The following is a 125,622-nucleotide window of genomic DNA, read 5'->3' as shown; positions in this document are numbered from 1 at the left end:
TGAAAAGGTACAAAATCTGTCGTTCTGCCCCTGAACAGGCAGTTAACCCACTGTTCCTAGGCCGTCATTGAAAATAAGAATTTGTTCTTAACTGACTTGCCTAGTAAAATAAAGGTTAAATAAAAAAAATAAAATAGTGGTGGCAGCATCATGCTGTGATGATATTTTTCAGCAGCAGGGACTGGGAGACTAGTCAGGATGGAGGCAAAGATTAACGGAGCAAATTACAGCGAGATCCTTGATGAAATCCTACTCCAGAGCACTCAGGACCTCAGACTCTAAGCACACAGCCAAGACAACGCAGGGGTGGCTTCGGGACAAGTCTCTGAATGTCCTTGAGTGGCCCAGCCAGAGCCCGGACAACCTGACAGAGCTTGAGGATATGCAGAGAAGAATGGGAGAAACTCCCCAAATACAGGTGTGCCATGCTTGTAGCATCATACCCAAGAAGACTTGAGGCTGTAATCGCTGCCAAAGGGGCTTCAACAAAGTACTGAGTAAACGATCTGAATGCTTGTGTAAATGCAATATATATATATTTTTTCTTCCAGCAAAAATGTATAAAAACTATTTTTGCTTTGTCACTATGTGGTATTGTGTGTAGATTGATGAGCAAAAATAACAATTTCATCAATTTTAGAACGAAGCTGTAACCTAACAGCATTTTGAAGAAGCCAAGGGGCACGGTAAACACAAAGCCCACAGACCGCAATACCCTGCTACATGCGGATAGTATGCATCCCCTTCCCCCCCAGAATGGTCTACCATATAGCCAGTTATGCAGAGTTAAACCAATCTGTGGCCACCAGTCCGATTTTGACAGCAAATTTAAGAATATTACAGATAAATCCAAATGAGAGGCTATAAAGACAAAACTCGTGATGCTGCAATAATGAAAATATCTGAAAAACCAAGAGAGGCATCGCAAAAAACTGAACCAAAGAAGAGTCTTTTGCACTAAGTACACCAAGGGTGTGGAGAAAATGAAAGCAATCCTGAAAATGCACTGGCATATTCTGTAATCAGACCAAAACCACTGGTGGGCTAAGCGTGGTCGCAATATTAGAGATAGCTTGGTGAGATCGGACCTGCCCCCTGAGCCCACTCAGACATTCTTGACACCCATTCCAAATGAGAACCACAAATGTGGCTCATGCGCACAGTGCAATAGCACAACAAAAACATCATTTTTCAGACACCCATATACAGGTCGAAGGGGCATACACCTGTTAGGGGCATCATCTCATGCAAGACCAAGTGAGTAATCTATCTCATCAGCTGTTAATGTGTGAAAACGTACGTAGGGTAAAAAAAAGACAAAACAAAGCATAGCTTTGAGCTGAACAACGCAGCTCAATCAGGTGCAAGAACACTGACTATCCAGTAGGAGCTCACTTTATTGAACCTAACCATCCTATCTCCTCAAATACACAGGCATTGAGCATGTTGCTCTACCAAGGAGAAGAGGTAACATGTAGATCCTACTACTACAGAGGGAGGCCTACTGGATATCCTATCTAAAAACATTGACCCCCTAGTGATCTGAATATTGATTCTGATCTCAGTCCGTTCTTCTGAACAATTCTTCTCTTCTTTTTTCTCTCTTCTTCTCTCTTCTTTATGAAGTCTTATAAATGACTATATTCTATCTCCAGCTTATCAGCGTACACCCAATATGATCCCCCCGTTGATGATGCTTATTATGCTTGAACAAAAAGATTACATGTAACAATGGTATAGAATCAGCTTGATCCCCTCTGTCGAAGACGCTTGGACCTTCTTTTTTTATATCTTCAGTGGTCTTGTTAACAAACACGCCACAATAAAGAAAATGAGAATTAAAAACAGGTTCAACCCCTGGTTCGACCGTGGTCTTGCAAAGTTACTCCACCTCAAGAACTGCATTTGGCGAAAGGCTCGGCACACCTATACTCAGGCTGACTGGCTATCATTCAGTCAAATTAGAAATAAGTGCACTCAGGCTACCAGAAGGCCAAAGTTAGTTACTTTAAGGAGCAGTTCTCTCTCTGTGGGAGCAGTTCTCTCTCTCTAACCCCAAGAAGTTCTGGAAAATGGTTAAATACCTGGAGAAACCCTCCTCCTCACAGCTGCCCATGTCCCTTAATGCTGATGATGTGGTTGTTACTGACAAGAAGCACATGGCTAAGCTCTTTAATCACCACTTTATTAAATCAGGATTCCTATATGACTCAGCCATGCCTCCTTGCCCGTCCAACATTTTCTCATCCTCCACCCTCAACCTCCACCCATCCTTCTCCCTCTTTTTTCCCTGCACCGAAACAAATTTTATCCCTGCAGGCAGTCACTGAGTCGAAGGAGCTAAAGGAGCTCCTTAAACTTGACCCCAAAAAAACATCTTGGGTCAGATGGTTTAGACCCTTTCTTCTTTAAGGTTGCTGCCCCTACCATCGCCAAGCCTATCTCAAACCTTTTAACCTGTCTTTCCTTTGTAGGTTCCTTGCTTGGAACGCAGCTACGGTTCATTCTTTATTTAAAGGGGGAGATCATGCTGATCCTAACTGTTATAGGCCTATTTCTATTTTGCCCTGTTTATCAAACATTTTGGAAAAACTCAATTGACTGGTTTTCTTGATGTCTATACAGTGCCTTGCGAAAGTATTCGGTCCCCTTGAACTTTGCGACCTTTTGCCACATTTCAGGCTTCAAACATAAAGATATAATACTGTATTTTTTTGTGAAGTATCAACAACAAGTGGGACACAATCATGAAGTGGAACGACATTTATTGGATATTTCAAACATTTTTAACAAATCACAAACTGAAAAATTGGGCGTGCAAAATTATTCAGCCCCTTTACTTTCAGTGCAGCAAACTCTCTCCAGAAGTTCAGTGAGGATCTCTGAATGATCCAATGTTGACCTAAATGACTAATGATGATAAATACAATCCACCTGTGTGTAATCAAGTCTCGGTATAAATGCACCTGCACTGTGATAGTCTCAGAGGTCCGTTAAAAGCGCAGAGAGCATCATGAAGAACAAGGAACACACCAGGCAGGTCCGAGATACTTTTGTGAAGAAGTTTAAAGCCGGATTTGGATACAAAAAGATTTCCCAAGCTTTAAACATCCCAAGGAGCACTGTGCAAGCGATAATATTGAAATGGAAGGAGTATCAGACCACTGCAAATCTACCAAGACCTGGCCGTCCCTCTAAACTTTCAGCTCATACAAGGAGAAGACTGATCAGAGATGCAGCCAAGAGGCCCATGATCACTCTGGATGAACTGCAGATATCTACAGCTGAGGTGGGAGACTCTGTCCATAGGACAACAATCAGTCGTATATTGCACAAATCTGGCCTTTATGGAAGTGGCAAGAAGAAAGCCATTTCTTAAAGATATCCATAAAAAGTGTTGTTTAAAGTTTGCCACAAGCAACCTGGGAGACACACCAAACATGTGGAAGAAGGTGCTCTGGCCAGATGAAACCAAAATTGAACTTTTTGGCAACAATGCAAAACGTTATGTTTGGCGTAAAAGCAACACAGCTCATCACAATGAACACACCATCCCCACTGTCAAACATGGTGGTGGCAGCATCATGGTTTGGGCCTGCTTTTCTTCAGCAGAGACAGGGAAGATGGTTAAAATTGATGGGAAGTTGGATGGAGCCAAATACAGGACCATTCTGGAAGAAAACCTGATGGAGTCTGCAAAAGACCTGAGACTGGGACGGAGATTTGTCTTCCAACAAGACAATGATCACAATGGGGCGTCAGGGTAGCCTAGTGGTTAGAGCGTTGGACTAGTAACCGGAAGGTTGTGAGTTCAAACCCCCGAGCTGACAAGGTACAAATCTGTCGTTCTGCCCCTGAACAGGCAGTTAACCCACTGTTCCCAGGCCGTCATTGAAAATAAGAATATGTTCTTAACTGACTTGCCTGGTTAAATAAAGGTAAAAAAATAAATAAAAAAAAGATCCAAAACATAAAGCAAAATCTACAATGGAATGGTTCAAAAATAAACATATCCAGGTGTTAGAATGGCCAAGTCAAAGTCCAGACCTGAATCCAATCGAGAATCTGTGGAAAGAACTGAAAACTGCTGTTCACAAATGCTCTCCATCCAACCTCACTGAGCTCGAGCTGTTTTGCAAGGAGGAATGGGAAAAAATTTCAGTCTCTCAATGTGCAAAACTGATAGACATACCCCAAGCGACTTACAGCTGTAATCGCAGCAAAAGGTGGCGCTACAAAGTATTAACTTAAGGGGGCTGAATAATTTTGCACGCCCAATTTTTCAGTTTTTGATTTGTTAAAAAAGTTTGAAATATCCAATAAATGTCGTTCCACTTCATGATTGTGTCCCACTTGTTGTTGATTCTTCACAAAAAAATACAGTTTTATATATTTATGTTTGAAGCCTGAAATGTGGCAAAAGGTCGCAAAGTTCAAGAGGGCCGAATACTTTCGCAAGGCACTGTAGTATTCTCTCAGGTATGCAATCTGGTTTCCGCTCAGGTTATGGATGTGTCACTGCAACCGTAAAGGTCCTGAGTGATGTCACCATTGCCCTTGATTCTAAGCAATATTGAGCTGTTATTTTTATTGACTTGGCCAAAGCTTTTGATACAGTAGACCATTCCATTCTTGTGGGCCGGCTAAGGAGTATTGGTGTCTCTCAGGGGTCTTTGGGCTGCTTTGCTAACTACCTCTCAAAGAGTGCAGTGTATAAAGTCAGAAAATCTGCTGTCTCAGCCACTGCCTGTCACCAAGGGAGTACCCCAAGGCTCGATCCTAGGCCCCACACTCTTCTCAATTTACATCAACAACATAGCTCAGGCAGTAGGAAGCTCTCTCATCTATTTATATGCAAATGACACAGTCTTACACTCAGCTGGCCCCTCCCCGGAGTTGATGCTAATATTATGTACAATATATAATTATGTGTCCATATGATAACAATAGCCTAATATATTCCATATGCTGTAAACTATTGTCTTTTAACAGTTTCACTCAATTCATTCTAATCAACCTTATAATTATGACACACCCCTCACTACTGTCATTGTTTGCACTAATTGCACTGTTTGTCTAAAAAACCTGGTTCAAGCATTCATGGCATTAGTGTTTCACCGAATAGATTACTGGGACTGTATTAGTATGGACTGTGCAACTGTTTGGTTTTATAGCTTACAGTTCATTCGCTGTTGGTCAGCACCTCTACACCAAATAATTGTCTTTGTGTGTACGCCAGCTAATGCTTTTCATTAGTCATGACAATGCAACAGAGATACAGATAAATCATTTAATTGTAATAATTTAATCAAAGAGGAAAGTCATTCCATAAACCCTGGTAGAAGGATGTGATTCAAAAACATCAGGCTACGCTTCCTAATTCATTTTTAAAGACCTTACAGTATCTTCATTATTTAAAAGTACAGTTGATTCCTGATAAGTGCACATTGTATGCAAAGTGCAAAAAACCTCATTAGTGCATTGTAGCTCAATCGTCCCATTTCAAATACAGCCTGGATAGATACAGGTTATGTGCATGTTCCAGTTAGCTCTCACATATGACTGTCCAAAGACATTGGATTTATCAGGAGTTCACTGTACTTCACATTACTCCATCTTTTGTACATGTTTCTCATTCCTCCCCTTTAGCACCCATCTATACATGTACTATTCTCAAACAGGAAGTAGAGGACTGAAAGAACAAGCAGAAAACAGTACAGCAAGGGGCTGACATCACTGCCTCCTTGTGGACTATATGGAGCAGTACAGGCAAGGTGAGGGGCAGCTTTATGCTTCAGTAGGCTACATACTGGTTATATCTGGTAACATGGAGCAGTGCAGGCAGGGTGAGGGGCAGCTTTATGCTTCAGTAGGCTACATACTGGTTATATCTGGTAACATGGAGCAGTGCAGGCAGGGTGAGGGGCAGCTTTATGCTTCAGTAGGCTACATACTGGTTATATCTGGTAACATGGAGCAGTGCAGGCAGGGTGAGGGGCAGCTTTATGCTTCAGTAGGCTACATACTGGTTATATCTGGTAACATGGAGCAGTGCAGGCAGGGTGAGGGGCAGCTTTATGCTTCAGTAGGCAACATACTGGTTATATCTGGTAACATGGAGCCGTGCAGGCAGGGCGAGGGGCAGCCTCCTTTTTCAAGTATTAATGCCTTTATTGCTAGCCTCAAACCTAACAATGCAGTAATCAATATGTATCACTAAAAAACGGTTCATGCTTCTGTTGGCTACATACGGGTTGGTCAAACTTCTAACACATGGAAATGTCAGTGGTTAACACAGGGTTGACTGAAAATCAGCTGTATTCTCTACTTACAAAACTAATTCTGAACTTTACTAAAGGCTTCTAATAAACCCTGATGCACCCTCAGAGAGCCTCCCATGCTGTTTACAACCCCACCATGTGCAGGTATGTTTCCTTCATTCAACCATGTTTTCTGGTGATGACCTCAGCCATCATTGGGCTTTGAGTTTCCTGTGGTTGTGGTGGCATGATCCATACTCACGACATCTGGTCTTGTTTGTAGAGTAAAGCCTACAGGGGGTGGGGGGCAGATAGAAAAGTAAATGAATGAGATCACATGTTTTGTTAACTGTCAGAAACCAAACCCTTGCTCATCCAGGTCAATAGATAACACAAGGGCTCAGAATGATGAAAAGTTAAATAATCTAATAACGAGTGACTATAGGGCTATATCCCAAATGGTGCCCTAATTCTCTAAAGTGCACTACTTTGGACCAGAGCCATATGGGAATAGGGTGCCATTTGGGACGTAGTCTAGAGTATTTCAGGGTCACTGACGATAGCTGAACTGTGTCCCACCCACCTCCTCTGGTAAAGGTAGAGGAGAAACAGAATCTCATCCCTGAAGCAGCCCAGCTGGTGGGATGGGTGTGTGCTGAAGACACAGGCAAAGGCATCGTTGACGAATGTATTGACTGCCTAAAGAGAAGGCACAAGAGTGCTTAATTCTCACTCTGAATGCACCCCCAATGAAACCCTATACCCTACATAGTGCACTACTTTTGACCAGGGCCCATATGATGCACTATGGAATAGAGGGCCATTTGGGATGCATACACAGTGTCAATGTGAAGAAGAAAAGACAACTTGATGACACTTTAGATGGACTTTAGGTAAGCAGCTGCTTATCGCTCCAACAACAACAATGAATTATACTATGAAACAGTTACTACTCACTTTATACATCAATACGTTCCATTGCAAATGGCCCACGGACTTCAACTGAAGAAGAACAAGAAAAGAAAGTGAAGTGAAGATTTGTGTCAAAATAGAACATTTTACTCAGGGCTCATTATGCTCATAATTAGGACAAAGTAAGACTAACCTTGAAGTTAATGAACAGCTGAGGAGCCATAGAGAGGAATCCAAAAGCATAAATCCCTGCAGGGGGAAGCCCAGTTTCAGTTGGAATTATTGATATTACCCACTAATACAAGATGTAGGATCTTAATTTGACCTTTATTGTCAAAGCAAAATAATGCTGCAGCAACATGATTTGAATGTTTAGTCCATGTTGCTTGATTGGTGGTGAAGCTATTAGCTGGCCAAAAGTAGGCTATATGTAATGTGCAATAACATTGCACATATCACCGTGTGTTAGTGTGGGTATTCAGCGAATTTATGTAAATGTGAACCTTGTGAACCAGCCTGATCTCTCGGTAGGTCACATTCTGTTTCACTTCACAGTACAACAAATAGTGAGTGCATCGTTCAGTCTGCTTGACCAGGACAGTGTTAAAGATCTATATAAAATATTGTATTTGTGTGATCAATTGATATTAAATTCAAAATATAACCTCCAAGGAGGGTTGATAGAGTATGTGGAAACTTACCACTGACAAGACTGTTGATTAACCATGAATAGTAGCTGTCAAAATAAAATGTGAATATTAGATACGTTGATGATCAATGTCCTCATCAAACCTATTTAGTTATATTTTAAATGCAATTAAACTCCAGACTTGTCTTACTTTTTATACCTCAGGTATACCAGAGAGAAGATGGCTCCACTAATAGACAGAGGGTACACTAAATAAGACAGGCATTTCATTGCCTAGAAAATGGAGAACTGCATTAGAAAATACTTGTCTGCTTGATTTATGGTATTAGTGTTAAGAGGAACCAAACACACCACTAATTCAGCACTTACCTGTGTGTCATGTTGTATAGTCTTTCTCTCTGACTCATCAAATTTACCAACCTGAAGAAAACCAGTTTCAAGGAATAATCCTGAATTTATACTACTGTTTGTTTGTAAACACTAAAAGATACATTTATTTCAATCCGTTTTTTCAATAACAGATTCTTAATTAAATCAACATATGCTCATTGGCCCTCCATGCACACAACGTGAATAAACTATTTATATATTTGTTTGTAATACTTACATGAACTATAGACCTAGAGGTTCTCCACTGTAGCTGTATTTTGGAAACCTTTTTGACCTTCCATACCTACAGGTAGAGGGAGAAGAAGGAATTCATGAGACCTGGTATGGTAACACGGAACCTTCTGCCATCCCCAGCTATGGTTGGCAAAAAGCATTGATTATTTGTATTGATGTTCTAAATCCTTTCCAAACTGCTGATTCATGGAAGATACCTCAATTGTGGTTCCTATTCCAACAGGAATGAGACCTAGCAAGCTGCTTCGTTCCTCCAGCATTTTCAGGAGAATCACTATGGTGCTAAAGCATCTCCACAACACTGGAACAGAACAGCATAGAGAAACCGATAGAGCTGGGTTAGTTCTGAGGTAGATGGGAGTAGATCGGTAGATTAGTGTGCTGCTGGAGGTAGTGTTGGTGGGCGGATGGTGGGTTTATCCAGAGGCCTGCCTTGGATAACTATCTGTAGTACTGATACCCAAATCTACACAAACACCATATATTTGTCCCAAATGGTACCCTATTCCCTATGTAGTGCACTACCATGGTCAAAAGTAGTGTACTATAGAGGGAATAGAGTGCAATTTGGAACGTATTTCAAGCCTGACACCTCATCTTCCCTAACTCAGTTAGGAAATTGGCTTGAAAAGTTGGATGCAGAAATAAGAACATGAAATGCATTATAATAAAGAGATATTTTACTCCTCCCTCACTCTCACCTGTTGTGTGAGACATGCCCACCATGTTTTTCTTCTTCCTCCAAAAGCTTATGTCATTTTTAAAGGCCAGGAATTCAAATATGAACTGAAAATTAGACAAAGAAAACTGTAGATGGCTGACATGATTTGAAATGATCTTTGTGATAGAATTCATGAACTCTCATAGAAAAATCACTTACATGGAATGCGGTCACCAAGGTAGTCAATGCTAACAGGTACAAGTTGTTGTCCACAAGAACACCTTTGATTTCATCTATATTCACCTCAGTGAACCCTGTAATAAATGAAGCAAAAAAAGTCATTTTACAAGAAGTTGACAAATGTATGTTGTTATCTCAGTAGTTTAAAAGGAGGACTAAAGTAATAAACTAACCAAAACGTTTCAGTGAAAACATTACATCCTGCATGTGGATCCAGAGACGGAATTGCCTCAGCGATAGGCCTTCGTAGGATATTGTAAGAGGTAGTTTGGTTGTGGAGCCGTTAATCTCCTACAAACACATGTTGTAAAAACAAGTATCCTCCAAGCCCTCTTTGTGAGGCATGTTTTAATGTTCTTGAAATGAGTATTTATAACTGTAATATAATTTACAAGAAGAGTAACATCTCACCATCATGTCCTTTACTCTGACGCTGAGTTCATCAATATGTAAAAGTGGGAGATATACCATCCTGTTCTCATCCTGAAATCTAAAACACGAGACAAAATATCGGAAATACAAAACATCAATATTTCTCACCATCTCTGTAGCTTGCTCTGCATAATGTGAGTGATGCTGTGCTATATAAGTGTACTGTAGGCCTTCTAGTGCACACCCACTCCCCAAATAAACACACTCACACAATACAAACATTTTATATGAGACTTACACTCTCATGTAGCGCCGGACATCACTTGGCAAGGTCCCTCTGTTGAAGGTGAAGTCCTCTGACATCATGTTTAGGGTTAGACGGGACCTCCAGTGAGAGATGGGTCTGTCTACTACTCGAGGAGCAGTGGCAGCATGTTTCTGAGAAAATGCAAGACCAGGAGAAGCCATGAAGGAGATGACCAAATGGGTCAACCAAACAGAGCAGTTACAGCTGATCTTTTGCCAGTCAGACTGAAACATAGAGGAATTGTTTTGTTGTCTTACTTTGAGGACCTGTTTAGCAGAGCTGAGATTTTTCGGGACATCATGTAGGTGCTGAGCTGGGCAACATGATGGACCTGCCGGTTATCCTGCAAGGGAGACACTCCAAACTTGTGTACATAAACCAATGTGTGCAGAGTCCCGTTGTTACGTGTTGCCAACGGCAGGGATACATTCACCACCCTTTCAATCAAGAAAAGCAATGGAGACAGGTGAGAGATATAGGCTTCTGTTCCAAATGCCACCATAGTGTCTATATAGTGCACTACTTTAGACCAGGGACCATAGGGAATACAGTGCCATTAGGGATGCAGCCCATAACCTTATCTTTATACTCGACTAAAAGTGACATGCTAGTTTTACGCCACATGACTGCAGATTTAAATGGGACTTCGGCCTACCTTTCAAATTTAGAATGTATGTCAAAGTCATCTATCTTGATGATGAGGTTGAGTTCACTGTGGTCAGGCCTCAAACTGGAGAAAATGCTGAGCTGTTAAAATAAATGAGACTTCGCATTGATACAATTCAATTGATCTTTATGGGCTCTGAAAGACACTTCTTGTGCACCATGGTCACTAATTAAATTGTGATGCATGAATTCTCTGACCAAATACAATAGCTAAAAATGATTAATTGCACTAAAAACCTACCCTAAATCTAGGGTTTCACTGCAGTATGTGTAAGATCAAGGCCACTATTTACCTGGAGACGGGGTCTTTCTGCAAGATAGGAAGAAATGCAGTCTCCTTTACCTCTCTCACAAGGCTTGGTGTATACAAAGCCATAAATCACCCAGCAGGTGTGTGACATATACACTACGAACACTCCGAGTAATATCTTTGTCAGATAAGTCCTTTTGAATAGGTCCTTTGAACTCGTCGGCTTTGAATAGCACGAAGGGAACATACTGGTATGAAATGTAAAAATAAAAAACGACCAGAACGAATGGTGGACATTGACAGCTAAAGCTAGGAGTATAGGACCACAAAAGTGGGTCAATGATATCAGAAAATATACAATTTGTCAAATCAGGCGCATCATGCCGCTCGGCATCTTCTAACCCAGAACTGTATCCAGGCAGCACGCGGAGACGCCTATTCGGTGGTGGTGACGCTGCGCTTCCTCGGTCTATGTCACGTCAAATACTGGGTGACGAATGGGTGCCCACAGTGGTACCCACAATGTGAAAACACAGCCCTCAATGTGATGTATATTTTCAGCATAGGGAAATTACATTTCGTGGATAAATTAGAAAATGTGTAGGGTATTTTGTTTCTTCCCAAACATTTACGGAAATCTCAAGTAAGGTTTTCTTTCGTTGAACAACTTCATTGGTTGAAATGGATTCATCCTCTCGAGTTGAGGGTCATGCACGAGCACGTGTTACTGTAACACCAAAACACCCTGATGCCTGCTGGTTGTAGTTGCTCAGAGCCAGCTGTCCCTGTATTTAGGAGGAATAACGTATCTTGGATTTAGCAATACCAGCTGCAAGCCTATTGTTATTTGTTATTTTACTCGCATATGGCACTTTTCTTTGAGACTGTGATTGGTTGAGAAGTTCGTTCGGGAAGCACGAGCTAGTCTCCTGCTAGCAGCATAGAAGTTTGTTCGCTAACGTTAGCAGTAGCTAACGTTAGCAGTAGCTAACTTACTAGCTAGCGCCTTGTTTGCGTGCTAACTAGCTAAATAAATGGGATACCTAGTTAGTTTTACAACTGCATGCATTCAACTGAAATGTGTCTTCTGAATTTAACCCAACCCCTCTGAATCAAAGAGGTGTGGAGGGCTGCCTTAATCGACATCTACGTCTTCGGCGCCCGGGAAACAGTGGGTTAACTGCCTTGCTCAGGGGCAGAACGACAGCTTTTTACCTTGTCAGCTCGGGGATTTGATCCAGCATTTTACCCGACTTTGGACTGAAACGATTGTATGATTTTGCAGAACAAACCACTGTCTTTGTCCAGTGCTACGTAGCCAGCTGATAAGTTTAATAGCTACCTAGCCTACGTTAGTGATTCTGCTCCGGATGCAAGTGGAATAACCAGTAATGCAACTGATCAGCTGGCTCGACCAACAAAGTAGCTAAATAACTAAGGACACTTTGCTAAAATGCAGTGGTGGTGAACAAAGCAATGGAAGCTTGTTTCAAGTCGTTCACCATGGGTGGTCTTCGGAGATCTCTGGACATTAAATTCAGGGTCCTCGCCGGCTGTTTGACCTGCAGAACAGTGAGTTGTTCCAAATCACCTATAAAATGCCAACTCTCCAAGCATCAGCCGGTGACGAGGGGGAAAGCAACACTGTTGGGATCATGTCCGTCTGGTAAGCAATGTAACATTTTCACTGTTATGGCTAGACCTAGCTGCACAAGGCTACTCCAGCCTCCAGTAGTTTATTTAGAGGTGTTGGGAGACTACATACATGTATTTGTTTAAGAGACATCTGGATACTGTGTATCAGGATTGTGTGGCCATTTACACAGGTGGTTCAAAAGATCCAAGGACAGGATGTACTGGGTCAGCATTTGTAGTGCAGGGATGTGGGGTGGAAGTCAGGAAACGTATTACAGATCATCTGGCTATGGAGCTGATGGCCATACTGTTGGCCTTCCAGTGGCTGGAGGAAGTCAGGCCAGACAGAGTAGTTCTTTGCTCTGATTCATGTGCAGTGTTAATGAGTCTCCAGTCCTTTAGCTCATGTTGCAGACAATACCTGCTTTACAAAGTGCTACAAACCCATGGCAGGTTAGTATACAGATAAGATTGACTTGGGTCCCAGCCCATGTAGGGGTGGAGGGGAATGAGGCAGTTGATGTACTGGTGAAACCAGCACTTCATAGTGTTGATGTTGTCGTTTCAATGAGCCATGCAGTGGCAAAAAGCCTGATGTGGACAGTGAAGGTGCAGAGATGGCAGGAGCAGTGGAATAGAGATACTATGAGCCGGAATTTATTTCAAGTACAGAGGAAAGTTGGGGAGGGCGCCAGGAAAGAACAGAAGAGAGGAGGCTATTTTTACAAGATTAAGGGTGGGACACAATCAGTTGAATATGTCCTTAAATGTAACAGGAAAGCATCCAACAGGAAAGTGTGGTTATTGCCAGGAAACAGAGACTGTGGAGCATGTATTGGTACACTGTGGGCAGTATCAGAGGGAAAGAGAGAGGCTGAGATCTAATATGAAGGAGAAACAGGAAGTTAGTTTAGAGTATATTGAGTAGAACGTCATTAGATATAGTCTCAAATATTTAATCTTTTTAAGAGCAACAGGGCTGGCAGGTAGGATTTAGTTTCTCCCTGTCTCTGGCCCACACTCCAGTACAGTAGGTCATGCACCATAACATTGGATGCCAACTGCTGATATACCCCACTGAAAAAGAAGACCTGGCTGCAACACAAATGTTGTTGGCTAATGGATTATTAATGTTGTTTAATTGGCAGCATATTTCATTCGCCATAGAGGAACTGAGGCATCCCTCTCCAGTGTGGCTCCTGCTTTTGTTGTGGTAAGTGGCAAGTTTTAGTTGTGTCAATCATATCCAATTTGAAATTGTTATTCTAGTCTCTCCTAAATGTTATGTCTGTCAGCAGTATATCGGACATGATCAAATGTTTATCAACATTGACAATGCCAACATTCTATAAAAAGGTTGCTCTGCAAAATGCAAGAAGAGAGAACCAATGTGTCAGTTCATTGTGACTACCTATATTGATCACCTGAGGGAGTGTGTGGAATGCATCTAGAAGTTCTACAGAAATATACTGGCAGTTGCTACAACTGTGCTCTTCTATCATAGATGAAATTTGACAAAGATGGAAATGTAACCTCATTTGGTAAGTATTGGAACATCTATTGTCCTCATTAGCTTGCCCATTATTAGCTTTTCTTTAGTTTTCTGTTCTCACAAGGACTACATCGAAATGCGATTGTTTATTGTACTTTGTTACTGACAGGGTATTTGCCCTTCCTATAAATGTTGAGTGTGACTTCTGACCCCTGGTCTGATTCCTATCTCAGAGAAGAAGAAGATGGAGCTGTATCATGAGCTGAGTCTGCAGGCCAGAGACCTCAGGTTCCAACACCTCACCAGCATCACCGCTAGGAACAACAACATCATCATTCGCATGGAGGTAGCTACATATTGTTTTGTTTCATGTTACAGAGTTATGCTGAAGGTACTGTTAGCTAAACTGCTGCATTTGTCACCTGTCGTGACAGCGAGCCTCAAATTATCCTCTAACTTTTAGAGAATCCCATGATTTAAAAAAAAAGTAGAAAATCGCGCACTAGAAATGACAGGTGACTGAACTTGACTCGTTTTTGCACCTGAACCGAGTGTGTTGTTGTGTCTTCAGGCCTTGAAGGCAGTAGTGACCCCCAATAGCTTGTTGGTGTTGGATTTCCGAGGTCTGGGATTGGAGAGATGGCTGGTCCTGGAGTTGGCTCCACAGTTGAATGGGGATCATGGAGCTCTGGCCACTCTTTCACTGCCATTTGAGTTCAGAGCCCTTGAAGCTATTCTGCAGCACAGGGTAAGACACACGCTACGCAATCACTCATTTACTATTCATTTAACACAACAATTGTTCACACTTTATTTGGATAGTCCCATATTGATGATCTACTCATGGTCATACTATCTGTTGATAAGCAACTGTTTGCTAGGGTAAGGGTTGAGTTCAGGGTTCGGATCAATCAATTACATTTATTCACAAAGCTCTTTTTACATTAGCAGATGTCACAAAGTGCTATACAGAAACCCAGCCTAAAACCACAAACAGCAAGCAATGCAGACGTAGAAGCACTGTGGCTAGGAACAACTCCCTAGAAAGGCAGGAACCTAGGAAGAAACCTAGAGGAACCAGCCTCTGAGGGGTGGCCAGTCCTCTTCTCTTTAAGGCCAGATTGTTCTTCAAGATGTTCAAGTGTTCATAGATGACCAGCAGGGTCAAATAATGATCAGTAGTTGAAGAAGGTGCAACAGGTCAGTACCTCAGGATAAGGGTTAGTGGATAGTTAGTTGATATGTTGTTGACAGTTATGGAACATCTACAAACCATCTACTTGGGACTATCCAAATAAAGTGTCACCTGGTATTTGTTTACGCATGTATGTGTCTGTTTGTTTTGTGTATAGGTAAACACCCTTCAGGCTCGACTGAATGAGGTTCACCCTGTCATCCTGGACATTCTAGAGTCTCTTGTGGATCCTAAACTACTCTCTGCAGATCGCAGCAAACTGCATATACTTCTTCAGAACAGCAAGAAGTGAGTGGAAAAGCAATGCCAGTCACATCATGATAAGGAGCGTTGCTGCTTTTGCATGAAACGTTTGGTTCATCTTATCAAGGCAGATCCTCTATTATGGGCATTGGGCCAGTAACTGAAAGGTTTCTGGTTCGAATCCGAGCCGACTGTGAAATATCTGTCAATGTGCCCATGAGCGAGGCACTTAACCCTAATTGCTCCTGTAAGTCACTCTGGATATAAGCATCAGCTAAATGAATTAAATGTATTGTAGGTGTAGAACAGATTAACACCTATGGTTATAGTTGGGCCAGGGCTATTGTATGGATCTAGAAATCCTGTACTAGACGGCGTGGCTGGTTTAGCTCTGTGTAGTCAATCTCATTCCCTTTCTCCATCCTGATTCGGGAGACTTCCAACCGGGATTTTGGGGAAAGTTACCAGAATTTTTCAATCCTAACTGTTTTCTGCCCAGCCTGTCAGAGCTGGAGACAGACATCAAGGTCTTCAAGGACAGTCTGCTGAAGATCCTAGACGAAGAGGAGATGATCGAGGAGCTTTGTGTCACCAAGTGGACGGATCCACGTGTGTTGTAAGTGAAATTTCAATATGCAGATTTTGTAGGCACATGGTACTTCATGAGATTATTTGTGTTCATTGTACACGTTTTTCATTATGGTGGGAGTGAGCGGACAACGGGAGGGTTGCTGGTGTCAATACGTCAGGGGTCACCCTTAAACCTCCTGAACTGCTCATTGGGCACGGCACTGTGGCTGCTCTGTGGTCCAGCCTTTTAAACCTAGTCTGTGAGTGTGTCTGAGGGGTTGGTACAGCAGAAGACATATTTCTCTCATATGGATGAATGTCTTTTTTTTTCCTAAGAGTTGTTGGATGAAGGCTTTATTGGTCTCTCCTGTTGTTGTGTGTGTCTCTGGAGGCAGTGAGGAGAGCAGTCTGGGCATTGATCATGCTGAGGAGATGGAGCTTCTCCTGGAGAACTACTTCATGCAGGCTGAGGAGCTGGGCAACACGACCAGGGAGCTCAAGGGCCTGATAGACGACTCCGAGAGTGTTATCTTCATCAACCTGGACAGGTACTGACGACGAAACCCTGTCTGCGTCCTTGTTTCCTAATATAGTGCAGTATGTTTGACCAGGGCCCATAGCCCTCAAAAGTAGTCCACTATGTAGGGAATAGGGCAGGGGTTCTCCAACCTTTTGGGCCCGGGGACCCCTTTTGTGATAGAAAATTCATCAGGGACCCCCTCATCAGAACACAACACGAGTGAGATAAAAACAAATAGCATACCAAAGGTTTTTCTATGACTTCGGCAGTGCAGGGCCGGATGAACCAAGTCTGGGGCTCTGGGAAGGAACATTTTAAAGGCCGTCTCTTGACATCAGAGAGAACATTTTGAGGTTTCAAGCTAATATCCTGTAATTCTGCACATTTTGTCATGTGGCAGAGATTATTTTGTTGTTGCAGCTTTAAGAGACAAAACGTTGTAGTTTTAAAGCTTCAATGAGTTCCAAGTGTATAGTTGGTAGAGTACTGTGTATATCAATATCCCTGTGAGCCTCCCAGGCCCATGTTGCCCAGGGTTAAAAACATACATTGTAGATGAATAATATTATATTTGATTGTATTACACACTAAACTTATTTCACAGATCCCTTGGCCAAAATGTGTTTAACCTGTTGTTAGTAATATTTAAGGGGGGCCGCCTGTTATGCATCTCTGGTATAGTGTAATAGTCATGCTGCGTCCATACAAAATATGCTGGCAGAATTATCTAGCTAGACAAAAATAAATCAGTTTAAGTGTATTGCTGATTTAACTGGTTTTGGTAGACTTCATTTGTCCTGATGTTGTTTTCTGTTCTAAGCTGCATTTAATGCTATCAGGGGAACTAGCCTGTTTTTCCAAATGCTGAACATGGCATTTTCCTTTTCTCCTGTTGTTAATTGGCTTAACCAGCTCTCTGTTAGTCAGGCCTAGTTTGTCACCATCCCATTTCCGTCTGTCCCCATGGGCCATGGCCCACCCAGTCACCGGAACGTGATGATGCGTCTGAACCTGCAGCTCACCATGGGGACCTTCTCACTCTCCCTATTTGGCCTGATGGGCGTCGCCTTCGGGATGAACTTGGAATCCACGTTTGAGGAGGTTAATGATATGTGTTGATGATAAAGCTTTAATCTTATAAATGACACGTGAGACACTTTAACAATGAGTTTGTTAACCTGGCAACACATGCTCATTGTAAACTAGCCAGCTGCAGCAATGTAATTTTGCTAAATGGCAGATGAACCTGAGGTGAAGGATGACTGGCTCAGTGTGTGGTCCATAGAGATATAACGCTAGATGGAACAGAGTTTTATCTATGGTGTCGTGTTTGTTCCCCCAGGACCCCAAGGTGTTCTGGCTGGTGACAGGCTTCATGTTCCTGGGTAGTGGACTAATCTGGAGGAGACTGCTCTCGTTCCTGGGTCGACACCTTGAGCCTACCGTCCCCCCACAGGTAATTTAATAGTTCATTATTATTTATTTGGATATAAAAGTGTATCATCTAATATGTAACGTGTATAACTCACTAATGGTCAATACCAGCCCCTGTCTGACATCTTGACCATGCTTAAGCTCAGTGTTTCGTCTTGAGATCATTTCCATGACTTGTGTTGTTATAAAAAGCCTCTTTGTCCTCCCTAGATCCCAACAGTTTGGAAGAGAAACCAAATCAACTCAAAAGGAGGAGAGGTGAAGAGTGGACTAAGATGATAGTTCCTTGTTGCACCACCTCTCTGCTGAGGAATCTGGACTGTTTTCATACTACAGTGAGATTTTCCACTCGTTTATTGCAGAGGAATGTTTTTTTTCTCTTCATAATCTCAATATCAGTTTTTTTGCAATTGGTTTAAGACTGTTGTAAGCAGTGTTTATGTATTTATTAACATCCTGGATATATTGTTATAATGAAGAACACTGTATACCTCCATCTGTATTCAAGGATACTGCACCAATTCTTACTGTCCAAACACATGGTCCCACTGTTCACCAAAACCACTGTTCAAATAGTTTTGACTGACTATACAGCTAATAAATAAAGACATTGAGTAGTGAGCAGTCTCACACTTTGAAAGAACTAAAAACCCAAGGACCTTTCCTGTTTCCGCATGACAATGCAGCTATTCACAAAGCGAGGTCCATATAGAAATGGTTTGTCGAGAACGATGTGGAAGAACTTGACTGGCCTGCACAGAGCCCTGACCTCAACTCCCATCGAACATCTTTGGAATGAATTGGAACTCCGACTGCAAGCCAGGACTAATTGCCCAACATCAGTGCCCGGCCTCACTAATGGAAGCACGTTCCCGCAGCAATGTTCTAACATCTAAACTCAGCAGAAAATGACACGTCCTCTCACTGTCAACTGAGTTTCTTTTCAGCAAACTTAACGTGTAAATATTTGTATGAACATGAAATTCCACAACTGAGACATAAAATTAACAAGTTCCACAGACATGTGACTAACAGAAATGGAATGTGTCCCTGAATAAAGTGGGGGGTCAAAATCAAAAGTAAGTCAATATCTGGTGTGGCCACCAGCTGCATTAAGTACTGCAGGGCATCCCCTCGTGGACTGCACCAGATTTGCTGTGAGATGTTACCCCGCTCTTCCACCAAGGCACCTGCAATTCCTGGACATTTCTGGGGGGAATGGCCCTGGCCCTCACCCTCCGATCCAACAGGTCCCAGACGTGCTCAATGGGATTGAGATCCGGGCTCTTCGCTGGCCAAGGCAGAACACTGACAGTCCTGTCTTGCAGGAAATCACGCACAGAATGAGCAGTATGGTTGGTGGCATTGTTATGCTGGAGGGTCATGTCAGGATGAGCCTGCAGGAAGGGTACCACATGAGGGAAGAGGATGTCTTCCCTGTAACTCACAGTGTTGAGATTGCCTGCAATGACAACAAGCTCAGTTCGATGATGCTGTGACACACCGCCCCAGACCAAGACGGGCCCTCCACCTCCAAATCGATCCAGCTCCAGAGTACAGGCCTCTGTGTAACGCTCATTCCTTTGATGATAAATGCAAATCCGACCATCATCCCTGGTGAGACAAAACAGCGACTCGTCAGTGAAGAGCACTTTTTCACAGTCTTGTCTGGTCCAGCGACGGTGGGTTTGTGCCCATAGGTGACGTTGCCGGTAATGTCTGGTGAGGACCTCCCTTACAACAGGCCTACAAGCCATCAGTTCAGCCTATTGTGGACAGTCTGAGCACTGATGGAGGAATTTTGCGTTCCTGGTGTAATTCGGACAGTTGTTGTTGCCATCCTGTACCTGCCCCGCAGGTGTGATGTTCGGATGTACCGATAATGTACAGGTGTTGTTACACGTGGTCTGCCACTGCAAGGACGATCAGCTGTCCTTCCTGTCTCCCTGTAGCTCTGTCTTAGGCGTCTCAGTACAGACATGGCAATTTATTGCCCTGGCCACATCTGCAGTCCTCATGCCTCCTTGCAGCATGAGCAGGGACCCTGGGCATCTTTCTTTTGGTGTTTTTCAGAGTCAGTAGAAAGGCTTCTTTAGTGTCCTAAATTTTCTTAACTGTGACCTTAATTGCATAACGTCTGTAAACTGTTAGTGTCTTAACAACCATTTCACAGGTGCATGTTCCTTAATTGTTCATTGAACAAGCATGGGAAGCAGTGTTTTATACCCTTTACAATAAAGATCTGTGAAGTTATTTGGATTTTACGAATTATCTTTGAAAGATGGGGTCCTGACAAAGGGATGTTTTCTTTCTCAGTTTAGTAGAAAGCTGTCTCAGAAGAGTGGAAGTTGTTATAGAAGCAAAGGAGGGACCAACTCCATATTAATGTTCATAATTTTGGAATGAGATGTTTGAAGAGCTTTACTTTTGGTCATGTAGTGTAACTCAAGTTTCCATCCTCAGGTCCAACATAACTATTGTGCCATTCACATACAGTAATGTAGTATGTATTCATTAGTTGTATCATTCACAAAATGGTCACTGCCATGCTGTTTGTCATTACAAATTAAATAAAAATATAGGACAAAACAATTCACTACAAGAGAGACCTAAGACGACAACGTAGCATTGCAGCAACACATATAAATAAGGAACATCTCTCTGTGATATCATAACCCTTCATCATTAACAGTCGAATGGAGGGTAAAATAGCCAATATGTCCATATGTGAAATATTTAATAATTCATAAAATAAAGTATTACATGTGGGGTATTGGTAGGCCTTTTGTGTCTACACTAGTGGTGCGCGGGTCAGCTGTTTGTTCACCCGCAAGCAATTGCAAATAACCCATCTGCAACCGCCGGATTATATGTTATAAAGTGAGAATCTGGGGTCCACACCCAACTCGCATATATAGAGAATGCGCTAGGCTGCATAGCAATATTTTGACAGGGGGTGAAGGATTTGTTTTTGCCTGATTTCGGTATTTATGCTTATAATTTCCGACATTTTGGTTGGCTTCTGTCATTATATGTTACTTTAGAAGACTAAATAAACCCTTGCTCAACGGAATGTAATAGATCGATAGAATGAATGCTTCAATCTAGTTGACATCGGTAAAGTTCTCACATCTTTCACGGAGCAAAGAAGTTTAGGGACTGGGGAGAAAATACAATAAAGCAACAAAAAAAAAACGGGAAAGTTTTTCTGTGCAAAATGTCCAAAAGATATTAGTTTGACCGGTTGTAAGCCAAAGGTAAACTGTGAAAACGACCCAACATGTTTCTGATAAGATTTGAGTTCGGCTTCGAAGCATATTTTATGTGTTTTAAATTGAAATACTATCAGTTTTTATTATGAAGACAGCACCCAGATGTTATCTACAGTAACTGAGCATGGCATTCTCTCAAAATGCAGAACGAAATAAATATTTCTCCACTCCTGTACCCAAATCCACATTTGACCTACATTTGGTATATCATTTTACAGCAAGAAATGCTTACTTCTGCATGAGTTAGGCTATTATTAAGGATATAGCCGTATTCGCACGGGACTAGTATTACTAGAGAATGTTGGTTAAGAATTTATTATCCCAGAATGTCCGTTATTCCACAAGACAATTAGGACAGGATAGTTTTTTTTTCAAACTGCCCCCTGTAATTCTCTATTTTTATCTATAAAATGACAGTTATGACGGAATCGTGGAAGTTTTTTTCTAGGCGTGAAGAAATAAAATAAAAAATACCAGAACCTCAATGTAGCCTATAAAAATGTCACAATAGTTAAACATTTCTGGATTTTTTTTAAATGTATTGTTTCTCTTTATTTAATCCGCCCGCCACCCACGTGCCCTTCAGCCACACGATATGTAATGACCCTAAACCCGTCCGCCCCGCAGATATAACCGCGGGACTGCCGGTTATGAGTCAACCCGCTGGTGGTTTTATGAATGTTGATAATGTGTTATGTAGATGTGTATAAATCGTGAAATGTTTGTCTTATCATAACGCGGCATACTTATCAACTACAGCACTTAACATGTCCACATAATTGACATGAACCGGTGGGGATGACTACTTTGACTCAACATCAGCCCTCAGAAGAATCAAGAAAATATCTCCTGTCAGATTACCTACTGAGTGTATTAGCTTGGCTGTATCTTAAATTGTCATTATGCAATTCCACACATCCTCTCTCCTAGCCTCGCTTCCTTCTCAACCATATTGAAGGAGAATGTCCAAGTTCCCCCTCATAGACCTTCTCCTTCAACCATATTGAAAGATAATGTCCAAGTTCCCCCTCATAGACCTTCTCCTTCAACCATATTGAAAGATAATGTCCAAGTTCCCCCTCCCAGACCTTCTCCTTCAAATATATTGAAAGATAATGTCCAAGATCCCCCCCAGACCCTCTCCAATGCATTTTGAGATTAATCCAGAAAGAGCCCTAATCATGCAGATTCCTTCATTCTATGATTTACTACTCATCAGTATAGCTTTGCATACATTATACAATTTACCTTCCATAGTACACAATTGGACCTTCATTTGCCAGTCTAAACCAGGGTTTTGCCCTAGTACTACACAGCTGATTCAAATAACCAACTCATCATCCAGCTGTGATGATTTGAATCAGCTATGTAGTGCTAGGGCAAAAACAAAATGTGTACCCAAATGGGGACCCCAGGACCCAGTTTGGGAAACCTTGGTCTAAACAGATAATGTTAGGACAGCAGTCATGTTATTCTGTGTCTTCAAACAACATGAATCTTTTTGATGCATGATAAAACGTGCCTTTGAGCTGTTTTGTATTATTTAATAAAATCTCAATTGTATGGACTTTGATAATAACATTGTCATTCAGGCACAAACTTGAGTGTATGTACGAATCAACTTTCCCCAACAGGGGGAAGCAAAACTGAACTAATCAGACTAAATATTACATCAAATTTGCCACACTGTGAGCAAGGTATAATCAAAGTATTATTTACATGATAAGCTTTATTTTGTTCTATGATCCAGTCACATTATTACATTTGTATTCATATATTGATGTTTTATTTAAGTAAAGTCAATATCCAAGTCTATAGACAACGCACATCTAAACCACTTGTCTAACTCATTCCATGGAGGGCCAAGTAACTGCGGGTTTTCGCTCCTCCAATGTACTTGATTGATGAATTAATTCATGAATTATTTTACCAACCAGCTCGTTATTAGAATCAGTTGAGCTAGATTAGGGTTGGAGCGAAAACCTACAGGACGATAGCTCTCCAGGAACAGTATTGGAGAGTCCTGGTTGAGACCTTTCAATGTATTGTGAGGTGTTATGCTACCCCGGATTCGTGCCTTGGTGTCAGAAGTGAGATGGGGCTATCATATCCGGATGGTTCATAACCTGTGTCGGCATACTCTACTAGCCTATCATAACTCATTCACTTGTGGCTGTCAAATTGTCAATTTAAATTATCACTGCACACTCAAGTGAATGACGCTTCTTTATGTTCCAAGTATCTATCAACCAATTATAGAAGACTCTTTCCCAACTACCTTGTTTCCGCAATGAATCTTGCGTTCCAAGCTGGCGCATTAGTACATGTAATAGCGCGTGCTTCCGCTTTTCCCTTTCAGTAGAAAAGTACTAGGAAAACGGGAAATAAACTATTTTATTCGAAGAGAAACATCGAGTGGGGAGGATCTACTTGTGCTCGTTTTGGAATAATTCGATTGGGAGAGTATAATCTGGGAGAGAGAGTGTCTACAACTGTGAAGATAATTACATATGTTTTGTATGAGCGCTAGCCAATATCTATTTTTCGCCACGGTTTGTTCTTTCCAAAGGAATAATGACGAACACTTGGATACTATTGACTCTCGCGGTGGCGACCTGTTTTATGAGTGAAACGGTGAGTAAAGTTGTCAGGACAAAGAAAGTCATAAAATGTGTTTTGTTATACCTCGCGCGCTAAGGAGCGGCTGAAATGTTTTTTTTTAACGGGCTTTGGTTTCGATGTACGCTATTTTGCATGCTTGTCTCACTCGAGGTCTTCATAACATCAGCGAGTAATTTATCTGGCTACTTTTACAAGTAAAGAAGTCAATAACTATTCCCCTATTTATGTCCTTCCCATATGACTGAAGTCTTATCACACTGTGGGCCAAATTTATCAAGATACCTTTTTACAGTTGCCAGAAAGGCACGTGTCTGATTTAATATTTGTGTAAAACCAAATAGTTTATTTACCGTTTGATTCCACTGGTCAAATATGATTTTCAAGAGGCGGTGTGGAACTATAGTCGTCTCTGTTCCTTGGTCAAAACAGATTGAAATGGTTCCATTCAACCAGGCTGAGAACACAGGGGATCGCAGTGTTGCCTTTTAACACGTGTCCAATAACCTCCTATTGAAAGACACGTTAAACAACTACTGAATTGTCCATCAGTGGAGTTAATGACACATTTTATAGGTTTGTATACTTTTCCTCTCCGTCTGCCACTACAGTAGACATGGCTCTATCATTGGTACGGTGATGCCGTTCCCTAACTAACATGGCCATTGCTATGAAACAGCAGGTTTGCAATTGGCTGTAAAGAGCATATGTGTTAATTGGCCCCAGCCTTCCAACCTGGATTATTTTAGAAACAAAACATAAAGGCAAGGGCCCTCATCTCTGATATAAAGTGAATGGGGGTGCAGGGTTCTATAGTTGTGATGGTATCAACCTATGGGCATTCTACTAAAGTGAAGGTGGGTGAATGAAATGAAGTTATTTTAGGCTGATGTGTGTTTAACTGCGGTGAAGGCTGCATGCCTCACGCTCCCCTCTAACATTCAGTCAGATTCCTCATTTGGAGCATTTGACTGTATTTGGTCCATTCAGCATTTCAGACACCACCATTGCCCATCCCCTTCCATTTTTCAGCAGACAACATAAACACCAGCTCTGAGAGGCAGCCCTTTTCTCTAATTCATCACATCTTGGACAGGACTCTTCCCTCCATCACTATCCATCTTTTTGTTAATGCGGAAACGGAGAAACTATTGCTCTAGTTTTATCTCGATATTAAACAGATGTAACACGTCATCACTGATTTGTCACTGAAAGTACTTCATGTACTATACCACTGAAACATGACATCTGACTTGATTGGTATTATAGTCAACAGTGAAGAAACATCTGTTTAGATGGAACTGAAATGACTTGTCATATCATCACCAACATGGTGTAATTGAAAGTGCTTCATACAGATGTCCCACATCAAATACTAAGGCAAGGTTGGGAATAACTTCAACAGTATAGAAACATCTAGAGTTGGATGTACTACTTAAGTCTGAGATCAAGGCTCTAGAAATATGCATGGAAATCCTGAATGAGAAAAGTAATGAAATACTAGCCTGACAAATAGGATTTCTTGAGAGGATGGAAAATGGTCACATACCGCAGCTTCAGTACTGACTGCTACTCTCATTCCTCCCCTGCCTCAATTAGCTTAGCAAATGTAAAGTTCTCAGTGAAAACCTGGGGGTGGCTAGGCAGCAAGGCACTAGACGGCTGGGTTGTGAGATGGGAAAACCTTGTGATGTACACACCGTCTGCTCTGTATCTATGAAGCCCTGAAGTTGTCAACTGGATAATGAAACTGTGTAGGTTGTTTGGCTCAGATCTGAAGGTCAATAATGAGATGTTCATTTTGAACTTTTTTGACAAATGTTGCTTATGTCTGAAGATTTAGTAAATGTTTGGACTTCTCTTTGTTTGTGTGGATTTGATTGTACATGGAATTGTGATCATTGCTACTCTGATCATACATCCTAGAGTGAAAGTTAACCTTGATGTAACGTTTTTCTAGAATGGCGTGGACCGTGGTCAAATGCAAGATGTTCCATGATGGTGTATGCTGACAGCTTGCTGTGGTGTTATGCCAGCCAACGTTGTTTACCCAGTTGAAAAGCATCCTGAGAGAATACCCCTGTCTGCTCTTTGCTAATAGATGTGACTGGTACTAAATGTTCTTTGCCTTGCGTTACTTCCATATATGGCCATACCGGTTTCCTGAAAACAAACACCCACTCCAGATGTTTTTGTACTGTATCTAACTGGCAGACGTGCACTCAATAAACATTAGTGTTCTTTTTAGAGACCACTGAAGCTGTATGTGAGTCAGAGGTGACTGTCTGGATGTGAAAGACGGTGTGACCTGGACTCTGAATCCACATGTACTATGTCCTCCTGACCCTCTTGGGTTAATTGATGCACAGAAGGACAGACTGACAACCTGTGATAACGATATCAATGCAAAACGGGAACTAATCCATTTTATTTCCCTTGGAACTACAATCTCGCACAAGATCCTAAGTGGTGGTATTTTCTGCCTGACCTTAATTTGAGAGTATTTTAAATACTTATTTTAAAATGTTTCCTGTCATCAGGAGTGAGGCCCTCCCCAGTGTTAGTCATGCATGCAGTACACAGGGTAGAGTATGTACTGTCGACCCTATCAGCGCTGACTGGATAGGGCTGGTCTGGGAGTCATGCAGCTTCACATGTAAGCTCCATTGGTATTTCTACTCATTTTCCCCAGCTCCCTTTCTGCCTCCTCTCTCAACAGCTCTGTAAGAGGCTTGCCTTTTATCTGTCCACCAAAGCTTGTCTGGAATTTTAAACATTTTCTGGGTTGAGCTTGTTGCTGGGTCAAATACACAAGCATTTCAGTACACCTGCGATACACATTTTTAGCAGATGTTATTTATGTGATAAATCAGAACTGATTTGAATACTTGTGGGGTTGAGCTTGTTGCTGGGTCAAACTAGTAGGGTTGTGGTTTGACAGCTTTGTTGTCTTATTTGAAAGGTCTGAGATTCTCCACTTAAGTCACTACCTCCCATCTGAAGAATCTGAGTTCCGTCACTTGGATTAAATCAATTATTTATATTTAGCGATGATTTAAGGGAGGGAAGTTTCTCACAGAGCCTGTGTTGCTCTTTCAACACTGGGGATTTTCTTTCTCTGCTGAGGATTTTCTGTGTTTTTGTAGAACACTGCTAAGCATGTCACAGACTTTCTTTCAAAGAATTTCAACAGTACATTTGGGATCCTTTTCTAGATCCAGAGGGAGCCTGACTTGGCCCACAGCTTTCAAAACTGAATAGAAAACACAATTCGAGATTGATATTTTAGTCATTTAGCAGACGCTTTTATCCAGAGTGACTTACAGGAACAATTGGAGTTAAGGGCCTTGCTCAAGGGCACACCAACACATTTTCACTTAGTCTGCTCAGGGATTTAAACCAACAACCTTTCGGTTAATGGCCCAATGCTCTTAAACGCTAGGCTAGCTGTCGTCCTGAACCGCTGAGTGTATGGACCATTCTTGATACACACGGGAAACTGTTCAGAGTGGAAAAACCCAGCAGTGTTGCAGTTCTTGACATGATCAAACCAGTACGCCTGGCAACTACTACCATACCCCGTTCAAAGGCACTTCAATATTTTGTCTAGCCCATTCAACCTCTGAATGGCACACATACACAAACCATTTCTCAAGGCTTAAAAATATATTTTTTTACCTGTATCCTCCCCTTCATCTACACTGATTGAAGTGGATTTAACATGCAGAATCAATAAGGGATCATAGATTTCACCTGGTCAGTCTGTCATTGAAAGTGCAGGTGTTCTTACTGTTTTGTCCACTCAGTGTGTCTGCTGTTTTATAGTAATCTGTGATGTCTGCTCTCATTTGGTACTGTTGCCAGTTGTTCATGATCTAGTTGATGATTGTTCTGACCCAGGTGTGGCGTATGGGCCAGCGGTCCGTCTCATGCTTCAGGACTAATTCTTCTGGCTCTGGAGTGACTGTAGTTGTATGTCATCTTGGCATCATCAAGGCCTGAATAACCTTTGCATAAAGAAGCATGTCATTAGTGTTGAACAGGATCATGAAGGCTATCAGATGTGTACTGTAACAACTGTAATTTATACTTGGGACATAGGCCCCATCCACCTACTGGGATGCCAGAGCACTTTTATGTGAGGCATGTCATTACTTCTATTCACATTGGTATAATTCTCACATGGTAATATTACAAGTCATATAGATTTACAGAATTTGACCTGGATAAGGTCGCATCATGTTGCCCTTCAGCGGGAATATGGGCTCAGTGTTTGGGTCATCGGCAAGGACTCTGGCCTTGGTGTCGGCAACTGGCCTGCATCTCCCTCCCAACCAAATGTGCCCACATCGACCATGGTGAAGTGGTACTTTGCATTGCGGCCTGTCATCCGGACTATTGTGAAACATCCCTTGTAGTTGTAGTACTCATTACCAGACTTTGCTGGAGCTCGGATCTGAATATGTTTCCCGTCGACTGCTCCTACACAACTGATAATTCCAACGATCCCAAAACTCTCAGGCGATCTCGGCTCATTTTGCTACTGAGGGATAAGCAACTAAATCTGCCTTCGAGACATGCCAGGTAGCCTGCCAAGCTTCGCTGGCGATGGGGAAAAACGGTTGTTTCCTAGCTTATAACTAGCATCAATGCTTTTGCTGTGTGCCTGTAATTGCCAAAAACATCCAAAAGTACTGAACATGCCTTCCCTTGTCAATGCTTTGCATAGGTCAGACGAGAGACATATTCTCAATTGTCCCCTCTTGTAGGGATCAGTGGACCAACATGCCATTTTCTCCCTCGTCAGAAATAAACTAAGGACTAGTAAGAGCAGTTCAATCTCTTGTAATTTTGAGGCAGACATGTTTGCTTTTGTAGCTAGTTAAATCCTGAAAGTAAATGTGTATCTGGAGTGTTAAGATATATATTTTAAACAAATTATATTTTTAATCCTTAAAGTAGTTACAAGCATAACACCAGACATGCAGCAAGCTAGTATTTGTAAACGGGCAAATACATGGGATCAAGACATTTTTAAATGTCGTCGCTAGAGTGAGTGTCTGGGCCCCTCATGACTCCAACTATGAACATGCACGTGATATTCGCACGTAAACAGTGTAGAGGTCTTAAAGCTGTGTGTGTGGTGGCATCAAGTCAACGAATACCACAAACTGAGACAGAGCCATAGCTTCTGTCTGACCAAGCCTGGGGTATAGTTTAAGAACATGTGAAAAGCTATAATTATAATTGAGCCTGAATGTAGACACTAATTGCTTAGTAATCCTCTCTTTTGAAGTGATTTCATGTGCAGACTCATTTGCTGTCAGCTGTTTTACTCTGGCAATAACACAAAGATATTGAGATTCATTGCATATCTGCTTTACATTAGCTATATTTTGCACAACTGAACTTTGCTTTTCCTTGGCTACTCCTGAAACTCCCACTCATGTCCCCTGTTCATGTCTTGGCTCTGGTAATCCCTGGCATATGACAGTCTCAAACCGTGATTACCTGGATGGAAAACGGAGCTAGAAAATAATGGATTTTGTTATAAATGATTGTTAGATTTTCTGTTCCCAACTCTTTCATGAACTCTTACCTCCGAAAGCTTCCTAGAATTATAAGATATATTTTTAATATGAGCAGGTCATTCCAGAGAGCTGCTGCTGAAATTCTGCAATGCAGCTTTGATTGAATGTAGTCCTTAACATTAAGGTAAGAGTTGGAGTGTGGATTAGCCAGCCCTCACACAGGGTCCCACATCACACTAAACTACTTCATACTCACACTACTGTAGTGTTCAGTTATGTCCAAGGACCAAAGTTAATGTTTTTATTTAATCTTAATTTATATAGGTAAGTATAACTTAACACATTTCCTGTTTACAATGATGACCTGTCCCAAGGCATAGACAGCAGTGAGAGAGGATTGGAGTATAAGAAGCTCTGACAAGTAGTGGTAACGTCTCTCTCTTTGAAAGACCATGCTTGACAAAATCATATTTTGTGCACTCTGAAACTAGCACATGTAATCTCACCGTTGTCACTCTCTGATATAATTTCACAACATACACAACATCTAGTTCTGCCATTCAGATATAGTCAATGAAACAAATATCCCCAGAATGTCTGACTCAGTATTCTGCTCTCCGCCCCCCTCCAAGAAGACGTAGAATATCCCAGCCTCATAGCCCCAGTACAACACCTGTGTTTATTGAATCATATGAAGAACACCAGACATGCCTCTGGTCTGAATGGGCTGTATTCATCCTGCTAGTCTCTGCAGCAGTTCTGGTGGAGCGCTGGCACCGTCTAGTAGTTGGTTAATGCTCTTCCTGTGTACTCCTGAGGGGCTGGTTGGACACCTACTACATCGGCAAGGTCTCTATCCCAAATGGCACCCTGTTCCCTATTTCGTGCACTACTTTTGACTAGGGCCCATCATAAGTAGTGCAAATGGGGAATAGAGCCATTTGGGACGTAGCCTAGAGCTGCTGAGCCCTGTATGAAGCTGAGCCCTCGGCAGATGTGGGTTAATATTGTAACCCACACCTGTAACATCTGTGCTGCTTCCCAGCACTGTGGAAGGAAGCTGGTTACTAGAGAGCTCATGTGCTGTTGGTCCACATGCTGGTTAATGTCTTGGTAGACCTGTTTGGTTGCATTCATGGTGTTGCTGTCATTGGGTGATGCTGACGGACGGTATATATATTTATGGGCAGTGTTGCCGGTAGCGTTGGATGTTATTTAATGTGTGAAGGTAAGCAGCTCAGAACGTCCTGTTTTCCTCTGGCTGTCCGACAGGGGTATGCTGAGAAACAACACAGCCAGGCCTTCAGGGCATGGAGGAGAACTTTCAAAGGAAATCCAATGTTTTTCATGTTGAGATTACATTCATATCAGGTAGTCATCCTAGATCTGCCTGGAATGCGTTTAAAAAGCCCCATAAGTCCAGTGTTGGCCATATCTTGGCAGGTTCTCTCTTACCCTCCTCCTCCACGGGTATAGTTGTCAGCTGTAATGATGGGGACATGATTAGCTGACATGTCCCCAGCATTTGTTGCTGTGCTAGCCGCTAACAACAATACCTTAATGATTCAACCATTTAGTAGGGTCTGGCTGACTGGGCTGTTTGGAAGGAGCTAGCTAGTGAGCAGAGGGAGAGAAGAGGGAGTATTTCCTTTTCAGTTGTAGACTTGGCACAGCCTGAAAGCCCAGTCCTGAGCTCTTCAGCTCCCTGCACAATACCTCACTTGTGCTGCTACTTTGGCCCAGGAATGTGAGGCTCACCTTCATATGTCTGACAGCAGTTTGTTTTGGAATGAGAGATATTATTCACCACCACATCGTACTGCTGCAAACATGGTTCTCTCATCGCCTCTTCGCTCTACCTCTCTCTGAAGAGTTGAGGCAGCCCCATATGATGCTGTTGAAACCCCCATAAACCACTGCTTTAGTCTGTTCTATTCATAAGATGTGAACGTAATTGATCCTCACATCTTGAACAGTGTATTTTGTCAAGGCATGTATGCTACATGTGGGCTAGGTGCAAAAATGTTGTTCAGAGTCTCATCATATAGCATACTTTTGTGTGTCAGGCTCTGTTTTCCCAGAGGCTGATGTGAACACAATCTTAGGTTCGGATTTATCTAACAGGCTAACACTACTATCTAATAAGAAAATGGAATGCCGGGAGCATGAAAATAGGGCCTTTCAGTAGCCAGTTGTCCTCTACCGGGGCCTGATCTGAGGCTTTGACTAATCCTGATCAACAAAGGACATTGGAGGAAATGATTAGGGCTGTTTAACGTCAGTCTGTATTGATGTTGTACTTCATGATTCAGTGGCTGGGCATTCACACTGACGAGACTACTACTGTATGGTCACCGGCTGTCCCTGAGAGTCTCCATCGTTCTCACAATGTTATCTCGATTGGATGTTTGGGGTCAACTTGACATTTGTCATAACACTTGACTGCTTCAGAGGCTAAATCGGCTGAGTAGACCTGGGTCAAATACTTTTAAATACTGGGAAGTGTTTTCAGGGCTGGCAAACGGAAGTAGTGTACAGTAGGTTTCAGTCATTCATGACTCCAGTCCTACTCTTCATAGTGTACATGTGGTCTTCTAGGCTAAGATTGTGTCAGGCTCTGTTTTCCAGAGGCCGACGTGAACACACAAAAGTATGCTATATGATTAGACTCTGAACAACATTTTTGCACCTAGCTCAAACGTAGTATACATGCCTTGAGCGTTGACACATCACAATAGAACATAGTGTCAGAGGGGGCCGTTTGCTATCTTTTCTCAAATACTATTGGTCCATTACCATGTCAATCAACGCTTGAATAGAAACGTAGCTTACACTCTGGATTTTGATGCCAATGCAGTCGCTACAGTCCCATTCGTTTTCATTGCAGCCTCGTTTGAATACCACGGTTATGTATGTATAATGTGTACTAACACCGTTAAGTAGCACTGTGGTCTTCTAGCATTAGTTGACATGGGAGCACTTTTATACATTGCTTTCCTGGATTACTTTGCTCATCACTTACTCTTTCATGTTCTGCCTGCTGCGTTCTCTATAGTATGTTGCATAGCAAACAAAAGACGATTCACTGTGTGTGACAGTTTGAAAGACAACTGGAGCACAACCCAATGGCATACCAAAGATGTGTTTTTGTACAGATTACAATTATTTCAAAAAGAAAATGTCACCCCAGAGGCCAAAAGGGAAGGTCTTTATCTAGCTGGGTATTCCCTCTTTTCAGCCAGAGCCATTGTTGTGCTCTTTGAAGCATCTCTCCTTCAGTGAGTCTGAAATGACTTGTCCTCTTATTGTGTACTAGGCTTTGCTTCCTTTGAAGCAAGAGTCCTTCCTTTTTCTTACATCATCCTTGTATGTCACTTTTTCCCCCTCTCCTTCATGAACAAAGACCTGAACATTGAACCAGGCTCCTTAGTGTCAACATTCATCAGAGGAGCAAAAAGGCAGACCTCGACGTGTGTGTGTGTGTGTGTGTGTGTGCTCGCGCACACACAGAGGGTGCATCCTTAGTACCTTTGTCAGACGTATTGCTTTTGTGGGGATTTTGGGAAGCACAATTGTGTGGAAACATCACACGTCTTGGTGAGCATCAGTGGCTGTGAATGGTGATTTCCATGAGCCCTGACAGGCTAGTTGAAGAGGTGGCCACCAGACTACTGTGGTGGGCCAGAGATCTAAAGGAATGCAGGGGGTTGGGAGGGATGACCTAGAAGGGTTCAGAGAGTCAGACTACATGGTTCCATCTGCTCTGAGAGCAGCCTCCTGCGCTAAAAAGTGTCTGTTTATTCATTCTTCTGTTCACAATAACACTTTGCCTTGGGATTGGATGAGCCAGTCAGACAATGACACCTTCCTGTTTTAATCTGCTCTCCACATGCAGAGGAATTACAGGAAGACTGATACATTGTCTTTGGTTTCTGCTTCAGAAAATGGGAAGATTTGATCCAGGCATTCATAGCTTCTAAGTGGTATTTCAGGTAATGGGGAGGCTCATGAGACTTCTGCTTCTGTTCATTTGATTGTTTCCCAGGGAACTGAGATTTAAAAAATACATTTAAAATTCTCCCAAAATATTTGTCTTGATTTTCTTAGCATGGTTCTTTCAAATTTGTTTTGCTCTTGTGCTTCTAATGCCTGTATAAAATAAACAGCATAGATATCCTCCACAGTGAAGTGTTTGTATAATCTTAAGGGCATGAAATCTACACTGGTAGTAGTTTGTCATGTGATCAGTTATTGAGTATTATTATGGGTCCTGGATGCTGATCAAGGGAAGGGGGATACCTAGTCAGATGTACAACTGAAATGTGTCTTCTGCAATTAACCCAACCCCTCTGAATCAGCGGTAAGCTGTGGTATTTCAGACAATATACCATGGATATGATGCAAATGCTCTTGTTCTATTTATGTGGAAGTATTTTATAATGGCAATAAGGCATCTTGGGTTTGGTATATGGCCAACATGCTAAGGGCTGTATCCAGGCTGTACTCTGCATTGCAGCGTTCATAGACGTGGTATGTTGGACATATACCACACCCCTCAGGCCTGATTGCCTAAATAGCATGTAGGTACCTGTCGAATTCAATTTATAGGGTGGAGACACTTTTTCGTTCATCTCTTGTTCTCCATTCACAGATATTGATCTCGGCCCAGTCGGATTACCTGTACCTGGATGACCAATCAGGAGACTCCGTAGACGACGACGGTTACAACTCTGGCTCCGGGTCCGGTGATATGAGTAAGCAATGGTTGCTTCCTTCTAAAATATTTCACCCTTGTATCCTAATGTCATTTACACAGCAACCCGAATGCCATGTTAAGAGTTATAGCTGTATGTAAATCTATAATTGTACTGGCTCTACGAAGGTCCTAGACGGTGCACGGAAACCTTTTGACTTTGGTTAACCTGCTAGGGCACACTGGTACTGCAGGATCACAATGGACCTACGGAGGCGGTGAATGATGTTTCACATGCAGTCAATCAAGACTATGTTAATTACCCAGCATATGTCATGTAGAGAGACGTTCAATAAGGAATGAGTCATTATTTCATATACCCTAACCTGAAGTAATACTGAACCATAGACTGTATAATGTACTGTACAAGAACACCCAAACAGATCTGGCTTGCAGTCTATTTCTGTTTCAGTATGGCAGGGGTTGTGTGACGTTATTGGTCGACTCATTATGAAAAGGGCCTCCGTCATTAGTAGTGAATCCATTAGCATTGTTGTGATTTGTTGTTTATCATGTTAGCCCTGCCTGCAAACCACATTTCTCTTTGGGGTCAATACATTTGAGATGATTTTTCTCCTCAGTTATCGGTGAGGTCACTGAGCCAGTCAAAGTGAAAAGGGTGTTCGCCGCTCCTGAAGCAGAGCCAACCCAGGACTCTCTACCAGACCTTTCAACCACAATGGAGATGTTGACATTCACTGACCTGGGCACAGAAATGGCTGAGACAGAAACAGAGGTATGCCTCTCCTTTTAACTGACTTTAGTGTGGGCTTTTGAGCCAGTAGTGTGGTTTCATTTCGCCTTGCACTGCTGGCATGGCAAGGACTTAATAGTATCCCTGTGGTTTTATAGTTGCTGTGAAAATCTAAATGTATCTTTCTCCCTCTGTCTGTGTGTGTCAGACCCAGGTCCCTGAGCAGTCTCTGGACGTGACAGAGGAGACTGTTATCAGTAGTGAAGCTCCTCCCAGCACCACTGGGGCTTCCGGGTTGCTGTACGAGGCAGACGTACCCTACGATGTACACTCCGAAAACCTATTCCAGAGAACGGAGGTGCTAGCAGGTATGTTCTGGTTTTTGTTTATTTATTCAGGAGATGGTATTGCCATTAACGTCTCTCTTTTTCCAATGAGACCTGAACATAATGAAAGCAATAAAATATCATGAGACAACATATGTTAAACATCACACAAAAAAGCGATACACAATACGATACTGATTCATCAAAACAGTCATCTGAAATCTATCAGTTCCAATTGAAGAGATCATTTTTCAAAACAGCCCACTATCAGAGATTGGATCTGAAACTTGGCCTCTTTTAAATTGGGTAACTCTAGACTTTGCTTTCAGAATCAATAAAAACAGACTTTGTTTTGTCGTTTGATAGCAGAGGGAAGGAGACTGAGTCAAGCAACTAACACTTCGGGATCGTTTTACAATGAAAGCATGTTATGAATGAAGAGTATAATTGTGACTCCTCCTGAGTCGGCTCCGTCTCATATTTGATTAGTCCATTGATCTTAACTTTGATGCACTGGACTGCAGCTATCAGGGTGCTTTTCCACATTCATTTCTCAGTGTGAGTTGTTGCCAATCATAGTTCCCTCTTAATTGTTCATCCACGTTAAGAGAAGGTAATGGGGTTACATTTACTTTGCATTTTAGTCATTTAGCAGATGGTCTTTATCCAGCGACTTACAATTAGTGCATTCATCTTTAATATAGCTAGGTGAGACAACACATGGTATAATTAATCGGGTTGGGGTAATCACCTTGCCCCACACAGTCTGGTAGAGGGCTGTCATATCTGATTGGACTATTATTAACACTTTATCTTCTAGCAAGGTTCCACTGTTGTGTTGTCAACACCAATCACTTGTATTGAATTATTGATCAATAATCATCTTCTGACGTTGTTGTCCCCCCCCCTAGCGGTGATAGCTGGCGGGGTTATAGGTTTGCTGTTCGCCATCTTCCTCATCCTCCTCCTGGTCTACAGGATGAGGAAGAAGGACGAGGGGAGCTACGTCCTCGGAGAACGCAAGGCCCCTAGCTCAGCCTATCAGAAAGCCCCCACCAAGGAGTTCTATGCCTGAAACACAACCACCGTCACTATGAGGAGAAACCTCTGGAGCAACATAAAGACGAAGTCTGTGTCCCAAATGGCACCCTATGCCCTCTATAGTGTACTTACTACTTTTAACCAGTATCTCTGCACCATATAGGGTGTCATTTGGGATGCATACAAAACATCTCATACAGCAGGGTCCTCCTCGCATGCTGTTGGTTGAAATGGTATTGAATGAGGAAGTGTTTCAAGGAGCTTTTTCATATAGCAAATATATACTTTTCCTTAATGAGGCCAAACAGGGCTATTGTAAATGTTTCATATTTTGGATCATTAGAACGGTTGGAGAATTTCCTTGTCATGTGAGGACGTGAAACATATTCATAGATGGTCATGGACCACTTTCTAACTGTAGAGGTACATATTTGTAAGGAAGGAAAAGCAACTTTTTAAAGGTCACTGAAATAAAAATGACAGAATATAATTGTCCTTATAGCTATTCTATTTTTGATTTTTTTCATAGCATGTCCAAAGTTGTTTTTTTTCATTAACTTATGTTTTTCATGTTGAGGTGATGTAATGTTTCTAGTCTCAAAGCAATCTGGTCTCCAATTTAACTTGGATTAAACATTTTTTTTTGCTTTGTTATTATGGTATTTTTCTTGTCATTGTGTGAAATGAATTACAGGATTCCATAACTACCCAGTTTCATCTCACCAAAGCAAAGGACATTCCCTTCTAGTAAAACATTACTGATATAAAGCAGTGTTTACCAACTCCAGTCCCCAACAGAACACATTTGTTGTAGTCCCTGACAAACTTGCCTGATTCAATTTGAATTAAATCAGGTGAGTTTGTCTGGGGCTACAACAACGTGTACTGTCGGAGGTACTCGAGGCCTGGAGTTAAACACTGATTTAAATGGTACTTTTAATGGCAGGGGTGTAAAACTCATTCCATGGCAGGCCTAGTGTCTGGGTTTTTGTTTTTTCTTCTCAAGACCTAGACAACCTGGTGAGGTGTTTACTAATTAGGGACCTTAATCAATCAAGTACAAGGGATGAGTGAACCTGCAGACACTCAGCCCTCCGTGGAATGAGTTTGACACGTGCATTATATCACAAGAGGTTGGTGGCACCTTTAATTAAGGAGACCGGCTCATGGTAATGTATCAAAAACATGATTTCCAGGTGTTTGATGCCATTCCATTTACTCCGTTCTGGCCATTCTTATGAGCCGTTCTCCCTCAGCAGCCTCCGCTGCTATATGTACTCGGTGTACCAGTTTCTGTTACCCAAAATATAGTGAAACCTTTTCAGTAGGTTTCACTATTAGGTCCATGAATTTTCTCCTCTGATCACAATGGTATTTTAAGACTTGGGTGTTTTTATAAACAAACCTGCAAAACTTTTCTCACCAATTTATGATATAAAAGCTGATTTTTTTTCATTTATCTGCAGCTTTTAAATGATGACTTGCTAGATATGGGGAACTAATGCTAATGAACAGTCCTATGCGCTCAACTCTTTTCAGTTGACTTTGTCATTTCTTTAGTACAGTGATTTACTCTAGCCACAGATGGGACACCGGATGTCTCTGTAATATCTGTTTCAACTTTGACTGAAAATCTGTCATTCGAAAGTCCAGGGCGCTTTCCCAAATGGCACCCTAGAGCCATATGAACACTGGTCAAAAGCAGTGCACTAAATAGGGACTAGGGTGCTATTTGTGATGTAGTCCCAGTGAACAGGACATGGTGTACCTTATTACTTATCTGTTCCCCCTCTAGCATCTGTAAAGAATTATGAATGTCTACTATAGAACAGACGGTTCCTCTTCCCTAAAATAAATAACTTCTATGATCACTGGGCTGATGTGTTTCTCATGGTACGTAATTATTGAATAAAGGTACTTCACAGTAAGACTTTCCTTGGACTTGGAACAGTGTTTTTGCCATTTATCACATGCAACACAATGTCCCCAGTTATTTAGTGACCTTCAGTCCTGACTATTCTAAAGGTAGACTCAGCGAAATGATGTCGATGCATAAAGTAAAACTGCATAGTGGGTCAATTTCCACAACTAAGAGCGCGAGGCTAAACTTCTCCGCTGTTTTGGTCCAGTGGCTGCCATATTGTAAGAGCGGGCTGTGACGGGAACCCGTGTGCAAATGCTGTATGTGTGACAGAGTGAAATCTTGCTCATTGAAATCTTGGCAGTGCTGCTTATGCAACACAATTTCGCTAACTACCTTTAGGTCAGTGGTGCATCTGTATAATGTCTGTACTATAATTTATATATTAATTTATATTACATATTTGAAATATGTTCAAGTATATTCACAAATGTTTTAAGCCTTTGAAGTGCCTACCATTCTGAAAGTTTTTTTTTTTTTTTTTTTTTTTACTGTTTGGGACAAAAGATATCTTCTCAGTGGCATGAAGTAGTAGTCACGAATATAAGCACAGGATACTGATGGCAACTTAGTGTTACAAAAGCAGTGTTGTATGTTATGATGGGAGACACTACTGAATAAACAATGTGGCTTAATATTAAATCATCAAATGTGGTTTCTTCTCTCTTGAGTTGGTTCTATTTCTGATAAGACTCCAACATATGTCTGTGTTCTTTGGAATTTTGACACTGTTACAAAGCAAATGTAAGAATATAACTTGCAGCACAAATACCATATGTGGTATCTCAGATTTCATGTGCAAGCTGAAATAAAATGTAAAAAATATAAATAGCTTTTATAAGTTTGCGATCTCTGATCAAAACACTAAACATGCAGGCTGCTGTGAGCTAAATGTTTGCTCATACCAAGTCATGCAGAAAGAAAAGCAAAATGTCCGTAGTAAACATCAAGGGTAGTAATTAGAGCAGACTTTTTTTTATTACAATTTGGTAAAGAAACAAAAACAAAACTAAATGAAATTTTCAACGAACGTGAAAACGCATGGCTGTCCCTACTGATTTGCCGTAGTCATTCATATCACGGAAGTTATTTTGAAATTGATAAGAAATAGCTAGTTGGCTCGAAAGAATAACATTTATTGTGAATTATTCCACCTGTCAAGACGGTAAGCAATTTACCAACTAACTGTAGAAGAAGGTTTGTTCTTTTTTTATTGTGTCCTAATTTAAAAGTCCTTTCATGTTTCGCTAGTTAGGAATCACAACGACTGACAACGTCAGCTATACGGATCCTTGTGGCTTGCTTCCTTGTTTTGCTATGCATTTCACTGCGTCAAATAGCCGACTAAACTCTATGACTGGTCTGGACCGACGTCACATTTGTTTAAAAAAAAAAAGTGATTTGAGCACCCAAAGAATAGCCTGCAATTACACGGAACAATGTCTCTGAAATCTGTAGTTATTAAAAAATGAGTTACGTCGGAGCTCCAGTCCGCCCATACTAGTTGCCGCTGTACCTCAATACGTTTCTGTTCCCAGTAATGAAGTAAACACTGGCACGTGTAGCGTGCTGTCATATTTTAAGCAAATTAGGGAAATGTAGTGTGGTCGGTGCATTAGCGTAAATAGACTGTTGTCACGAGGAAAGTATTTGTAAATAACCTTCATATGTTCTTGTCTGCCTCCAGATGCAGGGCCGGCAGATAAAACAATGTGGCCTTTCCTCACTGACTCTTTTGGCCACATTTCTCCATTGTAACTGTTTGCCACACAGTACTGGTGGAAAGCCATTTCCAGAGACCGCTAAAGAAATTGCCAGCTATGCAAAAGTAGCCAAGAGCATCATAGACTTGGCTGTGTATGGCAAAGCCCAGAACCGCTCCTATGAGAGACTGGCAGACTTCACAGATACAATAGGGAACCGTGTCAGTGGCTCTAAGAACCTGGACCTGGCTATCAAGTATATGTTCAGTGCCCTGAGGAAGGATGGGCTGGAGAACGTACATCTAGAACCAGTGAAGATCCCACACTGGGTCAGGGGAGAGGAGAGCGCCGTGATGCTACAGCCCTGGAATCACACCATGGCCATCCTTGGACTGGGCAGCAGTGTGGCTACACCCCAAGAAGGTAGGTCTATGGGCAATTCCACATAAATGAAATTACTCTCAATATTTTTCACTTAAAAATGTATACCAAACAGAAACCATTGATTTCAAAGTTTAACAAACCATATAACTCTATACACAAGGACTACAATTTCCACTGAACATTTTACAAAAATACATTTATAGGAAGAACTGCAGGTGCAAAGTTTGGTAACAGAATAAAACTGAGGGAGATTTTTACTGTAATTCAGTTACCAAACTTTGCATCTGTTTTCCAGTAAGTGTTATTTATTTTATTTTTTTCCTTTGTGAATTATTCATTGTAGTCCATGTGCATAGAGTTGTATGGTTTGTTAAATGTTTAAATCAATGGTTTTGGAGTCTCAGCATAATTCCGTTATTGTGGAACTGCCCCTGTGTTCTATAGCGAGGAGTTCTATCACTCAAGCCTAGACAATGCTGATGGTGTTGCCACTATTTGCTAGGCCCCAACTCAAGCCAAGGTGTAGATATTTAGATGAATCTTCGACTGGTGCACTGATGTATTTTTATATAACCATTATTTCACCAGACAAGTCAGTTAAGAACAAATTCTTATTTACAATGACGGCCTACCCCTGGCCAAACCCGGATGACGCTGGCCCAATTGTTCGCTGCCCTATGGGACTCCCAATCATGGCCGGTTGTGATACAGCCTGGATTCGAACCAGGGTGTCTGTAGTGACGCCTCAAGCACTGAAATGCAGTACCGTAGACCGTTGTGCCAAGCATGTCACTTTTTTGTGGCTTTCGGTCTCCTCTCGGTTCAGGCATTGAAGCAGAGGTGCTGGTGGTGGAGTCTTTTGAGGAGCTGAAAAAAATGCAGAAGGAAGCCATTGGGAAGATCGTGGTGTATAACCAGCCCTTTGTCAGCTATGGGGAGACAGTGCAGTACAGGGAGTTTGGGGCATCCAAGGCAGCGGAAGTAGGAGCTGTGGCTACTCTCATCCGGTCCATCACACCCTTCTCCATCAACAGGTACTGGATGGGTCACAATGATCCAATGTATCCCTTCCCTTATAATACCAATTAGTTGAATGCTTGACTACTCTCATCCGGTCCATCACACCCTTCTCCATCAACAGGTACTGGGTGGGTCACAATGATCCAATGTATCCCTTCCCTTATAATACCAATTAGTTGAATGCTTGACTACTCTCATCCGGTCCATCACACCCTTCTCCATCAACAGGTACTGGATGGGTCACAATGATCCAATGTATCCCTTCCCTTATAATACCAATTAGTTGAATGCTTGACTACTCTCATCCGGTCCATCACACCCTTCTCCATCAACAGGTACTGGATGGGTCACAATGATCCAATGTATCCCTTCCCTTATAATACCAATTAGTTGAATGCTTGACTACTCTCATCCGGTCCATCACACCCTTCTCCATCAACAGGTACTGGATGGGTCACAATGATCCAATGTATCCCTTCCCTTATAATACCAATTAGTTGAATGCTTGACTACTCTCATCCGGTCCATCACACCCTTCTCCATCAACAGGTACTGGATGGGTCACAATGATCCAATGTATCCCTTCCCTTATAATACCAATTAGTTGAATGCTTGACTACTCTCATCCGGTCCATCACACCCTTCTCCATCAACAGGTACTGGATGGGTCACAATGATCCAATGTATCCCTTCCCTTATAATACCAATTAGTTGAATGCTTGACTAAGGCTGGGACTGCATGTTGCCATCTCTCTTCCTGTCAAGTCTGACTGTATGTAATTTTTGTCCCACATTTCTAGCTATTTGTGTATTCCATATACTTGTATTCCTCTAGTACACCTTTTATATTGTTTTAAATTGACTTTTTGAAAGTGTGTTATCATAAGTAATTTATGGGAATCCAAAAGTAGTACAGTGCCCTATTTCTGCTGATAATTTCTAACATGGGTCTCTCTGTGTTGCAGTCCTCACACAGGCTGGCAGGACTACCAGGAGGGAGTGCAGAAGATCCCTACCGCCTGTATTACAGTGGAAGACGCCATGATGATGGCCAGGATGGCTAAGCGAGGCCAGAGGATTGTGGTCCGACTCACCATGAACGCCCAGACCTTCCCTGATGCTGACTCCTTCAACACTGTGGCTGAGATCATCGGCAGTGAGCACCCAGAACAGGTAATCTACAAGAAATGTCCCATTGGGTCTAAACCATTTGTATAAATTGCTACCCCCTTCCTAGGCTACCTGGGGCAGCAGGTAGGTTAGAGTGTTGGACTAGTAACCAAAAGGTAGGTAAAAAAAATCTGCCGTTCTGCCCCTGAACAAGGCAGTTAACCCACTGTTCCTAGGCCGTCCCATAACTGACTTGCCTAGTCAAATAAAAATTATACAAATGTTTATTTGAAACTTTAAAGGGGATCCCATATAGATTATTTGTTGAATAGGGAAACTATTTCTTTCTCCTCTCCAAAAATAAATGATAATAATATGCATTTCCTACTAGCACTGAATTTGCTAGTAAGCTTTCTTAAGATGAATTAGAGCTGGGTGATGAGGACAGAAATCCATAATGCGTTAAATTGCCTGAATTGATTCAATAAGGATAAATATAATGATATAAGTTGATAACATTAATGTGCACCACAGTTTTATTCTTTTTTCTTTTAGACTTCTACTACTAGTTTGATGGTTGTACCCATCAATTGTCCCATTACTACTAGTTTGATGGTTGTACCCATCAATTGTCCCATTACTACTAGTTTGATGGTTGTACCCATCAATTGTCCCATTACTACTAGTTTGATGGTTGTACCCATCAATTGTCCCATTACTACTAGTTTGATGGTTGTACCCATCAATTGTCCCATTACTACTAGTTTGATGGTTGGACCCATCAATTGTCCCATTACTACTAGTTTGATGGTTGTACCCATCAATTGTCCCATTACTACTAGTTTGATGGTTGTACCCATCAATTGTCCCATTACTACTAGTTTGATGGTTGTACCCATCAATTGTGCCATTACTACTAGTTTGATGGTTGTACCCATCAATTGTCCCATTACTAGTAGTTTGATGGTTGTACCATCAATTGTCCCATTACTACTAGTTTGATGGTTGTACCCATCAATTGTCCCATTACTACTAGTTTGATGGTTGCACCCATCAATTGTGCCATTACTACTAGTTTGATGGTTGTACCCATCAATTGTGCCATTACTACTAGTTTGATGGTTGTACCCATCAATTGTCCCATTACTACTAGTTTGATGGTTGTACCCATCAATTGTCCCATTACTACTAGTTTGATGGTTGTACCCATCAATTGTCCCATTACTACTAGTTTGATGGTTGTACCCATCAATTGTCCCATTACTACTAGTTTGATGGTTGTACCCATCAATTGTCCCATTACTACTAGTTTGATGGTTGTACCCATCAATTGTCCCATTACTACTAGTTTGATGGTTGTACCCATCAATTGTCCCATTACTACTAGTTTGATGGTTGTACCCATCAATTGTCCCATTAAGAATCACCCATATTAGCAATCTTATTTAATTTAGAACATTTTAAAATGTACTAAAAGGGCCTCCTGAATGGTGAGTGGTCTAAGGCGCTGCAGTGCTTGAGGCGTCACTACAGACCCGGGTTCAATCCCAGGCTGTGTCTCAACCGTCCGTGACTGGGAGGCCCATAGGGCGGCGCACAATTGGTCCAATGTCGTCTGTGTTAGGGGGAGGATTTGGCCCGGGGGGGGGCTTGACTTGGCCCATCGCACTCTGGCAACTCTTTGTGGTGGGCTGGGCTCCTGCAGGCTGACCTCGGTTGTCAGTTGAACGGTGTTTCCTCCAACACATTGGTGCAGCTGGCTTCTGGGTTAAGAGGCATGGTCTGGCGGGTCATGTTTCAGAGAACACATGACTCGACCTTCATCTCTCCTGAGCCCGTTGGGGATTTGAAGCGATGAGACAAGATCGAAAAAAGGAGTATTATATTATTGTTATTAAAACATGTACTAACAGCATGGGGCTGCTTTTTGCACTATGTGAAGCATTCCAATCCTCTCCCATTTTGCCATTTGTCACATCTGTTTCCCTTTTACATCCAGTCCAACAAATCCATAGACTAGGCATCACTTTCCCCCAACAGATGCACTGAGGTATGACCAGGACTAGGGTATTCTGTCAGAGGTAGGGAGGGAGTGGATGACTAATTTCACATAGGTTTGACACATGCTCTGTGTGTGCTGTAATGGCAGCGTGAAGGCCTGAATCTCCTCTCCCCTGGGAGCCAATTAGAAGGCAGGGACGGCAATGGGTTGTCAGTCAGAGGAGGATCGTTCTGTAAGGTTCTGTCCAGTTCCACAGCATTTGTCCGAGCACACTGTGAGCCGTGTCCATGGAGTTTCTCATTAGTCTTGACCGGACACAGCTTGTGTCGCTAATGTCACCTTATTCCCAATATAGTACACTACTGTTGACCAGGGTCCCAAGGGCTCTGATCAAAAGAGGTGCACTATGTAGGGAATGGGTTGCCATTTGGGATGAGACTACTGCCTGGATGAGGGCTCTTTGCGGAGATTTGCCATTTCATCCTGTCTCTGCATAGCTAACGCTCTTCTGTCTATCTAAGCTTCTGATCTGTTCGCAAGAGGGCTATGAATTTGTTCCGGTAAGATGTTTCTTTGTTTGATTTGACAAGGAGATTTGTCACATTCTGACAGTTTTGTCAGCATTAATCTATTCTGAAATGAGTACTAAACCTAAGGGGTCCCTCATTGTATCTCATGTTTCCATTATTCAATCCCCTCAGATCTACAGAAGTGACTAGGGAGTAGGGTATGTACTAGATATTGATTTAGGAGTTTAGCACTAGCATCCCTCAACACTTCTATAGCAGATCCAGTCCTCTGAGACTATTCTGTAGCCACTAGCATCCCTCAACACTTCTATAGCAGATCCAGTCCTCTGAGACTATTCTGTAGCCACTAGCATCCCTCAACACTTCTATAGCAGATCCAGTCCTCTGAGACTATTCTGTCATCACTAGCATCCCTCAACACTTCTATAGCAGATCCAGTCCTCTGAGATTATTCTGTAGTCACGAGCATCCCTCAACACTTCTATAGCAGATCCAGTCCTCTGAGATTATTCTGTAACCACTAGCATCCCTCAACACTTCTATAGCAGATTCAGTTCTCTGAGACTATTCTGTAGCCACTAGCATCCCTCAACACTTCTATAGCAGATCCAGTCCTCTGAGACTATTCTGTAGTCACTAGCATCCCTCAACACTTCTATAGCAGATCCAGTCCTCTGAGACTATTCTGTAGTCACTAGCATCCCTCAACACTTCTATAGCAGATCCAGTCCTCTGAGACTATTCTGTAGCCACTAGCATCCCTCAACACTTCTATAGCAGATCCAGTCCTCTGAGACTATTCTGTAGTCACTAGCATCCCTCAACACTTCTATAGCAGATCCAGTCCTCTGAGACTATTCTGTAGTCACTAGCATCCCTCAACACTTCTATAGCAGATCCAGTCCTCTGAGACTATTCTGTAGCCACTAGCATCCCTCAACACTTCTATAGCAGATCCAGTCCTCTGAGACTATTCTGTCATCACTAGCATCCCTCAACACTTCTATAGCAGATCCAGTCCTCTGAGATTATTCTGTAGTCACGAGCATCCCTCAACACTTCTATAGCAGATCCAGTCCTCTGAGATTATTCTGTAACCACTAGCATCCCTCAACACTTCTATAGCAGATTCAGTTCTCTGAGACTATTCTGTAGCCACTAGCATCCCTCAACACTTCTATAGCAGATCCAGTCCTCTGAGACTATTCTGTAGTCACTAGCATCCCTCAACACTTCTATAGCAGATCCAGTCCTCTGAGACTATTCTGTAGTCACTAGCATCCCTCAACACTTCTATAGCAGATCCAGTCCTCTGAGACTATTCTGTAGTCACTAGCATCCCTCAACACTTCTATAGCAGATCCAGTCCTCTGAGACTATTCTGTAGCCACTAGCATCCCTCAACACTTCTATAGCAGATCCAGTCCTCTGAGACTATTCTGTAGTCACTAGCATCCCTCAACACTTCTATAGCAGATCCAGTCCTCTGAGACTATTCTGTAGTCACTAGCATCCCTCAACACTTCTATAGCAGATCCAGTCCTCTGAGACTATTCTGTAGTCACTAGCATCCCTCAACACTTCTATAGCAGATCCAGTCCTCTGAGACTATTCTGTAGTCACTAGCATCCCTCAACACTTCTATAGCAGATCCAGTCCTCTGAGACTTCTGTAGTCACGAGCATCCCTCAACACTTCTATAGCAGATCCAGTCCTCTGAGACTTCTGTAGTCACGAGCATCCCTCAACACTTCTATAGCAGATCCAGTCCTCTGATACTATTCTTTTCTGAGACCTTCGGTAGTGCCATGCCCTGTCAGTAATGCTTCTCTTCGCTGCTCTCTCTGATTTAGAGGGGTTGGGTTTAATGCGGAACACCCATTTCAGTTGAAGGCATTCTGTTGTACAACTGACTAGGTTTCCCCCTTTCCTCTTTTGGAACTGGGTCCCAGATTGCGTAAGGAGGAAGGAACGTGGCTGTAGCGTCTCTGCTGACGTAAGAGACTCCCACTTGTCTTTAGTCTGCCTTTTCTGGGTTGTCATCTCAGCAGAGGAAAAACACAACTGGGATCCCTAGGAAACACTGACACTATGGAACGTCATTCTGTGTCATAACCTCACTTCCTATTATTCTGAACTTTGACTAGGCCAATAGAACACTTGGCTACATGGGGGAAACGGTATTGTCTCTGTTCTCCTCTCTATTACAGTGCTTGTGCTGATGTGTCATTCAGTTCTGAAGACGATATCACCTCGGTATGGAAGGTGACTCATTTAGTGACCGCAAAAACAGCTTTTATGTTTCTCTGGAAAGTCCCTATGCCAAAACATTCCAGTACCACGTTAATTGATTGAAACATTGTGACATTAATCTTAGTATGAGTCACAGTGGCAGTACACTGAGTGTGAGTGTTTTTTTTACTGTCTTTAGCTGCTGTGTGTCAGATGTCAATGATGCGTTAGCACAGCAGTGTGAGTGACTGGCTGTGTCCTGTCCTGACTCCGAGTCATCCTGTCATGAGGCAGGGAGGAGCACTCCAATCATGTGCTACTTGGTAATTGATGTCATCAAAAAAAGATTCTAAAGAAGAGACCATTCTGTTCTCTTAAAACAATTCAGAGTTCTGACCTACATTGCCTAATAAGTAAGCAGCCTTGAATGAGCCTTGGCTTTTGAGAGCAGGAGCCTATCTCCTATTTCTGTAGTGAGGCAGCTTGATGTACCAGTACACCTCCTGGACAGGACACTAGTCTATCTCCTGTTTCTGTAGTGAGGCAGCTTGATGTACCAGTACACCTCCTGGACAGGACACTAGTCTATCTCCTGTTTCTGTAGTGAGGCAGCTTGATGTACCAGTACACCTCCTGGACAGGACACTAGTCTATCTCCTGTTTCTGTAGTGAGGCAGCTTGATGTACCAGTACACCTCCTGGACAGGACACTAGTCTATCTCCTGTTTCTGTAGTGAGGCTGCTTGATGTACCAGTACACCTCCTGGACAGGACACTAGTCTATCTCCTGTTTCTGTAGTGAGACAGCTTGATGTACCAGTACACCTCCTGGACAGGACACTAGTCTGTCTCCTGTTTCTGTAGTGAGGCAGCTTGATGTACCAGTACACCTCCTGGACAGGACACTAGTCTGTCTCCTGTTTCTGTAGTGAGGCAGCTTGATGTACCAGTACACCTCCTGGACAGGACACTAGTCTGTCTCCTGTTTCTGTAGTGAGGCTGCTTGATGTACCAGTACACCACCTGGACAGGACACTAGTCTATCTCCTGTTTCTGTAGTGAGACAGCTTGATGTACCAGTACACCTCCTGGACAGGACACTAGTCTGTCTCCTGTTTCTGTAGTGAGGCAGCTTGATGTACCAGTACACCTCCTGGACAGGACACTTGTCTGTCTCCTGTTTCTGTAGTGAGGCAGCTTGATGTACCAGTACACCTCCTGGACAGGACACTAGTCTATCTCCTGTTTCTGTAGTGAGGCAGCTTGATTTACCAGTACACTTCCTGGACAGGACACTAGTCTGTCTCCTGTTTCTGTAGTGAGGCAGCTTGATGTACCAGTACACCTCCTGGACAGGACACTAGTCTAGTGTAGGGCCGGACCACCAATCTATCTCCTTAATGCTGAGTACCAAGCAGAGATGCTTTGGGTCCCAGTCTTTGATATGACTCGGTGGGGATGGAACTCCCAACCTTCTAATCTCAGGGCGGACACTCTAACCACTGACTGGGTAAAAAGAGGTCTTAACATTGACTTCTCAAGTCATCTTATGTAGTTTACATGGAAGCTGAGATGAGCGTTGTCGAGGTGGAGTCCTCAAAAGGTCTTATGTAGTTTACATGGAAGCTTAGATGAGTGTTGTCGAGGTGGAGCCCTCAAAAGGTCTTATGTAGTTTACATGGAAGCTTAGATGAGTGTTGTCGAGGTGGAGCCCTCAAAAGGTCTTATGTAGTTTACATGGAAGCTTAGATGAAGCCCTCAAAAGGTCTTATGTAGCGTCTTCTCTCCCGATGAAGAGGAATAGAAACTGTCTATGGTAGGGAGGGAGAGACACTGTCCTCCAAAATATATTTGCTTTGGTTTTGGAGAACGTTCCCATTCTGTCCTGTAGTGTAAGTTGCATAACCTGTGTGAACTTTGCTGTTGACTGTGATTTGGTCTGTTCCACCATCAACAGTCTGTTTGACAGTTCCCTATATGGATATAACCTAGAATATGCAGGAAGGGCTAGTCCAGATCTTGGGCTCCAATGGTATTGCAGTGGAGGGATTTATAATGGAGACATATGTAAGGGAATTGTAGGCTTTGACTTTATTCCAGGAAAATCTGAGGCCTGTATAACATAACTTTTACCCATGCCTAATGCATGTGCAGACCCTCACGCACTTCAACTACACTTGTCTGGTTCACTTGACTTATTTGAGCCCACATGGCAGTCAAATGTGTTATTGAGGTAGCTAGTCTACATAGGTCTTTACAAGGTTAAAGAAGGATTCAGTCTGACTTTTCTCTGTGTCACACAGCCAGGCCTGGTGCTGATAGTGATGGTGAGGACTGAGGATGTTCCTTCCTCATTGTTCCACTAGTCACGTCCCACAGACGTGTGATGTGACAGACGGACGCCTTCCTTCGTCTGCTGTAATTACAGAGGGCAGAAGGACGTTCTCCTCCTCCGCAGTCTCTGCCGACTCCACTGCCATGTTTCATCTGGCAGAGTTATCAGCTCTAGCGAGCTAAACCCAGAGCAGAGCCAGAAGCCCTGTGGATATACCTTCCTTGGCTCGAGGGGAGAGCTAGGCAGTCAGCTGCAGGCACGACTCGTCTACAAGTGTCAGGCTATCACAGGTAAGTCTCAGGTATACCCTGAGGAGATTGCTACTGAATCCCCACACTCGCCTTTCATCTCCTTCTGCCAGAAGCACTTTGCAGAAGGACAAGTAAAGGCCAATGACAGTTTAAAGCAATCAAATTGTAACTCATAAGATACGTTCACCTTACTGAGTCTTATCAGTAATAGAAGTACGTGACTTAACTTTTGTTCCTTTAGTTTGACTTTTCTCAGACAGGCTGCTGTTTTTGTTTTTTGAGCTAGTTATCTGTTGTCCATTTTCTCTGGAGTCTTTGAAGCAAGGGTTTCTGGGTCAGAGGAGTGGCTGTGCTGTAATGATGCGTGATGCCCATTACAATGCCACACACAGACTACACTAAAGCCTCTCCCTCCTCCCTCCTTTTTCCTGCTTCCAGGCTCTCCCTTCCAGACCCAGACCCCCCCCCCCCCGTTCCTCAAATCTGTTCAGGTAGTAACTCCCTATTCCATACAAATGTCTCCCCGCTGAACACTACTCTGATCGCAGCCCTGCTCTCTCTCTCAACCCTACACACCAAGAACCCTGTATTCTCTTTAGTGGTTCATGCGAAATGGGACTGAGCTTAACTCCCCTCCTATAGACACTCAAGGGCAGTCAGATTCTGCATTATATCCAATGCTTTAGAGATGCTTTTACACTTAACAAATAAAGCAAATGCGGCTGTGTCAGAGGGATTTCACAGAGAGAAAGTTTAAAAGCAGAGAGAAAAGCCAGAGCTAAAACAATAACTAAATGGAGAGATTCTGTCAGACTGCAAAGCTCCATTCTGTTTAAAAAATAAAAACAATGTATGTGTTTTTTTAAGGTTGTGTTATAAAATCCTTTTTTCCCCGTGTTGGTTATTGTGGTCAATTTTGTTGAGGTTACGTCTAAGCATAATAGGTCACAGAATGAGCTTGGTCCTTTGTTCTGAAGACCTGCCACGTCTGTACTTAGGTTCAGTGACCACACCTGCACTTGGTCTGCTTATAGTTGGCTCCTCGCCCCACAGACACACGCCATCCATAATGTGAATAGCTCCCCTTTGCTAAAATGTTTTATGCAGTGTTGCTAACTGTAGGCTATAAACATGCCTCATTCATGTGTCCTGATGTGGAGGCTACAGTGCTGTATGCAGGGTATGGCTGGGACTAGAAGTTGTTGTCCTCTCTATTCCCAGTTTATGTAGCCTTTTTGGATTCAGGAAGTAAATTTGAATAACTATTAAACATGTGAAAAACTGCATTTATTTTCAATGACTTCTCAATAAACTGAGGAGTAGAAGCTATTTCCATTTTTTTTTTTCTCAATTTTTGAATTTTAAATTAAAATCACTTTCTGAATTGACTGCCTTCATTTTCAATTGATCCCAGCCCTGCTATTCACTTGCTTAGTAATTTGTCTTCTGACAAAATGGCCTTCAGAATGGTCTGTGTTGTGATGTCATCTGTCACTGAGGCGTTTCACTGACTCTTTTGTCCCGGCAGAACAAATCGATCCTCGACTGCTCTCTCCTCAGAGGCAGCAGTAGTTTGACTGGCACCACATTGACTACAGTACAATTACCAGGATATGTCAAGGCAATTATCTTCTCACTGACAGCTAAATTAAAGCTTTACATTTAGACATTTAGCTGTTCTGTTTGCTGAGAATATATCATTATTCCATATACATGTTGGCCTAATGTAATTATGTAACAAGACATATCATACATAGGCTATATTTTATTAAATCTAGATCCACTTTCCCTATATGGCCCAAAGTGCTACATTAACAGAATACCAGGTATTATTTGTCATGTAATGATTTTTTTTCTCTATAAGAAGTAGTTGGCTGTGGCACACTGTATGGGACCTGTAGTAGAGATAATAGTAGGGAGGGTCCTGCCGTTTGTTGGCTAGGCTACATAGAAATGGAATCACTAGAAAGGGAAGAGGTTCTATGTCCATTCTAATGATTCCATTTCTTTGGTAGGCTACTGTCCTCTGGGACTCGCCCTGTCATAACCTGTCATTAACTCCACTGTGTTGAACAGACTCTGTCCTGTCATAACCTGTCATTAACTCCACTGTGTTGAATAGTCTCTGTCCTGTCATAACCCCTCGTTAACGCCATTGTGTTGAACAGACTCTGTCCTGTCATAACCTGTCATTAACTCCACTGTGTTGAACAGCCTCTGTCCTGTCATAACCCCTCGTTAACTCCACTGTGTTGAACAGCCTCTGTCCTGTCATAACCCCTCGTTAACTCCACTGTGTTGAACAGCCTCTGCCCTGTCATAACCTGTCATTAACTCCACTGTGTTGAACAGCCTCTGTCCTGTCATAACCCCTCGTTAACTCCACTGTGTTGAACAGCCTCTGTCCTGTCATAACCCCTCGTTAACTCCACTGTGTTGAACAGCCTCTGTCCTGTCATAACCCCTCGTTAACTCCATTGTGTTGAACAGCCTCTGTCCTGTCATAACCCCTCGTTAACTCCATTGTGTTGAACAGCCTCTGTCCTGTCATAACCCCTCGTTAACTCCACTGTGTTGAACAGCCTCTGCCCTGTCATAACCCCTCGTTAACTCCACTGTGTTGAACAGACTCTGTCCTGTCATAACCCCTTGTTAACTCCACTGTGTTGAACAGCCTCTGTCCTGTCATAACCCCTCGTTAACTCCACTGTGTTGAACAGCCTCTGTCCTGTCATAACCCCTCGTTAACTCCACTGTGTTGAACAGCCTCTGTCCTGTCATAACCCCTCGTTAACTCCACTGTGTTGAACAGCCTCTGTCCTGTCATAACCCCTCGTTAACTCCATTGTGTTGAATAGTCTCTGTCCTGTCATAACCTGTCATTAACTCCACTGTGTTGAACAGACTCTGTCCTGTCATAACCTGTCATTAACTCCACTGTGTTGAACAGCCTCTGTCCTGTCATAACCCCTCGTTAACTCCACTGTGTTGAACAGCCTCTGTCCTGTCATAACCCCTCGTTAACTCCACTGTGTTGAACAGCCTCTGTCCTGTCATAACCCCTCGTTAACTCCACTGTGTTGAACAGCCTCTGTCCTGTCATAACCCCTCGTTAACGCCACTGTGTTGAACAGCCTCTGTCCTGTCATAACCCCTCGTTAACTCCACTGTGTTGAACAGCCTCTGTCCTGTCATAACCCCTCGTTAACTCCACTGTGTTGAACAGCCTCTGTCCTGTCATAACCCCTCGTTAACTCCACTGTGTTGAACAGCCTCTGTCCTGTCATAACCCCTCGTTAACTCCACTGTGTTGAACAGCCTCTGTCCTGTCATAACCCCTCGTTAACTCCACTGTGTTGAACAGCCTCTGTCCTGTCATAACCCCTCGTTAACTCCATTGTGTTGAACAGCCTCTGTCCTGTCATAACCCCTCGTTAACTCCATTGTGTTGAACAGCCTCTGTCCTGTCATAACCCCTCGTTAACTCCACTGTGTTGAACAGCCTCTGCCCTGTCATAACCCCTCGTTAACTCCACTGTGTTGAACAGACTCTGTCCTGTCATAACCCCTCGTTAACTCCACTGTGTTGAACAGCCTCTGTCCTGTCATAACCCCTCGTTAACTCCACTGTGTTGAACAGCCTCTGTCCTGTCATAACCCTCGTTAACTCCACTGTGTTGAACAGCCTCTGTCCTGTCATAACCCCTCGTTAACTCCACTGTGTTGAACAGCCTCTGTCCTGTCATAACCCCTCGTTAACTCCATTGTGTTGAATAGTCTCTGTCCTGTCATAACCTGTCATTAACTCCACTGTGTTGAACAGACTCTGTCCTGTCATAACCCGTCATTAACTCCACTGTGTTGAACAGCCTCTGTCCTGTCATAACCCCTCGTTAACTCCACTGTGTTGAACAGCCTCTGTCCTGTCATAACCCCTCGTTAACTCCACTGTGTTGAACAGCCTCTGTCCTGTCATAACCCCTCGTTAACTCCACTGTGTTGAACAGCCTCTGTCCTGTCATAACCCCTCGTTAACGCCACTGTGTTGAACAGCCTCTGTCCTGTCATAACCCCTCGTTAACTCCACTGTGTTGAACAGCCTCTGTCCTGTCATAACCCGTCATTAACTCCACTGTGTTGAACAGCCTCTGTCCTGTCATAACCCCTCGTTAACTCCACTGTGTTGAACAGCCTCTGTCCTGTCATAACCCCTCGTTAACTCCACTGTGTTGAACAGCCTCTGTCCTGTCATAACCCCTCGTTAACTCCACTGTGTTGAACAGTCTCTGTCCTGTCATAACCCCTCGTTAACTCCACTGTGTTGAACAGCCTCTGTCCTGTCATAACCCCTCGTTAACTCCACTGTGTTGAACAGCCTCTGTCCTGTCATAACCCCTCGTTAACTCCACTGTGTTGAACAGCCTCTGTCCTGTCATAACCCCTCGTTAACTCCACTGTGTTGAACAGTCTCTGTCCTGTCATAACCCCTCGTTAACTCCACTGTGTTGAACAGCCTCTGTCCTGTCATAACCCCTCGTTAACTCCACTGTGTTGAACAGCCTCTGCCCTGTCATAACCCCTCGTTAACTCCACTGTGTTGAACAGACTCTGCCCTGTCATAACCCCTCGTTAACTCCACTGTGTTGAACAGCCTCTGTCTATTAATAATAGCCTTGATACCTTACTAGAAACTGCACAGTATTAGCACAACTAGTGAGAATCGAGAGGCCACTTGTCTTTCAGAAAGGACAGACCATGCCTCCTTGGAGGGTGTTTATGGATTCTAGGGACTTGTCCCAAAAGGTCAAACCCTGCCCATCTGACACACTATTCATTGCATGCTCCATCAAATCCTCAAAGTATTTGAAAAAGCACATTTTTCTATTTTGACCCTGGGTGTGCTTTCTACCTGCCTGAATTATCCCTCCTCTCCTAGACATCCTAGTAACTGTAGATCTGTCCCTCGCTGCTGCCATCCGGGGTTTGTTCTGTTCTTGAGGGTGAGTCTCCCTCCTTAATGGCCTCATAATCCCTATGTAGTGTACTACCTATGTGCCCTGGTCTAAAGTAGTGCAATACATAGAGAAATGGGGTGTAATTTGGGCCGGAGCCTGCGTGTCCCAGCCACACGGCAGAGGTACGCCACTCGCTCATCTTGATCAATGAGACGCAGCACAGCCCCTCAGCATCACCATCCTCTCTTGTCCTTCAAGCCTATTTAGGTGCATCATGTGTTGGACGACTGGGTCTTGAACTGAGGCCCGGTTCTCTGGTTTTAAACATTGATGTCTTTCTTACAGTAGAAAGTGGTTGTAAACCCCATGGGTGGGTTTAGCTGAGGTTGTAAACCCCATGAGTGGGTTTAGCTGAGGTTGTAAACCCCATGGGTGGGTTTAACTGAGGTTGTAAACCCCATGGGTGGGTTTAGCTGAGGTTGTAAACCCCATGGGTGGGTTTAGCTGAGGTTGTAAACCCCATGGGTGGGTTTAGCTGAGGTTGTAAACCCCATGGGTGGGTTTAGCTGAGGTTGTTGCTGGGTGCTGATTTATGAGTCAGAGCCAGCTGGGGGAAACCATAGTTTATACTCTTCTCTCTCTGCATATTCATCAGTCACGTGATGGTTAGATTCCTGCATGAACCTATACAACTAGCAGTTCAGAGGAGGAATGGACTTAGATGGATGTACAATGTGTATGTGTCTATAGGGTATGCCAAAACATTCAAGAGTTGCTCAAAGTTGACCTATATTGCAGACCCCACCATACCATGAGACCTCTGTGTCTTCGTCATTGGTAAAGATAAACGGTTGAGATTTAAAAGCTTTACAAACAAGGTTGTCAAACTATTTTGTCCACGTTAGTTTGAGTGAGAAAGACACTGAGGAGAACCAATCAGTAGAAAAGCACATCCCCTTCATTTGTCAACGCAGACCCTGGATTTGCCTGGAAACGTTGGTGTTGGCCAAGTTATATACCAGCTAGCTATGTGCTTTAGCTGACATGGGTCTCTCTCCTGAGATGAGCAAATGTTCACTGTGTCGGCTCTGAGTCGGCCTAGTCAGGTCCATGGAATGTGTTTTGCGTAACTCCAGGGAACATATTTTTTATGAGCAAACATAACCTTGGGGCTGCGTCTGTGTCACAAATGGCACCCTTCCCTTTTCTAGTGCACTACTTTTGTCCAGGACCTATGGGGATCTGGTCAAAAGTAGTGCACTATTTGGTGTATAGAGTGCTATTTGGGATTCAGCTTGGCAATTTCCTGAATGGGGTCAAGAAGAGCCTCTTCAATTATCAGTCAGCCTATTGGCTACCATTCTCTGTAGACAATGACACAGTGGTCACATCTATCAACTGTTGCTGTAAAAAAGTGATAAAAGCAAGTGCTGCCTGTTTCCTTGTGGTATGATGAATTGGTGTATAAATTCCCTGTCAAGGCATTTGGAGGTTCATAATAAATAGTAATATGTGCTAGACTCTTGGACTGAGCTGTGATTTAGATTCCTCTAGTATCGGACCGAATGCCTTTTTCAGAGCCAGTCGGTTTTCACTTAGTAATGGCACTGAATCATCCAGAAAACCATACAAGGGTGATGTACAGCACGTACATAACTTTAGAAACACGGTTCTGGGCAAAAAAGACATGTACTGTAGATGAAGTATGAGATATGCGCCTTGTATGCAAATGAATATCTTTATATTTTTATTTATATTTTTTATGTCTTCCCTAATGTTTCCTCAGCTCCAACACTGAAGACCGGTGTGTTAAATTCACACCCCAAAACATCAACCTACAAAGAGTAGCAGCTGTGATGTGTTGAGTAGCCCACTACAGAAAGCCTAGCTCAGCATCCTCGACTCTGCTTTAAAATGTCAGATTTTATTATGACATCTCAATATTGTGAATTAAAGCAGTGCAATCACAAGGTTATAAAGGACAAGAGCCATACACATTACTGTGAAAACAATTGCTGCACTTATCTGTGGAGAAGTCACTCAGCATATTCACAGGAAATGAAACTGGTGGGATTGTTGACCTCATTTCCTGAATAATTTTGTCTCGAGGTCCAGGATCTGGTTTCAGACACAGATGACTAACATCAAAATGTCTCTTTATGGTTCCCTTCAGCTCAATTTCTTCTTGTGCCAATAATGCAGTCAGAGCGTGAATAAATAGGCCTCTGACCACTTAGTTGAGGAGCCACGAGTCATGACACATCAAGGCTGTAGTAGAACTTATACATGATCATGGATTGCATGTAGAACTTCTCTTTAGTCCCAGTGCTTTACATTGGATGGAAATTGCACACTACAACACTGCTGTAAAGTTGGGTACCACGTGGTATGAATGTGGGGAAATGGAAAAGCATTTGTTGTAGAATAAAAATGGAGCCCATGATGTGTGTCTCCATGATGTCTCTCCATTTGTCTCCATGATGTCTCTCCATTGTCTCCATGATGTCTCTCCATTGTCTCCATGATGTCTCTCCATTGTCTCCATGATGTGTCTCTCCATTTGTCTCCATGATGTGTCTCTCCATGATGTCTCTCCATTGTCTCCATGATGTGTCTCTCCATTTGTCTCCATGATGTGTCTCTCCATGATGTCTCTCCATGATGTCTCTCCATTGTCTCCATGATGTGCCCTGCCTGTGTGTGTTGGGCTGTCACCCATCAGCAGGCTGCAGATGCCCAACGTCAAACCGACACACTGTGCAGCTGCATCACTACTGTGGGGGGGAAATCGTATTCACTGGCTGTCAGTTCCTGGGGGCCACAACAAATAAAATGCTTACCAAACATAATGTAAATCACATTGCTACAAATAGATAAGGATGGAGATGGAAACCTACATCTAACCTCAGTATTTTATTTCAGAGCCTAAAGCTAATACTGGAAAGAGAATGTATCTGTAATGAATTGTAGTAATCTGTTCAAGGTCTGTCAACTTTTAATCTCCATGTTTTCTTATTTTTATTTTTTATTATCAGAGGGCAAGAGAAGGAGACTGTGAAATCTCCTGATTTACTGTGTAGATACTATCTATTTTTAACCTATTTATTTAACCTGAAACATTCTTATCTAGCGCTGTTTGTAGTTGTTTATTTAACCTTAAACGTTATTCTCTGTTTGTAGCTGTCACACACTCTCCACATGCGCTACTGTTTCTTATCTATCCTGATTGCCTAGTCACTTTTACCCCTGCCTACATGTACATATTACCTGTACTACGTGGTACCCCTGCACATTGACTCAGTACTGGTACTACTTGTATACAGCCTCCTTATAGTTATTTATTGCATTACTGTTTTCTATTTTTATTCACACATCTTCTTACTTTGTACCTCTGCATTTTGGGGAAAAAGCTTGTAAGTAAGCATTTGATGGCGGATCTACACATGTTGTATCCGGAGCATGTCACAAATACACATGTATTTGATTTGGCCAAAAGGGCAGGATGTGATTTATTGATTTTTGGAAGCGTGGAATGTTGTACAGTGCTGTAGTTCCATGTGGTGTACAATACATACTGCTAGTTTATAATTGGCAAAACTCCTGCTCTGTTCCAGGAAATGACAGGGCTTATCATAAGTGAGCCTGTGTCTCTGTCTGGGGGAGTATTTATGTACCCTTCCAGTCACATGACACGCCAACGTCTTGTCAATAGACCAGTATAGTTGCAAACAATATTAGAAAGCAATCGTTCTCTAGAGTTACCAACATTAAAGAGGCCTCTATGGAACTTTTTCCTTTTATCTTATTGGACAAAGGGGCACTCCTGTCAACATCATGACTAAAAGCATAGCGTTTGCAACTGGCAACTACATTTCCATTGTGCCTCTTTAACCAAGCTGTGTTCAACTTTAAATAGACTGATGTTTTGGTTGCAGCAGCAGTCCTCAAGCACTGTAATGACTTGGTTTGCACGTCTGTTTTACACTAGCAACTAATAGAACCTCATTTATGGCTCAACTGAGATGATCAAGCCATGTTGTTGTGCTGAACAAGAGGTGGGCTGTCTGTCCAAATCATTTGAATCTATTAGGAATAGTTAGGCCAATAGCCCTCACTGATCGTACTACCTGAACCATGCACCATCTGGAGTACTGGATGTTGAACCATGGCAGAGACCTTATAGTAGTGATTAAAACCCCTGCCTTCTTCTCATTAGTGCTATTGAAGTATTAAACTGGAAGTGAAGTACTAGTGTGACCCCATAATGTACTTCACAGGCTCAACTCCCACTCACTTATTCCTTGTGAACCTCTGGTTTGTTCTCATCAAAGCATTGAGAAATGTGTTACAGAAAGTCTGATTTGACTTTATTCAGTGTGGCTGTTTATGACCTGAGAATATCTTTGGCTATATATGCAAAAATGGTTGTACCAATCACAGATTGTCCCTGTTATTTAATCCCATGATTCTGTACCGCTCTACTGTGCCAGTGATGCAGTTATATACAGTGACTTCGGAAAGTATTCAGACCCCTTGACTTGTTCCACATTTTGTTAAGTTACAGCCTTATTCTTAAATGGATTAAATAGTTTTTTCCCTCTCATCAATCTACACACAATACCCCATAATGACAAGTCTCTCCAGAGATGTTCAATCAGGTTCAAGTCCGGGCACTGGCTGGGTCACTCAAGGACATTGAAGCCATTCCTGCGTTGTCTTGGCTGTTTGCTTAGGGTCGTTGTCCTGTTGGAAGGTGAACCTTTGGCTCAGTCTGAGGTCCTGAGCACACTGGAGCAGGTTTTCATCAAGGATCTCTCTGTACTTTGCTCCATTAATCTTTCCCTCGATCCTGACTAGTCTCCCAGTCCCTGTAGTTCTGTCCTTGAGCTGTTCTTGTCTATTGATGATCTGTATTATGTTTTGTGTGGACCCCAGGAAGAGTAGCTGCTGCTTTTGCAACAGCAAATGGTGATCCTAATAAAAAAAACTTTAAAAAACTAAAACTGCCGCTGAAAAACATCCCCACAGCATGATGCTGCCACCACCATGCTTCACAGTAGGGACGGTGCCAGGTTTCTTCCAGACATGATGCTGCCACCACCATGCTTCACCGTAGGGACGGTGCCAGGTTTCTTCCAGACATGATGCTTGGCATTCAGTCCAAAGCTCTCAATCTTGGTTTCATCAGACCAGATCATCTTGTTTCTCATGGTCTGAGAGTCCTTTAGGTGCCTTTTGGCAAACTGCAAGCGGGCTGTCGTACCTTTTTACTGGAGTGGCTTCCGTCTGACCACGCTACCATAAAGGCCTGATTGGTGAAGTGCTGTAGAGATTGTTCCAGAAGGACAACCATCTCCACAGAGGAACTCTAGAGCTCTGTCAGAGGGACCATTGGGTTCTTGGTCACCTCCCTGGCCAAGGCCATTCTCCCCCTTATTGCTCAGTTTTGGCCGGGTGGCCAGCCCTAGTGGTTCCAAACCACTGTGTTCTTGGGGACCATCAATGCTGCAGAAATGTTTTGGTACCCTTCCCCAGATCTGTGCCCCGACACAATTCTGTCTTGAAGCTCTAGAGACAATTCCTTCAACCTCATAGCTTAGTTTTTGCTCTGACATAAACTGTCAACTGTATAACCTTATATAGACAGGTTTGTGTGATTTATTTTTTTAATATATTTTTTTATTTTTTTCTCCAAATAATGTCCAATCAATTGAATTTACCACAGGTGGACTCCAAGTTGTGGAAACATATCAAGGATGATCAATGGAAACAGGATGCACACATTTCAAAAACACTTTTTTTGCGTTATCATTATGGGGTGTTGTGTGTAAATTAATGAAGACATTTTTTAATTTAATCCATTTTAGAATAAGGCTGTAATGTAACGTGGAAAAAGTCAAGGGGTCTGAATACTTTCCAGATGCACTGTATCTATGAAGTGTAACATACCTAAAGTAGATTGTGAGAGAAAGGTCTTGTGAAGGGCCAGAACAATTTAACAAGGTGTATGTGAATCCCATTATTTACACTGATAACCCCATCAGACACCTCTACTCTGACTGCAACTGTTGGCGGGCTCTGCCTGCCAAAAATACCCAGAGAAGCTTCAATTAAAATGTGATTCATATGCTACACCTTTGTGCATGAAAGTTTGTTTAGCTAAAGTTGAATCTCTCCCCCACTTTAAAGTGCTTGCAGCCAGGGAAGTCCACCAGTCAAGCAAATTAGTCTCTGTTTCAGTCTGGCAAGATGGGAGTCTGATAGGGACTAGGGAGGTACACTGGGAATCAAGTTGAGGACTTTAGTTTGTCAAACACTTAAGATTTTCACTTTAGTTTGGCTACACAATATAGGCCTAAAGAACCACACACACAACGCACCGAATGATGATCTGTCATTCATCTGCTGTTCGGTGCGGTGTGTTTTAGGGACCACCTGCTGCTGTCTGTCTGCTGTTCGGGGCGGTGTGTTTTAGGGACAACCTTCTGCTGTTCGGTGCGGTGTGTTTTAGGGACCACCCCTGCTGTCTGTCTGCTGTTCGGCGCGGTGTTTTAGGGACCACCCCTGCTGGATGTCTGCTGTTCGGGTCGGTGTTTTAGGGACCACCCCTGCTGGATGTCTGCTGTTCGGGTCGGTGTTTTAGGGACCACCCCTGCTGGATGTCTGCTGTTCGGTGCGGTGTGTTTTAGGGACCACCCCTGCTGGATGTCGGCTGTTCGGGCGGTGTTTTAGGGACCACCCCTGCTGGATGTCTGCTGTTCGGGGCGGTGTGTTTGAGGGACCACCCCTGCTGGATGTCGGCTGTTCGGGCGGTGTTTTAGGGACCACCCCTGCTGGATGTCTGCTGTTCGGGGCGGTGTGTTTTAGGGACCACCCCTGCTGGATGTCTGCTGTTGGGGGCGGTGTTTTAGGGACCACCCCTGCTGGATGTCTGCTGTTCGGCGCGGTGTGTTTTAGGGACCCCCCCCTGCTGGATGTCTGCTGTTCTGCGCGGTGTGTTTTAGGGACCCCCCCCTGCTGGATGTCTGCAGTTCTGCGCGGTGTGTTTTAGGGACCACCCCTGCTGGATGGCTGTTTGGCGCAGTGTAGTAGTGGTAGCAGCAGTATAGTAGTAGTGGTAGCAGCAGTATAGTAGTGGTGGTAGCAGCAGTATAGTAGTGGTAGCAGCAGTATAGTAGTAGTGGTAGCAGCAGTATAGTAGTGGTGGTAGCAGCAGTATAGTAGTGGTGGTAGCAGCAGTATAGTAGTGGTAGTAGCAGCAGTATAGTAGTGGTAGTAGCAGCAGTATAGTAGTGGTAGTAGCGGCAGTATAGTAGTGGTAGTAGCGGCAGTATAGTAGTGGTAGTAGCGGCAGTATAGTAGTGGTAGTAGCGGCAGTATAGTAGCGGCAGTAGCAACAGGATAGTAGCGGCAGTAGCAACAGTATAGTAGTGGTAGTAGCAGCAGTATAGTAGCGGCAGTAGCAACAGTATAGTAGCGGTAGTAGCAGCAGTATAGTAGCGGCAGTAGCAACAGTATAGTAGCGATAGTAGTGTCAGTAGCAGCAGTAGCAGCAGTATAGTAGTGGTAGTAGCAGCAGTATAGTAGTGGTAGTAGCAGCAGTATAGTAGCGGCAGTAGCAACAGTATAGTAGCGATAGTAGTGGCAGTAGCGGCAGTAGCAGCAGTATAGTAGCGGCAGTAGCAGCAGTATAGTAGCGGCAGTAGCAGCAGTATAGTAGTGGCAGTAGCAGCAGTATAGTAGTGGTAGTAGCAGCAGTATAGTAGCGGCAGTAGCAACAGTATAGTAGCGATAGTAGTGGCAGTAGCGGCAGTAGCAACAGTATAGTAGTGGTAGTAGCAGCAGTATAGTAGTGGTAGTAGCAGCAGTATAGTGGTGGTAGTAGCGGCAGTATAGTGGTGGTAGTAGCGGCAGTATAGTAGTGGTAGTAGCGGCAGTATAGTAGTGGTAGTAGCGGCAGTATAGTAGCGGCAGTAGCAACAGTATAGTAGCGATAGTAGTGGCAGTAGCGGCAGTAGCAACAGTATAGTAGTGGTAGTAGCAGCAGTATAGTAGCGGCAGTAGCAACAGTATAGTAGCGATAGTAGTGGCAGTAGCGGCAGTAGCAACAGTATAGTAGTGGTAGTACCAGAAGTATAGTAGCGGCAGTAGCAACAGTATAGTAGCGATAGTAGTGGCAGTAGCAGCAGTAGCAGCAGTATAGTAGTGGCAGTAGCAGCAGTATAGTAGTGGCAGTAGCAGCAGTATAGTAGCGGCAGTAGCAACAGTATAGTAGCGATAGTAGTGGCAGTAGCAGCGGTATAGTAGCGGTATAGTAGCAGCAGTATAGTAGCGGCAGTAGCAGCAGTATAGTAGCGGTAGTAGTGGCAGTATAGTAGTGGTAGTAGCAACAGTGTAGTAGCGGCAGTAGCGGCTGTAGCGGCAGTATAGTAGTGGTAGTAGCGGCTGTAGCGGCAGTATAGTAGTGGCTGTAGTGGCTGTAGCGGCAGTATAGTAGTGGCAGTAGCGGCTGTAGCGGCAGTATAGTAGTGGTAGTAGCGGCTGTAGCGGCAGTATAGTAGTGGTAGTAGCGGTAGTAGTGGCAGTATAGTAGTGGTAGTAGCAGCAGTGTAGTAGCGGCAGTAGCGGCAGTATAGTAGTGGTAGTAGCGGTAGTAGTGGCAGTATAGTAGTGGTAGGAGCAGCAGTGTAATAGTGGCAGTATAGTCGTGGTAGTAGCGGTAGTAGTGGCAGTGTAGTAGTAGTAGTAGTAGTAGCAGTGTTGTAGTAGTGGTATTAGTAGCAGTATAGTAACGGCAGTAGCAACAGTATAGTAGCGATAGTAGTGGCAGTAGCGGCAGTAGCAGCAGTATAGTAGCGGCAGTAGCAGCAGTATAGTAGTGGCAGTAGCAGCAGTATAGTAGTGGTAGTAGCAGCAGTATAGTAGCGGCAGTATAGTAGCGATAGTAGCTAGTAGCTAGCCCCCGAATAGCAGCACTGTAGAAACTATTACACTCGACGGAACGACTTGATTAGTGTAGTGTCAACAACGTAGCCACTGCCAGCTAGCCTACTCCAGCAGTACTGTATCATTTCAATCATTTTAGTCAATAAGATTCTTGCTACGTAAGCTTAACGTTCTGAACATTCGATAAGTGTAGTCCACTTGTCATTCCAATCTCCTTTGCATTAGCGTAGCCTCTTCTGTAGCCTGTCAACTATGTGTCTATCTATCCCTGTTCTCTCCTCTCTGCACAGACCATACAAACGCTCCACACCGCGTGGCCGCGGCCACCCTAATCTGGTGGTCCCAGCGCGCACGACCCACGTGGAGTTCCAGGTCTCCGGTAGCCTCTGGAACTGCCGATCTGCGGCCAACAAGGCAGAGTTCATCTCAGCCTATGCCTCCCTCCAGTCCCTCGACTTCTTGGCACTGACGGAAACATGGATCACCACAGACAACACTGCTACTCCTACTGCTCTCTCTCGTCCGCCCACGTGTTCTCGCACACCCCGAGAGCTTCTGGTCAGCGGGGTGGTGGCACCGGGATCCTCATCTCTCCCAAGTGGTCATTCTCTCTTTCTCCCCTTACCCATCTGTCTATCGCCTCCTTTGAATTCCATGCTGTCACAGTTACCAGCCCTTTCAAGCTTAACATCCTTATCATTTATCGCCCTCCAGGTTCCCTCGGAGAGTTCATCAATGAGCTTGATGCCTTGATAAGCTCCTTTCCTGAGGACGGCTCACCTCTCACAGTCCTGGGCGACTTTAACCTCCCCACGTCTACCTTTGACTCATTCCTCTCTGCCTCCTTCTTTCCACTCCTCTCCTCTTTTGACCTCACCCTCTCACCTTCCCCCTACTCACAAGGCAGGCAATACGCTCGACCTCATCTTTACTAGATGCTGTTCTTCCACTAACCTCATTGCAACTCCCCTCCAAGTCTCCGACCACTACCTTGTATCCTTTTCCCTCTCGCTCTCATCCAACACTTCCCACACTGCCCCTACTCGGATGGTATCGCGCCGTCCCAACCTTCGCTCTCTCTCCCCCGCTACTCTCTCCTCTTCCATCCTATCATCTCTTCCCTCTGCTCATACCTTCTCCAACCTATCTCCTGATTCTGCCTCCTCAACCCTCCTCTCTTCCCTTTCTGCATCCTTTGACTCTCTATGTCCCCTATCCTCCAGGCCGGCTCGGTCCTCCCCTCCCGCTCCGTGGCTCGACGACTCATTGCGAGCTCACAGAACAGTGCTCCGGGCAGCCGAGCGGAAATGGAGGAAAACTCGCCTCCCTGCGGACCTGGCATCCTTTCACTCCCTCCTCTCTACATTTTCCTCCTCTGTCTCTGCTGCTAAAGCCACTTTCTTCCACTCTAAATTCCAAGCATCTGCCTCTAACCCTAGGAAGCTCTTTGCCACCTTCTCCTCCCTCCTGAATCCTCCTCCCCCTCCCCCTCCTCCCTCTCTGCAGATGACTTCGTCAACCATTTTGAAAAGAAGGTCGACGACATCCGATCCTCGTTTGCTAAGTCAAACGACACCGCTGGTTCTGCTCACACTGCCCTACCCTGTGCTCTGACCTCTTTCTCCCCTCTCTCTCCAGATGAAATCTCGCTTCTTGTGACGGCCGGCCGCCCAACAACCTGCCCGCTTGACCCTATCCCCTCCTCTCTTCTCCAGACCATTTCCGGAGACCTTCTCCCTTACCTCACCTCGCTCATCAACTCATCCCTGACCGCTGGCTACGTCCCTTCCGTCTTCAAGAGAGCGAGAGTTGCACCCCTTCTGAAAAAACCTACACTCGATCCCTCCGATGTCGACAACTACAGACCAGTATGCCTTCTTCTTTCTTTTCTCTCCAAAACTCTTGAACGTGCCGTCCTTGGCCAGCTCTCCCGCTATCTCTCTCAGAATGACCTTCTTGATCCAAATCAGTCAGGTTTCAAGACTAGTCATTCAACTGAGACTGCTCTTCTCTGTATCACGGAGGCGCTCCGCACTGCTAAAGCTAACTCTCTCTCCTCTGCTCTCATCCTTCTAGACCTATCGGCTGCCTTCGACACTGTGAACCATCAGATCCTCCTCTCCACCCTCTCCGAGTTGGGCATCTCCGGCGCGGCCCACGCTTGGATTGCGTCCTACCTGACAGGTCGCTCCTACCAGGTGGCGTGGCGAGAATCTGTCTCCTCGCCACGCGCTCTCACCACTGGTGTCCCCCAGGGCTCTGTTCTAGGCCCTCTCCTATTCTCGCTATACACCAAGTCACTTGGCTCTGTCATAACCTCACATGGTCTCTCCTATCATTGCTATGCAGACGACACACAATTAATCTTCTCCTTTCCCCCTTCTGATGACCAGGTGGCAAATCGCATCTCTGCATGTCTGGCAGACATATCAGTGTGGATGACGGATCACCACCTCAAGCTGAACCTCGGCAAGACGGAGCTGCTCTTCCTCCCGGGGAAGGACTGCCCGTTCCATGATCTCGCCATCACGGTTGACAACTCCATTGTTTCCTCCTCCCAGAGCGCTAAGAACCTTGGCGTGATCCTGGACAACACCCTGTCGTGCTCAACTAACATCAAGGCGGTGGCCCGTTCCTGTAGGTTCATGCTCTACAACATCCGCAGAGTACGCCCCTGCCTCACACAGGAAGCGGCGCAGGTCCTAATCCAGGCACTTGTCATCTCCCTTCTGGATTACTGCAACTCGCTGTTGGCTGGGCTCCCTGCCTGTGCCATTAAACCCCTACAACTCATCCAGAACGCCGCAGCCCGTCTGGTGTTCAACCTTCCCAAGTTCTCTCACGTCACCCCGCTCCTCCGCTCTCTCCACTGGCTTCCAGTTGAAGCTCGCATCCGCTACAAGACCATGGTGCTTGCCTACGGAGCTGTGAGGGGAACGGCACCGCAGTACCTCCAGGCTCTGATCAGGCCCTACACCCAAACAAGGGCACTGCGTTCATCCACCTCTGGCCTGCTCGCCTCCCTACCACTGAGGAAGTACAGTTCCCGCTCAGCCCAGTCAAAACTGTTCGCTGCTCTGGCCCCCCAATGGTGGAACAAACTCCCTCACGACGCCAGGACAGCGGAGTCAATCACCACCTTCTGGAGACACCTGAAACCCCACCTCTTCAATGAATACCTAGGATAGGATAAAGCAATCCTTCTCACCCCCCCCCTTAAATGATTTAGATGCACTATTGTAAAGTGGCTGTTCCACTGATGTCAGAAGGTGAATTCACCAATTTGTAAGTCGCTCTGGATAAGAGCGTCTGCTAAATGACTTAAATGTAAATGTAAATGATAGTAGTGGCAGTAGCGGCAGTAGCAACAGTATAGTAGTGGTAGTAGCAGCAGTATAGCAGCGGCAGTAGCAACAGTATAGTAGTGATAGTAGTGGCAGTAGCAGCATTAGCAGCAGTATAGTAGTGGTAGTAGCAGCAGTATAGTAGCGGTAGTAGCAGCAGTATAGTAGCGGCAGTAGCAACAGTATAGTAGCGATAGTAGTGGCAGTAGCAGCAGTAGCAGCAGTATATTAGTGGTAGTAGCAGCAGTATAGTAGCGGCAGTAGCAACAGTATAGTAGCGATAGTAGCGGCAGTAGCAGCAGTATAGTAGCGGCAGTAGTAGCAGTATAGTAGTGGCAGTAGCAGCAGTATAGTAGTGGTAGTAGCAGCAGTATAGTAGCGGCAGTAGCAACAGTATAGTAGCGATAGTAGTGGCAGTAGCGGCAGTAGCAGCAGTATAGTTGCGGTAGTAGCAGTATAGTAGTGATAGTAGTGGCAGTAGTAGTAGCAGCAGTATAGTAGTGATAGTAGTGGCAGTAGTAGTAGCAGCAGTAAGAGTAGTGATAGTAGTGGCAGTAGTAGTAGCAGCAGTATAGTAGTGTAGTAGTAGTGGCAGTAGTAGTAGCAGCAGTATAGTAGTGGTAGTAGTGGCAGTATAGTAGTAGCAGCAGTAAGAGTAGTGATAGTAGTGGCAGTAGTAGTAGCAGCAGTATAGTAGTGATAGTAGTGGCAGTAGTAGTAGCAGCAGTAAGAGTAGTGATAGTAGTAGCAGTAGTAGTAGCAGCAGTATAGTAGTAGTGGTAGTAGTGGCAGTAGTAGTAGCAAAATGCTAAATGCTAAATGACTTAAATGTAAGAGTAGTGATAGTAGTGGCAGTAGTAGTAGCAGCAGTATAGTAGTGATAGTAGTGGCAGTAGTAGTAGCAGCAGTATAGTAGTGATAGTAGTGGCAGTAGTAGTAGCAGCAGTAAGAGTAGTGATAGTAGTGGCAGTAGTAGTAGCAGCAGTATAGTAGTGATAGTAGTGGCAGTAGTAGTAGCAGCAGTAAGAGTAGTAGCAGTAGTAGTGGTAGTAGTGGCAGTAGTAGTAGCAGCAGTAAGACTAGTGATAGTAGTAGCAGCAGTATAGTAGTGGTAGTAGTGGCAGTAGTAGTAGCAGCAGTAAGACTAGTGATAGTAGTAGCAGCAGTATAGTAGTGGTAGTATTGGCAGTAGTAGTAGCAGCAGTAAGAGTAGTGATAGTAGTGGCAGTAGTAGTAGCAGCAGTATAGTAGTGATAGTATTGGCAGTAGTAGTAGCAGCAGTAATAGTAGTGATAGTAGTGGCAGTAGTAGTAGCAGCAGTATAGTAGCGATAGTAGTGGCAGTAGCAGCGGTATAGTAGCAGCAGTATAGTAGCGGCAGTAGCAGCAGTATAGTAGCGGTAGTAGTGGCAGTATAGTAGTGGTAGTAGCAACAGTGTAGTAGCGGCAGTAGTGGCAGTAGCGGCTGTAGCGGCAGTATAGTAGTGGTAGTAGCGGCTGTAGCGGCAGTATAGTAGTGGCTGTAGTGGCAGTAGTGGCTGTAGTGGCAGTATAGTAGTGGCAGTAGCGGCTGTAGCGGCAGTATAGTAGTGGTAGTAGCGGCTGTAGCGGCAGTATAGTAGTGGTAGTAGCGGTAGTAGTGGCAGTATAGTAGTGGTAGTAGCAGCAGTGTAGTAGCGGCAGTAGTGGCAGTAGCGGCTGTAGCGGCAGTATAGTAGTGGTAGTAGCAGCAGTGTAGTAGTGGCAGTATAGTCGTGGTAGTAGCGGTAGTAGTGGCAGTATAGTAGTAGTAGTAGTAGTAGTAGTAGCAGTGTTGTAGTAGTGGTATTAGTAGCAGTATAGTAGCGGCAGTAGCAACAGTATAGTAGCGATAGTAGTGGCAGTAGCGGCAGTAGCAGCAGTATAGTAGTGGCAGTAGCAGCAGTATAGTAGTGGTAGTAGCAGCAGTATAGTAGCGGCAGTAGCAACAGTATAGTAGCGATAGTAGTGGCAGTAGCGGCAGTAGCAACAGTATAGTAGTGGCAGTAGCAGCAGTATAGTAGTGGTAGTAGCAGCAGTATAGTAGCGGCAGTAGCAACAGTATAGTAGCGATAGTAGTGGCAGTAGCGGCAGTAGCAACAGTATAGTAGTGGTAGTAGCAGCAGTATAGCAGCGGCAGTAGCAACAGTATAGTAGTGGCAGTAGCGGCAGTAGCAACAGTATAGTAGTTGTAGTAGCAGCAGTATAGCAGCGGCAGTAGCAACAGTATAGTAGTGGTAGTAGCAGCAGTATAGCAGCGGCAGTAGCAACATTATAGTAGCGATAGTAGTGGCAGTAGCAGCAGTAGCAGCAGTATAGTAGTGGTAGTAGCAGCAGTATAGTAGCGGCAGTAGCAACAGTATAGTAGCGATAGTAGTGGCAGTAGCAGCAGTATAGTAGTGGTAGTAGCAGCAGTATAGTAGCGGCAGTAGCAACAGTATAGTAGCGATAGTAGTGGCAGTAGCAGCAGTATAGTAGCAGCAGTATAGTAGTGGCAGTAGCAGCAGTATAGTAGCAGCAGTATAGTAGTGGTAGTAGCAGCAGTATAGTAGTGGTAGTAGCAGCAGTATAGTAGCGGCAGTAGCAACAGTATAGTAGCGATAGTAGTGGCAGTAGCGGCAGTAGCAGCGGTATAGTAGCGGCAGTAGCAGCAGTATAGTAGCGGCAGTAGCAGCAGTATAGTAGCGGTAGTAGTGGTAGTAGCAACAGTGTAGTAGCGGCAGTAGCGGCTGTAGCGGAAGTATAGTAGCGGCTGTAGCGGCAGTAGTGGCTGTAGCGGCAGTATAGTAGTGGCAGTAGCGGCTGTAGCGGCAGTATAGTAGTGGTAGTAGCGGCTGTAGTGGCAGTATAGTAGTAGTAGTAGTAGTAGTAGTGGTAGTAGTAGTGGTATTAGTAGCAGCAGTATAGTAGTGGTGGTAGTAGTAGTAGTAGTAGTAGTAGCAGTGTTGTAGTAGTGGTATTAGTAGCAGCAGTATAGTAGTGGTGGTAGTAGTAGTGGCAGTAGTAGTGGCAGTAGTAGTAGTGTTGTAAGAGTAGTGGCGGTAGCAGTAGTAGTAGCAGCAGTATAGTAGTGGTAGTAGCAGCAGTATAGTAGCGGCAGTAGCAACAGTATAGTAGCGATAGTAGCGGCAGTAGCAACAGTATAGTAGTGGCAGTAGCAGCAGTATAGTAGTGGTAGTAGCAGCAGTATAGTAGCTGCAGTAGCAACAGTATAGTAGCGATAGTAGTGGCAGTAGCGGCAGTAGCAACAGTATAGTAGTGGTAGTAGCAGCAGTATAGCAGCGGCAGTAGCAACAGTATAGTAGTGGTAGTAGCAGCAGTATAGCAGCGGCAGTAGCAACAGTATAGTAGCGATAGTAGTGGCAGTAGCGGCAGTAGCAACAGTATAGTAGTTGTAGTAGCAGCAGTATAGCAGCGGCAGTAGCAACAGTATAGTAGTGGTAGTAGCAGCAGTATAGCAGCGGCAGTAGCAACAGTATAGTAGCGATAGTAGTGGCAGTAGCAGCAGTAGCAGCAGTATAGTAGTGGTAGTAGCAGCAGTATAGTAGCGGCAGTAGCAACAGTATAGTAGCGATAGTAGTGGCAGTAGCGGCAGTAGCAGCAGTATAGTAGCAGCAGTATAGTAGTGGCAGTAGCAGCAGTATAGTAGTGGTAGTAGCAGCAGTATAGTAGCGGCAGTAGCAACAGTATAGTAGCGATAGTAGTGGCAGTAGCGGCAGTAGCAGCGGTATAGTAGCGGCAGTACAGCAGTATAGTAGCGGCAGTAGCAGCAGTATAGTAGCGGTAGTAGTGGTAGTAGCAACAGTGTAGTAGCGGCAGTAGCGGCTGTAGCGGAAGTATAGTAGCGGCTGTAGCGGCAGTAGTGGCTGTAGCGGCAGTATAGTAGTGGCAGTAGCGGCTGTAGCGGCAGTATAGTAGTGGTAGTAGCGGCTGTAGTGGCAGTGTAGTAGTAGTAGTAGTAGTAGTAGTAGTGTTAGTAGTAGTAGTAGTAGTGGTATTAGTAGCAGCAGTATAGTAGTGGTGGTAGTAGTAGTAGTAGTAGTAGTAGTAGCAGTGTTGTAGTAGTGGTATTAGTAGCAGCAGTATAGTAGTGGTGGTAGTAGTAGTAGCAGTAGTAGTGGCAGTAGTAGTAGTGTTGTAAGAGTAGTGGCGGTAGCAGTAGTAGTAGCAGCAGTATAGTAGAATTAGTAGTGGCAGCAGTAGTGGTAGTAGCAGCAGTGTAGTAGCAGTGTTGTAGTGGCAGTAGTAGTAGTGGTAGTAGCAGCAGTAGTAGTGGTAGTAGCAGCAGTAATAGTAGCAGTTGTAGTAGCAGCAGTATAGTAGTGATAGTAGTAGCAACAGTATAGTAGTGATAGTAGTGGCAGTAGTAGTAGCAAGAGTAGTAGCGGTAGCAGTAGTAGTATCAGCAGTATAGTAGTGATAGTATTGGCAGTAGTAGTAGCAGCAGTAAGAGTAGTGATAGTAGTGGCAGTAGTAGTAGCAGCAGTAAGAGTAGTGATAGTAGTGGCAGTAGTAGTAGCAGCAGTATAGTAGTGGCAGTAGTAGTAGCAGCAGTATAGTAGTGGCAGTAGTAGTAGCAGCAGTAAGAGTAGTGATAGTAGTGGCAGTAGTAGTAGCAGCAGTAAGAGTAGTGATAGTAGTGGCAGTAGTAGTAGCAGCAGTAAGAGTAGTGATAGTAGTAGCAGTAGTAGTAGCAGCAGTATAGTAGTGGTAGTAGTGGCAGTAGTAGTAGCAGCAGTAAGAGTAGTGATAGTAGTAGCAGTAGTAGTAGCAGCAGTATAGTAGTGGTAGTATTGGCAGTAGTAGTAGCAGCAGTAAGAGTAGTGATAGTAGTGGCAGTAGTAGTAGCATCAGTATAGTAGTGATAGTAGTAGCAGTAGTAGTAGCAGCAGTATAGTAGTGGTAGTAGTGGCAGTAGTAGTAGCAGCAGTAAGAGTAGTGATAGTAGTAGTAGCAGTAGTAGTGGCAGTAGTAGTAGCAGCAGTAAGAGTAGTGATAGTAGTGGCAGTAGTAGTAGCAGCAGTATAGTAGTGGTAGTATTGGCAGTAGTAGTAGTAGCAGTAAGAGTAGTGATAGTAGTGGCAGTAGTAGTAGCAGCAGTATAGTAGTGATAGTATTGGCAGTAGTAGTAGTAGTAGCAGCAGTAAGAGTAGTGATAGTAGTAGCAGTAGTAGTAGCAGCAGTATAGTAGTGGTAGTAGTGGCAGTAGTAGTAGCAGCAGTAAGAGTAGCAGCAGGATGTGAGAACAATAGTGTGTAGTTCATCAAATCTCACAAATGGAGAAGACGATGGGGTAGATATGATTTATCTGACTTATCGTAGATATATTTTAGGCATTTCACTGGGGAAATTCATCAGCTTAGATTTCAAGGCTCTTCTCTTTTTCAATTTGTCAGAGTATGAAAACTATTTTCAAAGGAGAAAGTGTGTTCCATTTTGATTTAGCCTACACTTTAAACCTTGGTGTGTGAAGGTCCTGATACATCAGCTTCCATGATTAGTCTGAAGGGTTTTCTGACGGCATGCGTCTGTTGGCATGGTAACCAAGCCAACTTTGAGGTATTGATAAAAACGAATAAATGTACTTCAAATGTATTTACTCATCATAATTGAGGGGTTTGAGACTCACTCTGCCAGTCCTAGTTTACTCATCATAATTGAGGGGTTTGGGACTCACTCTGCCAGTTCTAGTTTAATCATCATAATTGAGGGGTTTGAGACTCACTCTGCCAGTTCTAGTTTACTCATCATCATCGAGGGGTTTGGGACTCACTCTGCCAGTTCTAGTTTACTCATCATCATCGAGGGGTTTGGGACTCACTCTGCCAGTCCTAGTTTACTCATCATAATTGAGGGGTTTGAGATTCACTCTGCCAGTTCTAGTTTAATCGTCATAATTGAGGGGTTTGAGACTCACTCTGCCAGTCCTAGTTTACTCATCATCATCGAGGGGTTTGGGACTCACTCTGCCAGTCCTAGTTTACTCACACTGTCAGGCCAAGTTTCTTTTGATTGGTATTTAACTCATTCAACTATTTAGTGGCGTAACGATGGGAGCTGTTGAATCATGTCCTATTGGAGGTCAGTCTGGTTATTTTTAGCCACGATCGGTGAGTCTACAGTATATTCCCACCAAAATCCATACCAATGACTTTGCACACTCCTGTATTGTCTCTTGGACAAGAGACTGGTTGAAGACTTGAAGTCCTCTTCATGGAAGAAGGGGATATTTTTAACACATGGCACACACTGAGTGATGGGGGGTAGTTTGGTTTATTTTCAGCGTCTACACAAAGGCTCCTCACCCCCTTCGGCCCCCTCCCTCTCTGTATGGCACACTCCCATGTCTACTGACAACATCTGGAAAAGTTTGTTCTCAAACTTAGTTTTCCTTCTGACCATTGTGAAGTGAATACATTTTTTTCATCAGACTTTTTAGTTTCTTTCTATTGATGTTGTGAACACCTATTGATGTTCTCCTTAGACATTTGACTACATTTCACTACACCCGCAATAACATCTGCTAAATGTGTATGTGACCAATAACATTTGATTTGATATCCCATAAAGCTCTGGGGAAATGGAGTGCACTAGATACTGTAGGGAATAGGGTATCATTTGGGATGCACACTGAGTAGGATGCTGACTGTTGACCCCTATGCAGCTACACTACATTGTAGTCCCAGAGAGCCACAGGTGAAATATTTCATTCTTTAGCTTGGAATGTCCGGTTCACCATTCTTCCTTTGAAACCAAACCTGTGGCCTATAATGCCTGTACTGCTCTCCAGTATGTAAGGTATTACAGAGCCCAGATCTGCTAGCCCTCATTCAGGTGGTACTACGGTGTGTTTTGTTTTAACACCTTTGGCATCCTCCTGACGTTTTATCATTAGTAGGATCCTGCTGGTTGTTGACCCCTCGGTAGCTATTGGCTACAGACATTGTTGTCCAAGAGAACCAGGAGTGAAACCTGGACTTTCCGGTTCACCATTCTTGCTTTGAAACCAAACCTCTGTCTGACCTACACTATAATGAATGGTTGTATTGATCATCCATGCGATTCGATACTGTGATTTTGTTGTGATTCGATGTTCCAGATATATTGCTCACCATACTGTATGTCTGCTGCATAGAGACAAGAGAGAGCCATGAGAAAATACATTTGATCAGAAAATAAAATATCTGAAAACAAATTGGCTCCCTAGTTTAAAAAGAAGATGGAGAACAAGCTATAAAGGAAAAATGAGCTTTTGGTGCAGGTACTGCCAACTAGAGCAAAAATAATATTGTCGATACGATATAGCATAAAAAATAATATGCCGATATGTAACTATCGATTTTGTATTCCCCCCATCACTAATCCTAGGTATGCTGTCTGTCCCCCCCTTCAGGTGGTGCTGCTCAGTGGTCATCTGGACAGCTGGGATGTGGGCCAGGGGGCCATGGATGATGGTGGTGGAGCGCTCATCTCCTGGGAGGCCTTGTCTCTGCTTAAAGACCTGGGTAAGAACCCGGGAGGCCCTGTCTCTGCTTAAAGACCTGGGTAAGAACCTGGGAGGCCCTTTCTCTGCTTAAAGACCTGGGTCAGAACCTGGGAGGCCCTGTATCTGCTTAAAGACCTGGGTAAGAACCTGGGAGGCCCTCTCTCTGCTTAAAGACCTGGGTAAGAACCTGGGAGGCCCTCTCTCTGCTTAAAGACCTGGGTAAGAACCTGGGAGGCCCTTTCTCTGCTTAAAGACCTGGGTAAGAACCTGGGAGTCCCTGTATCTGCTTAAAGACCTGGGTAAGAACCTGGGAGGCCCTCTCTCTGCTTAAAGACCTGGGTAAGAACCTGGGAGGCCCTCTCTCTGCTTAAAGACCTGGGTAAGAACCTGGGAGGCCCTCTCTCTGCTTAAAGACCTGGGTCAGAACCTGGGAGGCCCTGTATCTACTTAAAGACCTGGGTAAGAACCTGGGAGGCCCTTTCTCTGCTTAAAGACCTGGGTAAGAACCTGGGAGTCCCTGTATCTGCTTAAAGACCTGGGTAAGAACCTGGGAGGCCCTCTCTGCTTAAAGACCTGGGTCAGAACCTGGGAGTCCCTGTCTCTGCTTAATGACCTGGGTCAGAACCAGAAACTGGGTGTCCCTGTCTCTGCTTAAAGACCTGGGTCAGAACCAGAACATGGGAGGCCCTGTCTCTGCTTAGGACTAGGTCAGAACCTGGGAGTCCCTGTCTCTGTCTAAAGATCTGGGTCAGAACCTGGGAGTCTCTGCTTAAAGACCTGGGTAAGAACCAGAACCTGGGAGGTCCTACTGTTCCCTACTTATACTGAACTACGTTTGACCAGGGCCCCTAGTCAAAACCAGTCCACTATTTTTATTTATTTCACCTTTATTTAACCAGGTAGGCAAGTTGAGAACAAGTTTTCATTTACAATTGAGACCTGGCATTTGTATAGGAAACAGGGTGCCATTTAGGATCTAGACTATGTATCTGGAACATAATCCACTATCTCTGAAGCTCTTATTGACATGAGCCTCAAAATAAGATTTGTGTTTTGTATCGAGTCTATTGGCATCTTTTGAAGTTGTTTTGTGATCAGGGGCCTTATGTATCAAGCGTCTCAGAGTAGGAGTGCTGATTTACGATCAATCAGTTTAGCCTTTTACTTCACTATGAATAGGATAACATGGACAGGAGAGACCTGGTCCTAGATCAGCACTCTTGGTGACGTACACTTGAAAATGCATTTAAACTGCTGTTTGCTGACTCATATAGCAATTAGCATGGCTTACTTCATTGTTTTTCTGGTCATTGTTCACTTAATAAAGTATGACCTTTTCCACATGAAGTGTAATTAGACACGTAAAGTAGACCACCGAGCTTTTTGTGCTCTCTGACTGAAAGCCTTAACGTTGACTTGAGAGAATCTTTCCTTTTCCCACTAATGTTGCAATGGAAAGTATGTCATTCCCATTGAATACGTGAAGCCATTTTAATGTCTGGACAATAATAACCAGTCGCTGCTTTATTGTTCATTCTTGCGGCTGGATGGATGCATAGTAAAGTACTTGGCTGGAAAATGCTCAGCTTTGCCCACTATTAAAGAAGAGGACCTATCATCAATGAAACTTTTTGTCAAGATGAAGCCACGGAGCAATAATTGGTCCCTTGGGCTTTGTTCATCTACGTCCCAAATGGCACCCTATTCCCTATATAGTGCAGTACTGTTCACCAGGGCCCAACAGTAGTGCACTACATAGAGAATAGGTTGCCATTTGGGACACAACCCTAGACATGGCACTGATGTCAGATGAGGGTGTAGGCTACAGAGTTATATTAGAGAACCTCTGGGAAGGGAGTGGCCTGCTGTCCTTTGTAGCCCACATAAAGTAGTAGCCTCGGGGGGGGGGTCACTTCTAGAATAACACACAGGCTGAAACCCAAATCAGATAAGTTGTCTCTGGAATCCTCTCTGTGAATGGGGCTCATCATTGCAGTGAATGTAGGAAATATTGACTAGGGTCTGGTGAATAGGAATGTTCTGCTGAATATGTGGAATATTAAACAGCCCAAGGGTTGGTGAGGAATAGGGAATCCACTTGTTGTAAAGCTCTTTCTGTATTGCTGCTTTGTGGAAATGGTTGTGGCCCATGTATGAATTGTGATTGTGTGTCCAGGTCTGCGCCCCAGAAGAACCCTCCGGACAGTGCTGTGGTCTGCAGAGGAGCAGGGAGGGGTTGGAGCGCAACAGTACTTCCAGCTTCACAAGGTACCTTTCTACCATGGTGCATCTTGTTGGCTTTTTACTGTCCATTTAACTTGTACACCCTCACCATTATCCTCCTGTCATACAGTACATCCTATAGCCCTCAAACTCAACTCTGGACCTGGAAGCCAGTTCCACTGCTTTGTTTCATTGTTCCCCTCTAATCAGGGACTGATTTAGACCTGGGACTCCAGGTGGGTGATTACCCTCTAATCAGGGACGGATTTAGACCTGCAAATGAGCAGGCTGCGGACCTCGTAGGGTCAGAGTTGACTAGAAATGTCCTATAAGCTCCTTTTTTGGCTAGATTTAAGACTTCTGTTCTCTCAGCTTTAGATTCTTACACACACACACACACACTTAGGGCTCCACTGGGTAGAGGATGTCATACAAACCATTGAAACAGCACAACTATTATGTGGTCGTTCTTACATTTTGAATCGTTGACCCCATTCTCCTTCAGATTGTGTGCGTACCGGTAATAGTGTTTTATTATCAATAGCTGATGGCTTTTCATCTACATCAGCTTGTTCTTTGCCAGTCAACATGTGGTAGAAACTGGCTTCATTCGGAGCGGTACACAGAAATGTAAACTGTTGTCAGATCTACTGTAGGAGAGCCACTGGGATGTAGGGCACTGCACATTGTTTAAGTCAGAATGGAGCCGAGACCACACTGTAACTGAGTACCAGCATTCTGGGAGCGTGGTGGTTTTTGTGCATTCTAATGTGAACGGAATCAGAATGGCCAAGGGTTAGAGGGGAACAGAGGGTTCACATCCTGACTCTGACCAGAGACCCACCTTCTCCCTGGCCTGCACTGGTTCCAACTGCATACTATGGATTTCCTCAGATTTCTCCGAAAAGCTTCAGTATACAACACTAAATGTCCACTACACTACTTCAGTGGTATTCAATCTTTTTCAGCAGGGACCCCATTTTTTTCCCTAGAATTTTTGGGGAACCCTTTTTTTTCGCTCTAATTTCTCATGACCCCACCCCAAAAATTATGACAAAACTTTAAAAATTGGTACGTTTCGATTCTTACATCAACAAATAACCTTCAATTCATTACACTTTATCTCTTATCAAAATGAAAAGAAACCAATAAATACATTTATTTACTCAATAACATTTTATTTTCCTAATTATCTTTCTCAAAAATGTTTGTATATTGTCCCCTACAATAATACCACTGTCTTAGATCCAGTCCAGCTGCCCCTGCATTCAGACGTTTGCAGCAAACGTTCCCGTCATGTTTATCAAAGAGGAATCTGCATTGACCATCATGGAGTTGATGTTTCTATTCCACTTTGTGGGACATTCTATGGTCTCTCCCTTGCAGAAGCGTATTTGTCCGCTAGTGTCTGAATGAGGGGTGATGGTCCAGTCTTTTCCCCCTACTTCTCTCACATCCTGGTCAAACTTTTTAGCTCGAATGCTGGCCAAATATATCAACAGCCAGGAGAGATGAATGTACAAATGTATTTCTCTGTGTGTTGGGTGTGTGGTGTGCGTTCTGGCACAAAATGGTTGTCGTGCATCACCCAACAGTGCTACACGTTTATGGTTGAAGAGGGGAGTTTCCCACCTTACTATATAAACTGCTCAGAAAAATAAAGGGAACACTTAAACAACACAATGTAACTCCAAGTCAATCACACTTCTGTGAAATCAAACTGTCCACTTAAGAAGCAACACTGATTGACAATACATTTCACATGCTGTTTTGCAAATGGAATAGACAACAGGTGGAAATTATAGGCAATTAGCAAGACACCCCCAATAAAGGAGTGGTTCTGCAGGTGGGGACCACAGACCACTTCTCAGTTCCTATGCTTCCTGGCTGATGTTTTGGTCACTTTTGAATGCTGGCAGTGCTTTCACTCTAGTGGTAGCATGAGACGGAGTCTACAACCCACACAAGTGGCTCAGGTAGTGCAGCTCATCCAGGATGGCACATCAATGCGAGATATGTGGTAAGAAGGTTTGCTGTGTCTGTCAGCGTAGTGTCCAGAGCATGGAGGCGCTACCAGGAGACATGCCAGTACATCAGGAGATGTGGAGGAGGCCGTAGGAGGGCAACAACCCAGCAGCTGGACCGCTACCTCCGCCTTTGTGCAAGGAGGAGCAGGAGGAGCACTGCCAGAGCCCTGCAAAATGACCTCCAGCAGGCCACAAATGTGCATGTGTCTGCTCAAACGGTCAGAAACAGACTAAATGAGGGTGGTATGAGGGCCCGACAGGTGGTGGTTGTGCTTACAGCTCAACACCGTGCAGGACGTTTGGCATTTGCCAGAGAACACCAAGATTGGCAAATTCGCCACTGGCGCCCTGTGCTCTTCACAGATGAAAGCAGGTTCACACTGAGCACATGTGACAGACGTGACAGAGTCTGGAGACGCCGTGGAGAACGTTCTGCTGCCTGCAACATCCTCCAGCATGACCGGTTTGGCGGTGGGTCAGTCGTGGTGTGGGGTGGCATTTCTTTGGGGGGCCGCACAGCCCTCCATGTGCTTGCCAGAGGTAGCCTGACTGTCATTAGGTACCGAGATGAGATCCTCAGACCCCTTGTGAGACCTTATGCTGGTGCTGTTGGCCCTGTGTTCCTCCTACTGCAAGACAATGCTTGACCTCATGTGGCTGTAGTGGGTCAGCAGTTCCTGCAAGAGGAAGGCATTGATGCTATGGACTGGCCCGCCCGTTCCCCAGACCTGAATCCAATTGAGCACATCTGGGACATCATGTCTCGCTCCATCCACCAATGCCACGTTGCACCACAGACTGTCCAGGAGTTGGCGGATGCTTTAGTCCAGGTCTCGGAGGAGATCCCTCAGGAGACCATCCGCCACCTTATCAGGAGCATGCCCAGGCGTTGTAGGGTGGTCATACAGGCACGTGGAGGCCACACACACTGCTTAGCCTCATTTTGACTTGTTTTAAGGACATTACATCAAAGTTGGATCAGCCTGTAGTGTGGTTTTCCACTTTAATTTTGAGTGTGAATCCAAATCCAGACCTCCTTGGGTTGATAAATTTGATTTCCATTTATATTTTTTGTGTGATTTTGTTGTCAGCACATTCAACTATGTAAAGAAAAAAACTATTTAATAAGATTATTTCATTCATTCAGATATAGGATGTGTTATTTTAGTGTTCCCTTTTATTTTTTTGAGCAGTGTATTTGTATTTATTATGGATCCCCATTAGTTCCTACCAAGGCAACAGCTATTCTTCCTGGGGTCCAGTAAAATTATAGAAGTTATACAATATAAAGCGCTTTCAGCACTGGAAAAGCACAATATAAATCCAATCAATGATTATTTACGATTCTATACCTATTCTGCTGTCCCCCAGGTGAACATCTCTAACTTTAACCTAGTGATGGAGTCTGACCAGGGTACCTTCACCCCCCTGGGGCTGCAGTTCACAGGCTCAGTCCAGGCCCGGGCTGTCATGGCTGAGGTGATGAAGCTACTGAAGCCCATCAACACCACCACCCTGGAGGAACACGGAGAGGGAATTGATATAGAGATGTGGATGGATGCCGGCGTGCCAGGTGTGTAGACTCTCTTCTGTTGTCTGTCTGTCTGAGTCAGTAGGAGCCAGGTGTGTAGACTCTCTTCTGTTGGCTGTCTGAGTCAGTAGGAGCCAGGTGTGTAGACTACCTTCTATTGTCTGTCTGAGTCAGTAGGAGTCAGGTGTGTAGACTACCTTCTATTGTCTGCCTGTCTGAGTCAGTAGGAGCCAGGTGTGTAGACTACCTTCTATTGTCTGCCTGTCTGAGTCCGTAGGAGCCAGGTGTGTAGACTACCTTCTATTGTCTGTCTGAGTCAGTAGGAGCCAGGTGTGTAGACTACCTTCTGTTGGCTGTCTGAGTCAGTAGGAGCCAGGTGTGTAGACTACCTTCTATTGTCTGTCTGAGTCAGTAGGAGCCAGGTGTGTAGACTACCTTCTATTGTCTGCCTGTCTGAGTCGGTAGGAGCCAGGTGTGTAGACTACCTTCTATTGTCTGCCTGTCTGAGTCAGTAGGAGCCAGGTGTGTGGACTACCTTCTATTGTCTGTCTGAGTCAGTAGGAGCCAGGTGTGTAGACTACCTTCTATTGTCTGTCTAAGTCAGTAGAAGCCAGGTGTGTAGACTACCTTCTATTGTCTGTCTGAGTCAGTAGGAGCCAGGTGTGTAGACTACCTTCTATTGTCTGCCTGTCTGAGTCAGTAGGAGCCAGGTGTGTAGACTACCTTCTATTGTCTGTCTGAGTCGGTAGGAGCCAGGTGTGTAGACTACCTTCTATTGTCTGTCTGAGTAGGTAGGATCCAGGTGTGTAGACTACCTTCTATTGTCTGTATGAGTCAGTAGGAGCCAGGTGTGTAGACTACCTTCTATTGTCTGTCTGAGTCAGTAGGAGCCAGGTGTGTAGACTACCTTCTATTGTCTGTCTGAGTCAGTAGGAGCCAGGTGTGTAGACTACCTTCTATTGTCTGTCTGAGTCAGTATGAGCCAGGTGTGTAGACTACCTTCTATTGTCTGTCTGAGTCGGTAGGATCCAGGTGTGTAGACTACCTTCTATTGTCTGTCTGAGTCAGTAGGAGCCAGGTGTGTAGACTACCTTCTATTGTCTGTATGAGTCAGTAGGAGCCAGGTGTGTAGACTACCTTCTATTGTCTGCCTGTCTGAGTCAGTAGGAGCCATGTGTGTAGACTACCTTCTATTGTCTGTATGAGTCAGTAGGAGCCAGGTGTGTAGACTACCTTCTATTGTCTGTCTGAGTCAGTAGGAGCCAGGTGTGTAGACTACCTTCTATTGTCTGTCTGAGTCGGTAGGAGCCAGGTGTGTAGACTACCTTCTATTGTCTGTCTGAGTAGGTAGGATCCAGGTGTGTAGACTACCTTCTATTGTCTGTATGAGTCAGTAGGAGCCAGGTGTGTAGACTACCTTCTATTGTCTGTCTGAGTCAGTAGGAGCCAGGTGTGTAGACTACCTTCTATTGTCTGTCTGAGTCAGTAGGAGCCAGGTGTGTAGACTACCTTCTATTGTCTGTATGAGTCAGTAGGAGCCAGGTGTGTAGACTACCTTCTATTGTCTGTCTGAGTCAGTAGGAGCCAGGTGTGTAGACTACCTTCTATTGTCTGTCTGAGTCGGTAGGAGCCAGGTGTGTAGACTACCTTCTATTGTCTGTCTGAGTAGGTAGGATCCAGGTGTGTAGACTACCTTCTATTGTCTGTATGAGTCAGTAGGAGCCAGGTGTGTAGACTACCTTCTATTGTCTGTATGAGTCAGTAGGAGCCAGGTGTGTAGACTACCTTCTATTGTCTGCCTGTCTGAGTCAGTAGGAGCCATGTGTGTAGACTACCTTCTATTGTCTGTATGAGTCAGTAGGAGCCAGGTGTGTAGACTACCTTCTATTGTCTGTCTGAGTCAGTAGGAGCCAGGTGTGTAGACTACCTTCTATTGTCTGTCTGAGTCAGTAGGAGCCAGGTGTGTAGACTACCTTCTATTGTCTGTCTGAGTCAGTAGGAGCCAGGTCTGTAGACTACCTTCTATTGTCTGTCTGAGTCAGTAGGAGCCAGGTGTGTAGACTACCTTCTATTGTCTGTCTGAGTCAGTAGGAGCCAGGTCTGTAGACTACCTTCTATTGTCTGTCTGAGTCAGTAGGAGCCAGGTGTGTAGACTACCTTCTATTGTCTGTCTGAGAGATATGCTGGGGAGGCTTCCTCGTAGTCTATTTGACTCTTGTTCAACCTGTGTCTCTTTGACCTTTGTCAAATTAACAAGCCATGTACCCCTTCTGCAGAAGTGCTTTTTACCTTTTAAAGAGGAAGTAGCACTTTATTTCTAGACCAATTGAAGATTCAGTTCCACATTGTCTCTGTGGTCATTTTTGAGGAATTTATCAGTTTCTCAAATAACATGTATGTAGAAGTGAAATATGCCCTGTACTCCGATTTAAAAAGAACTAGCGTTGTTACAGTATATAGGCAACCAAATCATTTGGTCTGACAGGGAAGAGGAAGTGTATTATGAAACACATCCCCAGTAAATGTATTTGTTGTGCTGATATTTGCTGACAGCAGAAACTTGTCTGTAGACTAAATAAAGAGAGAGAGACTCTCTCAGCCTACCAGCATGTGTTAACTCTAACCTACTTCATTAACATGGGTGTCATCCAACACAGTTGTTTTGGGATCCCTTAACGCTGAGGTGGAGATGAACAATGAAGCACATTAGGAACTGGGAGAGGATGTTTTAGAACTCATAAAGTGTCTCAGAGTAGGCTAGATGTGCTGATCTAGGATCAGGTCCCTCCCCGTCCCATCCATATAATCGTATTCATTATGATCGAAAAGACAAAACTGATTCTAGATCAGCACTCCTACCGTACGCTGAGACGCTTAATGACCACAGGCCCAGACCTCTACAGTAGTCTAATGTTGATGAGCCCACGTCTCCCTCCATCAGTCCAGCTAACAGACGAGTCTTTGACTGTCCTCAGCCATACTCAGACACAGTGTAACCACACCTGTAAAAAGACTTGTTATAACAGATCAGCCTTCTACTGTAAAGGAACTGTTTCAGGAATGACATCACCTTATCTCAGTGGAAAAGTAACTATTCTGGGTGGATGAATGGTGTAACCAAGAGAGGGGCTGTTCACTGTGAGGGTTCAAAAAGCCACAATGTTAAACAAATGAATCACCGGAACAGCTGTCCAAACACCTCACTCTCATTTCACAAAATGGCAAAAAGTCTGTCATTGTCCCAAATGGCACCCTATTCCCCATATAGTGCACTACTTTTGAACAGGATACATAGGTCTCTGGTCAAAAGTAGTACACTATGTAGGGAATAGGGTGCCATTTGGGATTCAGCCTAAATGTAATGCCGCTCCATCCAATGACCTTTCACTACACACATTCCTTCCTTTTTCCAGAGTAAAAATGTTGTTACTTTTTCTCTCTGTTACAGTGGATTTGGGAACATGGTTGAGACTACAGTTGCTTCCCACATCAGTACCACCAGTCTCTCTCCTAGCTTTGTCTCCCTATTTCACTTCTGAATTGTCCTTACAAATCAACATAAAGGGGAAAGGACATAAGTCTCTCTGTCAGGAAGAATACAAGACAGAAAGCTAGATGTTTAACAGGACATTAGTCTCTCTCTGTCAGGAAGAATACAGGACAGAAAGCTAGATGTTTAACAGTCTCTATATCAGGTAGAATACAGGACAGAAAGCTAGATGTTTAACAGGACATTAGTCTCTCTCTGTCAGGTAGAATACAAGACAGAAAGCTAGATGTTTAACAGGACATTAGTCTCTCTGTCAGGTAGAATACAAGACAGAAAGCTAGATGTTTAACAGTCTCTATATCAGGTAGAATACAGGACAGAAAGCTAGATGTTTAACAGGACATTAGTCTCTCTCTGTCAGGTAGAATACAAGACAGAAAGCTAGATGTTTAACAGTCTCTATATCAGGTAGAATACAGGACAGAAAGCTAGATGTTTAACAGGACATTAGTCTCTCTCTGTCAGGTAGAATACAAGACAGAAAGCTAGATGTTTAACAGTCTCTATATCAGGTAGAATACAAGACAGAAAGCTAGATGTTTAACAGTCTCTCTATCAGGTAGAATACAGGACAGAAAGCTAGATGTTTAACAGGACATTAGTCTCTCTATCAGGTAGAATACAAGACAGAAAGCTAGATGTTTAACAGTCTCTCTATCAGGTAGAATACAAGACAGAAAGCTAGATGTTTAACAGGACATTAGTCTCTCTATCAGGGCGAATACAAGACAGAAAGCTAGATGTTTAACAGTCTCTCTATCAGGTAGAATACAAGACAGAAAGCTAGATGTTTAACAGGACATTAGTCTCTCTGTCAGGTAGAATACAAGACAGAAAGCTAGATGTTTAACAGTCTCTCTATCAGGTAGAATACAGGACAGAAAGCTAGATGTTTAACAGGACATTAGTCTCTCTCTATCAGGTAGAATACAAGACAGAAAGCTAGATGTTTAACAGTCTCTATATCAGGTAGAATACAAGACAGAAAGCTAGATGTTTAACAGGACATTAGTCTCTCTCTATCAGGTAGAATACAAGACAGAAAGCTAGATGTTTAACAGTCTCTCTATCAGGTAGAATACAAGACAGAAAGCTAGATGTTTAACAGGACATTAGTCTCTCTCTATCAGGAAGAATACAAGACAGAAAGCTAGATGTTTAACAGTCTCTATCAGGAAGAATACAAGACAGAAAGCTAGATGTTTAACAGTCTCTCTATCAGGTAGAATACAAGACAGAAAGCTAGATGTTTAACAGGACATTAGTCTCTCTCTGTCAGGTAGAATACAAGACAGAAAGCTAGATGTTTAACAGTCTCTCTGTCAGGAAGAATACAAGACAGAAAGCTAGATGTTTAACAGGACATTAGTCTCTCTCTATCAGGTAGAATACAAGACAGAAAGCTAGATGTTTAACAGTACATTAGTCTCTCTCTATCAGGTAGAATACAAGGCAGAAAGCTAGATGTTTAACAGTCTCTCTCTCAGGAAGAATACAAGACAGAAAGCTAGATGTTTAACAGTCTCTCCATCAGGTAGAATACAAGACAGAAAGCTAGATGTTTAACAGTCTCTCTATCAGGTAGAATACAAGACAGAAAGCTAGATGTTTAACAGGACATTAGTCTCTCTCTATCAGGTAGAATACAAGACAGAAAGCTAGATGTTTAACAGTCTCTCTATCAGGTAGAATACAAGACAGAAAGCTAGATGTTTAACAGGACATTAGTCTCTCTCTATCAGGAAGAATACAAGACAGAAAGCTAGATGTTTAACAGTCTCTATCAGGAAGAATACAAGACAGAAAGCTAGATGTTTAACAGTCTCTCTATCAGGTAGAATACAAGACAGAAAGCTAGATGTTTAACAGGACATTAGTCTCTCTCTGTCAGGTAGAATACAAGACAGAAAGCTAGATGTTTAACAGTCTCTCTGTCAGGAAGAATACAAGACAGAAAGCTAGATGTTTAACAGGACATTAGTCTCTCTCTATCAGGTAGAATACAAGACAGAAAGCTAGATGTTTAACAGGACATTAGTCTCTCTCTGTCAGGTAGAATACAAGACAGAAAGCTAGATGTTTAACAGTCTCTCTGTCAGGTAGAATACAGGACAGAAAGCTAGATGTTTAACAGGACATTAGTCTCTCTCTATCAGGTAGAATACAAGACAGAAAGCTAGATGTTTAACAGTCTCTCTATCAGGAAGAATACAAAACAGAAAGCTAGATGTTTAACAGTACATTAGTCTCTCTCTATCAGGTAGAATACAAGACAGAAAGCTAGATGTTTAACAGTCTCTCCATCAGGAAGAATACAAAACAGAAAGCTAGATGTTTAACAGGACATTAGTCTCTCTCTATCAGGTAGAATACAAGGCAGAAAGCTAGATGTTTAACAGTCTCTCTATCAGGTAGAATACAAGACAGAAAGCTAGATGTTTAACAGGACATTAGTCTCTCTCTATCAGGTAGAATACAAGACAGAAAGCTAGATGTTTAACAGTCTCTCTATCAGGTAGAATACAAGACAGAAAGCTAGATGTTTAACAGGACATTAGTCTCTCTCTGTCAGGTAGAATACAAGACAGAAAGCTAGATGTTTAACAGGACATTAGTCTCTCTCTGTCAGGAAGAATACAAGACAGAAAGCTAGATGTTTAACAGGACATTAGTCTCTCTGTCAGGTAGAATACAAGACAGAAAGCTAGATGTTTAACAGTCTCTCCATCAGGAAGAATACAAGACAGAAAGCTAGATGTTTAACAGTCTCTCTATCAGGAAGAATACAAAACAGAAAGCTAGATGTTTAACAGGACATTAGTCTCTCTCTATCAGGTAGAATACAAGACAGAAAGCTAGATGTTTAACAGTCTCTCCATCAGGAAGAATACAAAACAGAAAGCTAGATGTTTAACAGGACATTAGTCTCTCTCTGTCAGGTAGAATACAAGACAGAAAGCTAGATGTTTAACAGTCTCTCTATCAGGTAGAATACAAGACAGAAAGCTAGATGTTTAACAGGACATTAGTCTCTCTCTGTCAGGTAGAATACAAGACAGAAAGCTAGATGTTTAACAGGACATTAGTCTCTCTCTGTCAGGAAGAATACAAGACAGAAAGCTAGATGTTTAACAGGACATTAGTCTCTCTCTATCAGGTAGAATACAAGACAGAAAGCTAGATGTTTAACAGTCTCTCTATCAGGAAGAATACAAGACAGAAAGCTAGATGTTTAACAGTCTCTCTATCAGGTAGAATACAAGACAGAAAGCTAGATGTTTAACAGGACATTAGTCTCTCTCTGTCAGGTAGAATACAAGACAGAAAGCTAGATGTTTAACAGTCTCTCTATCAGGTAGAATACAAGACAGAAAGCTAGATGTTTAACAGGACATTAGTCTCTCTCTATCAGGTAGAATACAAGACAGAAAGCTAGATGTTTAACAGTCTCTCTATCAGGAAGAATACAAGACAGAAAGCTAGATGTTTAACAGGACATTAGTCTCTCTCTGTCAGGTAGAATACAAGACAGAAAGCTAGATGTTTAACAGGACATTAGTCTCTCTCTGTCAGGAAGAATACAAGACAGAAAGCTAGATGTTTAACAGGACATTAGTCTCTCTCTATCAGGTAGAATACAAGACAGAAAGCTAGATGTTTAACAGTCTCTCTATCAGGTAGAATACAAGACAGAAAGCTAGATGTTTAACAGGACATTAGTCTCTCTCTGTCAGGTAGAATACAAGACAGAAAGCTAGATGTTTAACAGTCTCTCTATCAGGTAGAATACAAGACAGAAAGCTAGATGTTTAACAGGACATTAGTCTCTCTCTATCAGGTAGAATACAAGACAGAAAGCTAGATGTTTAACAGTCTCTCTATCAGGAAGAATACAAGACAGAAAGCTAGATGTTTAACAGGACATTAGTCTCTCTCTGTCAGGTAGAATACAAGACAGAAAGCTAGATGTTTAACAGGACATTAGTCTCTCTCTGTCAGGAAGAATACAAGACAGAAAGCTAGATGTTTAACAGGACATTAGTCTCTCTGTCAGGTAGAATACAAGACAGAAAGCTAGATGTTTAACAGGACATTAGTCTCTCTCTGTCAGGTAGAATACAGGACAGAAAGCTAGATGTTTAACAGTCTCTCTATCAGGTAGAATACAAGACAGAAAGCTAGATGTTTAACAGGACATTAGTCTCTCTCTGTCAGGTAGAATACAAGACAGAAAGCTAGATGTTTAACAGGACATTAGTCTCTCTCCATCAGGTAGAATACAAAACAGAAAGCTAGATGTTTAACAGTCTCTCTCAGGTAGAATACAGGACAGAAAGCTAGATGTTTAACAGGACATTAGTCTCTCTCTATCAGGTAGAATACAAGACAGAAAGCTAGATGTTTAACAGTCTCTCCATCAGGAAGAATACAAAACAGAAAGCTAGATGTTTAACAGGACATTAGTCTCTCTCTATCAGGTAGAATACAAAACAGAAAGCTAGATGTTTAACAGTCTCTCCATCAGGAAGAATACAAAACAGAAAGCTAGATGTTTAACAGGACATTAGTCTCTCTCTATCAGGTAGAATACAAAACAGAAAGCTAGATGTTTAACAGTCTCTCTATCAGGTAGAATACAGGACAGAAAGCTAGATGTTTAACAGGACATTAGTCTCTCTCTATCAGGTAGAATACAAGACAGAAAGCTAGATGTTTAACAGTCTCTCCATCAGGAAGAATACAAAACAGAAAGCTAGATGTTTAACAGGACATTAGTCTCTCTCTATCAGGTAGAATACAAAACAGAAAGCTAGATGTTTAACAGTCTCTCCATCAGGAAGAATACAAGGCAGAAAGCTAGATGTTTAACAGTCTCTCTATCAGGTAGAATACAAGACAGAAAGCTAGATGTTTAACAGTCTCTCTATCAGGTAGAATACAGGACAGAAAGCTAGATGTTTAACAGGACATTAGTCTCTCTCTATCAGGTAGAATACAAGACAGAAAGCTAGATGTTTAACAGTCTCTCTATCAGGTAGAATACAAGACAGAAAGCTAGATGTTTAACAGTCTCTCTATCAGGAAGAATACAAGACAGAAAGCTAGATGTTTAACAGGACATTAGTCTCTCTCTGTCAGGAAGAATACAAGACAGAAAGCTAGATGTTTAACAGTCTCTCTATCAGGAAGAATACAAGACAGAAAGCTAGATGTTTAACAGGACATTAGTCTCTCTCTGTCAGGAAGAATACAAGACAGAAAGCTAGATGTTTAACAGGACATTAGTCTCTCTCTATCAGGTAGAATACAAGACAGAAAGCTAGATGTTTAACAGTCTCTCTATCAGGAAGAATACAAGACAGAAAGCTAGATGTTTAACAGGACATTAGTCTCTCTCTGTCAGGTAGAATACAAGACAGAAAGCTAGATGTTTAACAGGACATTAGTCTCTCTCTGTCAGGAAGAATACAAGACAGAAAGCTAGATGTTTAACAGGACATTAGTCTCTCTGTCAGGTAGAATACAAGACAGAAAGCTAGATGTTTAACAGGACATTAGTCTCTCTCTGTCAGGTAGAATACAGGACAGAAAGCTAGATGTTTAACAGTCTCTCTATCAGGTAGAATACAAGACAGAAAGCTAGATGTTTAACAGGACATTAGTCTCTCTCTGTCAGGTAGAATACAGGACAGAAAGCTAGATGTTTAACAGGACATTAGTCTCTCTCTATCAGGTAGAATACAAGACAGAAAGCTAGATGTTTAACAGTCTCTCCATCAGGAAGAATACAAAACAGAAAGCTAGATGTTTAACAGGACATTAGTCTCTCTCTATCAGGTAGAATACAAAACAGAAAGCTAGATGTTTAACAGTCTCTCCATCAGGAAGAATACAAAACAGAAAGCTAGATGTTTAACAGGACATTAGTCTCTCTCTATCAGGTAGAATACAAAACAGAAAGCTAGATGTTTAACAGTCTCTCTATCAGGTAGAATACAAGACAGAAAGCTAGATGTTTAACAGGACATTAGTCTCTCTCTATCAGGTAGAATACAAGACAGAAAGCTAGATGTTTAACAGTCTCTCCATCAGGAAGAATACAAAACAGAAAGCTAGATGTTTAACAGGACATTAGTCTCTCTCTATCAGGTAGAATACAAAACAGAAAGCTAGATGTTTAACAGTCTCTCCATCAGGAAGAATACAAGGCAGAAAGCTAGATGTTTAACAGTCTCTCTATCAGGTAGAATACAAGACAGAAAGCTAGATGTTTAACAGTCTCTCTATCAGGTAGAATACAGGACAGAAAGCTAGATGTTTAACAGGACATTAGTCTCTCTCTATCAGGTAGAACACAAGACAGAAAGCTAGATGTTTAACAGTCTCTCTATCAGGTAGAATACAAGACAGAAAGCTAGATGTTTAACAGTCTCTCTATCAGGAAGAATACAAGACAGAAAGCTAGATGTTTAACAGGACATTAGTCTCTCTCTGTCAGGAAGAATACAAGACAGAAAGCTAGATGTTTAACAGTCTCTCTATCAGGAAGAATACAAGACAGAAAGCTAGATGTTTAACAGGACATTAGTCTCTCTCTGTCAGGAAGAATACAAGACAGAAAGCTAGATGTTTAACAGGACATTAGTCTCTCTCTGTCAGGAAGAATACAAGACAGAAAGCTAGATGTTTAACAGGACATTAGTCTCTCTCTGTCAGGAAGAATACAAGACGGAAAGCTAGATGTTTAACAGGACATTAGTCTCTCTCTGTCAGGAAGAATACAAGACAGAAAGCTAGATGTTTAACAGGACATTAGTCTCTCTGTCAGGTAGAATACAAGACAGAAAGCTAGATGTTTAACAGTCTCTCTATCAGGAAGAATACAAGACAGAAAGCTAGATGTTTAACAGTCTCTCTATCAGGTAGAATACAAGACAGAAAGCTAGATGTTTAACAGTCTCTCTATCAGGTAGAATACAAGACAGAAAGCTAGATGTTTAACAGGACATTAGTCTCTCTCTGTCAGGAAGAATACAAGACAGAAAGCTAGATGTTTAACAGGACATTAGTCTCTCTCTATCAGGTAGAATACAAGACAGAAAGCTAGATGTTTAACAGGACATTAGTCTCTCTCTATCAGGTAGAATACAGGACAGAAAGCTAGATGTTTAACAGGACATTAGTCTCTCTCTGTTAGGAAGAATACAGGACAGAAAGCTAGATGTTTAACAGGACATTAGTCTCTCTCTATCAGGTAGAATACAGGACAGAAAGCTAGATGTTTAACAGTCTCTCTATCAGGTAGAATACAGGACAGAAAGGTAGATGTTTAACAGGACATTAGTCTCTCTCTATCAGGAAGAATACAAAACAGAAAGCTAGATGTTTAACAGTCTCTCCATCAGGAAGAATACAAGGCAGAAAGCTAGATGTTTAACAGTCTCTCTATCAGGTAGAATACAAGACAGAAAGCTAGATGTTTAACAGTCTCTCTATCAGGTAGAATACAGGACAGAAAGCTAGATGTTTAACAGGACATTAGTCTCTCTCTATCAGGTAGAACACAAGACAGAAAGCTAGATGTTTAACAGTCTCTCTATCAGGTAGAATACAAGACAGAAAGCTAGATGTTTAACAGTCTCTCTATCAGGAAGAATACAAGACAGAAAGCTAGATGTTTAACAGGACATTAGTCTCTCTCTGTCAGGAAGAATACAAGACAGAAAGCTAGATGTTTAACAGTCTCTCTATCAGGAAGAATACAAGACAGAAAGCTAGATGTTTAACAGGACATTAGTCTCTCTCTGTCAGGAAGAATACAAGACAGAAAGCTAGATGTTTAACAGGACATTAGTCTCTCTCTGTCAGGAAGAATACAAGACAGAAAGCTAGATGTTTAACAGGACATTAGTCTCTCTCTGTCAGGAAGAATACAAGACAGAAAGCTAGATGTTTAACAGTCTCTCTGTCAGGTAGAATACAAGACGGAAAGCTAGATGTTTAACAGGACATTAGTCTCTCTCTGTCAGGAAGAATACAAGACAGAAAGCTAGATGTTTAACAGGACATTAGTCTCTCTGTCAGGTAGAATACAAGACAGAAAGCTAGATGTTTAACAGTCTCTCTATCAGGAAGAATACAAGACAGAAAGCTAGATGTTTAACAGTCTCTCTATCAGGTAGAATACAAGACAGAAAGCTAGATGTTTAACAGTCTCTCTATCAGGTAGAATACAAGACAGAAAGCTAGATGTTTAACAGGACATTAGTCTCTCTCTGTCAGGAAGAATACAAGACAGAAAGCTAGATGTTTAACAGGACATTAGTCTCTCTCTGTCAGGTAGAATACAAGACAGAAAGCTAGATGTTTAACAGGACATTAGTCTCTCTCTATCAGGAAGAATACAAGACAGAAAGCTAGATGTTTAACAGGACATTAGTCTCTCTCTATCAGGAAGAATACAAGACAGAAAGCTAGATGTTTAACAGTCTCTCTATCAGGTAGAATACAAGACAGAAAGCTAGATGTTTAACAGTCTCTCTATCAGGAAGAATACAAGACAGAAAGCTAGATGTTTAACAGGACATTAGTCTCTCTCTGTCAGGAAGAATACAAGACAGAAAGCTAGATGTTTAACAGGACATTAGTCTCTCTCTGTCAGGAAGAATACAAGACAGAAAGCTAGATGTTTAACAGGACATTAGTCTCTCTCTATCAGGTAGAATACAAGACAGAAAGCTAGATGTTTAACAGGACATTAGTCTCTCTCTATCAGGTAGAATACAGGACAGAAAGCTAGATGTTTAACAGGACATTAGTCTCTCTCTGTTAGGAAGAATACAAGACAGAAAGCTAGATGTTTAACAGTCTCTCTATCAGGTAGAATACAGGACAGAAAGCTAGATGTTTAACAGGACATTAGTCTCTCTCTATCAGGTAGAATACAGGACAGAAAGCTAGATGTTTAACAGTCTCTCTATCAGGTAGAATACAGGACAGAAAGGTAGATGTTTAACAGGACATTAGTCTCTCTCTATCAGGAAGAATACAAGACAGAAAGCTAGATGTTTAACAGTCTCTCCATCAGGAAGAATACAAGGCAGAAAGCTAGATGTTTAACAGTCTCTCTCAGGTAGAATACAAAACAGAAAGCTAGATGTTTAACAGTCTCTCTCAGGTAGAATACAGGACAGAAAGCTAGATGTTTAACAGGACATTAGTCTCTCTCTATCAGGTAGAATACAAGACAGAAAGCTAGATGTTTAACAGGACATTAGTCTCTCTGTCAGGAAGAATACAGGACAGAAAGCTAGATGTTTAACAGGACATTAGTCTCTCTGTCAGGAAGAATACAGGACAGAAAGCTAGATGTTTAACAGGACATTAGTCTCTATCAGGTAGAATACAAGACAGAAAGCTAGATGTTTAACAGTCTCTCTATCAGGTAGAATACAGGACAGAAAGCTAGATGTTTAACAGGACATTAGTCTCTCTCTATCAGGTAGAATACAAGACAGAAAGCTAGATGTTTAACAGTCTCTCTGTCAGGAAGAATACAAGACAGAAAGCTAGATGTTTAACAGGACATTAGTCTCTCTCTGTCAGGTAGAATACAAGACAGAAAGCTAGATGTTTAACAGGACATTAGTCTCTATCAGGTAGAATACAAGACAGAAAGCTAGATGTTTAACAGTCTCTCTGTCAGGAAGAATACAAGACAGAAAGCTAGATGTTTAACAGGACATTAGTCTCTCTCTATCAGGTAGAATACAAGACAGAAAGCTAGATGTTTAACAGTCTCTCTGTCAGGAAGAATACAAGACAGAAAGCTAGATGTTTAACAGGACATTAGTCTCTCTCTGTCAGGTAGAATACAAGACAGAAAGCTAGATGTTTAACAGGACATTAGTCTCTATCAGGTAGAATACAAGACAGAAAGCTAGATGTTTAACAGTCTCTCTATCAGGTAGAATACAGGACAGAAAGCTAGATGTTTAACAGGACATTAGTCTCTCTCTATCAGGTAGAATACAAGACAGAAAGCTAGATGTTTAACAGGACATTAGTCTCTATCAGGTAGAATACAAGACAGAAAGCTAGATGTTTAACAGTCTCTCTATCAGGTAGAATACAGGACAGAAAGCTAGATGTTTAACAGGACATTAGTCTCTCTCTATCAGGTAGAATACAAGACAGAAAGCTAGATGTTTAACAGTCTCTCTGTCAGGAAGAATACAAGACAGAAAGCTAGATGTTTAACAGGACATTAGTCTCTCTCTGTCAGGTAGAATACAAGACAGAAAGCTAGATGTTTAACAGGACATTAGTCTCTCTCTATCAGGTAGAATACAAGACAGAAAGCTAGATGTTTAACAGTCTCTCTGTCAGGAAGAATACAAGACAGAAAGCTAGATGTTTAACAGGACATTAGTCTCTCTCTATCAGGTAGAATACAAGACAGAAAGCTAGATGTTTAACAGTCTCTGTCAGGAAGAATACAAGACAGAAAGCTAGATGTTTAACAGGACATTAGTCTCTCTCTATCAGGTAGAATACAAGACAGAAAGCTAGATGTTTAACAGGACATTAGTCTCTCTGTCAGGAAGAATACAGGACAGAAAGCTAGATGTTTAACAGGACATTAGTCTCTCTGTCAGGAAGAATACAGGACAGAAAGCTAGATGTTTAACAGGACATTAGTCTCTCTCTGTCAGGTAGAATACAAGACAGAAAGCTAGATGTTTAACAGGACATTAGTCTCTATCAGGTAGAATACAAGACAGAAAGCTAGATGTTTAACAGTCTCTCTATCAGGTAGAATACAGGACAGAAAGCTAGATGTTTAACAGGACATTAGTCTCTCTCTATCAGGTAGAATACAAGACAGAAAGCTAGATGTTTAACAGGACATTAGTCTCTATCAGGTAGAATACAAGACAGAAAGCTAGATGTTTAACAGTCTCTCTATCAGGTAGAATACAGGACAGAAAGCTAGATGTTTAACAGGACATTAGTCTCTCTCTGTCAGGTAGAATACAGGACAGAAAGCTAGATGTTTAACAGGACATTAGTCTCTCTCTGTCAGGTAGAATACAGGACAGAAAGCTAGATGTTTAACAGGACATTAGTCTCTCTATCAGGTAGAATACAAGACAGAAAGCTAGATGTTTAACAGGACATTAGTCTCTCTCTATCAGGTAGAATACAAGACAGAAAGCTAGATGTTTAACAGGACATTAGTCTCTCTGTCAGGAAGAATACAGGACAGAAAGCTAGATGTTTAACAGGACATTAGTCTCTCTGTCAGGAAGAATACAGGACAGAAAGCTAGATGTTTAACAGGACATTAGTCTCTATCAGGTAGAATACAAGACAGAAAGCTAGATGTTTAACAGTCTCTCTATCAGGTAGAATACAGGACAGAAAGCTAGATGTTTAACAGTCTCTCTGTCAGGAAGAATACAAGACAGAAAGCTAGATGTTTAACAGTCTCTCTATCAGGTAGAATACAAGACAGAAAGCTAGATGTTTAACAGTCTCTCTGTCAGGAAGAATACAAGACAGAAAGCTAGATGTTTAACAGGACATTAGTCTCTCTCTGTCAGGTAGAATACAAGACAGAAAGCTAGATGTTTAACAGGACATTAGTCTCTCTCTATCAGGTAGAATACAAGACAGAAAGCTAGATGTTTAACAGTCTCTCTGTCAGGAAGAATACAAGACAGAAAGCTAGATGTTTAACAGGACATTAGTCTCTCTCTATCAGGTAGAATACAAGACAGAAAGCTAGATGTTTAACAGGACATTAGTCTCTCTCTGTCAGGTAGAATACAAGACAGAAAGCTAGATGTTTAACAGGACATTAGTCTCTCTCTGTCAGGAAGAATACAAGACAGAAAGCTAGATGTTTAACAGGACATTAGTCTCTCTCTGTCAGGAAGAATACAAGACAGAAAGCTAGATGTTTAACAGGACATTAGTCTCTCTCTATCAGGTAGAATACAAGACAGAAAGCTAGATGTTTAACAGGACATTAGTCTCTCTCTATCAGGTAGAATACAGGACAGAAAGCTAGATGTTTAACAGGACATTAGTCTCTCTCTATCAGGTAGAATACAGGACAGAAAGCTAGATGTTTAACAGTCTCTCTATCAGGTAGAATACAAGACAGAAAGCTAGATGTTTAACAGGACATTAGTCTCTCTCTATCAGGAAGAATACAAGACAGAAAGCTAGATGTTTAACAGGACATTAGTCTCTCTCTATCAGGTAGAATACAGGACAGAAAGCTAGATGTTTAACAGGACATTAGTCTCTCTCTGTTAGGAAGAATACAGGACAGAAAGCTAGATGTTTAACAGGACATTAGTCTCTCTCTATCAGGTAGAATACAGGACAGAAAGCTAGATGTTTAACAGTCTCTCTATCAGGTAGAATACAAGACAGAAAGCTAGATGTTTAACAGGACATTAGTCTCTCTCTATCAGGAAGAATACAAGACAGAAAGCTAGATGTTTAACAGTCTCTCTATCAGGAAGAATACAGGACAGAAAGGTAGATGTTTAACAGGACATTAGTCTCTCTCTATCAGGAAGAATACAAAACAGAAAGCTAGATGTTTAACAGTCTCTCTCAGGTAGAATACAGGACAGAAAGCTAGATGTTTAACAGGACATTAGTCTCTCTCTGTCAGGTAGAATACAGGACAGAAAGCTAGATGTTTAACAGGACATTAGTCTCTCTCTGTCAGGTAGAATACAGGACAGAAAGCTAGATGTTTAACAGGACATTAGTCTCTCTCTGTCAGGTAGAATACAAGACAGAAAGCTAGATGTTTAACAGGACATTAGTCTCTCTCTGTCAGGTAGAATACAAGACAGAAAGCTAGATGTTTAACAGTCTCTCTATCAGGTAGAATACAAGACAGAAAGCTAGATGTTTAACAGTCTCTCTCTCAGGTAGAATACAGGACAGAAAGCTAGATGTTTAACAGGACATTAGTCTCTCTCTGTCAGGTAGAATACAGGACAGAAAGCTAGATGTTTAACAGGACATTAGTCTCTCTCTGTCAGGTAGAATACAGGACAGAAAGCTAGATGTTTAACAGGACATTAGTCTCTCTCTGTCAGGTAGAATACAAGACAGAAAGCTAGATGTTTAACAGGACATTAGTCTCTCTCTGTCAGGTAGAATACAAGACAGAAAGCTAGATGTTTAACAGTCTCTCTATCAGGTAGAATACAAGACAGAAAGCTAGATGTTTAACAGGACATTAGTCTCTCTCTATCAGGTAGAATACAAGACAGAAAGCTAGATGTTTAACAGGACATTAGTCTCTCTGTCAGGAAGAATACAGGACAGAAAGCTAGATGTTTAACAGGACATTAGTCTCTCTGTCAGGAAGAATACAGGACAGAAAGCTAGATGTTTAACAGGACATTAGTCTCTATCAGGTAGAATACAAGACAGAAAGCTAGATGTTTAACAGTCTCTCTATCAGGTAGAATACAGGACAGAAAGCTAGATGTTTAACAGTCTCTCTGTCAGGAAGAATACAAGACAGAAAGCTAGATGTTTAACAGTCTCTCTATCAGGTAGAATACAAGACAGAAAGCTAGATGTTTAACAGTCTCTCTGTCAGGAAGAATACAAGACAGAAAGCTAGATGTTTAACAGGACATTAGTCTCTCTCTGTCAGGTAGAATACAAGACAGAAAGCTAGATGTTTAACAGGACATTAGTCTCTCTCTATCAGGTAGAATACAAGACAGAAAGCTAGATGTTTAACAGTCTCTCTGTCAGGAAGAATACAAGACAGAAAGCTAGATGTTTAACAGGACATTAGTCTCTCTCTATCAGGTAGAATACAAGACAGAAAGCTAGATGTTTAACAGTCTCTCTGTCAGGAAGAATACAAGACAGAAAGCTAGATGTTTAACAGGACATTAGTCTCTCTCTGTCAGGTAGAATACAAGACAGAAAGCTAGATGTTTAACAGGACATTAGTCTCTATCAGGTAGAATACAAGACAGAAAGCTATATGTTTAACAGTCTCTCTATCAGGTAGAATACAGGACAGAAAGCTAGATGTTTAACAGGACATTAGTCTCTCTCTATCAGGTAGAATACAAGACAGAAAGCTAGATGTTTAACAGGACATTAGTCTCTATCAGGTAGAATACAAGACAGAAAGCTAGATGTTTAACAGTCTCTCTATCAGGTAGAATACAGGACAGAAAGCTAGATGTTTAACAGGACATTAGTCTCTCTCTGTCAGGTAGAATACAAGACAGAAAGCTAGATGTTTAACAGGACATTAGTCTCTCTCTATCAGGTAGAATACAAGACAGAAAGCTAGATGTTTAACAGTCTCTCTGTCAGGAAGAATACAAGACAGAAAGCTAGATGTTTAACAGGACATTAGTCTCTCTCTATCAGGTAGAATACAAGACAGAAAGCTAGATGTTTAACAGTCTCTCTGTCAGGAAGAATACAAGACAGAAAGCTAGATGTTTAACAGGACATTAGTCTCTCTCTGTCAGGTAGAATACAAGACAGAAAGCTAGATGTTTAACAGGACATTAGTCTCTCTGTCAGGTAGAATACAGGACAGAAAGCTAGATGTTTAACAGGACATTCTTGTCTCCTTGTCAGGTAGAATACAAGACAGAAAGCTAGATGTTTAACAGGACATTAGTCTCTCTCTGTCAGGTAGAATACAAGACAGAAAGCTAGATGTTTAACAGTCTCTCTATCAGGTAGAATACAGGACAGAAAGCTAGATGTTTAACAGGACATTAGTCTCTCTCTATCAGGTAGAATACAAGACAGAAAGCTAGATGTTTAACAGTCTCTCTGTCAGGAAGAATACAAGACAGAAAGCTAGATGTTTAACAGGACATTAGTCTCTCTCTGTCAGGTAGAATACAAGACAGAAAGCTAGATGTTTAACAGGACATTAGTCTCTCTGTCAGGTAGAATACAGGACAGAAAGCTAGATGTTTAACAGGACATTCTTGTCTCCTTGTCAGGTAGAATACAAGACAGAAAGCTAGATGTTTAACAGGACATTAGTCTCTCTCTATCAGGTAGAATACAAGACAGAAAGCTAGATGTTTAACAGGACATTAGTCTCTCTCTATCAGGAAGAATACAAAACAGAAAGCTAGATGTTTAACAGTCTCTCTCAGGTAGAATACAGGACAGAAAGCTAGATGTTTAACAGGACATTAGTCTCTCTCTATCAGGAAGAATACAAAACAGAAAGCTAGATGTTTAACAGTCTCTGTCAGGTAGAATACAGGACAGAAAGCTAGATGTTTAACAGGACATTAGTCTCTCTCTGTCAGGAAGAATACAAGACAGAAAGCTAGATGTGTAACAGTCTCTATCAGGAAGAATACAAGACAGAAAGCTAGATGTTTAACAGTCTCTCTCAGGTAGAATACAGGACAGAAAGCTAGATGTTTAACAGGACATTAGTCTCTCTCTATCAGGTAGAATACAAAACAGAAAGCTAGATGTTTAACAGTCTCTCTGTCAGGTAGAATACAAGACAGAAAGCTAGATGTTTAACAGGACATTAGTCTCTCTCTATCAGGAAGAATACAAGACAGAAAGCTAGATGTTTAACAGTCTCTCTATCAGGTAGAATACAGGACAGAAAGCTAGATGTTTAACAGGACATTAGTCTCTCTCTATCAGGAAGAATACAAAACAGAAAGCTAGATGTTTAACAGTCTCTCTCAGGTAGAATACAGGACAGAAAGCTAGATGTTTAACAGGACATTAGTCTCTCTCTATCAGGTAGAATACAAGACAGAAAGCTAGATGTTTAACTGTCTCTCTATCAGGTAGAATACAGGACAGAAAGCTAGATGTTTAACAGTCTCTCCATCAGGTAGAATACAGGACAGAAAGCTAGATGTTTAACAGGACATTAGTCTCTCTCTATCAGGTAGAATACAGGACAGAAAGCTAGATGTTTAACAGGACATTAGTCTCTATCAGGTAGAATACAAGACAGAAAGCTAGATGTTTAACAGTCTCTCTATCAGGTAGAATACAGGACAGAAAGCTAGATGTTTAACAGGACATTAGTCTCTCTCTGTCAGGAAGAATACAAGACAGAAAGCTAGATGTTTAACAGGACATTAGTCTCTATCAGGTAGAATACAAGACAGAAAGCTAGATGTTTAACAGTCTCTCTATCAGGTAGAATACAGGACAGAAAGCTAGATGTTTAACAGGACATTAGTCTCTCTCTATCAGGTAGAATACAAGACAGAAAGCTAGATGTTTAACAGTCTCTCTGTCAGGAAGAATACAAGACAGAAAGCTAGATGTTTAACAGGACATTAGTCTCTCTCTGTCAGGTAGAATACAAGACAGAAAGCTAGATGTTTAACAGGACATTAGTCTCTCTCTATCAGGTAGAATACAAGACAGAAAGCTAGATGTTTAACAGTCTCTCTGTCAGGAAGAATACAAGACAGAAAGCTAGATGTTTAACAGTCTCTCTATCAGGTAGAATACAAGACAGAAAGCTAGATGTTTAACAGGACATTAGTCTCTCTCTGTCAGGTAGAATACAAGACAGAAAGCTAGATGTTTAACAGTCTCTCTATCAGGTAGAATACAAGACAGAAAGCTAGATGTTTAACAGGACATTAGTCTCTCTCTATCAGGTAGAATACAAGACAGAAAGCTAGATATTTAACAGTCTCTCTGTCAGGAAGAATACAAGACAGAAAGCTAGATGTTTAACAGTCTCTATATCAGGTAGAATACAAGACAGAAAGCTAGATGTTTAACAGGACATTAGTCTCTCTCTATCAGGTAGAATACAAGACAGAAAGCTAGATGTTTAACAGTCTCTCTATCAGGTAGAATACAAGACAGAAAGCTAGATGTTTAACAGGACATTAGTCTCTCTCTATCAGGAAGAATACAAGACAGAAAGCTAGATGTTTAACAGTCTCTATCAGTAAGAATACAAGACAGAAAGCTAGATGTTTAACAGGACATTAGTCTCTCTGTCAGGAAGAATACAAGACAGAAAGCTAGATGTTTAACAGTCTCTCTATCAGGAAGAATACAGGACAGAAAGCTAGATGTTTAACAGGACATTAGTCTCTCTCTATCAGGTAGAATACAGGACAGAAAGCTAGATGTTTAACAGGACATTAGTCTCTCTCTGTTAGGAAGAATACAAGACAGAAAGCTAGATGTTTAACAGGACATTAGTCTCTCTCTATCAGGTAGAATACAAGACAGAAAGCTAGATGTTTAACTGTCTCTCTATCAGGTAGAATACAGGACAGAAAGCTAGATGTTTAACAGTCTCTCTCAGGTAGAATACAGGACAGAAAGCTAGATGTTTAACAGGACATTAGTCTCTCTCTATCAGGTAGAATACAAGACAGAAAGCTAGATGTTTAACTGTCTCTCTATCAGGTAGAATACAGGACAGAAAGCTAGATGTTTAACAGTCTCTCCATCAGGTAGAATACAAGACAGAAAGCTAGATGTTTAACAGGACATTAGTCTCTATCAGGTAGAATACAAGACAGAAAGCTAGATGTTTAACAGTCTCTCTATCAGGTAGAATACAGGACAGAAAGCTAGATGTTTAACAGGACATTAGTCTCTCTCTATCAGGTAGAATACAAGACAGAAAGCTAGATGTTTAACAGTCTCTCTGTCAGGAAGAATACAAGACAGAAAGCTAGATGTTTAACAGGACATTAGTCTCTCTCTGTCAGGTAGAATACAAGACAGAAAGCTAGATGTTTAACAGGACATTAGTCTCTCTCTATCAGGTAGAATACAAGACAGAAAGCTAGATGTTTAACAGTCTCTCTGTCAGGAAGAATACAAGACAGAAAGCTAGATGTTTAACAGTCTCTCTATCAGGTAGAATACAAGACAGAAAGCTAGATGTTTAACAGGACATTAGTCTCTCTCTGTCAGGTAGAATACAAGACAGAAAGCTAGATGTTTAACAGTCTCTCTATCAGGTAGAATACAAGACAGAAAGCTAGATGTTTAACAGGACATTAGTCTCTCTCTATCAGGTAGAATACAAGACAGAAAGCTAGATATTTAACAGTCTCTCTGTCAGGAAGAATACAAGACAGAAAGCTAGATGTTTAACAGTCTCTATATCAGGTAGAATACAAGACAGAAAGCTAGATGTTTAACAGGACATTAGTCTCTCTCTATCAGGTAGAATACAAGACAGAAAGCTAGATGTTTAACAGTCTCTCTATCAGGTAGAATACAAGACAGAAAGCTAGATGTTTAACAGGACATTAGTCTCTCTCTATCAGGAAGAATACAAGACAGAAAGCTAGATGTTTAACAGTCTCTATCAGTAAGAATACAAGACAGAAAGCTAGATGTTTAACAGGACATTAGTCTCTCTGTCAGGAAGAATACAAGACAGAAAGCTAGATGTTTAACAGTCTCTCTATCAGGAAGAATACAGGACAGAAAGCTAGATGTTTAACAGGACATTAGTCTCTCTCTGTCAGGAAGAATACAAGACAGAAAGCTAGATGTTTAACAGGACATTAGTCTCTCTCTATCAGGTAGAATACAAGACAGAAAGCTAGATGTTTAACAGGACATTAGTCTCTCTCTATCAGGAAGAATACAAAACAGAAAGCTAGATGTTTAACAGTCTCTCTCAGGTAGAATACAGGACAGAAAGCTAGATGTTTAACAGTCTCTATATCAGGTAGAATACAAGACAGAAAGCTAGATGTTTAACAGTCTCTATATCAGGTAGAATACAAGACAGAAAGCTAGATGTTTAACAGGACATTAGTCTCTCTCTATCAGGTAGAATACAAGACAGAAAGCTAGATGTTTAACAGTCTCTCTATCAGGTAGAATACAAGACAGAAAGCTAGATGTTTAACAGGACATTAGTCTCTCTGTCAGGAAGAATACAAGACAGAAAGCTAGATGTTTAACAGTCTCTCTATCAGGAAGAATACAGGACAGAAAGCTAGATGTTTAACAGGACATTAGTCTCTCTCTATCAGGTAGAATACAAGACAGAAAGCTAGATGTTTAACAGGACATTAGTCTCTCTCTGTCAGGTAGAATACAAGACAGAAAGCTAGATGTTTAACAGGACATTAGTCTCTCTCTATCAGGAAGAATACAGGACAGAAAGCTAGATGTTTAACAGTCTCTCTCAGGTAGAATACAGGACAGAAAGCTAGATGTTTAACTGTCTCTCTGTCAGGTAGAATACAGGACAGAAAGCTAGATGTTTAACAGGACATTAGTCTCTCTCTATCAGGTAGAATACAAGACAGAAAGCTAGATGTTTAACAGTCTCTCTCAGGTAGAATACAAGACAGAAAGCTAGATGTTTAACAGTCTCTCTATCAGGTAGAATACAAGACAGAAAGCTAGATGTTTAACAGGACATTAGTCTCTCTCTGTCAGGTAGAATACAAGACAGAAAGCTAGATGTTTAACAGGACATTAGTCTCTCTCTATCAGGTAGAATACAAGACAGAAAGCTAGATGTTTAACAGTCTCTCTCAGGTAGAATACAAAACAGAAAGCTAGATGTTTAACAGTCTCTCTCAGGTAGAATACAGGACAGAAAGCTAGATGTTTAACTGTCTCTCTGTCAGGTAGAATACAGGACAGAAAGCTAGATGTTTAACAGGACATTAGTCTCTCTCTATCAGGTAGAATACAAGACAGAAAGCTAGATGTTTAACAGTCTCTCTCAGGTAGAATACAAGACAGAAAGCTAGATGTTTAACAGTCTCTCTATCAGGTAGAATACAAGACAGAAAGCTAGATGTTTAACAGTCTCTCTATCAGGTAGAATACAAGACAGAAAGCTAGATGTTTAACAGTCTCTCTCAGGTAGAATACAGGACAGAAAGCTAGATGTTTAACAGGACATTAGTCTCTCTCTATCAGGTAGAATACAAGACAGAAAGCTAGATGTTTAACAGTCTCTCTATCAGGTAGAATACAAGACAGAAAGCTAGATGTTTAACAGGACATTAGTCTCTCTCTATCAGGTAGAATACAAGACAGAAAGCTAGATGTTTAACAGTCTCTCCATCAGGAAGAATACAAGACAGAAAGCTAGATGTTTAACAGTCTCTCTATCAGGAAGAATACAGGACAGAAAGCTAGATGTTTAACAGGACATTAGTCTCTCTCTGTCAGGTAGAATACAAAACAGAAAGCTAGATGTTTAACAGTCTCTATATCAGGTAGAATACAAGACAGAAAGCTAGATGTTTAACAGGACATTAGTCTCTCTCTATCAGGAAGAATACAAAACAGAAAGCTAGATGTTTAACAGTCTCTCTCAGGTAGAATACAGGACAGAAAGCTAGATGTTTAACAGTCTCTCTCAGGTAGAATACAGGACAGAAAGCTAGATGTTTAACAGTCTCTCTCAGGTAGAATACAGGACAGAAAGCTAGATGTTTAACAGGACATTAGTCTCTCTCTGTCAGGTAGAATACAAAACAGAAAGCTAGATGTTTAACAGTCTCTATATCAGGTAGAATACAAGACAGAAAGCTAGATGTTTAACAGGACATTAGTCTCTCTCTATCAGGAAGAATACAAGACAGAAAGCTAGATGTTTAACAGGACATTAGTCTCTCTCTATCAGGTAGAATACAGGACAGAAAGCTAGATGTTTAACAGTCTCTCTCAGGTAGAATACAGGACAGAAAGCTAGATGTTTAACAGTCTCTCTCAGGTAGAATACAGGACAGAAAGCTAGATGTTTAACAGGACATTAGTCTCTCTCTGTCAGGTAGAATACAAAACAGAAAGCTAGATGTTTAACAGTCTCTATATCAGGTAGAATACAAGACAGAAAGCTAGATGTTTAACAGGACATTAGTCTCTCTCTATCAGGAAGAATACAAAACAGAAAGCTAGATGTTTAACAGTCTCTCTCAGGTAGAATACAGGACAGAAAGCTAGATGTTTAACAGTCTCTCTCAGGTAGAATACAGGACAGAAAGCTAGATGTTTAACAGGACATTAGTCTCTCTCTATCAGGTAGAATACAAGACAGAAAGCTAGATGTTTAACTGTCTCTCTATCAGGTAGAATACAAGACAGAAAGCTAGATGTTTAACAGGACATTAGTCTCTCTCTATCAGGTAGAATACAAGACAGAAAGCTAGATGTTTAACAGTCTCTCTATCAGGTAGAATACAGGACAGAAAGCTAGATGTTTAACAGGACATTAGTCTCTCTCTGTCAGGTAGAATACAAAACAGAAAGCTAGATATTTAACAGTCTCTATCAGTAAGAATACAAGACAGAAAGCTAGATGTTTAACAGGACATTAGTCTCTCTGTCAGGAAGAATACAAGACAGAAAGCTAGATGTTTAACAGGACATTAGTCTCTCTCTATCAGGTAGAATACAAGACAGAAAGCTAGATGTTTAACAGTCTCTCTGTCAGGAAGAATACAAGACAGAAAGCTAGATGTTTAACAGGACATTAGTCTCTTAGGACGAATACAAGACAGAAAGCTAGATGTTTAACTGTCTCTCTATCAGGTAGAATACAAGACAGAAAGCTAGATGTTTAACAGGACATTAGTCTCTTAGGACGAATACAAGACAGAAAGCTAGATGTTTAACTGTCTCTCTATCAGGTAGAATACAAGACAGAAAGCTAGATGTTTAACAGGACATTAGTCTCTCTGTCAGGTAGAATACAAGACAGAAAGCTAGATGTTTAACAGTCTCTATCAGGTAGAATACAAGACAGAAAGCTAGATGTTTAACAGTCTCTCTGTCAGGTAGAATACAAGATGCAAAGCGAGATGTTTAACAGAACATTAGTTTTCTTCCTAGCAGTACCTTGGGAATGTTAGTGTCAGGAAGGGCCACTGCATCGTGCTGTTTCCAAGTGGAAACTGTACAGGAACCTGATTGCCAAGCTAAACACTAACTGCTACCAGATGCACTTATACTGCTCTGGTTCCCCCTGCTCCTACTTACGTTTACTTGCAAAAGAAATGGGAAAGCATAACATAACGGGTTTGTAATTAACTCTGGGTTGAGCTTTGTCAACAGTGATCATTCTGAGAATGTGATTTGATTAGAATCTCATTGTCTCTTTAGAAGTTAGAATACAGTATGCACTGCACATTTAATCAGTCATAATGGTACGTTCAAGGACTCAGAGACACACAAACAAACCAACCAACCATAGTTAATACATTGATGTAAGTGACTCCTTACTGGTTTTGTTGTGTCTGTCCTCCAGGAGCCAGCCTGCACGTTGCAGACAGTAGATACTTCTGGTTCCACCACACCAACGGGGACACCATGTCTGTTCAGAGCCCCATAGAAATGAACCTGTGTTCGGCCCTGTGGGCGGTGGTGGCCTACGTAGTGGCTGACCTGGAGGAGATGCTGCCCAGGTAGTCCACTAGGACTGTCCTGCATCCCAAACGGCACCCTATCCCCTGTATAGTTTTGGGAGAAGAATGCACTATAGGGAATATGGTGCCATAAAAATGCTTTACTGTTGTTTGTCCTCCAGAAGGGCTTCCTGCAGTAACCTCTCTGTGAAATTATACCCCACTCTGGTTAAGTGGCTAAAGAAGAATTAATAGTGTGTATACAATGTACACAATGTACACAATGGAATGAAGTATTTCTGGCATATTATTTCCAGTCAATGTCTTTTATAATGGACACGTATGTACTGCATGTTTCATGGTGACTGTCATTATGTCTAATCTACCAATAAAGCTGTGCATTAATTAGTCCAAGGTGCACGTGTATTTTGACTCTTGATTCATAGATGGAAGAGACTAAGGGGGACTTTTCTGGCAAACAGCCCAATTAGACCAAATCTAAAACTTGACCTTTAACCTAACCTTAACCTAATTTTGACCAATTCTGAAATTCAACATTTGTGTGCTGGTCGGGCACTTAGTTTTTCCGAGCTTGGGAAGTTTCGACACAGGAAGTGATGGGGGTCTGGTGCCAGACTGGCCTGGTGACCGACAGGATAAACCTGGTTTACAAGGTGATAGCTTTATGACTTCCCTCTTCTCACCAGACCAGGCTTTTCTATACTGAACAAAAATATAAACATGTGAAGTCTTGGTCCCATGTTTCATGAGCTGAAATGAAAGATCCCTGAATTGTACTATACACACAAAGCTTATCTCATATTTGTGCACAAATTTGTTTACAACCCTTTTCGTGAACATTTCTCCTTTGCCAAAAAAATCCATCCACCTGACAGGTGTGGCATATCAAGAAGCTGATTAAACTGCATGATAATTACACAGGTGCACCTTGTGCTGGGGACAATAAAAGGCCACTCTAAAATGTGCTGTTTTGTGTCACAACACAATGTCACAGATGTCTCAAGTTTTGAGGGATCGTGCAATTGGCATGCTGACTGTAGGAATGTCCACCAGAGTTGTTGCCAGAGAATGCCATCTTTATTTCTCTACCATAAGGTGCCTCTTGTCGTCTTAGAGAATTTGGCAGAATGTCCAACCGGCCTCACAACCGCAGACCACATGTAACCACGTCAACCCAGGACCCTCCACACCTGGCTTCTTCACCTGCGGGATCGTCTGAGACCAGCCACCCGGACAGCTGATGGGGCGGCAGGGTAGCCTAGTGGTTAGAGCGTTGGACTAGTAACCGAAAGGTTGCAAGTTCGAATCCCCGAGCTGACAAGGTACAAATCTGTCGTTCTGCCCCTGAACAGGCAGTTAACCCACTGTTCCTAGGCAGTCATTGAAAATAAGAATTTGTTCTTAACTGACTTGACTAGTAAAATAAAGGTAAAATAAAAAAACCCGGACAGCTGATGAAACTGTGTTTGCACAAACTAAGAATTTCTGCAGAAACTGTCAGAAACCGTCTCAGGGAAGCTCATCTGTAGGCTCGTTCCCCCTCACGGTCTTGACCTGACTGCAGTTCGGAGTCATTTTTATTTTATTTATTTTTATTTCACATTTATTTAACCAGGTAGGCTAGTTGAGAACAAGTACTCATTTGCAACCGCGACCTGGCCAAGATAAAGCAAAGTAGTTCAACACATACAACAACACAGAGTTACACATGGAATAAACAAACATACAATCAATAATACAGTAGAAACAACTATATCCAGCATGTGCAAATGAGGTAGGACAAGAGAGGTAAGAAAATAAATAGTAACTGACTTCAGTGGGCAAATGCTCACCTTTGATGGCCACTGGCACGCTGGAGAAGTGGTTTCAACTGTACGGGAAGATGGTGTATATGGCGTCTTGTGAACAGAGTGCCTCATGGTGGAGGTGGGGATATGGTATGGGCAGGCATAAGCTATGGACAACTAACTTAAATGCATTTTATCGATGGCAATTTGAATCCACAGAGATCCTGAGACGAGATCCTGAGGCCCATTGTCGTATAATTCATCCTCCGCCATCACGTTCCAGCAGGATAATGCACGGCCCCATCTCGCAAGGATCTGTACACAATTCCTGGAAGCACAAAATGTCCTAGTTCTTCCATGGCCTGCATACTCACCAGACATGTCACCCATTGGACATATTTGGGATTCTCTGGATCGACGTGTACGAGAGACAGCGTGTTCCAGTATTCACCAACTCCACACAGACATTGAAGAGGAGTGGGACAACATTCCACAGGCCACAATCAACAGCCTGATCAACTCTATGTAAAGGAGATGTTGCGCTGCATGAGGTAAATGGTGGTCACACCAAATACTGACTGGTTTTCTGATCCACTTGAATTTTTTTATCTGACCAACAAATGCATATCTGTATTCCCAGTCATGTGAAATCCATAGATTAGGGCCTAATTCATTTAGTTAAATTGCCTGATTTACTTATCAGGGTGATTTGTGGGGCAACCAGACTATTATAGATGTCTCTCCTCTCCTCTCACCAGGCCAGACTATTATAGATGTCTCTCCTCTCACCAGACCAGACTATTATAGATGTCTCTCCTCTCACCAGACCAGACTATTATAGATGTCTCTCCTCTCACCAGACCAGACTATTATAGATGTCTCTCCTCTCACCAGACCAGACTATTATAGATGTCTCTCCTCTCACCAGACTATTATAGATGTCTCTCTTCTCACCAGACCAGACTATTATAGATGTCTCTCCTCTCACCAGACCAGACTATTATAGATGTCTCTCCTCTCACCAGACCATACTATTATAGATGTCTCTCCTCTCACCAGACCAGACTATTATAGATGTCTCTCCTCTCACCAGACTATTATAGATGTCTCTCTTCTCACCAGACCAGACTATTATAGATGTCTCTCCTCTCACCAGACCAGACTATTATAGATGTCTCTCCTCTCACCAGACCAGACTATTATAGATGTCTCTCCTCTCACCAGACCAGACTATTATAGATGTCTCTCCTCTCACCAGACCAGACTATTATAGATGTCTCTCCTCTCACCAGACCAGACTATTATAGATGTCTCTCCTCTCACCAGACCAGACTATTATAGATGGCTCTCCTCTCACCAGACCAGACTATTATAGATGTCTCTCCTCTCACCAGGCCAGACTATTATAGATGTCTCTCCTCTCACCAGGCCAGACTATTATAGATGTCTCTCCTCTCACCAGACCAGACTATTATAGATGTCTCTCCTCTCACCAGACTATTATAGATGTCTCTCCTCTCACCAGACTATTATAGATGTCTCTCCTCTCACCAGACTAGACTATTATAGATGTCTCTCCTCTCACCAGACTAGACTATTATAGATGTCTCTCCTCTCACCAGACTATTATAGATGTCTCTCCTCTCACCAGACTATTATAGATGTCTCTCCTCTCACCAGACTATTATAGATGTCTCTCCTCACACCAGACTATTATAGATGTCTCTCCTCTCTCCAGACTATTATAGATGTCTCTCCTCTCACCAGACTATTATAGATGTCTCTCCTCTCACCAGACCAGACTATTATAGATGTCTCTTCTCTCACCAGACTATTATAGATGTCTCTCCTCTCACCAGACCAGACTATTATAGATGTCTCTCCTCTCACCAGACCAGACTATTATAGATGTCTCTCCTCTCACCAGACCAGACTATTATAGATGTCTCTCCTCTCACCAGACCAGACTATTATAGATGTCTCTCCTCTCACCAGACTATTATAGATGTCTCTCCTCTCACCAGACTATTATAGATGTCTCTCCTCTCACCAGGCCAGACTATTATAGATGTCTCTCCTCTCACCAGACTATTATAGATGTCTCTCCTCTCACCAGACCAGACTATTATAGATGTCTCTTCTCTCACCAGACTATTATAGATGTATCTCCTCTCACCAGACCAGACTATTATAGATGTCTCTCCTCTCACCAGACCAGACTATTATAGATGTCTCTCCTCTCACCAGACCAGACTATTATAGATGTCTCTCCTCTCACCAGACCAGACTATTATAGATGTCTCTCCTCTCATCAGACCAGAATATTATAGATGTCTCTCCTCTCACCAGACCAGACTATTATAGATGTCTCTCCTCTCACCAGACCAGACTATTATAGATGTCTCTCCTCTCACCAGACCAGACTATTATAGATGTCTCTCCTCTCACCAGACTATTATAGATGTCTCTCCTCTCACCAGACCAGACTATTATAGATGTCTCTCCTCTCACCAGACTATTATAGATGTCTCTCCTCTCACCAGACTATTATAGATGTCTCTCCTCTCACCAGGCCAGACTATTATAGATGTCTCTCCTCTCACCAGACTATTATAGATGTCTCTCCTCTCACCAGACCAGACTATTATAGATGTCTCTTCTCTCACCAGACTATTATAGATGTATCTCCTCTCACCAGACCAGACTATTATAGATGTCTCTCCTCTCACCAGACCAGACTATTATAGATGTCTCTCCTCTCACCAGACCAGACTATTATAGATGTCTCTCCTCTCACCAGACCAGACTATTATAGATGTCTCTCCTCTCACCAGACCAGACTATTATAGATGTCTCTCCACTCACCAGACCAGACTATTATAGATGTCTCTCCTCTCACCAGACCAGACTATTATAGATGTCTCTCCTCTCACCAGATCAGAATATTATAGATGTCTCTCCTCTCACCAGACCAGACTATTATAGATGTCTCTCCTCTCACCAGACCAGACTATTATAGATGTCTCTCCTCTCACCAGACCAGACTATTATAGATGTCTCTTCTCTCACCAGACTATTATAGATGTCTCTCCTCTCACCAGACCAGACTATTATAGATGTCTCTCCTCTCACCAGACTATTATAGATGTCTCTCCTCTCACCAGACCAGACTATTATAGATGTCTCTCCTCTCACCAGACCAGACTATTATAGATGTCTCTCCTCTCACCAGACTATTATAGATGTCTCTCCTCTCACCAGACCAGACTATTATAGATGTCTCTCCTCTCACCAGACCAGACTATTATAGATGTCTCTCCTCTCACCAGACCAGACTATTATAGATGTCTCTCCTCTCCTCTCACCAGACCAGACTATTATAGATGTCTCTCCTCTCACCAGACCAGACTATTATAGATGTCTCTCCTCTCACCAGACCAGACTATTATAGATGTCTCTCCTCTCACCAGACCAGACTATTATAGATGTCTCTCCTCTCACCAGACCAGACTATTATAGATGTCTCTCCTCTCACCAGACCAGACTATTATAGATGTCTCTCCTCTCACCAGATCAGACTATTATAGATGTCAGGGGGCAATTAATTAATTTTCATCCATCAATCCATGTAGGAGATGGAGACAGATGTATTTATTTAGTTGTCTGTATACCGTATGTGTTAACATCTTTACTTTGTTCAGTGTCCCCAGCTGGGCCAACCCTGGTTTGCATTGGTACCAGACTTCTCTCTTTCTCTCTCCTCTTTTTCTCTTCAAGTCACATAACCGCCAGACATCAAATGGGACTTTTTAATGAGTGTGGGGAATGTTTGAGGCGTCGTGCTGGGAGAGCCCTACAGTGGGCTCCTAACGTTGAGCCCACTGATGGATCTGTTCTAGATAGGAGAGGATAGCCAGCTGTGATGGGACTCCCATTCCTCTATGGAACACCACTCCCTGCATGCAGACACAGCAAACACCTTTACCAGATCACCATCTTATAGTGAAGACTGTGACCCAGGGGAAATGATACTGAACGCTGTGGCTTCAGTTTGACGTCTTAATACTAGGGAGGTCACTCAACATGTCTCTGGCAGTATTTTATTGGTCCACACAGGGTAGCAGAAATGTCAGTATTACTCTCATTGAATTTGATGTCATTGTGTGTAGGTGAGATAAGTGAAACAACAAATTGTGCTTTTTAATTTCTATCAAAATAGGTCTTATTTCTATGACAACTTCAAAACACGCATCAGTGGAATTTTCTCTAGCCATTACACATTCAATATATCAAGACGTCGTTGTTGTCTGGTGGCGTCTTGCTGTCTCTCTCCACTATAATGTTCTTCTCATGTGGAGAACATCCTGTGGTATCAGCCTCGTAGACCAGTGTTTGTTCCCTTCAGAGAGTAACATAACCTCCCATACAGCTCTTCCTCTCCTCCTCTCTTCCTCTCCTCCTCTCTTCCTCTCCTCCTCTCTTCCTCTCCTCCTCTCTTCCTCTACTCTTCTCGTTCTCTTCCTCCTCTAATCCTCTCTTCCTCTCCTCTAATCCTCTCTTCCTCTCCTCCTCTCTTCCTCTCCTCCTCTAATCCTCTCCTCCTCTCTTCCTCTCCTCCTCTAATCCTCTCCTCCTCTAATGCTCTCCTCCTCTCTTCTAATCCTCTCTTCCTCTCTTCCTCTCCTCCTCTAATCCTCTCCTCCTCTCTTCTAATCCTCTCTTCCTCTCCTCCTATAATCCTCTCCTCTTCTAATCCTCTTTTCCTCCTCTTCCTCTAATCCTCTCCTCTTATCCTCTCCTCCTATCCTCCTCTCATCCTCTCCTCCTCTCCTCTTCTAATCCTCTCCTCCTCTAATCCTCTCCTCCTCTCTTCCTCTCCTCCTCTCTTCTAATCCTCTCTTCCTCTCCTCCTCTAATCCTCTCCTCTTCTAATCCTCTTTTCCTCCTCTTCCTCTAATCCTCTCCTCTTATCCTCTCCTCCTCTCCTCCTCTCATCCTCTCATCCTCTCCTCCTCTCCTCCTCTAATCCTCTCCTCCTCTAATCCTCTCCTCTCCTCTTCTAATCCTCTCCTCCTCTAATCCTCTCCTCCTCTCTTCCTCTCCTCCTCTCCTCTTCTAATCCTGTCTTCCTCTCCTCCTCTCTTCCTCTCTTCCTCTAATCCTCTCTTCCTCTCTTCCTCTCCTCCTCTAATCCTCTCTTCCTCTCCTCCTCTAATCCTCTAATCCTGCCCTCCTCTAATCCTCTCCTCCTCTCCTCATCTAATCCTCTAATCCTCTCTTCCTCTCCTCCTCTAATCCTGTCCTCCTCTAATCCTCTCTTCCTCTCCCCCTCTAATCCTCTCTTCCTCTCCTCCTCTAATCCTCTCCCCCTCTAATCCTCTCTTCCTCTCCCCCTCTAATCCTCTCTTCCTCTCTTCCTCTCTTCCTCTAATCCTCTCTTCCTCTCTTCCTCTCCTCCTCTAATCCTCTCTTCGTCTCTTCCTCTAATCCTCTCTTCCTCTACTCTTCTCTTCTGGTTATTACTACATCTTGGCAGCTCCAGACCAGACCAGGACCCCATGAAAGCAGTCATGAAAGCACTAGCATTTATCTGGCTTATTCTTCAAAGGAAACCAAAGACTTGGAAGAACTAATCTCCATGTTGACTGAACATCAGCCAGACATTTCAGAACCGTTCTTATGTATATGATGTTGATCTATAGAGACGACTGTTTATGGTCAGTGTGAGTAATACACCTACCGCTAATTCAGCTAAACATTTTTACCAGAGTGTCTGTCCAAAATAGCACCCTATTCCCTATGTAGTGCACTATATAGGGAATAGGGTGCCATTTGGGACGCAGATAAGATTGTGACAAAGTCGTAAACCAGGGGTGTCAAACATGGATTGGGTAAAAATAAAAACAAACTCAATATACTTTAAAATGACTAAACCCAAATGGAATGTTTATACATGATAATGGAGCTACATTCATACGAGAGCAGCTGGAAGCTTATCTCCCTAGCTAGTCAGGGGAAAGGTATCTGGAGTCGACCTAGCGAGAGGAGAGCAGCTGGAAGCTTATCTCCCTAGCTAGTCAGGGGAAAGGTATCTGGAGTCGACCTAGCGAGAGGAGAGCAGCTGGAAGCTTATCTCCCTAGCTAGTCAGGGGAAAGGTATCTGGAGTCGACCTAGCGAGAGGAGAGCAGCTGGAAGCTTATCTCCCTAGCTAGTCAGGGGAAAGGTATCTGGAGTCGACCTAGCGAGAGGAGAGCAGCTGGAAGCTTATCTCCCTAGCTAGTCAGGGGAAAGGTATCTGGAGTCGACCTAGCGAGAGGAGAGCAGCTGGAAGCTTATCTCCCTAGCTAGTCAGGGGAAAGGTATCTGGAGTCGACCTAGCGAGAGGAGAGCAGCTGGAAGCTTATCTCCCTAGCTAGTCAGGGGAAAGGTATCTGGAGTCGACCTAGCGAGAGGAGAGCAGCTGGAAGCTTATCTCCCTAGCTAGTCAGGGGAAAGGTATCTGGAGTCGACCTAGCGAGAGGAGAGCAGCTGGAAGCTTATCTCCCTAGCTAGTCAGGGGAAAGGTATTTGGAGTCGACCTAGCGAGAGGAGAGCAGCTGGAAGCTTTTACTCCAGTTAGAGCATGTCAGCACCAACTGTGATGTCAGGATTTGTCAGTCAACCAGAGGGAGAGATTGTGAAAACAAAGGCGTCCCACTCACATTCTGACTCACAGACAGGTTGATTCCCAAATTGCATCCTATTCCCTATATGGCACAGTAGTGGACTATATAGGGAATAAGTTGCAATTTTGTACAGACACACTGTGTACTTCTGGGTAACACATTCCATTTCCATGTTGTGTAATAGGGAAGCTAGGAGGTGAAGAAGCCTCCTGACGTATTAGTTAGTAGAGGGCTAGGTCTCCTGTTATACCCTAAGGCTTTCAGATCATCCTGTTGATTAATCGCAGCAATAAAGCCATGTGGGGGAAAGTCCCTGATCAAGCGTGTTCTTTCACCAAGTATTGGAGGGAGATTTGTTAAAATTTTATGAGAACATTAATTATCATATTTAATTGATCTGACCAGAAACAAAACAATGTACAATAAAATGTATTGTTTTCCAACTGTACGTAGCCTCTAGTCAAGTACATACTAGTGCTTAGCTTTCTTTATTCTCATCCAGGGTAGAGTTTTGTACTCCCTCTCTATTTAAACTTCAGCCGTTAGATATCGATACCTTACCTTTTGCACACCAGATTATGTGCCTCGGAGAGCTACGTAGGATAGAAGTCACCTGAATAGAGCTACGTAGGATAGAAGTCACCTGAATAGAGCTACGTAGGATAGAAGTCACCTGAATAGAGCTACGTAGGATCGAAGTCACCTGAATAGAGCTACGTAGGATAGAAGCCACCTGAATAGAGCTACGTAGGATCGAAGTCACCTGAATAGAGCTACGTAGGATAGAAGCCACCTGAATAGAGCTACGTAGGATCGAAGTCACCTGAATAGAGCTACGTAGGATAGAAGTCACCTGAATAGAGCTACATAGGACAGAAGGCACCTGAATAGAGCCATGTAGGACAGAAGGCACCTGAATAGAGCTACATAGGACAGAATGCACCTGAATAGAGCTACATAGGACAGAAGGCACCTGAATAGAGCCATGTAGGACAGAAGGCACCTGAATAGAGCTACATAGGACAGAATGCACCTGAATAGAGCTACATAGGACAGAATGCACCTGAATAGAGCTACGTAGGACAGAAGGCACCTGAATAGAGCTATGTAGGATAGAAGCCACCTGAATAGAGCTACGTAGGACAGAAGGCACCTGAATAGAGCTACGTAGGACAGAAGGCACCTGAATAGAGCTACGTAGGATAGAAGCCACCTGAATAGAGCTATGTAGGATAGAAGCCACCTGACGAGAATCAACAAGTAGTGAAAGCAGCCTCAGGGCTCTGCAGCATATGAGTTAAATGGAATACCAAATGTACATTTTAGTAGATGCTCTTATCCAAAGCAACTTATAGTAATGAGTGCATACTTTTTCATACTGGTCCCACATGGGAATCAAACCCACAACCATGACATTAAAAGCACCATGCTCTACCAACTGAGCCACACGGGACCCTATTCCCAATTTTAAACTGTTTAAATCTTACCCTCCATTAACTGGTATAACAGAATATGTAGAGGACTGGTTAAATCACACCCTCCATTAACTGGTAGAACAGAATATGTAGAGGACTGGTTAAATCTCACCCTCCATTAACTGGTAGAACAGCATATGTAGAGGACTGGTTAAATCTCACCCTCCATTAACTGGTAGAACAGAATATGTAGAGGACTGGTTAAATCTCACCCTCCATTAACTGGTAGAACAGAATATGTAGAGGACTGGTTAAATCTCACCCTCCATTAACTGGTATAACAGAATATGTAGAGGACTGGTTAAATCTCACCCTTCATTAACTGGTAGAACAGAATATGTAGAGGACTGGTTAAATCTCACCCTCCATTAACTGGTAGAACAGAATATGTAGAGGACTGGTTAAATCTCACCCTTCATTAACTGGTAGAACAGAATATGTAGAGGACTGGTTAAATCTCACCCTTCATTAACTGGTAGAACAGAATATGTAGAGGACTGGTTAAATCTCACCCTCCATTAACTGGTAGAACAGAATATGTAGAGGACTGGTTAAATCTCACCCTTCATTAACTGGTCGAACAGAATATGTAGAGGACTGGATAAATCTCACCCTCCATTAACTGGTATAACAGCATATGTAGAGGACTGGTTAAATCTCACCCTCCATTAACTGGTAGAACAGAATATGTAGAGGACTGGTTAAATCTCACCCTCCATTAACTGGTAGAACAGAATATGTAGAGGACTGGTTAAATCTCACCCTCCATTAACTGGTAGAACAGAATATGTAGAGGACTGGTTAAATCTCACCCTCCATTAACTGGTAGAACAGAATATGTAGAGGACTGGTTAAATCTCACCCTCCATTAACTGGTAGAACAGAATATGTAGAGGACTGGTTAAATCTCACCCTCCATTAACTGGTAGAACAGAATATGTAGAGGACTGGTTAAATCTCACCCTCCATTAACTGGTAGAACAGAATATGTAGAGGACTGGTTAAATCTCACCCTCCATTAACTGGTAGAACAGAATATGTAGAGGACTGGTTAAATCTCACCCTCCATTAACTGGTAGAACAGAATATGTAGAGGACTGGCTGAACTAAGAGCCTAAATGCATTGTTATGTAGATGGTTAGTCCTCTAGTGGATGGAATGGAGACCAGCTTGGGGAATGAGTGGAATTGTCTGGAGAGATTATCATTGGGCAGACAGACAGTAAAACACCTCCAGTATGTTTAGGTCCGTGTCAGTGGAGATGTTAAGGATGGCAGTTTGGTGGGTCATGTTTCTGTCTGCACCTCTCTCTCTCTCGAGCCCGTTGGGGAGTTGCAGTAAAGAGACAAGATTAAAATTAGGGAGAAAAGTTATAATAATGATGTCATAAAAGCATTGTAAATGTAGAACCAGTCAGATTTAGTGAAATAGTTGGTCCCACGTGTGTGAACTTACTGCACAACAATACAAGTATTGGAACAGGGAGCAAACAGTCAGTTTGAAGGTTGAACCTCACGCAAACACTAGTACAGAAGTCATCTGACAGATGATCTTTCCTCCCCCAGTGTTATGACTTGGGGGTTTTATAATAACACTTTACAAAGGAGACGCTGGTCTGCAGATAATGTCTCCAAAGTGTTGCTGTTTGGACATGGTAGGAAGAGAGGAAAAGAAAACAAGAGGAAAGCACCAAGCAGACAGACTGCAGAAATGAAGTGACTGATGGTGGTAAAGATCCTACAGCTGCATCTAATTCTCCTGAGCACCGCCAGGTATCAGAGAATGGACCCAGACTCCAGGCCCACAGTCAGACTGCAGAAATGAAGTGACTGATGGTGGTAAAGATCCTACAGCTGCATCTAATTCTCCTGAGCACCGCCAGGTATCAGAGAACGGACCCAGACTCCAGGCCCACAGACAGACTCGGTGAAGAACAGAAAGAATAACCATCTAATTCTCCTGAACACCGCCAGGTACCAGAGAACGGACCCAGACTCCAGGCTCACAGACAGACTCAGTGAAGAACAGAAAGAATAACCATCTAATTCTCCTGAGCACCGCCAGGTATCAGAGAACGGACCCAGACTCCAGGCCCACAGACTCAGTGAAGAACAGAAATAATAACCATCAAGAGCAGGAAGTTAAATGAGGAATGGCTGTGAATGGATGTAAAAGTTACTTGTGAAAAGGTTAGTTCTGTCCTCTTGATCACTACATTAGTCAATGTCAGACCCTCACTGGAAACACACAGGAACTCAGTGGAGAACTGCCACTTGGAGCCAGGGGTAAAGATTGTGTTACTCTGATGCCCTGTTGAGCCCTGGCATGCATAGCCATGTGCTTTCACAAAGGTTGCATTTTCCTCCCCACAAGGAGAGGGTGACAAAACAAACAATCTATCAGGACTTCCCCTGTGCCCGTTGGAATGATGTCAGAGCTGGGATCCATCCCTGTCAGTTGAATTAGACATAGGACTTCCCCTGTGCCCGTTGGAATGATGTCAGAGCTGGGATCCATCCCTGTCAGTTGAATTGGACATAGGACTTCCCCTGTGCCCGTTGGAATGATGTCAGAGCTGGAATCCATCCCTGTCAGTTGAATTGGACATAGGACTTCCCCTGTGCCCGTTGGAATGATGTCAGAGCTGGGATCCATCCCTGTCAGTTGAATTGGACATAGGACTTCCCCTGTGCCCGTTGGAATGATGTCAGAGCTGGGATCCATCCCTGTCAGTTGAATTGGACATAGGACTTCCCCTGTGCCCGTTGGAATGATGTCAGAGCTGGGATCCATCCCTGTCAGTTGAATTAGACATAGGACTTCCCCTGTGCCCGTTGGAATGATGTCAGAGCTGGGATCCATCCCTGTCAGTTGAATTGGACATAGGACTTCCCCTGTGCCCGTTGGAATGATGTCAGAGCTGGGATCCATCCCTGTCAGTTGAATTGGACATAGGACTTCCCTGTGCCCGTTGGAATGATGTCAGAGCTGGGATCCATCCCTGTCAGTTGAATTAGACATAGGACTTCCCCTGTGCCCGTTGGAATGATGTCAGAGCTGGGATCCATCCCTGTCAGTTGAATTGGACATAGGACTTCCCCTGTGCCCGTTGGAATGATGTCAGAGCTGGGATCCATCCCTGTCAGTTGAATTAGACATAGGACTTCCCCTGTGCCCGTTGGAATGATGTCAGAGCTGGGATCCATCCCTGTCAGTTGAATTAGACATAGTACTTCCCCTGTGCCCGTTGGAATGATGTCAGAGCTGGGATCCATCCCTGACAGTTGAATTGGACATAGGACTTCCCCTGTGCCCGTTGGAATGATGTCAGAGCTGGGATCCATCCCTGTCAGTTGAATTAGACATAGTACTTCCCCTGTGCCCGTTGGAATGATGTCAGAGCTGGGATCCATCCCTGTCAGTTGAATTAGACATAGTACTTCCCCTGTGCCCGTTGGAATGATGTCAGAGCTGGGATCCATCCCTGTCAGTTGAATTAGACATAGGACTTCCCCTGTGCCCGTTGGAATGATGTCAGAGCTGGGATCCATCCCTGTCAGTTGAATTAGACATAGGACTTCCCCTGTGCCCGTTGGAATGATGTCAGAGCTGGGATCCATCCCTGTCAGTTGAATTGGACATAGGACTTCCCCTGTGCCCGTTGGAATGATGTCAGAGCTGGGATCCATCCCTGTCAGTTGAATTGGACATAGGACTTCCCCTGTGCCCGTTGGAATGATGTCAGAGCTGGGATCCATCCCTGTCAGTTGAATTAGACATAGTACTTCCCCTGTGCCCGTTGGAATGATGTCAGAGCTGGGATCCATCCCTGTCAGTTGAATTAGACATAGGACTTCCCCTGTGCCCGTTGGAATGATGTCAGAGCTGGGATCCATCCCTGTCAGTTGAATTAGACATAGGACTTCCCCTGTGCCCGTTGGAATGATGTCAGAGCTGGGATCCATCCCTGTCAGTTGAATTAGACATAGGACTTCCCCTGTGCCTGTTGGAATGATGTCAGAGCTGGGATCCATCCCTGTCAGTTGAATTAGACATAGGACTTCCCCTGTGCCCGTTGGAATGATGTCAGAGCTGGGATCCATCCCTGTCAGTTGAATTAGACATAGTACTTCCCCTGTGCCCGTTGGAATGATGTCAGAGCTGGGATCCATTCCATCCCTGTCAGTTGAATTAGACATAGGACTTCCCCTGTGCCCGTTGGAATGATGTCAGAGCTGGGATCCATTCCATCCCTGTCAGTTGAATTAGACATAGGCCTTCCCCTGTGCCCGTTGGTATGATGTCAGAGCTGGGATCCATTCCATCCCTGTCAGTTGAATTAGACATAGGACTTCCCCTGTGCCCGTTGGAATGATGTCAGAGCTGGGATCCATTCCTGTCAGCTGAATTAGACATAGGACTTCCCTGTGCCCGTTGGAATGATGTCAGAGCTGGGATCCATCCCTGTCAGTTGAATTAGACATAGGACTTCCCCTGTGCCCGTTGGAATGATGTCAGAGCTGGGATCCATTCCATTCCTGTCAGTTGAATTAGACATAGGACTTCCCCTGTGCCCGTTGGAATGATGTCAGAGCTGGGATCCATCCCTGTCAGTTGAATTAGACATAGGACTTCCCCTGTGCCCGTTGGAATGATGTCAGAGCTGGGATCCATCCCTGTCAGTTGAATTGGACATATGACTTCCCCTGTGGCCGTTGGAATGATGTCAGAGCTGGGATCCATCCCTGACAGTTGAATTAGACATAGGACTTCCCCTGTGCCCGTTGGAATGATGTCAGAGCTGGGATCCATCCCTGTCAGTTGAATTAGACATAGGACTTCCCCTGTGCCCGTTGGAATGATGTCAGAGCTGGGATCCATCCCTGTCAGTTGAATTAGACATAGGACTTCCCCTGTGCCCGTTGGAATGATGTCAGAGCTGGGATCCATCCCTGTCAGTTGAATTGGACATAGGACTTCCCCTGTGCCCGTTGGAATGATGTCAGAGCTGGGATCCATCCCTGTCAGTTGAATTGGACATAGGACTTCCCCTGTGCCCGTTGAAATGATGTCAGAGCTGGGATCCATCCCTGACAGTTGAATTAGACATAGGACTTCCCCTGTGCCCGTTGGAATGATGTCAGAGCTGGGATCCATCCCTGTCAGTTGAATTAGACATAGGACTTCCCCTGTGTCCGTTGGAATGATGTCAGAGCTGGGATCCATTCCATCCCTGTCAGTTGAATTAGACATAGGACTTCCCCTGTGCCCGTTGGAATGATGTCAGAGCTGGGATCCATCCCTGTCAGTTGAATTAGACATAGGACTTCCCCTGTGCCCGTTGGAATGATGTCAGAGCTGGGATCCATCCCTGTCAGTTGAATTGGACATAGGACTTCCCCTGTGCCCGTTGGAATGATGTCAGAGCTGGGATCCATTCCATCCCTGTCAGTTGAATTAGACATAGGACTTCCCTGTGCCCGTTGGAATGATGTCAGAGCTGGGATCCATTCCATCCCTGTCAGTTGAATTAGACATAGGACTTCCCCTGTGCCCGTTGGAATGATGTCAGAGCTGGGATCCATCCCTGTCAGTTGAATTAGACATAGGACTTCCCCTGTGCCCGTTGGAATGATGTCAGAGCTGGGATCCATCCCTGTCAGTTGAATTAGACATAGTACTTCCCCTGTGCCCGTTGGAATGATGTCAGAGCTGGGATCCATCCCTGTCAGTTGAATTAGACATAGTACTTCCCCTGTGCCCGTTGGAATGATGTCAGAGCTGGGATCCATCCCTGTCAGTTGAATTAGACATAGGACTTCCCCTGTGCCCGTTGGAATGATGTCAGAGCTGGGATCCATCCCTGTCAGTTGAATTAGACATAGGACTTCCCCTGTGCCCGTTGGAATGATGTCAGAGCTGGGATCCATCCCTGTCAGTTGAATTGGACATAGGACTTCCCCTGTGCCCGTTGGAATGATGTCAGAGCTGGGATCCATCCCTGTCAGTTGAATTGGACATAGGACTTCCCCTGTGCCCGTTGGAATGATGTCAGAGGTGGGATCCATCCCTGTCAGTTGAATTAGACATAGTACTTCCCCTGTGCCCGTTGGAATGATGTCAGAGCTGGGATCCATCCCTGTCAGTTGAATTAGACATAGGACTTCCCCTGTGCCTGTTGGAATGATGTCAGAGCTGGGATCCATCCCTGTCAGTTGAATTAGACATAGGACTTCCCCTGTGCCCGTTGGAATGATGTCAGAGCTGGGATCCATCCCTGTCAGTTGAATTAGACATAGGACTTCCCCTGTGCCTGTTGGAATGATGTCAGAGCTGGGATCCATCCCTGTCAGTTGAATTAGACATAGGACTTCCCCTGTGCCCGTTGGAATGATGTCAGAGCTGGGATCCATCCCTGTCAGTTGAATTAGACATAGTACTTCCCCTGTGCCCGTTGGAATGATGTCAGAGCTGGGATCCATTCCATCCCTGTCAGTTGAATTAGACATAGGACTTCCCCTGTGCCCGTTGGAATGATGTCAGAGCTGGGATCCATTCCATCCCTGTCAGTTGAATTAGACATAGGCCTTCCCCTGTGCCCGTTGGTATGATGTCAGAGCTGGGATCCATTCCATCCCTGTCAGTTGAATTAGACATAGGACTTCCCCTGTGCCCGTTGGAATGATGTCAGAGCTGGGATCCATTCCTGTCAGTTGAATTAGACATAGGACTTCCCCTGTGCCCGTTGGAATGATGTCAGAGCTGGGATCCATCCCTGTCAGTTGAATTAGACATAGGACTTCCCCTGTGCCCGTTGGAATGATGTCAGAGCTGGGATCCATTCCATTCCTGTCAGTTGAATTAGACATAGGACTTCCCCTGTGCCCGTTGGAATGATGTCAGAGCTGGGATCCATCCCTGTCAGTTGAATTAGACATAGGACTTCCCCTGTGCCCGTTGGAATCATGTCAGAGCTGAGATCCATCCCTGTCAGTTGAATTGGACATAGGACTTCCCCTGTGGCCGTTGGAATGATGTCAGAGCTGGGATCCATCCCTGACAGTTGAATTAGACATAGGACTTCCCCTGTGCCCGTTGGAATGATGTCAGAGCTGGGATCCATCCCTGTCAGTTGAATTAGACATAGGACTTCCCCTGTGCCCGTTGGAATGATGTCAGAGCTGGGATCCATCCCTGTCAGTTGAATTGGACATAGGACTTCCCCTGTGCCCGTTGGAATGATGTCAGAGCTGGGATCCATCCCTGTCAGTTGAATTGGACATAGGACTTCCCCTGTGCCCGTTGAAATGATGTCAGAGCTGGGATCCATCCCTGACAGTTGAATTAGACATAGGACTTCCCCTGTGCCCGTTGGAATGATGTCAGAGCTGAGATCCATCCCTGTCAGTTGAATTAGACATAGGACTTCCCCTGTGTCCGTTGGAATGATGTCAGAGCTGGGATCCATTCCATCCCTGTCAGTTGAATTAGACATAGGACTTCCCCTGTGCCCGTTGGAATGATGTCAGAGCTGGGATCCATCCCTGTCAGTTGAATTAGACATAGGACTTCCCCTGTGCCCGTTGGAATGATGTCAGAGCTGGGATCCATCCCTGTCAGTTGAATTGGACATAGGACTTCCCCTGTGCCCGTTGGAATGATGTCAGAGCTGGGATCCATTCCATCCCTGTCAGTTGAATTAGACATAGGACTTCCCCTGTGCCCGTTGGAATGATGTCAGAGCTGGGATCCATTCCATCCCTGTCAGTTGAATTAGACATAGGACTTCCCCTGTGCCCGTTGGAATGATGTCAGAGCTGGGATCCATTCCATTCCTGTCAGTTGAATTAGACATAGGACTTCCCCTGTGCCCGTTGGAATGATGTCAGAGCTGGGATCCATCCCTGTCAGTTGAATTAGACAGAGGACTTCCCCTGTGCCCGTTGGAATGATGTCAGAGCTGGGATCCATCCCTGTCAGTTGAATTGGACATAGGACTTCCCCTGTGGCCGTTGGAATGATGTCAGAGCTGGGATCCATCCCTGACAGTTGAATTAGACATAGGACTTCCCCTGTGCCCGTTGGAATGATGTCAGAGCTGGGATCCATCCCTGTCAGTTGAATTAGACATAGGACTTCCCTGTGCCCGTTGGAATGATGTCAGAGCTGGGATCCATCCCTGTCAGTTGAATTGGACATAGGACTTCCCCTGTGCCCGTTGGAATGATGTCAGAGCTGGGATCCATCCCTGACAGTTGAATTAGACATAGGACTTCCCCTGTGCCCGTTGGAATGATGTCAGAGCTGGGATCCATCCCTGTCAGTTGAATTAGACATAGGACTTCCCCTGTGTCCGTTGGAATGATGTCAGAGCTGGGATCCATTCCATCCCTGTCAGTTGAATTAGACATAGGACTTCCCCTGTGCCCGTTGGAATGATGTCAGAGCTGGGATCCATCCCTGTCAGTTGAATTAGACATAGGACTTCCCCTGTGCCCGTTGGAATGATGTCAGAGCTGGGATCCATCCCTGTCAGTTGAATTGGACATAGGACTTCCTCTGTGCCCGTTGGAATGATGTCAGAGCTGGGATCCATCCCTGACAGTTGAATTAGACATAGGACTTCCCCTGTGCCCGTTGGAATGATGTCAGAGCTGGAATCCATCCCTGTCAGTTGAATTAGACATAGGACTTCCCCTGTGCCTGTTGGAATGATGTCAGAGCTGGGATCCATTCCATTCCTGTCAGTTGAATTAGACATAGGACTTCCCCTGTGCCCGTTGGAATGATGTCAGAGCTGGGATCCATCCCTGTCAGTTGAATTAGACATAGGACTTCCCCTGTGCCCGTTGGAATGATGTCAGAGCTGGGATCCATCCCTGTCAGTTGAATTAGACATAGGACTTCCCCTGTGCCCGTTGGAATGATGTCAGAGCTGGGATCCATCCCTGTCAGTTGAATTGGACATAGGACTTCCTCTGTGCCCGTTGGAATGATGTCAGAGCTGGGATCCATCCCTGACAGTTGAATTAGACATAGGACTTCCCCTGTGCCCGTTGGAATGATGTCAGAGCTGGAATCCATCCCTGTCAGTTGAATTAGACATAGGACTTCCCCTGTGCCTGTTGGAATGATGTCAGAGCTGGGATCCATTCCATTCCTGTCAGTTGAATTAGACATAGGACTTCCCCTGTGCCCGTTGGAATGATGTCAGAGCTGGGATCCATCCCTGTCAGTTAAATTAGACATAGGACTTCCCCTGTGCCCGTTGGAATGATGTCAGAGCTGGGATCCATCCCTGTCAGTTGAATTGGACATAGGACTTCCCCTGTGCCCGTTGGAATGATGTCAGAGCTGGGATCCATCCCTGACAGTTGAATTAGACATAGGACTTCCCCTGTGCCCGTTGGAATGATGTCAGAGCTGGGATCCATCCCTGTCAGTTGAATTAG

General features: G+C 43.2%; 4 protein-coding genes across 4 annotated transcripts; 3 read left to right on the top strand and 1 right to left on the bottom strand.

Moving 5' to 3' along the window:
• Positions 1–5,282: 5,282 nt before the first annotated feature.
• On the bottom strand, positions 5,283–11,376 carry LOC135520967 (lipid scramblase CLPTM1L-like). The gene is given in 18 exon segments (XM_064946851.1): positions 5,283–6,551; positions 6,844–6,959; positions 7,218–7,262; positions 7,366–7,421; positions 7,874–7,908; positions 8,012–8,094; positions 8,191–8,241; positions 8,429–8,494; positions 8,643–8,746; positions 9,147–9,231; positions 9,326–9,420; positions 9,520–9,637; positions 9,758–9,836; positions 10,017–10,156; positions 10,283–10,321; positions 10,324–10,462; positions 10,681–10,772; positions 10,985–11,376. Coding segments are annotated over 18 exon segments (1,626 nt in total). The 5' UTR covers positions 11,189–11,376; the 3' UTR covers positions 5,283–6,472.
• A 298-nt stretch (positions 11,377–11,674) lies between these two features.
• LOC135520966 (magnesium transporter MRS2 homolog, mitochondrial-like) lies at positions 11,675–20,289 on the top strand. The gene is made up of 11 exons (XM_064946850.1): positions 11,675–12,607; positions 13,725–13,789; positions 14,081–14,117; positions 14,302–14,414; positions 14,640–14,816; positions 15,421–15,551; positions 16,006–16,122; positions 16,472–16,624; positions 17,580–17,697; positions 17,939–18,052; positions 18,241–20,289. The coding sequence occupies exons 1-11, from the start codon at positions 12,418–12,420 to the stop codon at positions 18,307–18,309; spliced, it is 1,284 nt and encodes a 427-aa protein (XP_064802922.1). The 5' UTR covers positions 11,675–12,417; the 3' UTR covers positions 18,310–20,289.
• A 3,161-nt stretch (positions 20,290–23,450) lies between these two features.
• LOC135520965 (syndecan-2-like) lies at positions 23,451–38,841 on the top strand. The gene is made up of 5 exons (XM_064946849.1): positions 23,451–23,936; positions 34,104–34,206; positions 34,787–34,941; positions 35,108–35,267; positions 36,137–38,841. The coding sequence occupies exons 1-5, from the start codon at positions 23,877–23,879 to the stop codon at positions 36,298–36,300; spliced, it is 642 nt and encodes a 213-aa protein (XP_064802921.1). The 5' UTR covers positions 23,451–23,876; the 3' UTR covers positions 36,301–38,841.
• Positions 38,842–39,231: 390 nt separating this feature from the next.
• Positions 39,232–106,639, top strand: LOC135520964 (carboxypeptidase Q-like). The gene is made up of 8 exons (XM_064946848.1): positions 39,232–39,352; positions 39,875–40,313; positions 41,101–41,308; positions 42,260–42,467; positions 74,410–74,521; positions 76,679–76,770; positions 80,124–80,325; positions 106,125–106,639. The coding sequence occupies exons 2-8, from the start codon at positions 39,875–39,877 to the stop codon at positions 106,283–106,285; spliced, it is 1,422 nt and encodes a 473-aa protein (XP_064802920.1). The 5' UTR covers positions 39,232–39,352; the 3' UTR covers positions 106,286–106,639.
• The last annotated feature ends 18,983 nt before the right edge of the window (positions 106,640–125,622 follow it).

Source organism: Oncorhynchus masou, chromosome 29 (genome assembly GCF_036934945.1).
Source record: "Oncorhynchus masou masou isolate Uvic2021 chromosome 29, UVic_Omas_1.1, whole genome shotgun sequence".
Lineage (NCBI taxonomy): Eukaryota > Metazoa > Chordata > Actinopteri > Salmoniformes > Salmonidae > Oncorhynchus > Oncorhynchus masou.
Note: the sequence above shows the minus strand (reverse complement) of the source record. Positions and strands in the feature narration are given on the sequence as shown.

Coding starts and splice junctions, on each gene's coding strand:
- LOC135520966 (XM_064946850.1), top strand. CDS start 12,418: ATGGAAGCTTGTTTCAAGTCGTTCACCATGGGTGGTCTTCGGAGATCT. Junction 17,698..17,938: donor TGGAATCCACGTTTGAGGAG/GTTAATGATATG, acceptor TTGTTCCCCCAG/GACCCCAAGGTGTTCTGGCT. Junction 18,053..18,240: donor AGCCTACCGTCCCCCCACAG/GTAATTTAATAG, acceptor TGTCCTCCCTAG/ATCCCAACAGTTTGGAAGAG.
- LOC135520965 (XM_064946849.1), top strand. CDS start 23,877: ATGACGAACACTTGGATACTATTGACTCTCGCGGTGGCGACCTGTTTT. Junction 23,937..34,103: donor CCTGTTTTATGAGTGAAACG/GTGAGTAAAGTT, acceptor CTCCATTCACAG/ATATTGATCTCGGCCCAGTC. Junction 35,268..36,136: donor GAGAACGGAGGTGCTAGCAG/GTATGTTCTGGT, acceptor CCCCCCCCCTAG/CGGTGATAGCTGGCGGGGTT.
- LOC135520964 (XM_064946848.1), top strand. CDS start 39,875: ATGCAGGGCCGGCAGATAAAACAATGTGGCCTTTCCTCACTGACTCTT. Junction 42,468..74,409: donor GCAGTGAGCACCCAGAACAG/GTAATCTACAAG, acceptor CCCCCCCTTCAG/GTGGTGCTGCTCAGTGGTCA. Junction 80,326..106,124: donor GATGGATGCCGGCGTGCCAG/GTGTGTAGACTC, acceptor TCTGTCCTCCAG/GAGCCAGCCTGCACGTTGCA.